Source organism: Pelobates fuscus, chromosome 5 (assembly GCF_036172605.1).
Source record: "Pelobates fuscus isolate aPelFus1 chromosome 5, aPelFus1.pri, whole genome shotgun sequence".
NCBI classification, from domain to species: domain Eukaryota; kingdom Metazoa; phylum Chordata; class Amphibia; order Anura; family Pelobatidae; genus Pelobates; species Pelobates fuscus.
Window position 1 is genome coordinate 285268261 of NC_086321.1, and position 144179 is coordinate 285412439.

The 144179-nt window shown below is 44.4% G+C and overlaps 1 protein-coding gene across 1 annotated transcript; it reads right to left on the reverse strand.

Annotated features, from left to right (window-relative positions):
* Positions 1-18567: 18567 nt before the first annotated feature.
* On the reverse strand, positions 18568-85957 carry HSH2D (hematopoietic SH2 domain containing). Its single transcript, XM_063457306.1, is given in 7 exon segments — positions 18568-19116; positions 21888-22106; positions 22108-22203; positions 23713-23878; positions 25076-25165; positions 34223-34359; positions 85871-85957. Coding segments are annotated over 6 exon segments (969 nt in total). The 5' UTR covers positions 34327-34359; positions 85871-85957; the 3' UTR covers positions 18568-18822.
* Positions 85958-144179: the final 58222 nt, after the last annotated feature.

Genomic DNA, 144179 nt, shown 5'->3' on the forward strand with positions numbered 1-144179 from the left:
CAGCCAGTGTCCCTAGTGTCTCAGTGTCCCCAAGTCTCCCAGTGTCTGTGTCCCATGTCTCTCAGTGTGCCTAGTGTCCCCATGTGTCCCAGTGTCCCTATATGTCCCAGTGTCCCCATGTCTATGTCCACAACTGTCCCCATGTCTCCCAGTGTCCCCAAGTGTCTGTCTCCCAGCCAGTGTCCCCTAGTCTCCCAGTGTCTGTGTTCCCATGTCTCTGTGTCCCTAGTGTCTTAGTGTCCCCAAATGTTTCAGATTCAGATGTTTCAAATGTCCCCATGTCTCCCACTGTCTTTGTCCCTAGTGTCTCAGTGTCCCCATTTCTCCCAGTTTACCTAAATGTCTGTGTCCCCATGTCTCCCAGTGTCCCCATGTCTCTCTGTGTCCCCATGTCTCACTGTGTCCCCAGTATTCTAATGACATGGGGACACACTGAGACATTGGGACACTGGGAGAAATTGGGACACTGAGACACTGGGAGACTAGGGGACTGGGCGACATGGGGACACTGACACTGTGATACATAGAGACACTGAGACACTGGGTGACTTGTGAGACAGACACTGGGAGAAAGGGAGACACTGGGAGCAATCCATCTATACAGCAGAATCAAACTGTGTAGTTTGTTGGTGATTTTACAGAATTTTCTCTGATATCACTCCTTGTGATTTACATCATGTGATGTCACGCATAACTAATTAATTATACAAATGATTAAGGCTGGTATTTTTTCCAAGAAAGGTGGCAACCCTAACTACTCTTCACATACTCTTGCTTAAAGGAGCACTATAGGGTCAGGAACACAATCATGGCCCCTTCTTGCCTCCCTAAATATAGTAAAATATTACTTGTATTCAAGTCTGCAGCTGCTGGCTCTGCCTCTGAACTGACTGTCTGCTGACATCATCAGAAGTGGTGGTCTGAGCAAATTACAATACTTCCCCATAGGATTGGCTGAGACTGTCAACTAGGCAGATCAGGGGCAGAGCCAGCACAAGTCCAACATAGCCCTGGCCCATCAGCATCTCCTCTTAAAGATAAATTGAATCAATGCATCTCTATGAGGAAAGTTCAGTGTCTGCATGCAGAGGGTGGAGACACTGAATGGCAGTGATGCACACTAGGCAGTACTGCCCCAGAAAGCAGCTCTAGCAGCCATCTAAAGAGTGGCCAGTGGAGTTAGTTTCTCTGAAAAGACAGTGTTTACTGCAAAAGGCCTGAATGGAATGATTCTACTTACCAGAACAAATAAAATAAGCTGTTGTTGTTCTGGTGACTATAGTGTCTCTTTAAGTATGGAATCTTAAAAGGGATGTATGGGAACAAAACTTGTGTGAACTGGCTGACAATAAAATTAGTTTAGGTAATGCAGACGTTGGTCTCTCTAACACTGTGGCATGTCACATTTCTTCTACACTCACTACATACACCTTTTCTCTGTCTCAGACTATATACCAGGAACTTCTGCCTGCTAGTAAGAAGGTAAGGAGACAAGTGGACCAGCAAGTGCTAGGGGGACAGTCCTTAGAAAGCATGGCGTGAGCGCATCATTAGACGCATTTATGTCAAGCTCAGGGTGCTGCCTGCATAGTATGGCTGTCACGATTCTGGGAACCAGACACGCTAACACACACACAGAAAAGGTGCAGTACCGGACCTTAGAGTGGCCGGGTTAAGCACACAAAGAATAGTCAGGAGACAAGCCGAGTAAGGGGAACCAGAAGACAGAATAACGAGAAACAAGCCGAGGTCAAGGGGTAGGAGAAAGTCACAAAGTCAGATAAACAAGCCAGAGAGTACGTAACCAGAAACACAAGTTCAGTAGCAGTACTAACAAGCAAAGACCACAACAGGGCAGAGAGGAAGAGGAAAGGTAAGTATATAAATCATTAGGTTAATTCTGATTTGCTAATTTCCAATCAGAATTAACAATCACACGTGGGAGATATCTAGACCTCCCACTGTGATTGAGGCACTGTGCCTTTAACGCCGGGTCAGGTGGCTGACCCCGGCGTTTAATAAAATGGGCGGTCTCCCAGCGTGCAGCGTCATGCATGCTGCCGCTGGGGGATGTAGAGGAAGACGCGGGCGGCATCCATGGCTGGGAGGATGCCGCCCACCGAGCGCACGCCTGGGAGGGGACCGCGGACGGCTGGAGGGTGAGTGCCGCGAGCGGACTGCAGCCTCCCCTCGCAGCTGCCCGTGGGATCCTGACAATGCCCTTAGTTGGACAGCCTCCATGATTGGCGGGCAGCCTGACATGCATTCATGCCAGGCTGTCCTTCAAATTCTTTGGACAGACATGTCCCCTTTTGGGGCATGTTCTCCCCTTTTGGCAGGTCTGGTCACGTGATACGCACCAGTGGCCCACCCTTTTACCCCGCCCATTGACTTCCTGCTTCACTGGACACTGCTGTTAGGGGTTATGGATTTACTTGAAAGATGAAAGCATAAATTAGAGAGAGATTAGCATAGAGTATGTGTTTTCTTATAGCTGCATCCTATGAGTTTCCCTCCAGCACCATCTCCATCAGATACATGACGCTTGGGAAGTATGAATGTTTTAGTGTTTTTGGTCGATAAGATTCCGTAATTAGGCCCATCATAATTGTCAGCACCAGGCCCACTGTGCTCTTAATCCGACCTTGTGTGTATACACAACATGCATTTAATAATGATGCTTTACACTTGAATTTTTATCCATTTTCTCTCCAATAACAGTTGCGCACCGATCTGCTTTTTAATAGACCGGTGTGTTAGTATACAGCCCGCATGGCGTCTACAAATCACCATGGCAGCGCGGCAATGTGTATTCAGGTTGCTGAGGTGATGCGTGCTACGTCATGCCACAGAGCAGTCTCAATTGGCTGGTTATGCACATGCGCATTGTGAACAGTGGGACGCCGATCGGGAGGTATCGACAACTGTGGTGAGTTCATTATTTGTTTCCCTTATAGTATATAAGTCAGCACAGTATGTATTTGTGTAATATGTGTAACCTTTGATCCTGAAGAAAGCCCAGAGTGGGGCTGAAACATTGATCTTTTTTTAATGTATATTTAATAAAGCAGAATTGATTTTTACATCAAGACCGAGGAGTGCAGTCATCACTATTGAAAAAGTTACCGTATATACTCGAGTATAAGCCGACCCGAATATAAGCCGAGGCCCCTAATTTTACCCCAAAAAACTGGGAAAACTTATTGACTCGAGTATAAGACTATGGTGGGAAATGCAGCAGCTACAGGTAAATTTCTAAATAAAATTAGATCCTTAAAAAATTATATTAATTGAATATTTATTTACAGTGTGTGTATATAATGAATGCAGTGTGTGTGTATGAGAATGCAGTGTGTGTGTATGAGAATGCAGTGTGTGTGTATGCAAATGCAGAGTGTGTGTATGAGTGCAGTGTGTATATGAGTGCAGTGTGTATATGAATGCAGTGTGTGTGTATGAGAATGCTGTGTGTATGAGTGCAGTGTGTGTGTATGAGTTCAGTGTGTGTGTATGAATGCAGTGTGTGTGTATGAATGCAGTGTGTGTGTATGAGTGCAGTGTGTGTGTGTATGAGAATGCTGTGTGTATGAGTGCAGTGTGTGTGTATGAATGCAGTGTGTGTGTATGAATGCAGTGTGTGTGTATGAATGCAGTGTGTGTGTGTGTATGAGTGCAGTGTGTGTGTATGAATGCAGTGTGTGTGTATGAATGCTGTGTGTGTGTATGAATGTTGTGTGTATGAGTGCAGTGTGTGTGTATGAGAATGCTGTGTGTGTGTATGAATACAGTGTGTGTGTATGGATGCAGTGTGTGTGCATGAATGCAGTGTGTGTGCATGAATGCAGTGTGTGTGCATGAATGCAGTGTGTGTGTATGAATGATGTGTGTATGAGTGCAGTGTGTGTGTGTATGAGAATGCTGTGTGTATGAGTGCAGTGTGTGTGTGTATGAATGCAGTGTGTGTGTGTATGAATGCAGTGTGTGTGTGTATGAGTGCAGTGTGTGTGTATGAATGCAGTGTGTGTGTATGAATGCTGTGTGTGTGTATGAATGCTGTGTGTGTGTATGAATGCTGTGTATGAGTGCAGTGTGTGTATGAGAATGCTGTGTGTATGAGTGCTGTGTGTGTGTATGAATGCAGTGTGTGTGCATGAATGCAGTGTGTGTGTGTATGAGTGCAGTGTGTGTGTGTGAATGCAGTGTGTGTATGTGTGTGTGTAATGCAGAGTGTGATGCAGAGCCTTGGTGGGGGGTGGGCATTTTTATTTTTTAATTATTATTTATTTAATTATTATTATTATTTTTTTATTATTATTAATATATATATGCATTTTTTTCGTCCCCCCTCCCTGCTTGCTAGCTGGTCAGGGAGGGGGGCTCTCCTTCCCTGGTGGTCCAGTGGATGGGCACTGTGTAGGAGGGGGCTGTGGGGGCTGCAGAGAGATGTTACTTACCTTTCCTGCAGCTCCTGTCAGCTCTCTCCTCCTCTGCCGGTCCGTTCAGCACCTCGGTCAGCTCCCAGTGTAAATCTCGCGAGAGCCGCGGCTCTTGCGAGATTTACACTGTGAGCTGACAGAAGAGCTGAACGGACCGGCGGAGGAGGAGAGAGCTGACAGGAGCTGCAGGAGAGGTAAGTAACATCTCTCTGCAGCCCCCACAGCCCCTGTCTGTATTATGGCAATGCAAATTGCCATAATACAGACAATTGACTCGAGTATAAGCCGAGTTGGGGTTTTTCAGCACAAAAAATGTGCTGAAAAACTCGGCTAATACTCGAGTATATACGGTATACACATTTTTAAATTGTTCTATTCAAATCAGAGTCTATGTAGACAAAAATTACTTGATCACCAAGACGCTGTCACGTCCTGCTCTGTTCTGTGGAGATGTCTGGCCTTGGCTTCTGGTATCCAGTACTCTTTTTGCTATTTTTGCTTAGTTTTCCTTGGTTTTTTGGTTTTCTAGTCTGTGTCTGCTTTACTTTATGCTGGGATTTCTGGGTTCATTCCTATAGTTCGTCCCTTCCTTGTTCCTGTTTCAGTGTTCAGTGTTCAGCTCCTCAAGGCTTCTGCCTTTTCTTGCAGTTTTAGTATACATTAGGCAGTGTAGGACCTGCCAGATATGGGGTACATTGGCGTTGTTAGCAGGCTTGTATGATCATATAGTGTGACTAAATCCCCATAATTTCCATATGTAGTACTTAGTTATTTCTCCTCTTGTTTTGCCTATGTTAACTTGTCTTGTTTTAGTTTGTATACCCAGTCCATGTACAGTCCTGTCCAGTCTTGCCCAAGTTATGTTCATGTTTTCCTCATGTTTTGTGTATATGTTCTGGGTTTAGCTTACTATCCTTCTCTGGTTCTGGGTTCTACTAGTTCTGTCTTGTTTTCATGTTTGGTGCCTATCCCTAGTCTAGCCTTGTTTTTAGTACTGGATACAATCTTGCTGCAGAGCCTCCCTATTCAGCTCCTGGGAGGTCTGCTTAATTTCCAAGCTCCTAGTTCCTGGTATCCGCTGAAGCTAATTCTGGGTCTTGGTATGTGGCTGCACAAACGCTGGTGCTCAACACCAGGGGGCGTGCGGTTACCCTGCACCAGACCCTGTTAATCCACCTCCACACTGTGACTCCTACTCTGAACATCAGGCATACTGGGTCCCGGTCCCGCACCGCCGCCTGGACACTGTGTCTGGGTTCCGGACATCGGACCGCCACCCTGACAGACGCCTAACGCTCCCCTCCAAGATTTCTCCAGGGCTGCACCTCTTCTGTGGAACTCCCTTCCCTTCTCCGTAAGAATTTCACCCAGTCTCCACTTATTCAAAAAAATCATTGAAAACTCACTTATTCAAGAAAGCATATCAATTAAACTGTTAGCGGGTTTTTATCCCCCAACCCCCAATTTTTGCATCTGTCAAAAATTACCTACTAAGCCCTCAGTGAATACTTTTCTAACAACCTACTTCGTACCCCTACACTTACCCTGTGTGTCACTATACCACACTCCCTCTAGAATGTAAGCTTATGGAGCAGGGCCCTCCACCCCTCTGTTCCTGTACGTCCAGTTATCTGGTTATAATTACATGTCTGTTAGTCCACCCATTGTACAGCGCTACGGAATCTGATGGCGCTATATAAATAATAAAATAATAATAATAACTTATCAGTTGTTTTTGTACATGTTGGGATAACAATCTTGTAATGGCACCCCCAGGCATAAAAGGGGTTAAACACAGTTTAGGAGATATTCCCTTCCAGATACACAGACAGCTACTGAAGACACCAATCTCCCGAACAGGAAACCATAGGAATTCTCCAAACTCCCGAACCGGAACCATACGAATGCTGTAAACAGCCGAACAGGAAAAAACATACGAATAGGTTTACACTCCTAGCAGTCGAACTGGCACAGCATACAATAAATCCCCCCAAGAACGAGACAAGGCTCCATGTTGAGCGTCAAGCAGTGATCTGGTTTAATAGGGCTACCTGCCCGGTATTTATGCAGGTCTTCCACCAGGTGGACACTCCCCGAGGGGACCAGATGGAAGACTGGGACACAAATGGTAAAATGACCAATCACAGGCATACAGGGTTATAACACTCCCACAGTACATTACAATACCTCCCCTTTATCCTGGACATAATTGGGAAGTAATCAAATTATCTCCAAGGACAGAGGCAAAACTCCATTGAGCACATGTTAGTAAAAAAGACACAAAAATACACAATGTTGCAAATAATGAATAAAACATATACATTCTACCTATCCCCAGATAGCTTAGATCTGAGCGCACATTATTACCGAATGGCGCTCAGATCACATACATACATTTCAATCGCCATGGAGCCAAAGTCTTTCCCATAGTCTTTCGTTACACAAATGGGCTTCATGGCTTAGCTATCTGGGGTAGCATTCACATGTACAAAGTGCCGGATGACCCGGTGTCCATGTAATTACAAGAGAAGGGAGGTTAAGATGACCGCTGCCATGTGTTCGGCTATACAACTAAGCTGCGGTTAACCGCAGCTTCTGGGAGGTAAATCACCGGCACACTCCTTGCCCAGGTGGTCCCTCCATTTGTGCAACGGTTTTAAATGTGGGGCGAGCAACCAGGCTTCTCCAATGCCCAGTGGTGAGGTTGGTTTTGCCACATCTCTCCCCTTACCCAAAATGAATAAGAAGGCATCTGACCTCCTGTCAGTCAGTGCCTTGGTTAGTCCAGCAACCCACCCACAATAAATGGTTACTACACATGGGGAAATGTGTAGCTTGCCTTTGTCCAGGGGCTCCACCACGGTTGTGTGAGGTACTGGCACTCCAGATCTGTGGGTTGCTGAGTGGGCAGAGACCAGCGGTACTCTGCCCTGGTGCCCGCGCTTCAGCTGGAGTAGCCTGGTTTGAGCCCAGCTGGAAAGAAGGGGTAGTAGGCTCCTCTCTCTAGACCTGGTGCTGCTGCTGGAGGGGGAGACAGACTGCCTCCCCTTTGGATAAACATCTCTGCTGCTGCTGGGGGACAGGACAGGACTACGGTCCCATCTGCACTGGTGTGGAGCTTTTTGTCTCCCTTTTTGGGCTTAGCTGCCGCTGGGGAGAGGGAGTAACAGGCTCCTCTCCCTTACACACTTTCAGCCGCTGGGGAGGGAGACCGACTGTCTCTACTCCCAATACATTGTCCTGCTGCTGTGGAAGGGAGACAGGGCTCTCCTCTCCCTGCACTTCGCTCTGCCGCTGGGGAGAGAGGACGAGGCTTCTCTATAAACTCACTCCTCTGAGGAAAGCTCAGGTAAACACGTTACCAAAAGGGTTAATTATAAATGTCTGATCAGTAAAAGTAAGGTTGTGATACTATAATTCTATTGTGTGTGGGGTAACCTAAGACGCCCGGATATAAAGTCTTGGTGGTGGCAGTAAAGTGTGTACTAGGGTGTTAGTGTAGAAGCAATTGCAGGGGTTAATTTAGTGGTTGCTGGGACAAGCAACAGGTAACCAGGGGTCTGGTGTCATTAACCCTTTCAATTCAACACTCTTCCCACTGTCTTGGCTGGGCCAACGCCTGTGTTCAGAGTTTTAATATTTATGCATATTGCTGAATTGATGTGTATATATATGCAGGAGATTTGTGTGAAATGTCAATATGTAACTGCAGGGATATTTCTGTGTAGTGTGCCTGTGTATGAAAGTATGATATTATTTGCAACTCAATCCTCTCCCTACATTACCATGTCACAGTCCCACTCTCTGCACGTCACATATTGCCTTGCTCATCTGCTACCCAATATTCTTCAGTTTGTCTTAGTGATCCTTGACATTGGGTGCATCGCTGCAAGGCTGTCTAAGGAGGCATATTAGTACAGTGCACCTAAAAGTTTATGGCAGCAGACCACTAAGCAAGGGTCTAATGCTGTAATGGTATAGGCCATTGATTTTTTTTGTTTTGTTTTTTACTACTCTTCACATGCTCTTGCTTAAGTATGGAAATTTAAGAGGGATGTAGGGGAACAAAACTGGTGTGGACTGGCTGACAATGAAATTAAAAGCAATAATAAAATGGCACTCTTCTGAACCAAGGTGTAGGTATCTCGGTCACCCACTTCAAACAACCTCCAGAAAATAATACAAATTTAGAAATGTTACCACGCTCTTTTTTATTTTATTTAATTTTTATGCACATGTATTGCCATAATGTTGGAAAGTGCACGTCAGAGTAAGTACTGAATACAATATATTGAAAGTGCAAATGCTCCTCTGCCCTCAACCCACACCTAGTGAGTGTAAACAACATCAATAAAACAAAGTATAAAGAAGGTACACAATATCAACCAAAATCCAGGCAGATATCCTCTCATAGAGCCTCAATGCATATTTATTAACAACATAGCAGCCATATTACTTGATCATAGCCTCACTATGTATCCTCCAGAAAAGTATGTTGAGAAGAATTTTTTTTTATAAAAAAGGAAAAAATATGTTACTGCCTTAGACATAATAATTCAGAGTGTTTCATAATTTAAATCGCAGGTTTACCACGGTTTGTATTTTTATGCAACTGCCTACATCTTGTTATTTTCATGTTCTAAAATATAAAAATCGTGCTGTATAACAAGCCACATGTTGAAATGATGACAAACCGCTTGCAGCAGCTGTTGTGGCGCTGTACGCTTTACTGTTACTCCATGCACGAATAAAAAATAAAGAATAAAAAAAAAAAAAAAAAAGAAACAAAATGTCTATAAAATAATGTGCATAAGCATAGAAAAAAAGTCCCCAGCTAAATCATCAGTTCTCCATGGGCAATGTAAAGTTAAGATCTCACCAAGTTCTTCCCAAGTTCCTCGATTCTGTCATCCAGGAGAGCAGGACCCCTTTGCAGGATATTTAAATTTGACTTATCCTTATGACAGAATAGAGAAACTTGGAAAGAACTTGGCGCTTCAGTTTCTCTACCACTGTGTACACTTGGGAGATATGTCCCTAAATGCATTTAAAGAATTGATATCCTATTGCGTGGTCTTCTCCCCTTGCTATACAATTCATTAGGGGTTTAAGTAATAGTGAACTGCGGTTTATTAACACCGATTACTAAAGTGAGAATTCAAAGTGAATTTCAAATTTAAAACCACAGTAGCTGAATGGAAAGCATAGCTGAATTAGAAAATTCTTCCAGTTTAACTATTTTGACTTTGAAATTCATGAAATTTTGCCCTAGTTTGAAAATTGGTGCTCTTTGAATAACACCCCAAATCTCTAAGTTATTAAGTAAAATATGTAGAACCATAGTTCAAGATCATATTCCGGCACCTGACTCAGGTCTATGACTCATTGTTACACCTTATGTCTTTGTAACTTGTCACATGAAATGACTTTGTGGATTTGATAACTTTCAGTTTTGTTTGTGAAATGGAAAAATGAGATTAATGTGTTTATAGACAAATATTATTCCGATTGATTGTAGGCGCACATTCCACACTATCTTAATATCCAAGTCTAAGTATGCTGACCATCTGAAATAAATTTCCATTCAAACATAATAAATGAACATTACCCTGGTCACCAAGCAGTTAACCTTCTAATTGCAGAGTGTGTTTTAAGAATAAACCCAATCAACAAAATCATTCCCTGCTACTTGCATTGCTTACAGGAACACTCCATATTTATTATTTTTATTAACCTAAATTAGATTAAAGAACTGTAAATCCACTAAACTTAGACATGAACATTTTTAAAAATGGAATCAGTCTTTCGGAGAAAGTAAAATAAGGACAAATATTACAAATAATGAGGAGAAATAAATAGCATTCTCTGCATCTCTGTTGTATAACCCCTATACTAGTAACTGAACACTGAAAGATTCGATTCGCTGTTAGAGCAAATTGCTATCCAAGCCACGGGGAAATGCCCCTGTCCATTCATCTCTGTGGGCTTCAAAGAAACCTAAATTTTAAGAATGTTTAAAAAAAAAAAAAATAAATAAATAACTATCCAGTTTTTGTTGGTTTGCATTACAGAAAATAATCAATGCAATGGTCATTTCAAGATAAACAATGTTACAAAGAAAGACCTAAAAGTGTCTGATAACATTAAAACATACAGTATTACAAAAACAAAAGTGTAAGAATTGGACTGGCTTTGTATGCAATCCCTGTTAATGGGTGCTAGGAATCAGTACTCAAATCTGATGGAAGCTGATCCAAAATCCTCTCAGTAAAGTAATGCTTCATGATACTTTTAAACCTTCCCTCAGTCACTCAGATGGCCACTAGAGGTGCTTCTTGAGTCAGTGCTACACATTGCAATGCATGGAGGCGCTAAACGTTCCCTATAGAGTTGCACTGATTCAATGCATCTCTATGAGGCGATGCTGATTGGCGCAGAGCAGCCTTTTGACGTGCATTTACAATATCCACCCTATCCTTTCCTCTGGGAAAACATTGACCATCAAGATCTCTCAGCCATGGAGGCGTGTGAGAAAAGGGGAGTAAAAATCTAGTTTTTATTGAAATTGGAGGGCGGGGAGGCAGTTACCTAAACAGCCACTTCAGGATTATAGTGTCAGGAATAAGGTTTGTATTCCTGATACTACAGTGTTCCTTTAAAGGGATATTAGAGCCACCCAGACCACTTCAGCTCATTGGAGTGATCTTGGTGCAATGTCCCTGTCCCCCTTAGTCCTGCAATGTAAAATATTGCAGTTTAAAAAAAATAAACAGCTACTAGAGGCGTTTCTGGGTGGTTACTCTGGCTCGCCTAACTTATGCTGGATGTCCTCACGCTCTGCATTAGAACATTCAGTTTCAGTGAAATCCCCATTGAGGCAATGCTTTCCTATGAGGAGGGCCTAATGTTCTCGCAGCGCATGCGCATTAGGTCCCCCCATCAGATGTCGTCGGAGGAGGGAGAGTGCTGACTCAGCACCGAGGGACATCAGCGCTGAAATCGGGTAAGTAAATAAAGGCTTTTAAAACTCTATGAATTGCAAGGGAGGGGGGACCAGAGGGCACTATAATGTTAGGAATACAACTTTGTATTCCTAACACTATAGAATCCCTTTAAGAGGAGATTAAGTTTGACAGTTAATTTTGCTTTATAAAAATCCATTTAATATAAGATGTCCAAGGTTATTTACTAAAGAGACTATTCAATGTGAATTTCAAATTTAACGTTAAAGTAGCCGGACTGGAACCATAGCGGTCAGGGCCGGACTGGCCCACCGGGATACTGGGAAATTTCCCGGTGGGCCGTCGGCACCTGGGGCCGGGGAGACATGTGGGTGTCCTGCGGCCGCATGGAGAGCTTGGATGGCGGCCGCAGGGGAAGCTCTTCTGGCAGCCGCTAGGGGAGCAGGCTGTTCTGTCTCTGCTCCCCCTCCCTTGCGCGCTAGAAAGAGACCGGGGCCGGAATATGACATATCATATTATATCATATTCCAGCCCCGGTCTCATTAAGCTGCACGCGAGGGAGGGGGAGCAGAGACAGAACAGCGTGCTCCCCCAGTGGCTGCCAGAAGAGCTTCCCCTGCGGCCGCCATCCAAGCTCTCCATGCGGCCGCAGGACACCTATCAGTCTGCCCACCCACCAGGGCCGCCACCAGAAATTTCCGGGCCCCTAACAGAACAAATGGTCTGGGACCATGTGAGCAAGTGGAAGCTCGTACCTGCCTAGGGCAGCACAAAACCAGGATACACCACTGGTGACAGGGCGAGGGGCGTGAAAGAGACAGGGGTGGGGGTGAGTGTGACAGAATGAGAGAAGTAGAGTGTGACAGAATTGGGGTGAATGTGGGGCTTAACCCCTTAAGGACACATGACATGTGTGACATGTCATGATTCCCTTTTATTCCAGAAGTTTGGTCCTTAAGGGGTTAAAGTGACAGGGTGAGTGTGGCAGGGAAAGATTTGGGGATGAGTGTGACATAGTTGGAGGAGGGAGTGTAACAGGATGAGGGGTGTTAATAGAAACAGAGAACGTGACGGCAGATAAGAACCATTCGGCCCACCTAGTCTGCCCAATTTTCTAAATACTTTCATTAGTCCCTGGCCTTATCTTATAGTTAGGATAGCCTTATGCATATCCCACGCATGCTTAACCCCTTAAGGACCAAACATCTGGAATAAAAGGGAATCATGACATGTCACACATGTCATGTGTCCTTAAAGGACCACTATAGTGCCAGGAAAACATACTTGTTTTCCTGGCACTATAGTGCCCTGAGGGTGCCCCCACCCTCAGGGTCCCCCTCCCACCGGGCTCTGGGGAGAGGAAAGGGGTTAAAACTTACCTTTCTCCAGCGCCGGGCGGGGAGCTCTTCTCCTCCGATCCTCCTCCTCTCCTCCCATTCGGCTGAATGCGCACGCGGGGCAAGAGCTGCCACTAGAGGCTTTGAGGGCTGGATTAACCCATTTATAAACATAGCAGTTTCTCTGAAACTGCTATGTTTATAAAAAAATGGGTTAACCCTAGCTGGACCTAGCACCAAGACCACTTCATTAAGCTGAAGTGGTCTGGGTGCCTAGAGTGGTCCTTTAAGGGGTTAAAGGGACACTCCAGTGCCAGGAAAACACTGCAGGTCCCCTCTCCCTCCCACCCCCCATCCCAAGTTGCTGAGGGGGTTAAAACCCCTTCAGTGACTTACCTGTATCCAGCGTCGATGTCCCTCGGCGCTGGGTCAGGATCCACTCACGCTCCTCCCCCACCGACATCAGACGGGGAGACCTATAGAGCATGCGCAGCCGTCGGCGGGGGAGACGCACACAAACAAACGCGCATTAGACCTCCCCATAGGAAAAAATTTAAAAATGCTTTCAATGCTTTCCTATGGGGATTTCAGCGACGCTGGAGGTCCTCACATAGCGTGAGGACGTCTTGTGCCGTTATAGCACACTTTTCATGTGCTATAAACACAGAAGTGTCCTCTAGTGGCTGTCTAGTCTAGAAGACCGCCATTAGAGGAGTTAACTCTGCAAGGTAAATATTGTAGTTTATGAAACTGCAATAATTACACTTGCAGGGTTAAGGGTAGTGGGAGTTGGCACCCAGACCACTCCAATGGGCAGAAGTGGTCTGGGTGCCTGGAGTGTCCCTTTAAGGAGGATTAATATTCAGGTTCAGTGTGACATGGTTGAAGTGTGAATCAGTGAGTGTGACAGCATTTGGTGCTAGTGTGGCATGGTTGGAGGATGGAGTGTGACAGGATTGAGGGATTATTATGACATGGTGAGTGTGGCAGAGCGAAAGGTGTTGAGTGTGACAGGATTGGATGTATTAATGTGAGTGTGGCAACGTTGTTGGAGGGGAGTGTGATACAGGATTAGCAGGGATAGATGTGAGTGTGGCATGGTAAAGGGGATGACTTTGTGTGGGGGTGAGGGTGACAGTGAGTGAGTGGAGGTGTGGGTAGCAGTGATTGCGGGAGGGGAGGGTAGCAGTGAGTGGGGGAGGTGAGGGTGGCAGACTGGCATTGAGTGGGGGAGGGGATGGTGGCAGTGAGTGGAGGGAGATGAGGGTGGCAGTGAGTGGGGAGGGTGGCAGTGATGGGGGGAAGGGAGGATGGCAGTGATGGGGGGAAGGGATGGTGGCAGTGATGGGGGAAGGGAGGGTGGCAGTGAGTGGGGGAGGTGAGGGTGGCAGACTGGCATTGAGTGGGGGAGCGGAGGGTGGCAGTGATGGGGGGAGGGGAGGGTGGCCGTGATGGGGGGAGGGGAGGGTGGCAGTGATGGGGGGAGGGGAGGGTGGCAGTGATGGGGGGAAGGGAGGATGGCAGTGAGTGGGGGAGGTGAGGGTGGCAGTGAGGGGAGGGTGGCAGTGAGACAATAAATTAACTTACCTCAAGAGTGAAGTGACTCCCTGTCCCTGGTGATCTTCTTTCCTGCAGCAGCAGGAGGGTGGCAGTGAGTGGGGGAGGTGAGAGTAGCAGTGAGTGGGGGAGGTGAGGGTGGCAGTGAATGGGGGAGGTGAGGGTGGCAGACTGGCATTGAGTGGGGGAGGGTGGCAGTGAGTGGAGGGAGGTGAGGGTGGCAGTGAGTGGGGTGGCAGTGATGGGGGAAGGGAGGATGGCAGTGATGGGGGAAGGGAGGATGGCAGTGAGTGGGGGAAGGGAGGATGGTAGTGAGTGGGGGAAGGGAGGGTGGCAGTGAGTGGGGAGGGTGGCAGTGATGGGGGGAAGGGAGGATGGCAGTGATGGGGGGAGGTGAGGGTGGCAGTGAGTGGGGGGGTGAGGGTGTCAGACTGGCATTGAGTGGGGGAGGGGAGGGTGGCAGTGAGTGGGGAGGGTGGCAGTGATGGGGGAAGGTGAGAGTGGCAGTGAGTGGGGGAGGTGAGGGTGGCAGTGAGAGTGAGACAATAAAATAACTTACCTCTGTCCCTGGTGATCTTCTTTCCTGCAGCAGCAGCACCCTCCTGGTCCCATGCTCTCCTTCCTGTCTGCAGCTCCGCCTCCACGGGTTCAGAGCTGCAGTCAGACCATGTGGAGATTGTCTCGCGAGCTCTGATTGGCTGAGCTCGCTGACAATCAATCATGGTCTGCAGCTCTGCACCCGTGGAGGCGGAGCTGCAGACAGGAGTCACAGGGATCCGGATTTGTGCACTGTCTGCAGTCACAGTGCACGGTGACAGGCAGCTCTCTCCCGGCGGCACACAGGGGGGCCCAGCATCCAGCGGCACAGAGGCTAAGCTGCTGGGCCCCCCTACTGTCAGGACTCGAGCCCGCCCGACAAATGAGTCCTCTTCTCAGTCCCGGCCCGCACCAGCAATCCGGCCGCGGGCCGGGCCCCCCAGGACCGCCGGGCCCGTGACAATTGTCACGGTTGTCATGCCCTGATGGCGGCCCTGCCACCCACCCACACAGGTAGCAACAAGTATGTATGTCAGTGGGAGTGTGTGTGTCATGCTGTGTGTGTGTGTCATGCTGTGTGTGTGTGTGTATGTCTGTCATGGTGTGTGTGTGTCTGTCTGTGTCACGGTGTGTGTGTGTCTGTCACGGTGTGTCTGTGTCACGGTGTGTGTGTCTCAGTCGTGGTGTGTGTGTGTCAGTCGTGGTGTCTGTGTGTGTCAGTCGTGGTGTCTGTGTGTGTCAGTCGTGGTGTCTGTGTGTGTTTTTAAAAATAGTGTTTTACTCACTTTTTTTTTTTCCCAACGTCGTGCTGGTCTCTGCCTCTATGACTGAGATCATCAAGCTTGATGATCTCAGCCAATCTGCACTGACACAGGAAGTGCCTCTAGTGACCGTCTGAGTGTGTCACTAGAGGTGTCACTAGGAAGCAATGTAAACACTGCCTTTTCTCTGAAAAGTCAGTGTTTACATTAAAAAAGCCTGCAGGGACAGGCTATAGACACCAGAACCACTACATTAAGCTGTGTGTGTGTGCGCCTGCTAGTGAGTGAGCTTGCTTACGTGTGTGTGTGCCTGCTAGTGAGTAAGCTTGTGTTTTTAGGTCAATGAACTTATGTATATTAGTGAAATTGTTTGTCTATGAGGCTGTGTATCAATGAGCTTGTGTGTGTCAGTGAGATTGTCTGTGTCTGCATGTGAGTATGTTTACTGTATAATTAAATGTTTTACTCTGGAAGGACTAATATTTTATATATATCTCAATCATCTGGGGTGGCAAGACATAGCCCTACATATTACATGCAACAATATATGGCGCAATGACTTATGGGGCTGGCATAGATTTTTTTTTTCCAGGACTGCTTTGTATCCCCAGTCCGGCCCTGATAGCGGTCTTAAGAATGTCTCCAGTTTGGCTATTCATTTACCTCGAATTTAAAATTTATTATGATTTCTTACTTTAGTGAATAACCCTGTTGAAGTGGCAAGTTCATGGCTTGATGATAGGACTACAAACGTGTATCTTCCTCCTAAAAAGACTTTACACTTTGACACCATTTTGACTCATTGTTCAACTAGACTTTTGAGTATTCGAAGGGTCATCCTCCCTTGAAGGGACACTATAGTCACCAAAACAACTTTGGCTTAAATAAGAGGTTTTTGTGTAAATGTCAATCTGAAGTTTCACTGATCAATTCACTGCCATTTAGGAGTTAAATTACTTTCCTTTTGTTTATGCATCCCTAGTCACACCTCCCCTGTCTGTGACTAACATACTATTATACCTATTAGAACAACCTATTATACCTAAAGGATCCCTTTAACTTCTAAATGGCAGGGAATTGAGTGGTGAGATGGCAGGATCATGATCTGTACACCAAAACTGCTTCATTAAGCTAAAGTAGTTTTGATGACTAAAGTGTCCCTTTAACATGAAAGACAAAAAAAGTGTCCCAGGGCTTAATATTCCTCCATAGCAAATTAATATTGGAACTTAATTTAAAAAAATTAAACAAGAAACAAAACATAGGAAAGACGACAATATAAGTGTACATGTTCATTTTAATACAGTGCAGTGATTTTTAACAATTCATTCACAAAATGGTGTATTAATTTTAACATAGACGTCCTAGAACACTATGTTCTGCAGGAGATGGCTGGTGACTCTAGCAAAAGAGGACTTGACAACAGCACAAAGGACATTATAAACAATATTTTCTACATGGCTGCGTAAACTCCTACCATTATTATTATTGGTATTTATATAGTGCCAACTTATTCTGCAGTGCTTTACAGTTTTATGAAAGGGGGAAATGTAACAATAAATGAGATAATTACAAAATGATACAGGAACAATAGGTAGATAAGGTTTCTGCTCAAACAAGCTTATTGTCATGACATATTAGCTGAATAATGTTTGAAGAGCAAAACTGAAGTATAAATACAAAAACAGGGAGTATAAATATAGATGAAAGCATGGCAAAAGGAGCCTGATAAAAGAAAAAAAAAGTCTGGGCCAATAAGCGCAACTGAAAGACACAATTAAAGTAGCATGTAGATAGTTCAGATCATCAGGGGAGTTGCTAGGGTCAAAAAACACCTGGGGCATGAGCCCCCCCAAAAAATTGGTGGCCTTTCTAATGCTCCACCCCAGGCCCCTCTGCAAACACTACCCCTTGCCCTTCCCAATTCCATCACTTAACATGCCTCATGGCGCACTCACAGTTACTTGCAGGCACACACAGATACACATACTGGCAGAAACAGGCATGCACATAAACAGAGAGGAACACAACAGGTACCAACAGATGGACAAATCTTACAGCAATGTGTAAATAGATTTTTTTTGTGTGTTTGTGGTTTAGTATGTATGTCTAGGGCTGCAGAGAGAGTGTGTATGTCTTTGATCTCCCAACCGTCCCATAAAGGCACCCCTCTTTAGGGCCGATGTGTGTATTTTAAGGTAGCGCGCCACCAGCCCTGCCGATAGGTGAAAGAAAGATCCAGGCCCCATATTTGGGGCACTAACCTTCCCTGTGTCAACGCCCTTGCTACTCATTGATATGAGGAAATTCTTAAACTGTCAGAGGAAATCAATTATTTGACCTGGGAATTGATCCTATAGGAATTGCTAAAGATAATCAACTGCGATAACCAACAATAGTTATTAACTAATTCTCTGATTTCCTCCCTCTGGTAGCTTGTGAATTGTAAAACCCGTTGGGCAGCACTTTTCATATACCTTCCGACACTGTGCAAAATTGCTACAGTTAATGTAGTTGGATGGCACATGTGAAATGTGTAATGTAATACGCTAAGGCTGTGCTATATGCCAGTTAAATATTGTGCAGTCTATTAAAATGGCATTCTTCTGTTTATTTTCTGCAATGAAATGCTGTACGCTCTGCTCACAAATGCGACATTACAATAGCTAACAAAAGTTCCTTTAATGATCCCAGTCCAAGGATGTGAATTGAAATGTTTGATCTTCACTTATTATTATCCTTGATATCACAGTGAATAATTATGTATGTCAGCATGCAATACTTAAGGAATAATTGACGACAGGCCGTTTAATTATTAGAAAAATAATGCACACCCGAGGAGGTAATGCAGTCACGACCCGAAGCGGAGTGACCACATTACCACCTCAGGTGTGCATTATTTTTTCTAATAATTTAACGTCCTGAAGTCAATTATTCCGCTTATACTACAGTTACTACACCTCGAAACATTGTTCAGATGATGTATTTCAAGACGTTTATCAAGTTTTTGTCATTAAAATGCTCTTGTATGTAGGACTAATTTCTTACGCAACTGTCAACTGTCAAGACCTGTCTGGAATTACTTTAGCCGTGCGTCTCCCTGAAAATAATGCACAGCTTAGAACGTTCGTCAACCAATCAGATTGAAGCATTTAACAGCCCTGTAGTATAAATATAAACATATCTCATGGGTTCTACAATCTTTCCATAATTTAGCAGCATCGATAGTTTACTAAAATCCTGGAGCGAATGGGGGAGGTGGTTTATACTCCTCAGGAATGATTTTCTCTGCGTTTTTTTGAGGTTTTAGTTGTCCCATAGGCATTATATGTCCAAAATTTAATTGTTTAATGCGTGTTGCTATTGACTGGTTTGTGCTCTGGGTGGCAATGGCTTCACTCCCGTTGTGTTGAGGTGTACTGATTGCTGATGTTGTTGTAAAACCTGTTACTGCACTGGGGCTCGGAGGGAACCTTGATTGACCATTGTTTGATGTGCTAGCTTGTTCATTTGTTAAAATCGGGACCTGCAAGAAAATATATAAAAATATACCAAAAGAAGTTAGCACATAATAGACAAATGTCAGTAAAACCTGCAGAATGGGCCAAGAGGGGGCATGTTAATGATGTCCAACATGAAAAGGTCCTCCTCAAAAAGTGGAGTGTCAGCCTTACTAACTAGCTAAACTCTGGAAACCCCATGCACAGAGTGATGTTGAAGCTCTCACATATTGGCTAAGTGCCCCGAGTTTGATTTGTGCAGCACATCTAATGATGTGCATATTGGGTACATCTCTTTTGTTTCCATAGAAATGGATCAACGGGTAGTAGAACTGCAATAACTGGAGACTTTCTTGCAAAATATAATAATGTTAGGAGGTATAGTGCAAGTGAGACCTTAAGAAAACAAATGAATGATGTGTCTTGTAACACTCTTTATAGTTTATGTGGCTGTATAGAAGATTCTCAAATTGGAGAAAACTAATATGATCTGCTGACAAACCATAAAATACAGACATGTACATACATACCTCAAGAGGTAAAACATATAAATGGTCAGAGAGAAAACTCTGTGGATATAATGACAACAAAACAGTCTCTCTTCCTGAGCTAGCGAAATGTATAGCTTAAAAAGATTTTGGGAATGGAGCCTCAAATCAAACATCCAAAATATGTATAGTTTGTACTGATATATAAAAGACATAAGAGAGATTACAAAAAATAATTGATTGAAAAATACCACACTATTTGCCTCTCTTATATTGTCTCTATTGTAGCTTTCATATGTCGGCGCTGACTGTCATAGGCGTGCGCAGCCTATTGCATTAGGGTGTGCACCCTAAAGCACAAACACACATGCTGCCGCGTGTATGTATGTATGTATGTATATAAATACATACATACATATACACACACAGGAATGTGGGCGAAGCTGGGCGGAGCCGAGACAGCACAGAGGGATCTGGGTAAGTGACAGAAGGAGTTATTAACCCTTTCTGCACCACAAGGGGGAGCCTTGAATGAGGGGGAAGCTATAGTGCCAGTAAAACGAGTTTGTTTTCCTGGCACTATAGTTTCCCTTTAATGCAGTGGTGTGTTTTTAAGGTAAAACAGTGTGTGTGAATTCAGAGGGAGCTAATCTAAGATCCACAGCAACTACAAACTGCTGTGCTTAGAGTATGCCTTTAATGGACATCACTGTATGAGTTCTCTTTTGCTTCCAATTGCAATAATTCACCTACCTACTTTTATCTCTGAATATCAGACCCACTTCTCTCTATCTTTCTTAGCTCTGACTTATCTTTTTCTCTTTAGTAGCTCTCACTTTCCCTCTCTTTAGTAGCTCTCACTTTCCCTCTCTTTAGTAGCTCTCACTTTCCCTCTCTTTAGTAGCTCTCACTTTCCCTCTCTTTAGTAGCTCTCACTTTCCCTCTCTTTAGTAGCTCTCACTTTCCCTCTCTTTAGTAGCTCTCACTTTCCCTCTCTTTAGTAGCTCTCACTTTCCCTCTCTTTAGCAGCTCTCACTTTCCCTCTCTTTAGTAGCTTTCACTTTCCCTCTCTTTAGTAGCTCTCACTTTCCCTCTCTTTAGTAGCTCTCACTTTCCCTCTCTTTAGTAGCTCTCACTTTCCCTCTCTTTAGTAACTCTCACTTTCCCTCTCTTTAGTAGCTCTCACTTTCCCTCTCTTTAGTAGCTCTCACTTTCCCTCTCTTTAGTAGCTCTCACTTTCCCTCTCTTTAGTAACTCACTTTCCCTCTCTTTATTCTGGACACCACATCAGAAGGCTTTGGTGCCTGAGCCTGGCAGGGAAACTTTGGACCTTCTCATCTCCCCAGGTAAAAATAAATAAATCTGTGTTAATGTATTAACTTTTATTTACTGAGTGTCAGGAAGCAGAGAGTGCCACAGTGTCAGGAAGCACAGAGTGCCACTGATTGGCTAGAGCGGTCAGCTGGCACTCTAAGCCAATCAGTAGCTCCCCATTCATAAAAAAAGTAAAACATTTGTATGAACCGGGAACTAGAGATTGGCTTAGAGCGTCAACTGACCACTCTAGCCAATCTGCAGCACCCATGCCTAACGTCAATCTGCACTTCCTGACACTCCGTTTCAGAAGCTGAAAATACTACCACTGAGCGACCTGAAAATCTGGAGCTGGAGGAAGCCTTTGGGGTTAAACCATTTGAGAGAAGTTTAACCCCTTAAAAGAAAGAGAGCGACCATTGTCCTCCTGGCATCATAGCATTTTCATTTAGATGAAGTTGTTATGGTGACCAGAATGTTCCTTTAATTTGCTTAAAGGAACACTAGAATAGCATTTTTACAACTATGGTGTCAGGAATATGTTTGTATTCCTGACACCATAGTTGTAAAAATGGTATTCACCCTGGCTTTTTGTGATAATGACTATGCCCTTTCCCTTTCTTGACACTGTCAAAAAGGGACCAAGCATGGATGTTATTACAATTATGCCCTCCCCCTGGAAAAATTCCTGCGGACGCCCATGGCGCACGTCTATGCTGACTGTATATATTTTGGACATTTGATTTGAGGTGCAACTTTAACAAACTATTCTTTTCAAACTATAAATGTGCATACAAAACATGTGGGTTTATTCACTTAACCAAGAACTGACCAGAATTAGCTATTATTCTATTTCACCATAATTTAATCATAATGGCAATTCTCAATTTCTGGTTTAGTGAATAACTACAATGTTTAGACATTATACTCAATTATTAGTGCCACAAAACTTCTTTAAACAATTTACAAGCATGTTACATAACAAATACACTTACAAAGCCATTTGGAACAAAAGGAATTTCCTGGGGTAAACACGGGTAGAGTCTCATTACAGCCTGAGGTGGAAGAGCTTGTATGTTAGGTGCTTGTGGAATGCAGTCCACAGATTTATTTCTCCTGGGTGGCAAAGGTGGACACATGTTTTCAGTATTAGTCCCTAGTGAATTTCTAGTCGCTATCCCATGAAGTCCAGATTTTTTTTACTGGTAACAGAGGTTTCACTTGCATACCATTAGTGCGATTTTGTAAGGTTGCAATTTCACATTTCCTGTGCTCAAACAGTTCATGGTAATCAGTTGTTGAGTTTGTTTTCTGTAATTGTAGAAAAACATAAATGTTCAATTAAAATTTTAAAACTGTGATTGCCATGCAGTTTTGCATTATCATCCAGTTCAGTCAGAGAAGGATTGTTCCAAGCCCCTGTCTAACCCCTGGGTCAAAAGAGGCTGCCTAAGATCACGTATGGTCCAGGCAGGAGGTTTGCTCATTAAAATTTCCAAGACAAAATTGGAGGACAGTGCTTAGCTTTATAAAATACCTGACTGAGGGGTCCATTCGGGACAAGGGATAAGGGCCCAGAAATGTAAGCCTGCCTTGTTGAAATGTTGTGGAATCAGTCAGAAATGAGCCAAAACACGCTTAGAAATAGTTACAAATCACTGGACTTAAAGCAGTTCAGCATTGAGGAGTGTCTTAGAATTCCGAGACACTGATTAACTACGTATAACGTTTGGAGCAGTCTGTGCAACTAGAATTGTCCAGCAGCCAGTATTTAAATCATAGCTGATACACTTTCACACATATATGTTGTGCATTATATAAAACTTTCTTTAACAAATTACATACATACTTTTAATATTTGTTCACCGAGGTTTCCATTTAATCAGTATTATCTAAATGTTATTGTGAGATCTTAAATCAAACCGAATATTAAATGTCAACAATACGCAACTGTGCATAAAATTAGAAAATTAGAAAGGATCCCAAAACTTTCTCACACAATTGCACAATATTCAGCAGTATGCGATACTTAAAAGGGCACAATAAGCACCCAAACCACTTCATCTCAATGAAGTGTCTGGGTGCCATGTCCGCGCGTTTTAACCCTGCAGCTGTAGTTTTCATTGCAGGATTTAAATACAGACAGTCACTAGGGGAGCTTCTGATGAACTAAAAGCCCAGACTTTTGTCGCCTATGGGAAAACTCTAGATTGGAGAGCATCTATGATCTCAGTCAAGGAAGTGGCGTTTTCCTGTAGAGACCAGCACTGCAAGGGAGAAAAGTTGAGTAAACAAAATGTTTTTTTCTTCATGCAGGTGAGGTCCCAGAACCTAAACAGCCAACAGAGCACTATACCCTTACGAATACACATTTGTATTTTAACGTTAAAGTGTTCTTTTAACTCTCTTACAGATTTTTCAAAGAATACATGTTTTATTAACTACAATAAGGTTTAGATGACTAAATAAATTACTTGTGAGCAAATTGGGGTAAGGGGTATAAAGCAGAACTGTGCATGGAGTATGCATAGTTAAATCAAGTACCATGTGTAAAGAGTGCATTGCCAGAAACCCTAAATTCATATTTACACATCTACTGTATAGTTATAGGTTCATGCTAAATTATTGTTATCAAACTTTGTTCCTGTTATACCATGAGACAGTTTAGTGGATACGGCTCCAGTTGCAGTTTCGTAATTGCACATTTGATTATTCTAACTGTAATAGTAAGTTACGTACAAATATGAGAATCTGTTGGCGCTATATAAATGATGACAAAAATAATAATAATAATAATGATAATAATGAGAAATACAGTACCTGTCCACATGGGTGGGATAAAATTTCATTGTATGGTAAAATAGGATAATGCATGTGACACGTTACTAAATCTTCCAGCGACTTGTGAATTGTTGAGTCTCCTGAAATACGGCATTTGTGTCCTTCTATTACATCGATCATGAAATGCCTGTAGTGATCCTCTGTTCTAAATTAAAAAAATAAAGATAAAAGATATAAATGATTGTGTCAGATATAAAGCCTTCAACGTAATTCATTCTAAAGCATGTAAGTGCTAGAAAGTAACTATTCGAGTAGAAGGTGTGCAAGCTTGGACGTATTCTTTGAAGACTAGAAATCTATATGGCGAGTATATGATGACATTACATTGCATGCTTGGTCAATATTGGTGCTCTCTATTCTAGAGTCCATCACCATCTTAATATATGTAAAAGTTAAACTATTTAAAAAATGTAAATAAATAGATGCTGCCCTGTTCATATCCGAAATTAGCCCAGACCTCAAAACCAATGCCTAATACTCCTCTGGAAGTGTCCAGTATATCCTACAAATCCCATTTCAGTCATGGTCAGTGGGATATTAAGCTTGGCACTCAGGAACAACTTAATTTACAAAGATACATGAATGTAACAAATGTTCAAGTTAAAAGAATACTCAATATATCACTACTAAATCTAGAGTGTCTCAATGAACCTATACCGATCAATGTAAACATCATAGATTCTTTTAACTTAGAAACTGGTGTTGGAATACATTTGTTTTTTTTTGTATTACCACAAGGTGAAATTTGGGATGGGATGACATTATTGATGACACCTTATGTTTTTGTACACTGTGATTTTAATATCCAGTTTTGTCTGTCCACAATATATAAAGCATACGTGTCACTCCCCCTGCTTGTGAAAGGGGGAGTGACACACATGTTATATATATTGTGGACTTGTTTCTTATTTTGTGACTTCCTATTATTTATAATTGTAGTAATACAGCCGTCTCTTTTGTTTTATCTATATTTATGTGAGGTTAATTAGCTCCTCATTTTCAATATAGTATTACAGGGATATTGTTTTTTTATTACTTATAAGGACTAGTGACCCTTTTTGTCACGTTTCAGAGCTGTTCTCGTGACATTTATAAACTTTCTTTAAATTTATTTTCTTTAATAGGATTGTTCTTTAAATAATATTTGAGATGGTTTCCAGTCCATTTATTCCCATTAAATATACTCTATATGCACTCTGCCAAAATATTGACTACAAGAAGCTTGTGTGCACTGATATTTCATTCCAAATTTCTTGGTAGCAAAGAGTTTATAATCAATCAGTTTATTCAAGGAATAAGATTGCAGAGATTTCTAAAGACACCGACATTTATAGAATCATACCTATATGATAGGCTGTATCCAATACGACTTTCACCAACTCTGACGAGAAAACTTCCTGGAATATTATTTGACAGTAGGGTTTCCGCTTCCCTGTTTAAAATAAGTAAATAAATACATCAAAATAATAGCAGGCAAGAGAGCTCAGTGAATGTGTTTTCTTGAGCTGTGCATAGGTTTGATTGCTGACAAGATCAACTTAGATAATCATTCTTCTGAAACCAATAATAAATACCATTATGTGAACTAAAAGTGTTAAAAGTGCAGATTTTGAGATCTTCCTAACCATTTTGTGCTGCAACATGAAGTAGAAGACTACAATATGCTTCTCATTAAGAAATATTAAATTCAATGCTTGTCTGAGAGAAGCATTGCAGGCATAGCATCGGATTGGCCAGGAGGTTATCAGTTCTGAAAGGTCTCTGGTCGAAGGAGTGGAACTGTAGTGAGGAGACCCTCTTACTGCTGGCTTACAGGTGGAAAAGAATGGGCAAAGGTGGCCTATTTGGCTTCAACACTCCAACATTATAAAAGCTAAGAAACAAATATTTTTACTCAGATTTTCCAACCTCTACATGTTGTAGTGATATGGTAGAATGTAAATAAAGCTGTTAAACTACTGAATTGTAGGTTAAAGCAAAATTAATGTAAATAAAAAAAGTGTAAGGGAAAATATAAAGATAATCAGCTAGATAAATATAGCCACTGCTCACCTTACATTCTAGTTCTGTACTCAGAGCTAGAAAAGGGAATATAGAATATTGAAATAAAAATTTGAATCTGTAATAAAAGGTAGTTGTTTCCTTCATGATACAGACATATGAGAAGTCTCTTTGTACTGACCACCAAATACTATTTTTATACTTCTACCAGAAAACCTACAAAAGGTAAGTTTTGTATTTGCATGTAGAAACGTGCATATTTAATGACTTCATTTTATTGTCTAGAAAAGGACTTCAAATTCCACAAGCAAACAGAGGCGTAACTAGGGTCTCCAGCGCCCCATTATGAAAAAACAAAAACTTTATTTTTTTTAGATCAAAGTTTTCCACCATGTAAAGGGAAGCTAAAGAAATAGATCTAGCGTTATATTTTGTTTCCTCATCCTCCCTGTACCATAAAAAAAGTGAATAAAGAGAAATTGAAAGTTCCTGAGGTTTCTTAGGAACAGAGTCTTGTGTCACCCAAATCCCCTCCTCTCTATATGAAACAACTTCAAGGAGAACTCCATCAGCTAGTGCACATGAAATCGCAAATCTTATACAATGCTTTCCCAATAAAGCCAATGACAGGGTTTGCTCTAATGAATCTGTTATCAGCCTCAAATCATAAATCTACATTCATCTGTGATGATGGTGATGAGCCAGTGGAATGCTTGCCACCATATTGCAAGCATAACACAGGCACATCACATCTTATGGCAAGCATAACACAGGCCATTACACCTTATTGCAAGTACACCATAGGTAAATCACGCCTTTTTACATGCATAACACAGGGACATCACACCATATCAGTTCCGGACTGGGGATAAAATCCAGCCCTGGAAATAAACGCAGGCCCATAGCATTGCGTCATTATACCAGCGCCATCTTATAACACTATATTCTTGTTCACAAAAGGGTAACCATGCATTTTAAAAGTACATTTGAAGAGTGTATTATTATTTATAGATATGACTGATATACCCCTTCCCAGGGCAATATATATCACCAGTATTTAAAGATTATACCTCACACATTGCCCTGATAGATACCCCATTCACAGGGCAATAGATAGGCCCCAGTATGTACACAAGGCTATTGGAATTGCCCTGTGCAGGGGTATATATCAGAGCAGTGTGTGAGACATAACCTTGTGTATATACTGGGGGCATATATTGACTGACCCGAGTACACAGATAGCACTCCCAGGACTTGCTACAGCAACCAGGACTTACCCAAGCACGGAGATTGACTCACAGGACTTGTCCTAGTACCCACCCCAGGACCCAAACACTGAGATTGTACTCCTGGTATTTAGATTTCACTTACAGGACTTCAAACAGCCTCTTACACGCACCAAGCAGGAGAGAAAAGATGCCGGATGAGATTTCCAGTGGCAACAAAGACCCCATTACATTAGCTGCGAGAGTGCTCTCTCTCACTCTTGGTGATGCGTCTGCATCCCGCCACGGCTGAATTCTTAAAGGCCGCATCACACAGCTGCCCCAGGGCACTCCGACTCTGCACCATGTTACAAGCTGGAGTCTTCACTGGTATCATTTTTTATAACTAACAAATACCTTGGTTGTGACAGTTGAACTCAGGCTGTCTGAGTATAGTGGAAACTGCATGTGATGTATTGGGGTGTCTGGGTGCAATGGGGACTGCATATTGGGCTGTCTGAGTGAAATGGGTACAGTTTGTGTGTGATATATTTGGCTGTATGAGTGCAATGGGGACTGAATGTGATGTAATGGGTTGTCTGTGTGTGATAGGAATAGTTTGTGTGGGATGATATGTTAAGGAAACCGTGTGTTAGCACTGGGCTGGCTCTGTTTGATGAGAAAGTGTGTGATCCTTTTGTGCTGTCAATGTGTGATGGGGACTGCTCATGTTTGTGATGGTTTTGGGCTGGCTGTGTACGGTGCTACTGTGTTTATCTTAGTTATAACCTGATGAGTAGATAGAATAATGTAACTGGTTATCTGTGCGGTCTGTAACCTGTATGAAAGTTGGTGAATCCCAGAGCAAAACAAACAAAAATTACTGGTTTCATTCTCACACATGTAATCTGGGTACATACATATCATCTATCTAAAACCTTTACTTACTTTTTCAGTAGTAATGCCACTGTCTAGAGCAAACATGTCAAACTCAAAGTCTAGCACAGGCCGTAGAAACAAGGTTTAAGTTTATGTCGGCCGAAAAAAAAAAAAAAACACTTACATTTTCATAGAAACATGTTTATTTTGCAAAGTACAGTATAACAAAAATAAAAATAAACCAATAAAAAAACAAAAACACAAACTGGTACTCTCCACTGTCCAGCTGTGGCTATTGCAACACTGACCGACACACACACACACACACACACAGAAAAAACACACACTCAGAGACAGACATACAAACACTGACAGACACACAGTCACATCATTCCCTGGGGTAAAGTGGGTATCTTCTATCTGGAGATCTCCTTACTGCTTCCTCACGCGAAGTGAGGTGCGCGAGGGAGCAGGAAGACTGAGCTCCCTCGCTGCAGCCAGCGTCCTGCTTCCTCTACGGCCAGGTAACTTACCTGCAATGTGGAGAAAGCGGGTACCTACTCTGCTTTAACACCAAGCATGTACCCACAAAGATGTTTATTGTGGGCCGCATGCAGGCCGTGAGTTTGACAAGCTTGGTCATCCATATCGCTCCCCAAATCGCATCTCTCTGTTCCTCTTCCATGTCTCTCCTCCCTTCCATCCATGTCCCCCCCCATTTTATTCATATCTTGCTCCCATCCATATCTCCTCCATGTCCCACTCCATGTCTCTCTCCTTCCCATATCTTCCTCTCATCCATATCCCCGTACCATCCATGTCTCTCTCTCTCCCCATGCCTCCCTCCCATGTGTCACTTCCTATGCACCCCTGCCCTCCATGACACTCACCCCCTATCCATGTGTCCACCTCGGCTTCCCTCACAGAGCCAGCGGCCTAGGTAACACCGGCTCTGCTCACACTTATGGCCACCCTCCCTGCCATTTTACCTGTTAGAGCAGGGAAAGGGGGATGGCTTCTCGCTGGCAGCGCGCTCTTACATGTGACACCTGGCGCTCCTACATAGGACGGAGGGGAGTGCAGTTACCTTATGGAGTCTGACAAGTGATTTTTGCACCCCCCCTCGTCCTGCGCCCCTGGTGGGTGCCGGTCTGGCCAACCCCACGTTATGCCCCTGAAGCAAATTAAACGGAAATTAAAGGGAGGTTAGGGTACACAGGAACACAGATACGCACAAGCACACTCAGGTTTACACAGGTGTACATAGAAGGTCATGTTCTGACACAGAAAGGCACACAAATAAACAGACGTGTACTGATACAGAAACACATTCACAGATAGAAACACAAAGAGACATACAGGCACATGCACGGATACACACACACACACACACACACACACACTGTAAACATAAAAACAAAAGAAACAACGACTATACTGCCACGCGTATGTGTGTATAGATTTCCTTGCAAACCTCATTTGTGGCTTGGGTAGCAGACATGTTTCTGCATGGGACTGAAAGCAACATAGTGATAGAGGCAAGGGGACATGATATCACATTTCCTGTGTTTCTAAACTCTGTTGCCCAAATGTGTCCTAAGTCTCACTGGCACTACAGGGGCTTGTTTTATACTGCTCGGTCTGCTCCTAAAGCCTCAGAAGCTCCTGGCACTTGTGGGCTCCTGGCTGTCTGTGGGGCCAAAAAGATTCAGGACTATGAAGTCCCACATTTCGGGGCTGAATCCCCCTTACCCCCCTTGCAACATGCATAAATTATCTTCATAAAATACAAAAATTTCACTAAAAATAGAACAGTTACATTTTAGCCATGAATCTCAGTTCAGTGTTTCAACGTTTGTATGAACAGCTTGACACATATTATTAATGTTAATCTTATTTATTGATTTAGTAATCAATAACACTTTACACTTTATTTTCCGTTATCAAGGTGTGAGATTTAAAAAGAAAAGCGTGCATTATGGTGACAGCCAGGGTGACCGAGTTTAAAGGAGAGACTGGTCTTACATATGTTTAAAGAAAACATAATGTGCTTACGTAATGTGTCATTTATAACATGTGACCAAACCAAGGTGTGATGTGGAACACAACAATGTGGATTATGATATAAATAGCTGTTTATCAATTCACCATTCCTAAGTGTGTGTGTAATGACAGCCTTTTGAAGCCTGGTTTGTTAAATCATGTGTGTATGTTCTGGCTACAATAGCATTATAAAATGGTGATTAATGTTTTGGGGGTGGGTTTTTTGGGAGGGGGGGGGGGTTCTGTGCATGTTTGTCTATACATCTCTCTTATTACAATTTAAAGACCAAAAATCACCCCATGGGGATTAATATAGTTTAAAATGTAATGGTATTGTATTCCTTAAAGGACAACTACAGTCATCCAGACTACTTCACCACAACGCAGAGACAATGGGAAGGAGAGAGAGAGAGAGAGAGAGAGAGAGAGAGAGAGAGAGAGAGAGAGAGAGAGAGAGAGAGAGAGAGAGAGAGAGAGAGAGAGAGAGAGAGAGAGAGAGAGAGAGACACACACAGAGAGAGGGAGAGAGAACCTCTTAATGATAAGTTTTTTTTTTTTTAAACATAAAAAACTTACAATGCACTGTTCCAAAGTATTACACACAGTAAGTTCCAAACACTTTGTAGGATGTAAAGAACTGAAAATTGTCATTTGTTGTGTTTGCAGCACATTTACTGAAATCAAAAGCTATTTCAAATCAAAACTTATAACATGTTAACAGGTCATGTTACATTTTAACATAGGACCCCTTATTTGATAGCAGCTTCACAAGTCTTGCATCCATTGAACTTGTGAGTTTTTGGACAGTTTCTGCTTGAATTTGTTTGCAAGGTGTCAGAATAGCCTTACAGAGCTGCTGTTTGGATGTAAACTGCCTCCCACCTGCATAGATCTTTTGCTTGAGGATGCTCAAAAGGTTCTCAATAGGATTGAGGTCAGGGGAGGATGGAGGCCATACCATGACTTTCTCTCCTTTTATCCCCATAGCAGCCATTGATGCAGAGGTAAAAAAGAGGTCAGTCAGAAACTCCACATACTTTGCAGAGGTCATCTTTACACCTTCGGGGACCCTAAAGGGGCCGACCAGCTCACTCCCCATAATTCCTGCCCAAAACATGACTCCACTACCGCCTTGCTGACGTCGCAGCCTTGTTGGAACAGGGTGGCCGTCCACCAACAATCCATCTGGACCATCCAGGGTTGCACGGCACTCATCAGTGAACAGGACTGTTAAAATGTGACTGTGAAAATTAACCTGCCCACTGGGTCATTTTCTGTCAATACAGTGCCAATTTGTATTTATTAGCAGCTTAGTTGCAGACTTTGTTTAGAAACACCTCTTCATCACTTTAAGCATTTATGGTTTAACTTTAAATCCTCAGAATTGTGGCTAATGCAGCTAAGCTGCTAAGTCATCGTTATAGAAAATGGCAGGGTAACTCCTTTCACTTGATGGCAGCCGATTACAGAATATGGACAATGTAGGGGAGAAAAAATAATATATGTTCAGCTAGGAGTAGGCATTATAAACTTGAGATGATTAACCTGTGCCATGGCAGATGGCGTGAAAAGTTCTTGCCCCAAAGACTCTGAACTGAGCTGCTCTGGGTGAAAATAGAACCTTCCATTTACGGTTCACTCGCGGACAGAAGAGGCGCGGGAATGTCTGTACTCTCAAGGCACCTTTAAGTACACTCGCGGGCGGGTATGTCTGTACTCGCGAGTGTATGAAAAGTGAGTGTATGCAAAGCGGGGTATGCCTGTATACAATGACCAGTAAAGGGCTCAGCAAGGGGCAGCAAACTATATAACTTTGCCTAGGATGGCACAAACTCTTGCACTGGCCCCGTCTGTGTGTATTAGTGATTGCGTGTGTGTGAATGTGTGTGAGGGCACCTGTGTGTAAATGTGTGACTGAGTCAATGTGCTTGTATTTGCGTGCATGACTTTGTATTCCTAACACTATAGTATTCCTTTAAATGTGTGTTTTTATAGGGAAAGTTTTACAATAAACAATAATATAGAAATATAAAACTTTTAATGGCAAGTAAAATACAACTGGCAACCCCGGCTGCATGTCATAATCTTGACAAAGACCCACTGTAGCGGTTAAACGTTGATGGATTCACTTTGTTCCAAATAGATGTGCCTTATTGAGCTTCCGAGTGCTTGGACCCTTTTCTTCTCAATTGGATTCAATTACTGGGGGTTTGTGCTAGCCCAAGGCCTGGTTGCGCCCTTTTATTTATATTTTTTTGCTCATATGAATGAGTGCAGTTCCTTATCTGTTTGTTGGTATATAATCTAAATGCACATTTAATATCATTTCTGCTTAGAGCAGTTTGTCTTTTGTAAATTATATTAGCTTATGAAGTTCTTATTCTTTATTAGTTGCTTTGTTGGATAGTAACTTCATGCATGCAATTATAATTCCACCGTTAAAGGGACACTATTGTCACCAAAACAACTTTAGTTTAATGAAGCAGTTTTGATGTATAGATCATGCCTCTGAAGATTTACTACTCAATTCTCTGCCATTTAGGAGTTAAATCACATTTGTTTCTGTTTATGCAACCCTAGCCACACCTCCCCAGGGTGTGACTCACATTTCAAATCAGATTTATCTTATTTTAAAAGTTTGTATCTCTTACTCTGTAAATTGAAGTTTAATATCACACACACACACACACACACACACACACGGCTCATGTATGGTCTAACAAGCTATTAGCAGAGTAGAAGATAGTAAATGATAAATTAAACAGAATTAGCATAAAATAAGTATAAACAGTAGAGGACTCTTTATAGGAAGTGTTTAGGGAGGCTGTGTGAGTCACATGCAGGGGGGAATGTGACAAGTGCTGCATACACAAAGTAATTTAACTCCTAAATGGCAAATGAATGGCAGTGAGACAGCTGGGGCATGGTCTATACATCAAAACTGCACCATTAAGCTAAAGTTGTTTTGGTGTCCATAGTGTACCTTTAAGTAATATCCCCTTTTACAAACCCAGTATCTTTAGTAAATATTAAAAAAAGGACTTGCGAGATGATGTCTATGGACCGACCAGTTTTAGGATGCAGAGTTTCTGTGCATCTCTCATGGATTTTATGCTGACCCATAAGACTTTCAATAATTCTAGGATTACATGTGTTTCTTTTAACATACTCTCATAACAGCAAGTGAAACTGAATATTGACTTGCTAAATTGACTAAACTAGGATGCCTGATTAAGTGGTTCTTAATCACTGGGTGGGGACCAAAAACTGGGTTACTGTTCCATTAATTGGAACAGGTAGTTCATGCTTTTAGTAGATGGCACTTATAGCAATCTTTCTGTGTTTAGTCTAAAATAAGTTGTTTTTTTAGGACACTGCCATAACTTGTTCTTGGCTTCATTTGCTGAAATAGTTTAAGTGAGGCCCCAGGCAATATCTCATAAGAACTGGTTTATTGTAGCATCTCTGATTTTCCTGGTGCGAATGCGACAATTTAATGAAAGTGCTTCTTTAGAATTTATGCAAATATTTCTAAGAAAATAGCTAATACAATGCATATTATGTTGTGTCCCTGATAACAAAAGGCAGATAACTACTGAACTAATCTCATTGTGTGTAGCAAAAAGATGGAGGGTCAAACCTTGAAAAACATCCAAAATATTTTTTTCATTATTAACTCTAATTAGTTGTCACAAACACTTTAATGTCAATTATATATCAACACATTTAAAAAATAAAACTAAAACAAATTGTACCCATATGTTTACTTTCTGTCATGTCACGCTACAAACAGAGGCATGGTCTAATTTTCTGAGTACTTTGGAGGAAAATAGAAAATACTGAAATGAAGCCAGGGTTTGCTAAAATATGCATTTGTAACCAGACTGAACAACGTGCGGCACATCGGCAGCTGGATAATGTATGGTTGGCACCGTTTGTTTATTGCCTTCTGTAATCTGTGACAGCAGCTCGGAATATTAAAATGTATCTATTAGCAGGCATACAACACATTTATTTTGGTGAAAGTCAAATATTTCTATTGTACAGATCAGACAGGCACATCATCTCTTTGTTTAAATATTAGTTATGACGTCAAGCTCATTGATTTCTAATAACTAAACAGCATGTTGTGGTGATTTGACTGTAAAATCTGTAATTTTTGGTTAAAATATAAAATCACAAAAAAATGCATACAATTTTCTGTTTATGTTAGATTGTCTTTAAAACTTTTGTGTTTGTTTTTGTTTTTTTTAATACGAAAATCAGCAAAGTATCAGCAACTCACTGTAAAGTAAATAGAACTTGGTGTATTTGTCTGTGGCCAATAAAATTCTGTCATCGCATTTGTAAAAGTCTCTTACTTTCTTGTGATGATTCCGTGAAACCATTCAGGGATCCCATTTTGGAAAAACCAGTCAGATTGGGTTTCCATGAACCATTTTACAGATGGTTTGGTCTCTTCCATCTTTTTCTGTAATACTCAACAACTCATCACTAGCTGTAAATAAATGAAAATAAATAAATACAATTGAATGTTCTCTAAATTAAACAGGTGTTCAAATAATTTGGTTCCAGACTAACAAGTGGCTAAGGATTAAATATGAATAGACAGACTATGTTTCATAAGAATTGAGGTTGCAATTATTTATCCATCAACACAAAACTAATCTGGAATCTCTGCAATAAAGAAAATATAAATTTAAAAAAACAAAAAAACATGTTCATTAGGTACATGTCCTACGTATATTTAGTGAAACAGAAAAGAAAGAAAAAGAGCATTCTTAGAGGAGCGGTTATAAAAATGGTATGGGCAAATTGTCACTTATCATTAGTCTCATTTTCTATGGTTGACTTTTTTTCTTTTTAGATATTAATAGTATATATGCATACTCCACAATTCAATTTAGGTAAGCCAAGATAGAGAGTTCCACTAGTTCATGACAAACAGAGAAATTACAGACAGTACCATACATACATTTATATTTATGCATTCAGATAAAAACATACTATAGCCCCTTAATATCACAGCTTCAGAAGTAGAAAAAGACAGCATCCTTAAGGGGATAATCTTGAATGTGTGCCTTCTATGAAATGTGCTTAGTATGATGGTCCATGAACTGAAAATGTTACTAAAGCTATTTGTTTCACTGTAAATTTCCAACACACGCACACTTTAAAACTCAAATAGCAGCAATCTTACTAAAGCAACTAACACGTATATAAAAAGAAAAATATATATACATATATGGTAGGCAATAAACAGAAGACTGCAGTGGTGATGATTGTGGAAATAGACAGTGACCATAACATCAAGAAGAAGGAATATAAGTAGTAGTAATAGAAGTTCCAGTTGTAGAAGGAGCAATCGGGGCCATAACTCCCAAGTTGGAGAGTGGCTTCAGACATCGGAGATCCTTGTCCCGAAGAGTGCAGCTCTGGAAACAGTGCACAATGCAACCTTCAGACTCTCAGGCCTCTGGTAGAGGACCCAAGAATGAGGAATACAATGCATCAGGTTAGAAAAAAAGATTTTATATATTATATACACACACACACGTATGAAGCTTGAGAATATTAGGAAAATGGCAACCATTATGTCTAGTCACTCAAACACACACTCAAATTCATGCTGGATGTAAGGACAGGTATATGCTGTATATACCACACTCAGCTGTCTCTCACCAGTCTTCCCTGGAACTCCATAAAAAAAAATATATATATATATAATAAATAAATATATATTTCTTGAAAGAATTATAAATACAAAAAAAAAAAAACCAGAAAAAGAGAGCCACAAGGGGTGGGGGTACCTGACAGGACATACTTGCTAACAGTTTCGGTGCCTACAAGCATAAATTCAGCTTTATATCTCTAACTTGCATTGAACGGAGTTCTGTATCTATTGAGAACCAAGTCGCCACTGTGTGGAAACACGGCGATACCTGATCTGCGCCGCATTGCCAAGAGACCACGCTGACCTTGTTGCGAGGCCTGGGGTCCAGGGGAGGCGGGCGATCTCCCGACCATTGCTCTGAAAGGAGCTTTTACTACGGCCCCGCAGCCCCCCCTCTTAACTGGAGGGGGTTATCCCGGTTCCCACTGAAGTCACTTACCAAGACACCACAACATAATCTCCTGCAGTCGTAGGAAGTACGCATATAAGCTCTGAGGAGTTTTCCAAGATGGCGGACGCGCCTACTTCCCGCGAATGTGGTTCACAGCAGCATGACAGAGATCCTCCTAATGCACCGCCTGCAGTTAATGAAACGGCTGGAAGAGATTTTAGCTCACTTTTGTCAAACCTGAAGAGCTGCACAGCAACAGCACCCCACCAAACTCAAGAGGACAGTGGGGTAAGATGGCCTCCTCTGGACAGAGCCTCTATTCAAGCACCAATATTGCCAACTGCAAGTCCCCCCAGGCTGAAGGCCAAAAGGGGCCTAGCCCCTAAGCATCACCCACGCAGAAGGAGGGCATTCCGCCGCCGGCAGCGACAGTCCAGCAAGACCCTCCGCTACTCCCAAAATGGGAAGGAATGGGACTCCCAGAGCTTCAGAGCTCATGGCTCGCTGAAGCTGTCCTTCACACAAACCTGGGGCTGGAGGGTTCTTACCTCGTTCCCACTGCGCCACTAACTTTCTCCCATAGAATGCCTCCCAAGTCTGGGCATAGGATGACTTTGGACTTGTCCAACTGTGCAGCCCTACTACATATTGCGTGTGCTGCCTAGCCATTTATGGATGCAGTTTTCCCCTCAGGCATTATTATGTTTACTCCATTTCCAATTTTTATTAATATGTTACTTTTTTAGCGTGATGTATACTTGCTCTCATAATTCAAGCTCCAAATGGTATAATTAACAACATATGTCAGCACATTACAACTCACTTGCAATGTCTCCTACGCATGGCAGTTAGTATTCTTATTCTGCGACTTTTCTTGCTGTTTATTTTTATTCTTTATTTTTGATGTGCAAACTGGATTACAAACAAGCCTGCAGTACCATGATAGCAGTAACAGGCATATCAAAGCAAACACTATCATTACATAGGATTAAACTGCACAATTTTTTTTATAAGTAAACAGGATGGTGCTATTCATGCCAGAAGATGAGTAAGTATGGTTAGTATTAAAAAGTCATGTTGATCTAGCATGTGTGGTATTCAAACAAAAGTAATAATAGCATGCTTCAACTTTTAGCTAGTTTATGATAGACATACATGTTAGCATGTAATTATGAGTCAGTAGTGAGCGACTTCTGGGTTTTTTTTTTTTTTTTTTTTTAATTCTTTATTTTGATTGACAGAGGTTACATGTACAAGTAAACACAGTGTAAATCTCTTTATGCATGTATACAGTAAAAACGTACAAATTTAAAGCATCAAATTACCCCTATTTATATCTTAGTGCCCCTGGCTGATGCACTCTACTAGGGGCGATTCTCCTTTCCGTGTTATTAGCTCAATCAAGTTACCACTAGTCATCATTTGTTTTTTTCTAAGAGATTAACAGCACTTCTTATATTCTGGTCAACTTAACTAACCTGGTACAGCCTCATAGGTGTTATTCTCACTGACTGGTATGCCCCTTTTAGCTTGCCTGTTATCTGTGTCATACGATATTTGTCGTAGAGAATTGGGGATACCGTGTCTCTTTTCCTATCCTCGGGGTCACTTTTGCCCGACATTTTCCAAGTTTTGGGTTTAGATGCCTGATGGCTTAGTTAGTGTGAGATAACGGTATCCCTTGGGGGCTCCTCTAAGTTACCTACCATTAGCACTCCTTTCTTAAACCAGTACTCTGTTGGTTGCGACTTCTGGTTTTAACCTACACCTAGCCATGCTTCTCTAACATGTACTGCCAATGAAAAAAATGTGCCGTTATATCACATGCCACGTTAATGTTTATTCTAGAAAGCTTTCATCTGCTGTCGTGGCTCTGAAAGTCTGTATATATCTATATCTAAAAAAAAAAAACACAAATTAAAAAAAAATAATTAATAAAGAGAGCCACATTCTTGTGGATGATAAACACACAAATAATAATTGCCACATCATCTCAAAGAAGGGGGGGGGGGGGGGGTGGCAGAAAAATAAGTAAAAGGCCGTTTGAGATGTTTAAAAATCTACACTTCACCCTCAGTAGCTAATCTAAGTACAGTTTCTGAGATTAGGTTTTATTTTACACAGATCGTTCCTTTTTGGATATGGTCTGCTTACACAGCATCCTGGAACAATCTACAAGTAATATCAATGTTCGGTCAATGGAAGTCTGCAGCTTATACAAAATACACTCAGAAACCAGAATTTCAGCGGAGATCAACAATTAAGGCTTTGCCCTTGCAAGTGATTGTATTATAAAGTTATTCTCCAACATATGCTTCTTTTGCCCTATTGTTTCAGGTCAACTCACTCATTGTGGATAATAGCTGTGCCAAAACCAATCACAAATCGGACGTCTGAGCTAGGAGCTGTGGAATGTTTTTTTCCAGCCTTAACCCTTTAAGGACACATGACATGTGTGACATGTCATGATTCCCTTTTATTCCAGAAGTTTGGTCCTTAAGGGGTTAAAGGCACTTTCAAATTATGTTCATTGGACAATGCCATTCACACAATCACTCCAATCTCTCCCTTATCATCCCTGACCACAAATGTATAACATTTCATAAATATAAAACATTTATTTAGTACTTAATGGTTGAATAGGTTTGTTACGGTCACTCATATGTCAGCTTTCTAAACAGATTATAGGACAACTATCACCTCAAAACTAGATTCTAATATAAAAATCATTTCATCAAGTTTTGAAAGGAAATAGTTTTGTAAAAACCCAATATTACTTTATATGATATATGACAGGATCCTTCAGCCATAAAACCAACAGTTAAGACGCTATAGTCTTTTCTGCTTCTGTGCAGGGAGTGAAGCAGTGAAGAGTCTTTTTTCAAAAAGTGACTGATGCAAGGTGCACGTATATGGCTGAAGCATCTTGTCATACTAAAAAGGTAAGGATGTCTTTTTCAATTTATTTTTTTACATATACTTCACTTAAAAAAAAAACAATTTCCTTTCAAAAACTTGATGAAAGGATTAATATAATAAAAACAGTTTTGAGGTGACAGTTGGCCTTTATATATCAATAGTTCTAGGGAAGAGCAATAAGCAAAAACATTCCGTTGGTTTCTTCAGTGTATGACCCACTTTAAAAGCATTGTCTTAGAACTGTTCCTTATACATAACTCCCTATAAAATAATAATAATAATAATAATAATAATAGGCTCATTCCGTCCTATAGTTATAAAGTTTCTGGTGCGGAGTTGACCTGCTTCAAACCACATTTATTTCAAAAGGAACCGTGTGTACGTAGTGCATCATTCAAATGAGAACTGCTTTATACATTGGAATTCCTACGTGAACAATACATTATTCTTTGACGGATATGTGAAGAGTAGACTTTTCTTTGTTTGAGTTTCTAAATTTTCAGTCTACTTCATTGAAGTATGCCATTGTGAAATCTGCAGGATAACATTTTGAGTTTTGCTATGGAAACCTTGCATTGAGGTACATAAACTATTGATCCCAAGAAGTCATTAGTCACTACCTTTAAACATCCGCCTCTTGTACATCTTTCTTCGTCATTTCCTCGCGTGATTCTATAGTCATACATCAAGGAATGAGTCTACAGATTTTATAAGAAATACGCAGCACTACCTTTAATCACTGTGCTTTGGGAAATAAACATTTCATATATTCGGTTTTCATTTTATAGTGTGCTGATTGTGCTGGTGATTACATTTTAGAATGTAAGCTTGTTTGGGCAGGACACTCTTCGCTTACTGTTCTGGCATGTTTTCTTAGAATTATTTCTAAAACAAAACAAACGGAAGAATATACAGAAACTTCAGAATATGTTGGCACTTTAGAAATAATTGTAATTATTTGGTGGAGGCTTTAATGTCCTATTAGATTGAGCCAACTCAGCCAAGCGGTTTACAAACGACCATTAGCTTGGTGTGTGAAAGCACAATAAATACATAGCCTGACCAACATCTCTAGTCTGTTTCCCTTTTTGGATATTAGCTATGAATTCTACTTTTCCTGTGTTTTCAAAAGCCAAAGTATAAAACTCGCATGATCCTGTAATCTTCATCTTTGAGATGGGCGGTATAAATGTCACATCATTGCCTTTCTGGCTAACCATGACAAGCACTAGCTGAACTGAAACAGAAGCACTTAAAAAGGGAAACCTTTCCCAAATCCTATGAAAAATGAAAACAATAGACAATCATGTCTGACTATAGCACCAGACCTTATCAATGATCGTAGAAGGATAAAAAGCTGATGACAAGCTTGGATCATTCCTTATTATATAAAAAAAAAAAAAAATCTAAATTCTGCTAGATAGAACATTACCATTTGGAATCAATTGAGAAGAAATCCCCCAGAATCAGAATTTTGGAGAAATACGATTAATTACAAACATTTCATAACACATACAGTGCCCTCCACTAATATTGGCACACTTGGCAAATATGAGCAAAGAAAGCTGTGAACATTTGTCTTTATTTTTTTTAATCTTTTAAGAAAGAAAAAAAAACAATTATATAAAAAGACTTTGCTCTCATGGATATCAAACACAGCACAGGTTTATAAAAAAAATAACAATAAATATATAACAATATATATTACATATGTGTTAAATATGTGAGGCACAATTATTGGAAACCTTTTGAATTCATAATATGAGAAATATATTTGAAGTATATTCCCATTTTTAGTACATCTGGGTGACTAGGAACAGGAAATTGTTCAACCATGATTTCCTGTTTAGCAGAGGTATAAATACGAGGTAAAGGTAGCCTTAAAAACAATCTTCACCAAATCCTTTGCATAATCAGCCAATATTTAGTGTTTCACTTTAGAGATTAGGCCTGGGTGCATGCATAGGATTTTAAAGTCACATTAGCAGTGGACTCTGGGAGTGCTGGGAGTGTAGTTAGAACTATTTTTCTGTCCAGCACAAAGATTTGAGACAGGAAAAGTGTACCTTTCAGATAATACAAACTCTCTGCACTCTTTTGCATATAGCAAAGCAGCTAAGAATATGATGTGGTCAATGTCTTCTTTTGACACCACTCAGTTCATTTAAAGCAGTTTATCCTCACACAGAGATCACTAATCACTGGAGTGGTAAAATAGTTTAACGTTACTGCAGACTGTTCTGTGTAATATCCATAAAACATCAAAATTCCCCTCCATACCATAAATTTTTTTGTGTGCAAATGACACCAATTTATCACGAAAAAAAAAAAACCAACATATGCCCAATAAGGAATTTCCTGGTAGCGAAGAGCCTGCAAAACTAGTGTAAAGCCTAACAACCAGCAAGTGTGCCTTCAGTTACCACCATTCCTAGCAACAGTGCTACTTTGCAGCAGTGAGCAAAATCCCAATATCTTTGATGCAAGAGTCCATACACACTTATGTTATGATCTTTTATGGACCACTTAAGAATTTGTTTATATGTGGTAGAATCTCGGTAAAAATAAATTTAGTAGGCCGAGATTACCACGTGGCATGTGTACGTGCATATACTGGTGTATCGGTCGGTTGGTTGCACGTGGCAAAGATACGATCAGTAGTGTACGGAGCATGTGCGAGAATACCGGATGTAGTATTCCTCTCCTCCATTGTGCTGGGCAAGCCATGCGGTCAAACAGGAAGTTAGTACTTGTTCGCTTGATTGGGTAAGAGTATGTGTGGGTGGAGCTTATTATGGGAGGAGTTACATGCCTATATAAGGAGCCTACACTATTGTCCGGGGCTCAGATCTTGTTGTATTTTGGTGACATTAGTCCCTCTGAGTCCCGTTCGGTGAATTGAATAAAGAATCTCTTCCTTCCTGAAGAAACCTGTGTCCATCTCTCTGTGCTTGGCTTCCATCAGTTTCTCCGGTATCATTTGGTGCATTGGCCGGGAAGCTCATCGTTCAACGGTAGCTGAGAAGCAGAGGCGTAAGACGGTCTATCTTTGCCCACGTTCTCTACGGCTGCACCCCTGAACTTCTGCGTGGACCTCCCTTCGTCTCGGCGCCACTGGTCTGTTGTCCAGGAGATCATCGGCCTCTACGTAGTAAGTGCTGGGGTGTCCCCGTCGATGAGTGTGAACTCAGGTTCAGAAACGAGGAGGTAAGACGACCGCTGTTTTAGACGGCGGACCCACTAGGGGTATTGGATACCGATTGTGCGGTAGGCCCATAAGGGGTTATTTGGAATCTGCCCCCTCCAGTGGAGGGAAGGAGCGAAGGCGCACCGCTCAATTAAACGCCCTGTAGTCAGCCCGTTTAATTTTGGTTTGGAGTCAGGCGGGGTTCTGGTGTAAATAGCCCTAGCCGGACACCGGTGTCTTGTCTAGACTAGCGTTCTAGGGTGTATATTTTGTTCGCTAGGTCGGAGGGACCGGGAGACTAAGCGGCGCCTGTGTAAATTCGGTTCGCTAGATCTCAACCTATCTTGGCTAAGTGGGAAGGCGTGTAAATTTTGAACCCACTAGACTATGGATAGAGTAGATAGACTAAGAGGGTACTGTTGTAAATTCCGCCCTCTAGTTCGCTATATGTGGTGCTTGGGCAGTGTGGCTAACCAAAACGTATGTAGATAGTTTTAGGTAGTCCATCAAGGTACTGGCCAATAGATTAGTTGGGAATTGTAAATGTGCTAAAGATTGTTGTAGTAGCGTGTATATCTTGCTAGATAGCGTGAGCTCTGCCATCTAGCGAGAGTGTGAATAGTGTGTAATTGTATTATAACGCACAGTACCATAACCATGTATAATTACTGACACTGTAAATAAGTACTAATAATTGTCGTCTATGTTGTATGTTTAACACCATAATCACTACTAATTGAACTGTGACTTTAAATTGTATTCTAACCAATACTATAACCGTACTATAACTACTGTTTGTAAAGACGATGTTACTGGGGTATGTTATAGACGGGTAATTCAGATATAGGGAATTATAGCGTGGGTGACCGTATAGTTTCGCCAAAGGGCACAGTATTAGTTACTTAGTGACTGGTGTAACAGCTGTGTGTGTACGGGAATTCCCTGAGTGTTTTGTTGTGTGCGTTTCGCTTAGTAACTGTACCACGTGGTGCTGTTGCCGAGGGAACAGGTGTGACCGTTGGAAGAGTGTGTGTTTAGTTTCTGTTGGAGACGACGCTCCATTGTTAAGTATGGGCGCGTCGGATTCGACGATTTTGGATCCCTTAGGATGTATGATAAAAAAACTTTAAAAAGGGATACTGCATGTGATTTTGGGGTAAAGATGTCTCCAGCACGCTTGACTACTTTGTGTAGTAGGGAATTGCCTACTTTGGTTGCCGCATGGCCACCACGTGGCAGTTTGGATCCTAATCTGGTACAGCGTGTACACGTGGCTGTATCAGGTAGGCCTGAACTTTACGGCCAGTTTCCATATATTGATTGTTGGAGGTAGGCCGTAAATGACTCGCCAAAATGGATCCGAGTATGCCACGAGGAGCAATGTCGCCTCATGGTGGCCAGGACTCGCTTGTCCACTAAGGCCGTAATCACGCCCATTTTGGACACGCCCCCTGAGTCTGAGATCCCCATGCCGCCCCCTTACTCCTCCTCCACCGGAAGAGGAGGTGCTGTTGGAAACGCTCCTCCCCTTGCCCCGTTGTCCCCACCTACTCCCTCCTCTAGCTCAGAGCCCAGCCCCCTTGTTTCAAACCCTCCCCTTCCGGTACCTACCTCCTTTAGCTCCACATACCCAGATTTGGCGCCATATCTAGTTTCCGGTCAGGCTCTTCCTAGCCCGGCCCGGAATATTCTACTCACCAACCTTCCCCTTAGTAAAGCTTCCCCATCCCCTTGTCTTACTACCCCTCGACCGGAACCCCTAACTGACGCATCTCAACGAAGCCCCATACTAACCCGACAACTGACCGGTACCCTTCAACCCCGACATTATCAAATGCCTCTTCGATTGACTCCTGGCCCGACACACATTAACGATGATGGCCAGATACAATATGCTGATCCAGTCTACGTCTATGTCCCTTTCACAACCACCGATCTCTTTAATTGGAAGACCCATAACTCCTCTTACACCGAAAAGCCTCAAGCCATGACGGATTTGTTTACCTCAATAGTCCAGACACACAATCCCACTTGGGCTGATTGCCAGCAATTATTAATGACATTGTTTAATAATGAGGAAAGGACTAGGATAAATCAAGCGGCAATTAAAGCGCTGGAAGAAGAGGCCCTGTGGCGAAACCAACCTCGCCACTATGAGCTGGAGAAGCCTGGTTGCTCGCCTGCTTCCTTTGGACTATGGACCAGACTTTAAAAAGCTTTATTTTACCTGCAGAAAGGCATATTCGTGCCTTTCAGCCGGGGTGTTCGGTAGATTCCAGCTACCGAACAAACTACCGTATGAGGGACCACCTAGGAGATGGAGTGTGCCGTCAATTAACCGCCCAGAAGCTGCGGTTAACCGCAGCTTAATTGATGAACGCTGGGTGGCCTTTGTTCATTTGCCGACCACGAGGTAGCGGCCATTTTAATCGTGCGAAAGACCAGCGGTGTTCGGCGAGGATTCTATGGAACTATAAACGGACACTTAATTGCACGAACACCGCTGAGCCGTCTGTCGCCTGCGTCCTAATCGTACAGGTTAACCGAACACTGGAATTCGGTATTTCTATGGGAATTGTAGTAACCCAGATAGCTATACCATGGAGCCTATTTGTGTGATTAAAGACTTTGGCTCCATGGCGATTAAACTGTATTCGTGTAGTCTGGGTGCCATTCACCTAATAATGTGCACCGAGACCTGAGCTATCTGGGGATATGTAACATGTCTATGTTGGGAGGAATAAAAGTGACTTTATATATTTTAAAGCATAATACTGTATTTAGATCCCCACATGTGTAATGGAGTCTTGTCTTTGTCCTGTGAGATAAGTGGATTACCTCTACAATTATCTCCAGGGCAGAAGGGAGGAAACCAGGATGCATTGTGGGAATGTTTACTGCTGTGTGTCTGTAATTGGTTTATGTCTGTCCTTTGTTACAGTCTTCCATCTGGTCCCCTAGGGGAGTGTCCACCAGGTGGGAGACCTGCATAAATACTGGGCAGGTAGCCCTGAGTAAAGGAGTTGCTGTTTAACCCTGAAGCTGGAGTGTGTCTCTTTCTTGGGGGGAAGGGGACTATATGCCGATTGCCAGGAGTGTAAGCTGTCCATATTGCTTTTCCTGTTCGGCTGCTTCCAGGGTTCGTGTGTCTGCTGTTCGAGAGTTGGTGAATTCGTGAAGTTTGGGAGTTCGGGAAGTTGGTGCTTATGGTAGCTGCTGGTCTATGGAAAAGGGGATTATCGCCTAAACGCATTTTTCCCCTTTTATGCTGAAACGGTCCGTTACAATTGGTGGCAGCGGTGGGATCGTTCCTACAACCAGAGGGACAGCTACAGACAACACCATTCCTGGATTACAAAGTGAGGGCAACGCCAGTACCCGTACAGCGCCCCTATCTACAAGGAACCAACTGCAGCAGAGCAAGCATGGCACCCAGCTACACGCAGGAGGAGTTTGACAAAGAGCTGAGATCACGACTGATTTTCTTCGGACCCAACCCCCCGGAGAAATGCGTGCGGCTTGTGAGTGGACATGTAGATGAGTACCTGCGGTTCATAGCAGATCCAGCCAAGGGTATCGGTCGCCCTATCCGGCGGCAGAGTGCGTTTCGGGGACTCAAAGGTGTACCCCAGGGAGATGATGGTGTCGTCCATCCTCCCCAGCAGCCGTGTGTGTCCCAGGGAGCCGAAGGTGCAGTCCTTCCTCCCCAGCGGCAGGCTGAGTTACAGGGGGCAGAGGTTGTTGTTCCTGCCCCCCAGCAGCAAAGTGATATGCCAAGAAGGCAGTGTGAAGTGAAGGGAGAGGAGAGCAGCGTCCTCCCTCCCCAGCGGCCGTGTGTGCCCCAGGGAGCTGATGGTGTCGTCCATCCTCCCCAGCAGCCGTGTGTGTCCCAGGGAGCCGAAGGTGCAGTCCTTCCTCCCCAGCGGCAGGCTGAGTTACAGGGGGCAGAGGTTGTTGTTCCTGCCCCCCAGCAGCAAAGTGATATGCCAAGAAGGCAGTGTGAAGCGAAGGGAGAGGAGAGCAGCGTCCTCCCTCCCCAGCGGCAGTGTGTGCCCCAGGGAGCTGATGGTGTCGTCCATCCTCCCCAGCAGCAGTGTCTGTCCCAGGGAGCAGAAGGTGCAGTCCTTCCCCCCCAGCGGCAGTGTGTGTCCCAGGGAGCAGAAGGTGTCGCCCTTCCTCCCCAGCGGCAGTGTGTACCCCAGGGAGCTGATGGTGTCGTCCATCCTCCCCAGCGGCAGTGTGTCCTGCCGGGAGCAGAGACAGTCAGTCTCGCACCCCAGCAGCCGGACAAGAGAATGAAAGGGGAGACAGCTGGTCCCCCTTTCCACCAGCAGAGAGAGTGGCAGGGAGAGAAGCCTGCTACCCCCTTTCCCCAGCGGCAGTTTACCGTCCAGAGAGAGGAGCTTGTTACACCCTCTCTCCAGCGGCAGCCTAACCCACCAAGGGGAGATGTTAAGCCCCACGACTGTGCAGATGGGACCGTAGTCTCTGTACTTACAGCCCAAGGGGTAGGGACGGTCGGTCCTGTCCCCCAGCCACAGAGCGGTGTATCCAAAGGGGAGACAGTCGGTCTCCCCCTCCGGCAGCCGAGCTATGCACCTAAAGGGGAGACAGTCAGTCTCCAGCAACCAGGCTCCAACCAGACTACTTCCGTGGTAGTGCTGGCACCAGGACAGAATACCGCTGGTTTCTGCCCCCTCAGCAACCCACCAAGGCAGCCTAACTGTTCCCCACACAGTCATGGTGAGACACCTGGACCTGGACAAGTTTGTAATTTTTTCAGGTGTAGTACCCAGTTATTGTGGGGGGGCTGTACTAATAGTTGTGTTTTGTGGGTGGGTTGCTGGACTAACCAGGGCACTGACCGGCAGGAGGTCAGGTACCCTGTTAGTCTAGTTGGTAAAGGGGAGAAGTGTGGCGAAACCAACCTCGCCACTATGAGCTGGAGAAGCCTGGTTGCTCGCCTGCTTCCTTTGGACTATGGACCAGACTTTAAAAAGCTTTATTTTACCTGCAGAAAGGCATATTCGTGCCTTTCAGCCGGGGTGTTCGGTAGATTCCAGCTACCGAACAAACTACCGTATGAGGGACCACCTAGGAGATGGAGTGTGCCGTCAATTAACCGCCCAGAAGCTGCGGTTAACCGCAGCTTAATTGATGAACGCTGGGTGGCCTTTGTTCATTTGCCGACCACGAGGTAGCGGCCATTTTAATCGTGCGAAAGACCAGCGGTGTTCGGCGAGGATTCTATGGAACTATAAACGGACACTTAATTGCACGAACACCGCTGAGCCGTCTGTCGCCTGGGTCCTAATCGTACAGGTTAACCGAACACTGGAATTCGGTATTTCTATGGGAATTGTAGTAACCCAGATAGCTATACCATGGAGCCTATTTGTGTGATTAAAGACTTTGGCTCCATGGCGATTAAACTGTATTCGTGTAGTCTGGGTGCCATTCACCTAATAATGTGCACCGAGACCTGAGCTATCTGGGGATATGTAACATGTCTGTGTTGGGAGGAATAAAAGTGACTTTATATATTTTAAAGCATAATACTGTATTTAGATCCCCACATGTGTAATGGAGTCTTGTCTTTGTCCTGTGAGATAAGTGGATTACCTCTACAATTATCTCCAGGGCAGAAGGGAGGAAACCAGGATGCATTGTGGGAATGTTTACTGCTGTGTGTCTGTAATTGGTTTATGTCTGTCCTTTGTTACAGTCTTCCATCTGGTCCCCTAGGGGAGTGTCCACCAGGTGGGAGACCTGCATAAATACTGGGCAGGTAGCCCTGAGTAAAGGAGTTGCTGTTTAACCCTGAAGCTGGAGTGTGTCTCTTTCTTGGGGGGAAGGGGACTATATGCCGACTGCCAGGAGTGTAAGCTGTCCATATTGCTTTTCCTGTTCGGCTGCTTCCAGGGTTCGTGTGTCTGCTGTTCGAGAGTTGGTGAATTCGTGCAGTTTGGGAGTTCGGGAAGTTGGTGCTTATGGTAGCTGCTGGTCTATGGAAAAGGGGATTATCGCCTAAACGCATTTTTCCCCTTTTATGCTGAAACGGTCCGTTACAGGCCCGTACACAAAATCAGGCCAACCCAGCAGCATGGGCCGCAGCCCATTATCCAAACACCGATCCAAATTGGAATGTCAATGGCGCAGACATGGTCCATTTAAAAGCTTACAGAGACGCTATTATTGCTGGCATGAAAGCTGGAGGAAAGAAGGCGATTAACATGTCTAAGACGGCTGAGGTATTACAGAAATGTGATGAATCACCCAGTGTCTTTTATGACCGATTATTGGAGGCATACCGTTATACCCCCTTTAATCCGGAGGCCCCTGAGAATTCCCGGATGGTTAACTCTGCCTTTGTCAGCCAAGCCTATGGAGATATAAAGCGCAAGCTACAAAAGTTAGAAGGGTTTGTAGGGATGTCCATAACCCAACTAATGGAGGTAGCAAACAAGGTATATATGAATAGGGAAACCGAGACAAAGAAGGAGGAAGAGCGCAAGATGCGTAGAAAGGCAGATATGCTAGCGGTAGCGATCGCAGGCGTAGATAGAAGGGAAAAGGAAGTGTATAGGGGAACGGATAAAAGCGAGAGTAAATGGAATAGGGAACCCCTGAGTAGGAATCAATGCGCGTACTGTAGGGAAGAAGAGCATTGGAGAAGTGAGTGTCCACAAAGGGAACATTATGAGAGAGACAGACCTAGGGCAGGATATAGCAGTAATTATAGAGGCAGAGCGAGAGGTAGAGGAGGTCCTGGAGGGAATAGTAGTAGCAATAGAGGAAGTGTTGGTGGAGACAGGTACTATCCAGCAGCGCAGAGACCCCGCGATAGAGAAGATAGGGACTTTGTAGGTTTGGCTGACACAGTCATGGAGGACTATTGATACCGACCGGGCTCCATCCCCCTTGGCCGAGCGGAGCCTATGGTTGATGTAGCAATAGGGGGAAAAAGGAGTGCGTTCATGATCGATACTGGTGCTGAACATTTGGTGGTGACTGACCTAGTTGCTCCTCCATCTGGAATAACTATCACCGTAATAGGAGCAACTGGAAGGAGTGCTGCTAAACCGGTTCTTAAGTGTCGACTCTGTACATTGGGAGGCCACGTAGTGAAACATCAATTCCTTTATATGCCTGAATGTCCAGTCCAACTGCTAGGACATGATTTGTTGTCTAAATTACAAGCACAGATAACGTTTCTACCTAATGGAACAACATCTTTAAAGTTCAATGGACCTTCAGGTATAATGACAATATCTGTACCAAAGGAAGAAGAGTGGCGACTTTATACAGTGTTGACTAGCCAAAACCCTAAGAGTGATGAATCCTTGTTCAATATACCAGGAGTGTGGGCAGAGAACAACCCACCAGGACTTGCTCGCAATATTCCACCAATTCGAATCGAACTGAAACTTGGGGTTTATCCAGTGAGCTTAAGATAATACTACATCCCACAAAAGGCCAAGAAGAACATACAATCATATTTGGATAAGTTCATACGGTATGGTATCCTAAAATTCTGTACTTCCCCCTGGAACACCCCATTGTTGCCTGTTCAAAAGCCTGGTACAGATGAGTATCGCCCTGTGCAGGACTTGAGAGCAGTCAATGATGCGGTCGTAAGTATACACCCAGTTGTGCCCAATCCATATAACCTGCTTGCTTTAATTCCAGGCGGGGCTACCTATTTTACTGTCTTAGATCTCAAAGATGTCTTCTTTTGCCTTCGAATTGCTGCAGAAAGCCAGTGTATCTTCGCATTCCAATGGGAAAATGCTGTAACGGGCTTGAAACGCCAGATGACTTGGACAAGACTGCCCCAAGGGTTTAAAAATTCACCTACCCTATTTGGATCAGCTTTAAGTCAAGACTTACTGGATTTCAAGTCCATCCCAGGAGAGTGTGTACTATTGCAATACGTAGATGATTTGTTGATAGCGGCAGTTACTAGAGAAATTTGTCAGCAAGCAACACATGATTTACTACACATTCTCTGGAAGGCAGGATACAAGGTGTCCAGGAAGAAAGCTCAGTTGTGTCAGCCAACTGTCAAGTATCTGGGATTCCATATCTCTGAAGGTCAAAGAATAATGGGGCCAGAGAGAAAAGAAGCTGTATGCCAAATACCAATACCCAAGAATAGAAGACAAGTGCGGGAATTCTTGGGGGCAGCAGGCTTCTGTAGGATATGGATTCCCAGTTATGCGATATTGGCGAAACCTCTTTATGCAACTATAAAAGGTACAGAACACTATCCCTTCCTGTGGACCCCTGAACAGCAAAAGGCATTTGAAGATGTGAAGAAGGCTTTGATGAGTGCCCCAGCATTAGGTCTACCTGATCATACACGCCCATTCTACTTATATGTACACGAGCAAAGAAGAATGGCTGTGGGAGTATTGACACAGTACTTGGGATCATGGCAACGACCTGTTGCATATATGTCCAAACAACTGGATGCAGTGGCCAGTGGTCTTCCACCTTGTCTAAGAGCCGTAGCTGCCGCTGCCCTGCTGGTAGCCGAAGCTGATAAACTCACTCTGGGTCAAGAACTCTATGTGCGAGTCCCGCACGCAGTACAAACGTTGCTAGACTATAAAGACAATCATTGGTTTAGTAACAGCCGCATGACTAAGTATCAAGCTATGTTGTGTTAAAACCCAAGAGTGCATTTAGAGACTGTTAATACCTTAAATCCAGCTACCCTTTTGCCACAACCTACTGAGAGTCAACATGATTGCCTGGAGGTGATGGATGAAGTATTTTCAAGTAGACCAGATCTTCGTGACTTTCCCATCCAGAACCCTGATGTCCAGTACTATACGGACGGCAGTAGTTATGTGAAAGAAGGGATTCGCTATGATAGAAGCTCGGCCATTGTCAAAAGGAACATCGGCACAGAAGGCAGAACTAATTGCACTAACACGAGCGTTACAATTGGCTGAAGGTTTAAGAGTGAACATCTACACGGACTCCAAGTATGCGTTTTTAACCACTCATGCCCACAGAGCTTTGTATAAAGAAAGAGGATTATTGAATTCAGAGGGTAAAGAAATCAAGTACGCAGCTGAGATATTACAACTACTGGAAGCCGTGTGGGAACCGAAAGAAGTTGGTATCATACATTGTCGGGCGCATCTGAAAGGAGATGGTGATGTAACCGAAGGAAATCGGATGACAGATAATGCAGCTAAGCGTGCCGCTGAATCAGGAAGACAGGAGTATGTGGAACATATAGCTGATCTTATACCTACTCCACTGTCTCAATGGACTCCAGTTTATACAGCTCAAGAAGAAGAGTGGTTAAAGACTGAAACTGGAAAATACCTGGAGAAAAAATGGTATCAGTTAGAAGATGGAAGAATAGTTATTCCAGCATCACTAGCTGTAGAAATTGTCCAGAACTATCACAACGGGACACATTCTGGAAGAGATAGTATGGAAGAATCTCTCAGGAAACGTATCTATATACCAAGATTGTCCAACTTGACTCAAGCCATTGTACGAAGATGTGTGATATGTGCCAAGAATAATGCAAGGCAAGGACCAGTGAAACCACCGGGAGTCCAGTATATGGGAGGACTCCCTATGTCCGATCTTCAAATAGACTATACTGTAATGCCTAAATCCGGTGGACATCGCTACCTACTAGTAGTTGTGTGTACCTATTCAGGTTGGGTATAAGCATGTCCTACTCGTACAGAGAAAGCAGGAGAAGTTGTACGATTCCTGTTGCGAGAAATAATACCCCGATATGGACTACCATGTTCTATAGGATCGGATAATGGTCCAGCCTTTGTTCACCAGTGCCTACAACAACTGACTCATATGCTTGGTATTAAGTGGAAGCTTCATACGGCATATAGACCTCAGAGCTCTGGTAAAGTAGAAAGGATGAACAGAACTATTAAGAACCAATTGGCAAAGATGTGTCAAGAGACTCAGCTTAAGTGGAATGTTCTTTTGCCCATAGCTCTGTTGCGTATTCGTAGTACACCTACCAGAAGGATGGGTCTCTCACCTTTTGAAATCATGTATGGGCGTCCACCTCCCGTACTTGGTAACTTAAGGGGGGATTTGAGTCAGTTGGGAGAAGGAATTACCCGGCAGCAGGTTGTAGAGTTGGGTAAGACTATGGAGGAGGTACAGAAATGGGTACAAGATAGATTACCTGTGAATATTTATCCACCTGTTCATAGTTATCATCCAGGAGATCAAGTATGGATTAAAGAGTGGAACAGTGTATCGTTAGGGCCTAAGTGGAGGGGTCCTTATGTTGTTCTTTTGTCTACCTCTACAGCTATAAAGGTGGCCGAAGTGACTCCGTGGATTCATCACTCCAGGGTTAAACCAGCAGCAGTAGATTCTTGGCAAGCTACAACAGATCCAGAGAATCCCTGCAAGATCCGGTTAAAGCACACGACTCAGTCGGAGTGACGAGGAGATATCGTGATTTCAAGTGTGTTTAAAGAGATCAGCAAGTGAGTGTTTTGACGGCCATAATAAAGCCTGACCACTTACCCACATGTCATAGCCAGGGTGTCCTGAAGGGACCTCTGTGAAGGGAAGAGAGGACCTGCAGAACTCCATTCCTTGCAGCCCTTACATCCTGGAAGCTGAGGTGCCATCGCACGGACGAAGACTGAGGATGAGAACGTCGAAAAATGTTTTGATAATGTATATTTTTGTGATTTTAATTATTCAGGAAGGTAGAGGTACCGACACACCTAGCTGTGAGGTTTGCATTAAGACTACTAAAACAGGTAATCATATTTCCCAGACCCTTATCTGGCATTCACAATATGAGTGTAAAGGATATGTGTCTAGGTGTAGATACTTAGGTATAGAGTATAGTGTATGCCATTTAGGAGTAGGAGAACCTAAGTGCTTCAATCCAGAGTATCAACCCCGTACAATTTGGTTGACCCTCCGGAATGGAGACCCACAGGGGACCCTAATAAATAAAACAGTATTAGAAACCGTACATTCTTCGGGTGTTCTGCTATTTGATGCATGTAAGGCGATATCAAGTGGTAGAAAACCGTGGAATGTATGCAGGGATCTTAAGTGGGAGAGAACGTATGGGTCTAATGATTTGTCCCAGTAGTAAAAACAAGTACGTTAATCCAAAATGCCCAGATAGGGATTATAATTATTGTCCATATTGGTCTTGTGTGGGGTGGGCAACTTGGGGACAGACAGTAGATAGGGATATGATTGTTACTAAGTTGCCTACCAAACCATATTGTAAGTCTATGGAGTGTAACCCAGTCCATATACTTATTAATAATCCTGAACAGTTTATAGATAGGTTCGGAAACTTATTTGGGTTTCAGATATATGGGACGGGTTTGGACCCTGGGACAATATTATTTATAGGGATAGAGACCGATACCATAGCATCCCAAACTCATCAGGTTTTCCATTCTTTTTATGAAGAGGTGAGTGTAGAAAATAAGATCCCCCATAATGCTAAAAACCTGTTTATTGATCTAGCTGAGAGTATTGCTGGTAGTCTTAATGTGACCAACTGTTATGTGTGTGGAGGTACTAACATGGGAGACCAATGGCCCTGGGAAGCAAAGGAGGTAATGTATTCTGGTTCTGAGACAATTGAACAAATAATATCTTCTCAAGCCGATTATCAAATGAGTGTTAGAGGTAAATCTGAGTGGCGATTAAAGACCTCCATTATAGGTTATGTTTGCATAGCAAGGAAATGAATAATGTTTAATACATCTGTAGGAGAATTAACTTGTCTAGGGCAAAAAGCTTATGATGATAATACAAAGAATACAACCTGGTGGTCGGCTTCAAATGTCTCAGAACCACCTAACCCGTTTGCCAAGTTATGCCAATTTAAAGGACGTGTGGTTTGATCTATCACATCTAGTTGGAAAGCCCCAGCAAATTTGTACTGGATCTGTGGTAAGAAAGCCTTTTCGGAGTTACCACAGGACTGGGAAGGGGCATGTGTGTTAGGTATGCTCAAACCATCCTTCTTCTTGTTACCTATTGAAACAGGTGAGACTTTAGGTGTTAAAGTGTATGATGTGAATCATAGGAAGAAAAGGGCCCCCCTAGAGATAGGTACCTGGAAAGATAATGAATGGCCTCCCCAGGGTATTATAGATTATTATGGGCCAGCTACATGGGCAGAGGATGGTACTTTTGGTTATAGAACCCCAATATATATGCTCAACCGTATTATAAGGTTACAGGCAGTGGTTGAGATAATTACCAATGAGACATCACAAGCGCTCAATCTCCTAGCGAAGCATAATACTAGGATGAGGACAGCCGTTTATCAAAATAGATTAGCTTTGGATTACCTATTGGCAGTAGAGGGAGGTGTATGTGGGAAGTTTAACCTAAGCAATTGCTGTCTTCAAATAGATGATGAAGGGCAAGCAATAGCTGAGCTCACTAGCCATATGGTTAAACTAGCGCACGTGCCTACTCAGGTATGGAAAGGGTATAATCCAAGTAGTTGGTTTGGTAATTGGTATGAGCAGTTTGGAGGACTTAAGGCATTGGTGGGTGGAGTCATGCTAATCTTAATGCTGTGTCTTCTTCTACCATGCCTTGTTCCTTTGGTAGTTAGGTCTGTGCAGGGCATTATAGAAAATATAGCAGAGAGAAAGGCTGCTGCACAGATAATGGCCATATATAGATATGAGGCTCTAAATCAGGGAGAACCAATGCAGGAAGAGGAATGTTAAGGGATTCATGTCATTAGTCGCAAAGTCTGGTCTGGTTCATGGCAACCTGAGGTATATGCAAAACTATGGTTAAGTGATGCCTCCGGAATTGTGAAAATATCAGAGGCATCAAAGGGGGAAATGTGGTGGAATCTCGGTAAAAATAAATTTAGTAGGCAGAGATTACCACGTGGCATGTGTACGTGCATATACTGGTGTATCGGTCGGTTGGTTGCACGTGGCAAAGATACGATCAGTAGTGTACGGAGCATGTGCAAGAATACCGGATGTAGTATTCCTCTCCTCCATTGTGCTGGGCAAGCCATGCGGTCAAACAGGAAGTTAGTACTTGTTCGCTTGATTGGGTAAGAGTATGTGTGGGTGGAGCTTATTATGGGAGGAGTTACATGCCTATATAAGGAGCCTACGCTATTGTCCGGGGCTCAGATCTTGTTGTATTTTGGTGACATTAGTCCCTCTGAGTCCCGTTCGGTGAATTGAATAAAGAATCTCTTCCTTCCTGAAGAAACCTGTGTCCATCTCTCTGTGCTTGGCTTCCGTCAGTTTCTCCGGTATCATATATGGAATAAGGATGCTGCATGTCTAGGTTAATGGAGGACACACAAGACAATGTGTCAGTCTCTTTATCAATTTACTGTTAAAATTAATTCATTACAGGAACACAAACGTGTAAGAAATACAAGACTAGATTCCTAACACTTTAGTGTTCCTAGTTATGGATTTCTCCCCCCTTTTCCAATAATAGTTAATACAATTAAGCTTTTTGCTTACCTTTTCCCCCCCCTCAGTGCTGCTTAAATATGATCTCCCTGCGACACTATGGAGAAGGAATGGCCTCCTCCACAATGATCCAATTCAACATTATTCATAGAGGAGCGTTGGGGACCTGATGTGCATGTGCAGCGAGGGTCGCACACGCATCCAAGCTTCTTCTAAGGAAAGCGTTGAATTAATGCTTTCTTATGTGGGCTTCCACATCATGTGACCAAGTTTAACTCAATCAGAAATGCATCTAGTGGCTTTAAGGAAGACAGCTACTAGAGGTGGATTTAACCCTGTTAATATTTAATTTTCTAAAAAAAAAAAAAAATGTTTTACATTGTAGGGTTAGAAGGAAAGGACCACTGCACTCAGACCATTTCATTGAAACAAAGTGGCCTGGATGAGTTTAAAGAGGAACTGTCAAGGTATTGCACACTCCAATAGCTTTGTAAAAAAAATAGCTTTGTTCTCCCCCCCCCCCTTTCTAATCATATGGCATTTTGAAACGGCTACAGAATCCAAAATGACGTAGTTAAAAGACAATAATAAACTGTACCATTCTCCAATTTCAGCAGCATGGTAGCTTAAACTAAACGGAGCCGCAACCGGTTTTGCAGGTTGAAAATTACAATCATAAAAATTAAATGTAAGATGTTCCATGAAGTATCACAAATCACCCAAGATACTATCCACATGGGTTATCTAGATGGAAAACAATTTAACTATAAAACAACAAGACAATATGGACATTATCCTCAGTTGCTGCAAATAGTAGAATACATAAGACAATATGTGGGGAGTGAATACTGTGCCATGTATTCTATATTTAGTTTGCCCTTGAAAAGAGAACTCTTGTGGGAATATAAGAATACTTATTTTAGTATTTATTTTATATATAAATTAACTCCTTATAGATAAAAGTGTACATATATTACATTGTAAACATGTATTGGAGTTTAATTAAAAAGAGAAAGAGGAGGCTAGGTCAGTTTGTTCTATATCTATAGTATTGTTTTGTCGCACAGCCATAATAACAGTTGTAATTTTTTGTTGGGCACACTGACATAGAAGGGAATAAATTAATTCAGGAGTAAACATATGACTGGCATATATGTCAAATTGTAATGCAGGGACAGTTGCACAAATAGTCATACATATCTGCTCTGATAAAAAGGGTTAACTTTAATAATTTGCAGAAAATGCAACTCTATTCTGACATGGTCTGATAGACCTGCAAAGTGGATCATGATTTATTGTTCATTGCCTGTCTGTATGCATGCTTACACAAAGAATCATGGGGAAATGCACTGGTCAGAACTTGCAGCTGAGTTAAGTTTGCTTGCATATCTCTGCAGCACACCTGCAGTATACATCACCTTTACTCTGAAAAAGAGGAATTGTTATCAAGGTGACAGTTCCTCTAAATTAGATTTTATCGCATCCCGTCATTATTTATACCACCTTAGTTGTAGAGATAATGTCACAACATATGTATACTTAATTTTAACCCCTAAATGCAGTACGAACAGGACAGAATTTGCCAGTCAGAGCCTGCCTATAAAACACATGTCCCATCCAAGCACCTATCTTGGATCTTAATATGTGCCTTTAAGATGGACTGATTTAATTATTAATTCTGTAGGTAACAACTGCAATCATAGATGTGTAATCCGATTGTGAAGATATAAATAGATTGGTGTTTGCATCTGAGAATCTATGTGTGTTTGTCTGGTAGTCAAAATCTTTGTGTGTGTCTTTCTGGACATGTGTTTCATATGTGTGTGTGTCTGGCAGAGAGTATCATACTTCACAACAGTCCCACATCCATCAGGACCTATCCAATTTCAGAGTCCTGTCCCACCATCCAGCAAGACACCAGGCAACGGTCACAAGCAAGTGCAACGTAAATGCAGCATTATATCCCCTTGCATAGTGCTAAAACCATGCCGAGAACAGAGGAGGATTACCCATAAGGCAACCCTAAATTAAAGGATTTACTTACCTTTTAGCAGCGCTGAGGCACCCTTAGTGCTGCTCACCTCTCGGCCTCCCGTGATGCCCTTGAGGACGTGTGGTCTCCTTTGTGATGGTGTCAGGATACACTAATATGCCCAGCACGCACAACTCAAGTAAAAATAATAAAGAAAACCCCAAGGCATATTACCGGGCCTTAGAACGGCCGGATTTAATGTATAAAAAGAAAAGTACAAGACAGGCAGAGTTCAGGAATATAGAGTATATGCAGTGGTGTATTTTGGATTTGTGCTGCCCTAGGCAGGATGAAACTCTGGCACTTCAGGGGTTAAGAACATTAAAAGGTTCTGACTTGCAGCGGCCGTCATCTCTAATGTTTACAGACCTAGCTGCTGTGCGAGGGGAGGGGCGCCTGTCAGCTCCAAGACTGCTCGGAGTGAGGCCAGTGGGCGCCGCAGGTGCAGGTTAGTAATTGGCGGCATTCCCATGGCCACGTGGGAATGCCGCCACAATGAGATGTGCCTGCCGGGTCCCAGACCGCTTTCTGGCAGGAGCGGAACCAGCGGGCGGCGTGACAGATTGCCAATCAAGACACCAATGTTCCTCTATAAAGATAATTCTTTATAGAGGAGCTTTGGATGTTAAGGAAAGCATGGTCATGTGAGTTTTACTTGGCCAGTGCCATGGAAGTACTTCTAAAGGGGACGTTAACCAAACAATGCAAACAATGACGTCTCTAAAAAAAACAAAAACATTAAAATACAAAACAAAACAAAAAAACAAAAACACTGTAATGTTTTACAGTGAAGGATTAAAAATGACAGGGCCTATGCACCCAGATCACTGACATTAAATGGTCTAGGCGACTATAGTGCCCCTTTAACAAGCAAGGAACAGAAACTTGTCAGACATTTTATATAGATCCGGTTTGTAATCACGTGATTTAATCTACTAACAGCCAACATGTTCTTGATTCACCAATCCACCTACAAGATGCGATTTAATATTTCACTTTGTAAATGAAAATAAGCATCAAAGCCTGCGGTATATAGACTAGATTCTTACTGTATCTGGCTGTGATTAGTGTCAAGCCAGCTCCATGGCATTCTTCATAATGTATTGAAGCGTTATCTACCATTAGAAAATATTGTTGCATGACATGAATTATAGTCTTTAAAAAAAGAAATCCCATACGTCAGGTCACATCAACCACAGCAGAATATCTGTGCTTAACTCATAAAGGTACATTATTTTGATATATCAATATAATACAGGACATTTTGTCATTAGAATGTTAAACGATATCTGTATCCTTATTGGTGTATGCATAAGAAATCGGTCCATATATGATGCTATCAATTTTAGCTAGAAACGTATAGTTTTGGAGAAAAAAATAAAACAATCCATTCTAAAATAGTTTTTTCTCCCATTCCCAAGTAAAATATTTGGCACAGACCCCATGCTGACAATTTGACTGACAAGGGAGAACAGAAGAGTCCACCCAGAAGGTCCTTCTGCTCTTCCAAGCATAGCAAAATCCATGCATATGCTGTGGTTGCAATGGTAACTCCCTATCCAGTGCGACTATGGAGTATAGGAATGGAGTGAGTAACGACTTGGCCAGAGTGTCTGTGTAACTGAACGTGCTGGTAACTAATCCAGCGTGTTGGGGACACGGAGGAGGATGCAAGTTTAAGACGGACCAGAGGTGAGTGTTACATGAAGAGTGACACCCACAAATATAAAGAATACTTCATGTATCTTGATGTATTCAATGTATATGTGAATGATTTATCCAAATATAAAAGCACAGGTCACTTTAAAAATTAGTACTTTTGTTTTTTCAGGGAATGTAAAGCTATGGGTTAATAAACACAAATAAATAGGCTGCAATGGACTGCTAGTAAGACACCCCCTTCCACAGTCTTTTTTCACAGTCACTCGGGTCAAAATATGAGATCTAATACCATGATGGTATAAAAAAAAAAATAAGAAAATTTGTCAAGGCATAGCTGGAGTAATGCCATGACTGAGTACTGTATGTAGTGCCAAAATAATCCTTTCGACACTTTCCCCCCTCTTGTATTTTGGATCCGAATTTCCTGATGATTTTACAAAATAAGACAAATGAGTAATGTTACTAGGGGGAAAATAAACAAATGTGCAGGTTGTCCTTCAACAAAAAGACAGTGAAAGCTGCTTATCGGTCTCAGAAAACGGTCACTGACAGTGACGGAAAAAATTACCAGAAAAGAAAAGAGCACTTTTAAACACTGGATGCAAGAAATTGAAAATCTTAAAGGAACAGGGATACAAACTGATGAAATAGGAAAGTTTTTTGAGCAAATAAAGGAAGAAATGCATGCAAATAGGAAAGTTCCAGAATATATATATATATATATATATATATATATATATATATATAAACACAATTGACAATTTTATACATAGCCCTCATTGTGTTCACAAAACTGACTGCAAATGTTTAAATTAAAATATATAATGGAACATGATGCAGTGTGGATGTCCAAACATCTCCGAAAGCTCAGTGTGGCATCCCACAAATAGCTAGTATACCACTATATTTTAAAAACTGGCATGTGGCACTTGGAAGCTGGGGGGGGGGGAATGTATATCTATGCATCGGTTTTAGTGACCATTAGTGATGTCCCGAACAGTTCGCCAGGAACCGTTCGCTGGCGAACATAGCGTGTTCGCAGTCGCGAACACGCGCAATGTTCGGTCCGCCCCCTATTCGTCATGGAGGTGGGAGGGTCTGGGAGGGAGGGTCTGCTGCGGATTGGCTGGAATGTGTCTGCTGACTGTGAGGTACAGGGTCAAAGTTTACTCAATGATGACGAATAGGGGGCGGACCGAACACGCTATGTTCGCCAGCGAACTGTTCGGGACATCACTAGTGACCATATTTGAAGTATTTGCTCTTATGCAGACATAGTTGTAAAAGGCGAGAACTACATAAAGGAAATATTTTGCTACATTTGCTAGTAATTTGGCTTTTGTATGACATGTACTCTTTAAAATGCACCAATATGTATATCTTTATTTCTTTTAACTCCTTTTTTCCTTGTTATATACAAGTATATTGTTAAAATTATAGTACTAAACAAGCAAACAAAAAATGTAGATACAAACCAATAATACCAAGGATACTTGCAACAAATGAACAAACTTTGCATATAATCATGAGGTAACATAGGTGGATAACATTACTTTGCAGGGAGGGAAAGAAAAAAGAAGATAGAGAGAAAATGGAGTAAATGTGGAAGTAGGGATTATGGGTAATAGATGAGGGAGCTCATAATCTGAAAGACTTTTTTTGTAAAGAGGAAATGGTTAGAGGTGTGTTGGTTTATTATCGATACTATTTAAAGTAACTTAAAAGACGAATGTTTACAGTCTGTAATTCAATTAATCAAACAGAACAAGGACAAAGTGTTTAATTTTCCAACTCGCTTATAAAAAAACATATTTACTGCTGTTTAAACACACATTGTGACTTTTATTGCTGTGGCGTCTATATAATACACTTATAAACGACACATGTTTTAATCTCACACACAATAGGAAAAATACATAAGAAATAGAGACAGTCTCTTCAAAAAAGGGACATTTGGGAAATATGCCAAGAAAACTTAAACCCAACATGTTTAATTTAATATTCCTACTCAAAATACCTTTCATAAAAATAAAGCATGTCATGTTACCCCAATATTTATACATCATTTAATATCACACTTGTGTGACATGGATAATTTTTTCCTGTAATTTTAAGTCTATTCTGTCCTAAAATTGGTATGTCCGCTCTTAACTTGCTGTTAAGCAAATAGACCCACTCCCCAAGACTGTAGTCAAATTTTATAGTATCAATAAATACTTGAAGTTTACTAATGACCTTCCAAAACTTGTCAATCAGATTAAAGGAAAGGTTAAAAGGAACTTCACATGTAGTAGAGAGAGAGAGAGATATCTCAAGTGGTGTCTGGATAGGCCTTGGTAAGGTTTATGTCTATGTCTTATCAAAGAATGCCTAAGACAGGGGTAGGCAACCTTTTGTGCCGAAACAAGATTGTGATGGCCCGGAGCGTGCTGGTCCTATTTTTTTAAATTGAGGTGTGTATGTCGCCGTATTCTTCATGTGTTATTGATACTGCAGTTGTGTGTGTGTGTGTGTGTGTGTATTATTTGTATGAGGGGAGGGTTATTCTTATTTTCTGTGTATATCAAGCAGTGTGGGTGGCTTCCCTGGAGTCCAGTGGGGACCATGATGGCCAGGTACAGGTCAGAGACAGGAGCTGCAACAGCAGGCTGCTCTACTCAAGTGGGGATTCCCATTCACAAGTGCTGCAATGCATAAATTGAGTATTTCCTTCACCACCTTTGTGTATTAGAAGATATCTGAAGTTTAGGCCAGACCCTGTTTGACTCTAGCAGCCTTAAGTGCAGTGCAGACACCTCAAATGCCGTGCATGGCACATGTGCCATAGGTTGCCTACCCCTGGCCTAAAACATGACTATATGTTACGAAGTGTGGACAATCATAGTTATTCACTAAACATGGATATGTAATAAAATGTAAGAGAATTTCAAACTTTACACTGTAATATTAAAATTGGAAAACTCTCGAACTTGGCTGTATTTCCAGCTTGGTTTGTTTGACACAAAATTTTAAATTCACTGATTAGTTTCCTGGTTAGTGAATATCCTTGTGGCCCGCTGATGTGGTAGTCATCAGTGACAAGATATGTTAATGCTGCTTGTTGCCCAGAACCATTCCAGTTATGACAGACACCAAAGGGTGTTTGCGAGACATGTTTAAAATTTACTAGACTGCAACATTCTAAACATTGTATAACCGTTCAGTGTACGCTCGAGGGAATGTTTGTGAAATTTTAAGATTTAATTTTTGCACACTGACTACATATTTTTGTCTAGGTCATTTTGCAAAGTGTGGGGCCCTGTTCTAGCCTTATGCATGTAGCGGAGCTCCCTGTACCCCCTGGCTAGGTACCTCCGCCAAGGACTGCTTCCTAGCTGGAACAGGGGACAAACCGCAGCACTTCGGCCCACAGTCGCCGTGGCTTGACTGGGGCCCTGGAAGCGAATGGGGAACTCGCTCTAGAAACCCCCAGACACTGGACAACACTCTGTTCTGGGAGCTCTAGTCCTTACAAGGACTTTCCCCATTGAATCCTACACACTGGAACAGTGATTAAAGGGTAGCCCTTTCCCCTCCCAGTAACCAGACAACACATAGTTCTGGGAGTACAAGCTGGAATCCTTTAATGGCAGCCACAACTGGCCTTATTTGCATGTCCCCATCCAAGGGCTCTCCCCACTGGACCTGAGAGTGAACCACAGTAGAAACAAATACACAATTACATTAGCGCTCAGGTCCAGGACCATCCCATACATAATCAGATAATCCTTCTCTGTGCCTGGGAAATAATTGAATCAGGAACTGTAATAATCAAATTATCTCCAAGCGCAGAATAAAAAAAACACCACCATACTTCTGGATGACCAACATATTCTAAAATCACCCAGATCAGTTCAGGGGTTCCGGAATTTCCTGGAAGTAATTTGTTTGACCGACCACACGCAGAGCATCATGGCTTGCGGTCGGTCTAGTTTGGCAGTTTAAAAACGAACAAACTACCTAACATAGTAAATAGTCTTACCCTGGAGCTTGTTCCCCTTGTTAGTGGGAATGTTTCCACCGAACAGTGTCTTTCTAAGGGTTATAGAACCGAACGCAGGTTATGATGGAAGTCCAGCGGTGTTCGAGAGTTTCAGTATCCGAAAATAGTTCCATGAACTCGATGACCAAACACCGCTGCCTGCGTTCCATGTGAACAAGATGGCTGCCACCTCGTGGTCGTCTATAGGAATTGCGGCCACCCAGACGAACACTTAGAACACTGAGGTGGAAATTGTTACAAAGTAGAAATTCGGCTTAACAAGCTCCAGGGTGGTCTCTGGTTCTTGCAGCTGTTCGGTTCCCTAACCATATGGTCCAAATACACGTACTGAGACTTTTATATCACATGTTACAAGGGCCATAGTCTGTTGGCAGTAGGCTGGCAAGCAGGCTCCTCCAGGAACTCATGGCAACCTCACTTGAAAAGGGGAGTTTGTCACAGCGTCAATATCAGAAAATTTGTTATCACTTTTAGCATCCATAGTTTGTTTTTACTGGAGAAACTGTAACCCAGCAAGCTACACCTTTCTCTCTAACATATCACCTATTTTAGCAATAGCCGAGTTCACTAAACACAAATACACAAAATTAAGCCCTGTGCTCACACTCCCACTACTCTTGGACATCTGCAACAGCTATAATATTCATTATCCCAAATATATAATATTAAACTGAATAAAATAAAGTTACCCGCATACTATCCCAATGAAAATTTAAATAAGAATGTAAGCACCCATGAAACTACAAGGTAATCTTCAAGGTAAGTCCTTTCTCTAGTAACAATTCACCCTGCTGCTTTCAGCTAAAAGGCAAAATCTCCAGACAGAAACTCGTAAGTAGTTTACACACGTAATTCTTATGAAAGCAATGTGAATTGTTAGGGTAGGACTCATCTGAGAATTTTGCCTTGACTAATGGCCACTGGAGTGCTACGAAAACCTCCTATTATTGAAATGTGCATAGGGATTTGGGATAGGGTGCAGGTAACTGTTTTTATTTCACAAAATACCTTTTCTTTAACGTTCTCTCAAGGTTTGTACTCCTCTTCTTAAACTTTAAATCTAATCTAATCTTGCATAAAAGGTCACAGCTGAGCGGTTTATTTTATTTTAAGTTGCAACAATAAAAAGATGGTCAATTTATATATTGGTCACTATATTTATTTATTTATTTATTTATTAAACATTCTTAAGAAACGCAGTCTTATTACCCATAGGGTCTCGATGCGCATACCAGCAATCAAAAACAAGCAAAACAATATCCAGCACACAACAGCAATATAATCACATGCATTTGAACCAGGTTAAAAATTTCATGTAATCCCGTATGCCTGAGCAAATAAAACTTTTTAAGCTCCAGCGGAACTTCAGTAGATCATTCTCAAGTCTTAATGTCAGAGGCAGGGAGTTCCAAAATTGCGCTCCCTGAACATCACTCGTCCTCCCTCCGCACTTTTTCTTTTTAAAATTTGGAATCTTCAATAAGGCTAAATCAGCCGATCTCAAGGATCGACTGGGAGCATAGCGTGTGAATTTATCCTTCAGATAGTCTGGTCCCATACCGTGGATTGCCTTATATACCAAACAACCATTTTTAAACAGAACCCGTTCACGAACGGGCAGCCAGTGCAGGGCTTTTAAAAATGGAGTGATATGGTCATTGCGGGCCACACCCGTAAGTAGCCTTGCAGCTGCGTTCTGTATCAACTGTAGCTTGTGTATGATGTTCTGAGGCAGTCCAAGGTACAGGACATTGCAGTAGTCCAATCGGCTACCGATGATGGCGTTGACCACCGAGATTTGATCGGAGGGGGCAATAAATCTAAAAATAGACCTCAGAAGCTTCAGGTGGTAGTGGCAAGAGCTTACCACCTGATTGATCTGGGGCTTCAGTGTCAACCTAGAGTCGAAAATTACTCCCAGATCTCTGACCTTGGTGGCAGGACTCGGAGATGGAGAAAACGAGTCCGGCCATGAGGGAAAGATACTATTCACCTCCTGGTTACTGAAGATGATGCATTCAGTTTTGGAGCCATTAAGTTTTAAATAATTGGCTCCCATCCACGACTGGATATCCTGTAGGCAGGAAGAAAGATTGATTTGATCCTCCTTTTTCTTGGCCAGGCGAAAGTACAACTGGGTATCGTCGGCATAGATATGATAGGGAAGCATGTGGCGGCGGATGATATGGGTCAGTGGCCTCATATAGATGTTAAACAGGATTGAAGATAAAGCCGAACCCTGGGGGACTCCACACGTCAGGGCGATGTTAGAGGAGTAAAATGTTCCCAATTTTACCCTTTGAACCCTGTCGTGGAGAAACGAGGTCACCCAAGCCAGCGCCCTGTCATCCACACCAGCCACAGTAAGTAGCCTCTCTGTCAATCTATCATGATCGATGGTATCGAAGGCCGCCAATAAATCCAGGAGTACCAGGGCAATTTCCTCCCCTCTGTCCAAGGCCCACAGGAGATCGTCGTGGACTTTAACCAGGGCAGTCTCTGTCCCTCTACCAGGTCGAAATCCCGATTGGAAGTCATCCAGAATGTAATTAGATTCCAGGTGAGGCTGAATCTGCCATACCGCCGCTCTCTCGATGATCTTGGCCAAAAAAGGCAAGGTGGAAATAGGTCGATTGTTGCTCAACTCGGAGCGTGGCACAGTTGGAGTCTTCAGCAGGGGGATAACCACAGCCTGCTTCAGAATGCCAGGAACAACTCCGGTGGCAAATGACATACTAACAATGTCTGCAATATAGGGGGCCAAAACATCAGCGGCATCCTTCACCAGCTGAGCAGTGCAGGGGATAAACGGCACACCTATTGTGGTGGAATCTCGGTAAAAATAAATTTAGTAGGCCGAGATTACCACGTGGCATGTGTACGTGCATATGCTGACGTATCGATCAGTTGGTTGCACGAGGCAAGATACGATCAGTAGTGTACGGAGCATGTGCAAGAATACAGGATATAGTATTCCCCTCCTCCATTGTGCTGGACAGGCCATGCGGTCAAGCAGGAAGTTAATTCTTATTTGTATTGATTGGTCAAGAGAATGTGCAGGTGGAGCTTAATATGGGAGGAGTTATGTGCCTATATAAGGAGCCTGCACTGTTGTCCGGGGCTCAGAACTTGCTGTATTTTGGTGACATTAGTCCCTCTGAGTCCCGATCGGTGATCCAATAAAGAATCTCTTCATTCCTGAAGAAACCTGTGTCCATCTCTCTGTGCTTGGCTTCCGTCAGTTTCTCCGGTATCATTTGGTGCATTGGCCGGGAAGCTCATCGTTCAACGGTAGCTGAGAGGCAGAGGCGTGAGATGGTCTATCTTTGCCCACGTTCTCTATGGCTGCACCCCTGAACTTCTGCGTGGACCTCCCTTCGTCTCGGCGCCACTGGTCTGTTGTCCAGGAGATCATCGGCCTCTACGTAAGAAGTGCTGAGGTGTCCCCGTCGATGAGTGTGAACTCAGGTTCAGGAACGAGGAGGTAAGACAACTGCTGTTTTAGACGGCAGACCCACTAGGGGTATACCGATTGTGCGGTAGGCCCAAAAGGGGTTTAAATCTGTGTATGGAATCTGCCCCCTCTGTCGGAGGGAAGGAGCGAAGGCGCACCGCTCAATCGAACGCTCTTTAGTAAGACCGTTTGATTTGGTTTGGAGTCAGGCCGGGTCCTGTGTAAATAGCCCTAGCCGGACACCGGTGTCTTGTCTAGACTAGCGTTCTAGGGTGTATATTACGTTCGCTAGGTCGGAGGGACCGGGAGACTAAGCGGCGCCTGTGTAAATTCGGTTCGCTAGATCTCAACCTATCTTGGCTAAGTGGGAAGGCATGTAAATTTGGAACCCACTAGATTTTTGATAGAGTAAATAGACTAAGAGGGTTCTGTTGTAAATTCCGCCCTCTAGTTCGCTATATGTGGTGCTTGGGCAGTGTGGCTAACCAAAACGGGTGTACATAGTTTTAGGTAGTCCATTCAAGGTACTGGCCAATAGTTTAGTTGGGATTGTATATGTGTTAAAGATTGTTTAGTAAAGTGTATATCTTGTTAGATAGCGCGAGCTCAGCCGTCTAGCGAGAGTGTTAATAGTGTGTTGCTGTATCATAGTGCACGGTACCATAACCCTGTATATTTACTGACACTGTATATAAGTACTAATCATTGTCGTCTATTGCATGTTTAACACCATAACCACTAATAATTGTATTGTGACCTTAAATTGTGCTTTGACCTATGCTAACCGTACTGTAACCGCTATTTGTAAAAGACGATGTTACTGGGGTGTGTTATAGACGGGTAATTCGTATATAGAGAATTATAGCGTGGGTGACTGTATAGTTTCGCCAAAGGGCATAATATTGATTATTTAGTGACTGGTGTAACAGCTGTGTGTGTACGGGAATTCCCTGAGTGTTTATTGTGTTATTGTGTACGTTTCACTTGGTAACCGTACCACGTGGTGCTGTTGCCAGAGGAAACGGGTGTGACTGTTGAATAGAACGCGTGCATAGTATTCGTTGTCAACGACGTTCCATTGATAAGTATGGGCGCGTCGGAGTCAACGATTTTGGATCCCTTAGGTTGTATGGTAAAGCATTTTAAAAAGGGATTTAAAACATGTGATTTTGGGGTTAAAATGTCTCCTGTACGTTTGGTCACTTTGTGCACTAGGGAGTGGCCTATTTTGGTTGCGGCATGGCCGCCACGTGGTAGTTTGGATCCAACCCTGATACAGCGTGTACACGTGGCTGTGTCAGGTAGGCCTGAACTTTACGGACAGTTTCCATATATTGATTGTTGGAGACAGGCCGTAAACGACTCGCCAAAATGGATTCAGATATGCCATGAGGAGCAATGTCGCCTCATGGTGGCCAGGACTTGTTTGTCCACTAGGACTGTGGTTAGGCCCATTTTGGACACGCCCCCTGAGTCCGAGATCCCTTTGCCGCCCCCTTACTTCCCTATAGGAAGAGGTGACGCGAGTGCAGGAAGTTCTATACCCCTCCCCTCATTGCCCTCATCCACTTCCGCTTCCTCCTCCAGTACAGAATCCACCCCCCCTCGTATTAAACCTCCCCTTCCAGAACCAGAACCAACCCCGTTAGATCTGAATATCCTGATTTGGCGCCACTTCAAACTTCCGGTCAAGCTTCTTCTAGCTCGGCTGGGAGTATTCTATTTACTAGCTTTTCCCAAAATCAAGCTCCCACATTCTCATGCCTTATTTCCCCCCGACTGGAACCCATAACTGACGCCCCTTTACGTAGCCCTATACTAACCAGACAACTGACCGGTACCCAACAACTCAAACATTATCAGATGCCTCTTCGTCTGAATCCTGGGTCAGCCTATCTCGATGCCACAGGTCAAATGGCACATGCTGACCCAGTCTTCGTATATGTCCCGTTCACGACTACCGATCTCTTGAATTGGAAGACCCACAATTCCTCGTACACTGAGAAACCACAAGCTATGACCGATCTGTTCACCTCGATAGTTCAGACACATAATCCGACATGGGCTGATTGACAGCAGTTATTAATGACATTGTTTAATAATGAGGAAAGGACAAGGATTAACCAAGCGGCCATTAAAGCGCTAGAGGATAGAGCCCGTGCTTTAAATCAAGCCAATCCGGCAGCATGGGCCGCAACACATTACCCTAATACCGATCCCGATTGGAATGTTAATGGCGCAGATATGGTTCAACTCAAAGCCTATAGAGACGCTATAATTGCTGGCATGAAAGCCGGAGGGAAGAAAGCTATTAATATGTCGAAGACAGTTGAGGTGATTCAGAAAAGTGATGAAGCGCCCAGTGTCTTTTATGACCGATTATTGGAGGCATACCGCTTGTATACCCCCTTTAATCCGGAAGACGCTGATAATTCCCGAATGGTAAACTCCGCCTTTGTCAGCCAAGCTTACAGAGATATTAAGCGCAAGCTACAAAAGTTAGAAGGGTTTGCAGGAATGTCTATCACCCAACTAATGGAGGTAGCAAATAAAGTATACATGAACAGGGAAACAGAGACAAAGAAAGAGGAAGAGCGCAAGATGCGTAAAAAGGCTGATATGCTAGCGGTAGCGATCGCAGGCGTAGATAGACGGGGCCCAGATAGAGGCGATAGTAGATGGAATAGGGAGCCTTTGAGTAGGAATCAGTGCGCGTATTGCAAGGAAGAAGAGCATTGGAGAAACGAGTGTCCGCAAAGAGAGCAGTACGAGAGAGACCTACCCAGGGCAGGTTACGGAAATTTTAGAGGCAGAGCGAGAAGTAGAGGAGGCCCCGGAGGGAGCAATGGTAATAGAGGAAGTAATGGGAACAGAGGAAGTGTAAGGGAAGATAGGTACTATCCAGTAGCGCAAAGGTCCCGCGATAGAGAAGGTAGGGACTTTGTAGGATTGGCTGACACGGTCATGGAGGACTATTGATACCGACCGGGCTCCATCCCCCTTGGTCGAGCGGAGCCTATGGTCGATGTATCAATAGGGGGAAAAAGGAGTGCGTTCATGATCGACACTGGTGCTGAACATTCGGTGGTGACTGACCTAGTTGCTCCTCCATCTGGAAGAACTATTACTGTAATAGGAGCAACTGGAAGAAGTGCTGCAAAACCGGTTCTTAAAAGTCGACTCTGTACATTGGGAGGCCACGTAGTAAAACATCAATTCCTTTATATGCCTGAATGTCCAGTCCAATTGCTGGGACGTGATATGCTATCTAAGTTACAAACGCAGATTACGTTCCTATCAAATGGAACAACATCCTTAAAGTTTAATGGACCTTCAGGTATTATGACATTATCCGTACCAAAGGAAGAAGAGTGGCGACTTTATACAGCGTTGACTAGCCAAACCCTAGGAGTGATGAATCCTTATTCAACACACCAGGAGTTTGGGCAGAGAACAACCCACCAGGACTGGCCCGCAATATTCCACCTATTAAAATCGAACTAAAACTTGGGGCTTATCCAGTGAGCCTACGGCAATATCATATCCCGCAGAAGGCTAAGAAGAACATCCAATCTTATCTGGATAAGTTCATACGGTATGGTATCCTAAAATTCTGTACTTCCCCCTGGAACACCCCATTGCTGCCTGTTCAAAAGCCCGGTACAGATGAGTATCGACCTGTGCAGGACTTGAGAGCAGTCAACGATGCGGTTGTTAGCATACATCCAGTTGTACCCAATCCATATAACCTGCTTGCTTTAATTCCGGACGGGGCTACTTATTTTACAGTCTTAGACCTCAAAGATGCCTTCTTTTGCCTCCGAATTGCCGCAGAAAGTCAATGTATCTTCGCTTTCCAATAGGAAAACGCTGTAACGGGCTCAAAACGCCAAATGACCTGGACAAGACTGCCCCAAGGGTTTAAAAATTCACCTACCCTATTTGGTTCAGCTCTAAGTCAAGATTTATTGGATTTCGAGTCCATCCCAGGAGAGTGTATTGTTACAATATGTAGATGACTTGTTGATAGCAGCAGTTACAAAGGAAATATGTCAGCAAGCAACGCACGATCTACTACACATTCTCTGGAAGGCAGGATACAAGGTGTCTAGAAAGAAGGCTCAGTTGTGTTTGCCAACTGTCAAATATCTGGGATTCCATATCTCTGAAGGTCTGTAACGAGTATATACCCCTACACGCAGGATCCAGCCTAACAGAAGACAGTACAGAGGAGAGATACGTCTACCGGACCTTAGAGTGGCCGGACTCGACGTAATAGGATAAGACAGAGTCAGGAACGATCCGAGGTCAAGGGCACAAAGAGACAGCGTAAACGAAAACTAGCCGGGGACTGGTACACAGGAATCAGCAAGCCGGCAAACAGTACAGAATAGGATAAAGCGAAAACGAAGTCAGAATACAAAGCCAAGGTCAAATACGGAGAAACACAACTGAACACAACAAGCACTAAAGGGAACTGTAGCAGAAACCACGATAGGGCAAGGAACTAAGGGAAAAGGGTAAGTATAAGTAGCCTTCAAACTAATGTGATTGGCTCCTGTCACTTCCACTCCCCCAACAGGTAAGTGTATGGGGTGATTGGCATGACAGGAGCCAATGGGAGCCTTTTTGCAATTTAGGCTCCCACTGTCTCTTTAAGAGCGCGCCCGAGATTCGCGGCGCGCTCTTAGCTGCAGGCGGGACACGTGACCGCTTCCCGCGGTCACTGCCCGCCTTCCTGTCTGAACAGTCGGACGAGCCGCGCGCGGCTCGTGCAGCCGCAGGACCGCGCGCGGCTTGAAGAGAGGACCGCGTCCGGCCCCTGGATAAGGTAAGTACCGCTACAGTACCCCCCCCTGAGGACACGCCCTCCGGGCGGGCAGGACCAGGCCTGGCAGGAAAACGCGAATGGAAAGAACGTACAAGGCGGGGAGCATGAACAGCATCCGCAGAAATCCAACTGCGCTCCTCAGGCCCATAACCCTTCCAATGTACCAAGTACTGAAGCCGACCCCTAAGAAAACGAGAGTCAATAACAGCAGATACTTCGAACTCCTCATGACCCTCCACAGAGACAGGAGGGGGAGGGGGAGTATGCCGGGTATAGCGGTTGCGTACGTAAGGCTTCAACAAAGAGGTGTGAAATACATTGGGTATACGCAGATTCTTAGGCAGACCCAAGGCATAAGAAACGGGATTAACCTTATGTATAATGCGATAAGGACCAATGAAGCGGGGAGCCAATTTCATAGAAGGCACCCGGAGGCGAATATTCCGTGTGGAAAGCAAAACCCTGTCCCCCACAACATAGGAAGGAGCCGCTCTGCGATGCTTGTCAGCCTGAGCCTTCTGGCGGGCAGCAGAGTCCACCAAAGAACGCTGAACCTGCTCCCAAGTACTACGCAAACCAGTCAAATGCTCATCCAGAACTGGCATGCCCTGAGAGGAGAATGCAGCCGGAAGAACAACGGGATGCTGGCCATAGACAACGTAAAAAGGGCTTTTGCCGGAAGAATCATGAGTGGCATTATTCCGAGCAAATTCAGCCCAAGGAAGCAGGTCAGACCAATTGTCCTGATGGTGAGACACAAAACAACGGAGGTACTGCTCAAGAGACTGGTTGGCACGTTCAGCAGCTCCATTAGACTGGGGATGGTAAGCGGAAGAAAATGAGAGGGAAATACCCATCTCCGAACAAAAGGCTTTCCAGAACCTGGAAATAAATTGGCTACCCCTATCGGATACAATAGATAAGGGAATACCATGTAATCGAAACACTTCTCTAGCGAAGATAAGAGCCAATTCCTTGGAAGTGGGCAACTTGCGAAGAGACACAAAGTGAGCCATTTTGGAAAACCGATCTACTATCATTAGGATGACTGTGTTACCATTCGAAGGGGGTAATTCAACAATAAAATCCATTGATAGATTAGACCAAGGTCTCTCGGGAACGGGCAACGGATGCAACAGCCCACAAGGAACTCTACGAGAGGTTTTCATACATGCACAAGTAGTACAAGCACTTATATAGTCAGTAACATCCTTACGTAAGGTATCCCACCAGAAATACCGAGAAACGGCTGACACTGTTTTGGAAATACCAGGATGTCCAGCAGTCTTAGTATCGTGATAAAGTGACAGAATATCCCGTCTCTCGGGAATGTCAACGAACAATTTATCATTAGGCCTCTCGCTGGGTGCCATGCCTTGTTTCGCTTGTATGGCCTGCAAGAGGGACGAGGAAATAGACAATATAGTAGTTGCTATTATCCTGTCTGGGGGAATGACAGGAGTGACATCAATCTCCTGTTTGTCAATAGTCTCGAATTGTCTGGACAGAGCGTCCGCTTTGGTGTTCCGGTCACCTGGCCTATAGGTGATTATATAATTAAAATGAGACAAGAACAGTGACCACCTAGCCTGCCTTGAAGACAATCTTTTAGCTTCGCTAAGGTAGGATAGGTTCTTGTGATCTGTAAATATGAGAATAGGATCCTTAGTTCCTTCTAGCAAATGTCTCCATTCTTTGAGTGCTAAAATGATAGCAAGGAGTTCGCGATTACCCACATCATAATTCCTCTCTGCCTTGGACATTTGTTTAGAAAAGAAGCCACAAGGATGCAATGGCTTGTCAGGAGACTCTCTTTGGGATAAGACAGCACCTACCCCTATATCGGAAGCATCAACCTCAAGTATATATGGCAATGAGGGGACAGGATGCTGTAAAATAGGGGCAGAGGCGAACGTAGTTTTAAGAAAGTCAAAAGCCTGAAGTGCCTCAGTAGACCAGACACGTGTATTGCCATCCTTTTTAGTCATACGAGTAATAGGCGCTACTATAGACGAAAAACCTTTGATAAAACGTCTATAATAATTAGAGAAACCCAGAAAACGCGGGATGGCTTTCAGACCTTGCGGCAGAGGCCATTCTATGACTGCAGCGAGCTTCTGGGGATCCATCCGAAAACCCTCGGCGGAAATCAAATACCCTAAAAACTGGACCTCGGACTGGTCGAATAGACATTTTTCTAATTTGCAATAAAGACCATTAGCAAGAAGGGTCTTCAGAACTGTTGTAACATGTCTGTGATGAGCGTGAATGTCAGTAGAATATATTAAAATGTCATCCAAGTACACAATAACAAATGAGTGAATAAAGTCCCTTAAGACATCATTAATAAATTCTTGGAACACTGCTGGGGCATTGCAAAGCCCAAATGGCATGACGGTATACTCATAATGACCTGACCGAGTGTTAAAGGCTGTCTTCCATTCGTGGTCCTTTTTAATACGTATCAAATTGTATGCTCCTCTAAGATCTAATTTGGTGAATACCGTAGCATGTTTGAGCCTGTCAAACAATTCTGTTATTAGAGGTATAGGGTAAGCATTTTTGATGGTGATCTTGTTAAGACCTCTATAATCAATGCAAGGTCTTAAATCACCTTCTTTCTTTGATACAAAGAAGAACCCCGCTCCAGCCGGAGAGGAGGATCTTCTAATAAATCCCTTGTCTAATGACTCTTTAATGTACTCCTCCATGACACGGTTTTCTTGAACCGATAGGGGGTACACCCTGCCCTTAGGAGGTATAGTACCAGGCAACAAATCAATAGCACAATCGTAGGGTCTGTGAGGCGGTAATTTGTCAGCCTCTCTTTTATCAAAGACAGTCTTTAAAGTTAAATACTGAGAGGGTATTGTCGTAGATAAAGGAGGAACAGTAGGAACGTTAATAGAATTCACAGGCGTGACTTCAATAGTACATGACTCATGGCAGGCTTCACTCCATGATTTTATCTGCCCTGTCTCCCAGTCAAAAATGGGATTGTGGGCACGTAACCATGGATACCCTAACACCAACTGTGAAGAGGGAGAGGTGATGACCTGGAACCGAATGGTTTCATAGTGTAGAACCCCTGTGTACATGTGTAGCGGTGCAGTCTCGTGAGTAACAACAGGAGATATCAATGGTCTACCATCTATGGCCTCAACGGCCAAGGGTATCTCCTTCTCCCTGATGGGAATGTTGTTTTTCTTTACAAAACCAGAGTCTATAAAGTTCTCGGCTGCCCCAGAATCAACCAGGTGTCAGGGTACTCACCTGTGAGACAGACGGCAAGACGTGGTCGTTCCTGGAATTCCCAACAGGGGACTTGAACCGGGGTACTTGTCTATCCCAGCCCTGCTCTCTACCTCTGAGCCACAGCGGCTTTACCTGAGACTTCCGATTCCGGCCTTGTTCATTCTGGCTTGGCTACTACTCCGGGGGCTGCACCATGACTTGCCTGCTTCTCACCTGACTCTGATCTCCATTAGCAGGGTATTTAAACCCAGCCTCGCCCTGCAATCATTGTCAAGTCTTTGATCTTTGTTCCTGTGTCGTATCAGTGTTCCTGTGTATTCTGCTTCGTGTATTTGACCTCGGCTTGTGACTCGTTTATTCTACCTCTGGCATCCTTTGACCTCGGCTATCCCTCGACCATCCTGCTGGTTCTGTTCTTGCCTGTCCTGCGAATTTGGTACTGCATCCTGCACAGCCCCCGTGCACAGACCCACAGGCCAGGTGAATTCTTACCTGACCACCTCGGCCTGTGGCTATCTGCAAGGGTGAGCGTCATATCTGCGCTACAGACTCCCAACTCAGGTAAGACCCTGACAAAAGACTTGACCAATATGGAGTCCGCAGAAATGTGCTCACCCTCACTCCAGCAAGTATCCAGCTTGGCCCAGATTGTTTCGGAGTTGCAGCAGGAACTTTTATCTCTTAAAGGCGCAGTACATCCAGCTCCGGAACCCTTTGTCATCATGCCCGACAGATTCGATGGTAACTACACGTCCTTCCAGTCATTCAGGATGGATTGCGAGGTATTGTTTTCTTTAAAGCCTCGAACTTACGCCACGGATTTCATCAGGGTCAGAGCGGCTATCAACCTGTTGTCTGGACGCATTAAAACCTGGTCTTACCAAATGTTGCAGAGGAAGAGTCCTGTCCTTGTCAGCTGGGAGTCCTTTATTATTGCCTTGGACTCACAGTGCAGGATCACTAAGCCCAAGCCAGCTTCTACTACTAAAAAATCGCGGAGTCTACGTCACCACACCCCAGTGATACCCTCTTATGATTCAGTTCCCAGGAGAACTCCAGAGGTATCCTGTGTTCAACTTGATCCTGAGGAGCCTATGCAAATTGGACGTATCCACTGCAAAGTCACACCGGGAGAGAGGGACCGAAGGAGAAGCCATGGTCTGTGCTTTTACTGTGGAGAAGGTGGACACTTCATCACCCTTTGTCCTGTTCGCCCTCCTAGACCTCCTGCTCCAGAGTCGTCTGCTGTTACTACCAAAGTTGCTTCCTGTATTACCACCACTACTTCCTACCCACTTGAAAAGGATTTACCCAAGGATTGTGTAATTTCTTCTAATGGCACTACGGTCTGTAAAAAAGACTTGGAAGTGTTCGAAAAAGCACTGCTAGCTGCGAGCACTGTCCCTCCTGAAGTGGTGGAAGTTTTTGTCACCCCTACCCGGAACCTAGACCGATCGTCAGCTGTACCAGAAGCTGGTACTGGGAAATCCCGAACTAATCAGGGATCCCATGCTGAGGACTTTCACTATGGGTACTCGACGGATTCTGAGAGTGACACTGGTGAGACGGATTACTTCGATGAGGAGCCTGCTTACGCCCAGAGGTCGTTTTTGAAGGGGGAGGTACTGTCAGGGTACTCACCTGTGAGACAGACGGCAAGACGTGGTCGTTCCTGGAATTCCCAACAGGGGACTTGAACCGGGGTACTTGTCTATCCCAGCCCTGCTCTCTACCTCTGAGCCACAGCGGCTTTACCTGAGACTTCCGATTCCGGCCTTGTTCATTCTGGCTTGGCTACTACTCCGGGGGCTGCACCATGACTTGCCTGCTTCTCACCTGACTCTGATCTCCATTAGCAGGGTATTTAAACCCAGCCTCGCCCTGCAATCATTGTCAAGTCTTTGATCTTTGTTCCTGTGTCGTATCAGTGTTCCTGTGTATTCTGCTTCGTGTATTTGACCTCGGCTTGTGACTCGTTTATTCTACCTCTGGCATCCTTTGACCTCGGCTATCCCTCGACCATCCTGCTGGTTCTGTTCTTGCCTGTCCTGCGAATTTGGTACTGCATCCTGCACAGCCCCCGTGCACAGACCCACAGGCCAGGTGAATTCTTACCTGACCACCTCGGCCTGTGGCTATCTGCAAGGGTGAGCGTCATATCTGCGCTACAGACTCCCAACTCAGGTAAGACCCTGACACCAGGGCGTCTATGTTTTCAACTATACAACTCTCTCCCATATGTAAAGAAACAGGGAGAAGCAGTCGGTTAGGAGGCAATGTAGGAGACTTAGAAATCACACCCAAGGCCAGTCCCCTATAAGGTCTTAGGTGCGAGAGTTTTCCGGGAGCAGAGGACACTCCTTTACCATATGGTCTCTCTTACCACAATATAGGCAGAGTCCCTCCCTTCTCCTATGTAATTTCTCAGTATCTGAGAGTTTGGCAACCCCTAATTGCATAGGTTCCTCTTCAGATACTTTAACACTCTCCGGTATATTAACTCTGGGTTGAATAGGTGTAACAAAACGTCTATTCCTGTTCTTAGTATAGAGCCTGTCACGAATCCTATTATCTATATCGATGAGGTAGTCAATAAGGTCCTCTAAGGCAATAGGAAGCTCCTTAGCTGCTACCTCATCCAATATAGAGTCTGATAAACCTTCCATGAAGGCCGTAGTTAACCCATTATTGGTCCAATCGACCTGTGAGGCAAGGGTACGAAACTGTATAGCGTAATCAGCCACAGACCTAGAACCCTGTTTAACCCTCATTAATGCTCTAGCGGCATTCTTAGACCTTTTCATAGTATCAAAAGTTCTGCGAAAAGCTGTTAGGAAACTGTGAAAGTTATGCACCATAGGTCCATTAGCCTCCCAAATAGGGTTTGCCCATTCAAGTGCTTTGTCGGTAAGTTGGTGCATAAAGAACCCAACTTTAGACCTCTCTGTGGGAAATGAACGTGGATACATTTCAAAATGAAACTCTATTTGGTTAATGAACCCTCTGCATGTCTTAGAATCCCCTCCATACCTAGGAGGAGGCGTTAAATGTGCTGTAGCGTTAGGCATAGTCGATACTTCAGGAAGCAGGGGTGCAGGAGGGTTAGGTGCGGTTGCTGGAATGGTTCTAGCTAAGAGCGTCTGGAGAGCCTGAGCTATTTGATCCATACGGTGATCCTGCTCTACAAATCTAGCCTCATGGGTCGCCATCTGTTGAGCTAAATCTGCGGGGTCCATGTCCCTATCGTAATGTAACGAGTATATACCCCTACACGCAGGATCCAGCCTAACAGAAGACAGTACAGAGGAGAGATACGTCTACCGGACCTTAGAGTGGCCGGACTCGACGTAATAGGATAAGAGAGTCAGGAACGATCCGAGGTCAAGGGCACAAAGAGACAGCGTAAACGAAAACTAGCCGGGGACTGGTACACAGGAATCAGCAAGCCGGCAAACAGTACAGAATAGGATAAAGCGAAAACGAAGTCAGAATACAAAGCCAAGGTCAAATACGGAGAAACACAACTGAACACAACAAGCACTAAAGGGAACTGTAGCAGAAACCACGATAGGGCAAGGAACTAAGGGAAAAGGGTAAGTATAAGTAGCCTTCAAACTAATGTGATTGGCTCCTGTCACTTCCACTCCCCCAACAGGTAAGTGTATGGGGTGATTGGCATGACAGGAGCCAATGGGAGCCTTTTTGCAATTTAGGCTCCCACTGTCTCTTTAAGAGCGCGCCCGAGATTCGCGGCGCGCTCTTAGCTGCAGGCGGGACACGTGACCGCTTCCCGCGGTCACTGCCCGCCTTCCTGTCTGAACAGTCGGACGAGCCGCGCGCGGCTCGTGCAGCCGCAGGACCGCGCGCGGCTTGAAGAGAGGACCGCGTCCGGCCCCCGGATAAGGTAAGTACCGCTACAAGGTCAAAGAATTATGGGGCCAGAGAGAAAAGAAGCTGTGTGCCAAATACCGATACCCAAGAATAGAAGACAAGTGCGAGAATTCTTGGGGGCAGCAGGCTTCTGTAGGATATGGATTCCCAGCTACGCGATACTGGCAAAACCTCTGTATGCAGCTATCAAAGGTACAGAGCACGACCCCTTCTTATGGACTCAAGAACAGCAAACGGCATTTGAAGATGTGAAGAAGGCTTTGATGAGTGCCCCAGCATTAGGTCTACCTGATCACACACGACCATTCTACCTGTATGTACATGAGCAAAGAAGAATGGCTGTGGGAGTATTGACACAGTACTTGGGATCATGGCAAAGACCTGTTGCCTACATGTCTAAGCAATTGGATGCAGTGGCCAGCGGACTTCCACCTTGTCTAAGAGCCGTAGCTGCAGCCGCCCTGCTAGTAGCTGAAGCCGATAAACTCACTCTGGGTCAAGAACTTTATGTACGAGTCCCACATGCAGTACAGACGTTGTTGGATTACAAAGGAAATCATTGGTTTAGTAACAGCCGTATGACCAAGTATCAAGCAATGTTGTGTGAAAACCCAAGAGTGCATTTAGAGACTGTAAACACCTTAAATCCAGCTACCCTTTTGCCACAACCTACTGAAAGTCAACATGATTGTTTGGAAGTAATGGATGAAGTATTTTCAAGTAGACCAGATCTTCGTGATTTTCCCATCCAGAACCCCGATGTTCAATATTACACCGACGGCAGTAGTTATGTGAAAGAAGGGATCTGCTATGCAGGATATGCAGTAACAACGATAGACAAGGTGATAGAAGCTCGGCCACTGGTAAAAGGAACATCAGCACAAAAGGCAGAATTGATAGCACTGACACGAGCGTTACAATTGGCTGAAGGTTTAAGAGTGAACATCTACACGGACTCCAAGTATGCGTTTTTAACCACTCATGCCCACGGAGCTTTGTATAAAGAAAGAGGACTATTGAATTCAGAAGGCAAAGAAATCAAGTACGCAGCTGAAATCCTACAACTATTGGAAGCAGTGTGGGAGCCGAAAGAAGTCGGTATTATACATTGTCGAGCGCATCTGAGAGGAGATGGTGATGTAACCAAAGGAAATCGGATGACAGATAGTGCAGCTAAGCGTGCCGCTGAATCAGGAAGACAGGAGTATGTGGGGCATATAGCTGCTCTTATACCAACTCCACTGTCTCAATGGACTCTAGTTTATACAGCTCAAGAAGAGGAGTGGTTAAAGACTGAACCTGGAAAGTATTTGGAGAACAAATGGTATCAGTTAGAAGATGGAAGAATAGTCATTCCAGCATCACTAGCGGTAGAAATTGTCCAAAACTATCACAACGGGACACATTCTGGGAGAGACAGCACAGAAGAATCTCTCAGAAAACATTTCTACATACCAAGATTGTCTAACTTGACTCAGGCCATTGTACGAAGATGTGTAACGTGTGCTAAGAATAATGCAAGGCAAGGACCAGTAAAGCCACCAGGAGTCCAGTTTATGGGGGGACTCCCCATGTCCGATTTACAAATTGACTATACAGTGATGCCTAAATCTGGTGGACATCGCTACCTACTGGTAGTTGTGTGCACCTATTCAGGCTGGGTAGAAGCATGTCCTACTCGTACGGAGAAAGCAGGGGAAGTTGTGAGATTCCTGCTACGAGAAATAATACCCCGATATGGACTACCCTGCTCTATAAGATCGGACAATGGTCCAGCTTTTGTTCATCAGTGCCTACAACAACTGACTCATATGCTTGGTATAAAGTGGAGGCTTCATACGGCATATAGACCCCAGAGTTCTGGTAAGGTAGAGAGAATGAATAGAACTATTAAGAATCAGTTGGCTAAAATGTGTCAGGAAACCCAACTTAAGTGGAACGTTCTCTTGCCCATAGCTCTATTGCGAATCCGCAGTACACCTACCAGAAGGATGGGCCTCTCTCCTTTTGAAATCATGTATGGGCGACCACCTCCCGTACTTGGTAACTTAAGGGGGGATTTGAGTCAGTTGGGAGAAGGAATTACCCGGCAGCAGGTTGTAGAGTTGGGTAAGACTATGGAGGAGGTACAGAAATGGGTACAAGATAGATTACCTGTGAATATTTATCCCCCAGTTCATAGTTACCACCCAGGAGACCAAGTGTGGATTAAAGAGTGGAATAATGTACCGTTAGGGCCCAAGTGGAGAGGTCCTTATGGTGTTCTTTTGTCTACCCCTACAGCGATAAAAGTAGCCGAAGTGACTCCGTGGATACATCACTCCAGGGTTAAACCAGCAGCAGTCGATTCTTGGCAAGCTACAGCAGATCCAGAGAATCCCTGCAAGATCCGGTTAAAGCGCACGACTCAGTCGGAGTGACGAGGAACCTTGTGGATAACAAATTTTATTGTTTTAGAGATTTGGTAAGTGAGTGAGAAGGCCATAATAAAGCCTGTCCGCTCACCAACGAGTGTATAAGTCAGGAAAAGTCTCGAAGGGACCCCTGTGAAGACGAGCAGAACTCCATTCCCTGCAGCCCTTACATCCTGGAAGCTGAGGTGCCTTCGCACGGACGAAGACTGAGGATGACGACGAAAGATGTGTTTCTGATAATGTTTTTATATGTGTATTTTTATATTCAGGAAAGTAGAGGTACCGACACTCCTAGCTGTGAGGTATGCATTAAGACTACAAGAACAGGTAACCATATTTCCCAGACCCTAATTTGGCATTCGCAATACGAGTGTAAAGGAGATGTATCAAGATGTAGATACTTAAATATAGAATATAGTGTGTGCCATTTAGGAGTAGGAGAACCTAAGTGCTTCAGTCCAGAGTATCAACCCCGTACGATTTGGTTGACTCTCAGGAATGGAGATCCTCAGGGGACCCTAATTAATAAGACGGTATTAGAATCCGTACATTCTTCGGGTGTTCTGCTATTTGATGCGTGTAAGGCAATATCAAGTGGTAGAAAGCCGTGGAATGTATGTGGGGATCTTAGCTGGGAGAGGACGTATGGGTCTAACGATAAATATATTTGTCCCAGTAGTAAAAATAAGTATGTGAGTCCTAGATGCCCAAATAGAGATTATAACTTTTGCCCATATTGGTCTTGTGTGGGGTGGGCAACTTGGGGACAGACAGTAGACAAGGACATGATTGTGACTAAGTTGCCTACCAGTCCATATTGTAAGTCTATGGAATGCAATCCAGTCCATATACTTATAAATAACCCCGACAAGTTCTTAGATAAATATGGTAATTTATTTGGGTTTCAAATATATGGGACGGGTTTAGATCCTGGGACAGTATTGTTTATAGGGATAGAGACTGATACGGTATCCTCCCAGACTCATCAAGTATACCATTCCTTTTATGAAGAGATGAGCATAGATAATAAGATCCCCCATAATGCTAAAAACCTGTTTATTGATTTAGCTGAAAGTATTGCCGGTAGTCTTAATGTTACCAACTGCTATGTGTGTGGAGGTACTAACATGGGAGACCAATGGCCTTGGGAAGCAAAGGAGGTAATGTCCGGTTCTGAGGCAGTTGACCAATTAATATCTACACAAGCCGATTATCATATGAGTGTTAGAGGTAAATCTGAGTGGAGATTAAAGACCTCCATCATAGGTTATGTTTGCATAGCAAGGAAAGGAATGATGTATAATACTTCTGTAGGAGAATTAACTTGTCTAGGGCAAAAAGCTTATGATGATGATACAAAGAATACAACTTGGTGGTCGGCTTCAAATGTCTCAGAACCATCTAACCCGTTTGCTAGATACGCCAATTTAAAGGATGTGTGGTTTGATTTGTCCATCACATCTAACTGGAGAGCCCCAGCAAATTTGTACTGGATCTGTGGTAAGAAAGCCTATTCGGAGTTGCCACAGGACTGGGAAGGGGCATGTGTGTTGGGTATGCTCAAACCATCCTTCTTCTTGTTACCTATTGAAACAGGTGAGACTTTAGGTGTTAAAGTGTATGATGTGAATCATAGGAAGAAAAGGGGACCCATAGAGATAGGCGCCTGGGAAGATAATGAATGGCCTCCCCAGCGTATTATAGATTACTATGGGCCAGCCACGTGGGCAGAGGATGGTACCTTTGGTTATAGAACCCCAATTGATATGCTCAACCGTATTATAAGATTACAGGCAGTGGTTGAGATCATTACTAACGAGACATCACAAGCGCTCAATCTTCTAGCGAAGCAGAATACCAGGATGAGGACAGCAGTATACCAAAATAGATTAGCCTTGGATTACCTTTTGGCAGTAGAGGGAGGTGTATGTGGGAAGTTTAACCTGAGCAATTGCTGTCTTCAAATAGATGACGAAGGGCAAGCAATAGCTGAGCTTACTAGCCATATGGTTAAACTAGCGCATGTGCCTACTCAGGTATGGAAAGGGTACAATCCAAGTAGTTGGTTTGGTAGCTGGTATGAGTGGTTTGGAGGGCTTAAGGCAGTGGTAGGTGGAGTCCTACTAATTTTAATGTTGTGTCTACTCCTGCCGTGTCTTATACCCTTAGTAGTTAGGTCTGTGCAAAGCCTGATAGAAAATATAGCAGAGAGGAAGGCTGCTGCACAGATAATGGCAATTTATAAATATAAGGCTCTAGATCAGGGAGAACCAATGCAGGAAGATGAGTGTTGAAGATTCACATCATAGATAAGTCTGGTCTGGTTCAAGGTAACTTGCGGTGTATGCAAACCAAGGTTAAGTGATGCCTCAAGTAATTGTGAAATATCAAGAGGCATCAAAGGGGGGAATGTGGTGGAATCTCGGTAAAAATAAATTTAGTAGGCCGAGATTACCACGTGGCATGTGTACGTGCATATGCTGACGTATCGATCAGTTGGTTGCACGAGGCAAGATACGATCAGTAGTGTACGGAGCATGTGCAAGAATACAGGATATAGTATTCCCCTCCTCCATTGTGCTGGACAGGCCATGCGGTCAAGCAGGAAGTTAATTCTTATTTGTATTGATTGGTCAAGAGAATGTGCGGGTGGAGCTTAATATGGGAGGAGTTATGTGCCTATATAAGGAGCCTGCACTGTTGTCCGGGGCTCAGAACTTGCTGTATTTTGGTGACATTAGTCCCTCTGAGTCCCAATCGGTGATCCAATAAAGAATCTCTTCCTTCCTGAAGAAACCTGTGTCCATCTCTCTGTGCTTGGCTTCCGTCAGTTTCTCCGGTATCACTATGGGTTCCATTAACAGACTTCTGTTCCTATGTCTTGTATAAAAGGTCACACCGGTATGAAGTACATGAGGTATAAAACTAGCATTATTAAAGAAAACAGTTAACCTTTCTGGTCTCCCTCACCCAAGTGTACACCCTGTTGAGTGAGCAGGTTACCAGGGTGATGTGTGTAGAGGAAATATAAGTACACATTCCTGTACTGTATTTTCTAGTGTTTAATGCCACCATTTGCTCAACATGCCCTGAGAACACAATGCATATTGGGTATCTTCCGTGCATGCTTTGTTTGCAGGAAATATTTAAAATTTCAGTGAATGCAAGAGAGTGCCAGAACATTTTGCAGATTAGGTGCCACTATTTTAAAGGCAACTTAAATTTGCATTCAATGCATATCAAGTCAATGTGCAAAAATGATATACTGCAGAAAAAGGAGTGCATCTCTCAGGTGAGATCAGCTGTAAATAGGGACTCAATCCCAAGCTGAAGCCCTAGTAAGGTATGACCCACTGTTTTAGGAGGCCAATGTGACCCAACCATTATGATCCATGCTTATGTTAGCAGTTCTACGTTATAAATGTTCTCGTTTCTATCGGACTCACATAATTATGACACTTTCAACTGGATGTTCCGTTTTAAAAGAAAAACGGTAATAACTAGAGACACAAATTAACAAAGCTGAAGGCAGATAAACAAATAAGATGTGAAGGATATGATGCTACAAAGAAGGTTGAAGTCAGATCACCCACTTGACAACTAAAGCAAGCGACAAGTTCTGTCAGAAGTCACTCAATGATCTAATCAAGCACAGTCACATTGCTTTTGCTGCAGGGATCCGTATATACGATTTTTCCCCAGTAATGTGACTATACTGTCAGGGTGGATCCTAGGGTCATAGATGCCTGGGTGCAGATTTTTTTTTCCTGGGGCCCCAGGTGGGCATGGTCATCTTTACTAACTCCTCCCCTTTACAAATACCCAGTGCAGGCAGAAGGGGGTGACAGTGCATGAGGGGAGGAGGGGGTGACAGTGTGCGGGGAGGCTGTGTTTTACTGACCAGGTTCCAAACACTGAAATAGACTTTTTTTTTTAATATTAGAATTTAACCCCTTAAGGACCAAACTTCTGGAATAAAAGGGAATCATGACATGTCACACATGTCATGTGTCCTTAAGGGGTTAAAAAAAATAGGTTTTGCAAAGTTTTTTTATATGCACAGTGGAATATAAGGCAGAGGTTTGAATGCAGAAATAGTTTTAGAATGTTCCTGTGCTTACAAGCCACATTCCTTCTCTCTTTTTCCGTACTCCCTCACGTGACTCAAGTCTGTGACTGGAAAATAGAGATCTGTTCTATTGGGGGCACTGATTTCAACTACCTAGAATTAGAACATCAGCAGTTACTTGTAATTCAGGACAGCACATTTGAAATATATACAGTGTTATTTGCTAAAGTGAATTAAAAATTTAAGGTAAAAAAAAAAAAAAAAAGGACAAACTGGTAAAACTCTAAGTCAGCTATGCCTTAATTTAAGCTATGTTGGCCTTAAATTTGAAATTCTTACAATTCACCTTGAATTTCGCACTTTAGTGAATAAGCCTCATAGATTAATAGTGTCAGTGTTTATTGCCTAAATTGTGACTTTGACACTGTCTAATAATTTAAAGTTAATTTGATATAGAGATAGAGAAAAAGTTTATCCCGCAATTATGGATTAAAATCACTTTGTATTCTGTTTGAATGGCTGCCAGTTCACAATTTAGTGAATAACTGATTCTCGGTGCTTAGAATAGTTGCATATGTTCACACAGACAATCAGAACCATACGTTATCAGATAAAGTCAGATATTAAGAGCTGATGATCAGAAAATGTAAACATTTAAAGGCTGACTCCCACATTTCCATATATTGAAGATAGTTTTCTATAATAAATAGCATGTTAGTAAATCACGTTACCTCAGAAGCAGCTTGTGTTCTTAGAGCTTGTCACAATTTCCTTGTAATGAAACAGGTTTCTATTCTCATGTTTGAACGAGAGCAAACCCCACCCATTTCCAGGTTGCATGTGTGAGGACGCAGTAGGCAAACAGGTGGAGCTGGTAGAAAGGTGAGGCGGCTGCTCAAACATTGCTTTAATCCGTTCTCAGGCACTGTAGCACCAGGAAATAAGCATCTCTTCAGAGTCACAACTAGAAAAAGCTTCAGGTGATAAGACACAGGTGTGTATTTAGTGTGCGGCGCAAATTCAGATGTCTCATATCACAGAGATATGAGATTCAAAGGGGCTTCTTTATTACTCAGTATAAACAGTGTTATTCACTAGTGAGAATTCAAGGTGAATTTATAATTCAAGACCAAAATCAACGAACTAGAAAAATCCTCTGTTGCTATTGTTTTCTTAGTTTAGCTACTCTGACCTTAAATGTGAAAATTTCTTTGAATTCACTTTGAATTTAGTGACTTTAGTAAACAACCCTATATGTGACATATTGAGAGCACAAGTGTCAATTGTGTTTCTCTTTCCTTTCCCCCATAAAATGCCATTGAAGTATATATAATAGGATGAGTAGTGACCCCTTGTGAGTGCATCTACTGCATATCACTCTCTGCTTCAGGGTAACCCCTCATAAACTAGATATAGCCAGTGTTAAATAAGCTAAACACCGATGTTGCTAAGGCATGCAAAAGGTGTCCAAGTATTAAAAAAGACCAGTGATGCTCCACCAGTGATGCTTCACTGGTCATTTTTAATACTTGGACAGCTTTTGCATCCTGAGTAACTTGCTATCACTATAAATCTTAATGATCTCCCTGGGCAAAAAGGCAGTTTCTATTTTTAGCGAGTAGTAGATGAGTTAGTAATGGCTATTTTAGGTAGATGATAGGCTGCCTTGAAGCAGCAGTGTTTAGCTTATTTCACACTGGCTATATCTAGTTTATGAGCAGTTACTCTGAAGCAGTTATTTACAGATTATTTTAAGCTATCTTTTCTATACTATTGGCTAACCTCTGTATTTTCAGGGTGTATCCTACATGGGACTACTTGTTCCTTCACATATGAGCGGACCAATTTAAGTCTGCATACTTGTCTATCATCTATATATTAATATATTGGCTCTGAGCACTTGACCATAAGGGATATTATAGTAGGGGCAAGCTCCTATTCAATTGTTGGTTTCCCGGCTGTTATAGTTTCTCAGCCTGGGGTTCACTGTTTTGGATTACCCAATATATTCCAATTTCCTTTACTTTCTATGGTTTCTTAACGACTAGTTAAGCTGATTAATAAGACAGACTTACTGGTTAACACCATACAGCAAGCATGTCAAACTCGCGGCCCAGTGAGTGTGTCTGTCAGTGTGTGTAAGTGAGTGTGTGTGTGTGTGTGTGTGTGTGTGTTGCATTGGCTGCGACTGGACAGTGGAGTACCTGGAGGTGCATAGAGGCACGCAACGCCACGTCACATTCCGATGTGATATCAACATGCTCCACCTTCACAGGATTTCAAGAAGTAGAGGGAGGATCAGATTTGGCAGAGGGTGCGGACGGCGCCATTCGGGGTATACCAGAGGCCGTGCTCCGGAGTTGCATACTGGCAGCGCCAATGTGAGTGGAGTCTGAATTTTGACTAGAGGGGGTGCTGGGATCTAGTAGAGGGGGAGGACTGGGATTTAGTATATGGGGGAGGGGGAGCTGGGATTTAGTATATGGGGGAGGGGGAGCTGGGATTTAGTATATGGGGGAGGGGGAGCTGGGATTTAGTAGAGTGGGTGCTGTGGTTTAGTAAAGGGGGATTTTTTTTTTTAATACTCTACTTTTCAAAATAAACCTACGTCTCTATGAAAATGTAAGGTTTTTTTTTTTTGTTTGCAGCCCACATAAACTTAAACCTTGTTTAAGGCCCTGGGGAGAGAGCGCAGCTAAGCGGACAAGGGCACATGTAGGAGTGTGGGGATAGATACAGGGGAGGGACTTAGGAAGTGTGCATGGGAGGGGTTAGGCGTAATATAAGTTAGTGTAGGGGAGGTCTTACCTCAGTGCCACTTGGGGTACGGGCCAGCAAACAGATTTCTGTCCTCCAGCTCCTGTTTGCCTGGGCCTGCAGATTGACACAGCTTGAGGTGATGGATATTGAGGCGATCCTGTCATCCCTCAGGGCTGCTGCTGTGCTGGATGGTGGCCGGCAACTGAGGGAGCAATTCCAACGCATTAGTGGAGGTATGGCTGCCGGTGTGGGCACCCCCTGTGGCCTACCCTCCCCTGGAGCACCCCCTGCGGTCTCCCCTGATGCCTCCCATGCGGTCCCTGTCCCTGGGGGCCGCACCAGCGCTGGCAGGCGTTCCCGTCCGCCTGCCAGGCTGTCTCCTGACACCACTCCTCGGGCCCGGTTGAGGAGCAGGAGCCCGGGCCCGAGGCCTCGCCAGAACCGCGTGTCTGGGGCTCCAGACACGCGGCCTATTGCTGGAGGCCAGAATCTGCGGCCTACTGCGGCCGCGCGGGTGGCACGGCCTTTAGCCACGGGGCCTGCCTCCTCCGCGTGGCCTGCGCCATCCTCTGCTGCCCGGCTGGCTACTACCAGGCCGGGGATGCGGCCTGCAACGGCCGCGCGGCCTACTACTGCGGCTGCCGCGCGGCCTTCTCTTCCTCCCTCATCCTCACCATCCGCCCCGGCCGCCGTTGGAGGAACGCGGGCCGGGGGCGGTGGGCGGCGCATCAAGTCCTCCGGGCGGCGGCGGCCGCCCGGCAGCGGTCCAGGTCCCCCCGCGGCCGGCGGGGGGGTAGGGCGGTGAGTGGGCCCTTGCGGGCCGCGCGGGGTACCGTGGTGCCGCCGTTGGGGATCAGGGGGGTCCCCTTGCCCATCAGGAGCCTCCTCTGGCAGTGAGAACGGCTCCCAGGGCTCTATCTTTCCTGTCCCCCCTCCTTCCCCTGTTTCGTCCGTTTCTTCTTCCAGGGGGCCTAGCTTAGCCTTGGCTGGTCCCTCTTCTTCCTTCTCAATGTCCTCTGTCCCCCCCCCCCCCCCCTTGCTGGTGGGTCTGCCCCTTCTGTTTCTGCTTTCCCCCCCATCCTCTTTTTTTCCCCCTCTGGCTGCCTCCTCTCTATTGTCCTCCCCCCCCTCTGCCTTGTCTGGGCCCCCTCCCCCCCTTGCAGGTCACTTACCTCGGCCATCTCCTCAGGGGCATGGGCTCACGTCTGCTCTGCTGCAGTTTATGGATCCGTCCAGCAGGTGGCGCCTGGATCACTGCTGATGTCTTCTGCTGCTGCTGGAAATGCTGTAGGCAAGGGCTGTTTAGGACCCTATTGGATAAAGCATACAATGATGGGACTATCACTCAAACAAATTTTGATTTTTTATTTCAAAAGAATCCCATTATACCAATTTTTTATTTTCTCCCTAAAACACATAAACGTCTCCCTAATCCACCAGGGCGCCCTATTATTAGCGGTGTAAGTTCTTTAACAGCTAACTTATGTAGATTCCTTTTTACAGAAGTATGCACAGGGAGCACCTTCCTATGTGCGAGATACTAAATCTTTTTTACAGGAGTTGGAATGCATCGAATGGGAGCCAGAATACAGTTGGGCCACACTAGATGTGACCTCTCTGTATACTGTGATTAGTCATACTTTAGGGCTGGAATCAGTAGAATATTACATGTCTGGAGACAGCACATTGCCTACAGACCATAGAGAGTTCATTTTATCTTCGGTTCGATTTATTTTGGATCACAATTATTTTTTCTTTAATGGTGATTATTATTTAAAAATCTATTAGCTCCTAGCTATGCCATCAAACATCGTAATATGCATTCTTCTTCGACCTCTGGTTCATATAGAGGCTGTGGAACCTGTAAAGCTTGTACCACTACATCATTGTTTAAAACTAAGGTCTTTCATAGTAATGTCACAGGGGAAGTTTTCAAAATGAAGTCTGAGATTAGTTGCCACACGGACTATGTAGTCTATTTACTGCAGTGTCCGTGTGGCAAACAGTACGTGGGACGCACAAAAAGGATTCTGAAAGTCAGAATACTTGAACATTTAAATAATATTAGGAAAAAACTTACAACTCATTCAGTTCCGGCTCACTGTTCCAACTGTCCATCATTTACTTTTGAGGAATTTAGATTTATGGGCATTGAAAGAGTTTTTCCATTCTGGCGAGGTGGTGACAGGGTCCAAAAACTATCTCAGAGGGAAACCTTTTGGATACATAGGTTGAACACCCTAGAGCCGAAAGGTCTTAACATAGGGATTGATTTGGTATGCTTTCTGGATTAGGATTTAAGTAATTATTTGTCTTTTACACATTAATATCTAAATAACTTCTTTGGGGTTATTGCTATTTTATTTCATTTCAATACTGTTTTTTCTATCCATATGTCTAAATTATACATGTTCTGGGTCTTTACATTGTATATGTATATTAGCTGGATTTCCTTAGAATTTGGGAATCCAATTGTTTTTTGGATATATGGACTTCCCACATTCTTTAAATATAATATTAAATTTATATATTTCCATTAATGGAGATAATAGGTGAAAATATTTTCACATTACAATTATTTGAGATATTGGATATATGTGTAACTCCATTTAATAGTGGAAATTATTCATAGGAACATTATAATATTCACTTTATTCTTATTTCTTTTTTTTGGCACCAATTACACTAATAACTAATAAATATTCACATATAATATATAATACATTCTTTCATTGTGTATATTACACTTTAAACTAACATGAGATATTTTTTGGGATATTGAATTATATACTTTTACCAAAATGTGTCTCTTTACACATACTTTATCCTTTAAATATTCTTGTATTACTGTCTGATTACAACTATATAATGGTGATTTGTTGTGAGTTGAATTATAGATAAAATATGCAGACAATTAGGTTACTAATACTTCTTCTCCCTTTAGTAGATAGAATATACTGCTCTTTGTTGATTTCTATGATTAAGTACAAAGATTGAAACAGAACGGAGGTGGAACGCATATCAACCGCGGGTGGAACGCGCGTGGAATGCATGTGGAACGCGGAAGTGTAGTATGACCTATACTTCCGGTTCCGGTTTTCCGAACGCGCCAAATTCGATTAATAGCAATATGAGGAGATGGAAAACAGCTGAACAACGCATCGATAGGACCAATCAAGCGACGGACACCGGGTACCACCCACGGAACCACCAATGGACATAGGGATTAGCCCTATTTAAAGAGGACTAGGGGTTGGGGGATTAGGATATGTTTTTTTCATATGTTATGATTGTACATTGATCTTATTTTTATATGAGGTCCCTGAGGAAGATCTTTGCAGAACGAAACGCGTAGGACCATACCGTCTTTTAACCAATCATTGTCTTTTTATTGAGATAATAGAGTGTATGGGATACAGAAAGAAAAAGGGGGAACATTCAGGGTTTCATAACTCAATTGTGGGTATATGCCATATATCTCGTCTCAAGGGTCTCATCGACCAACTGGGTAAGAGGGTGTGGGAAACTGGTAACTTGTGACCCATTGTAGCCTATGCGACAGCAGAACCCCTATTTGGGAGGTCTGTTGGTTGTGGGTTGCCTACATGATGAAGCGCTATCCTTGTTTCAGGTCTTCCCTCAGTTAGGCCTAGGTGTAAGCTGCGTTTATGCTTGAGAAGTGTTTGGTCTGAGTAGATTGGGTGTCAGGTCAGGGTTGTGGTGAGAATACTCTCCATTTCGCCAGGTTGGAATAGTGTTTCCCCGACTAATGGACCAATCTAGTGGTCTAAGTGTGTTGCCGTCCTGGGGTCCCATAGTCAAGATGGTGCTGGGTGGGGAAAACCAGGAACCAAGCCCCTGGGTCTATTCTTGTTTGTTGGTGTGCATGTTGGGATTGGTCGGGCTACCCGGTGTGTGGGGTCCGTCCGCCCTTTCCTTTGGGTCTGGCTGTATTCCCCATCCCTGGGCCTAAGCTCCTGCGGACGTCCTCCACTGGTCTGCTCCCCACCTCCCATGCCCCCCGTAGGTCGGCCCATTTGGGCCATGGGTTCTCCACCCCTCCCGCGTCCCCCGTTCACCGCCGCCGTGCCTCTGATCTCCTGACTGGGGGAGAGGGAAGGGGGTCGAGGGCCTGGCTTGGAGGCAGGAGAGGGAGGGGGAAGGTTGGGGGGGGAAGAGGGAGAGGGGGAGGGAGAAGAGAGAAAAAAGAAGAGATGCGGCGGGGGGGGGGGAAGGGGTGGGGGGCTGAAAGTACCTATACCCTCTGCGGGTCAGGTCTAGTGCATCCAGGACTAGGCTACCTGGTGGTTTGCATCCCTGGTCACTGTGGGTCGTCTCTGGGCTATGTAGGTGCACCAAGGGTACCATGTAACAGCACATCTGTCTCCCGTGCCGTGTAGCGATGCCGAGAGGGACTCCATACTGTAGATATCCTCTACTCGGTCCATCCATTGCTCCACAGTCGGTGGCTCAGTTGCGCGCCATTTGGCCAGGATAAGGGATTTCGCTGCGTTGAGTAAGTGTTTGGTTAGGGATCGTTTGTATGTAGCGAGAGGTCGTGTGGTGTGGTGGAGTAGCATCGGTAGGGGCTGGAACGGTAGGTCCAGGTCTGTAATGCTCTGAATTTTGGTGTGGATTTGTTTCCAGTACTGCTGGATTATACCATACCGTCTTTTAATTTATTTTATTGATGGTGATTTTTCACCTTTTATCAATAAAAGCATTTTTCCTACCAACCTGTTTGAAGTCCTGAGTATTACTAAGGAGTCTCACGAGGAACCAAGGGACCATCAGCCCCCCACACCTATCGGGGGAGGCACCCTATGAGCGATATATTCTACACTATCTTGTGAGTGCATTCATTTATAGCGCAAAAGATGTGTTAATTGTACTTCACTATGTTGTATATTTTTTTATGTTCCATTTAGAATCATTCTCAGCCGTATCCCGAAGTTTTGTTGTTTGTGGTTATCTATATTTGAAAAGGTCGTCTTCTTTGGGTAACGATCTTGGGAGGCTGCATTATAACATTTAAGTTAAGTATTTGTGTATATATTTCACTACAATTACTATCTATAGTAGTGTGTATATTGCATTGTACCTCTTAGACCATAGAATGTTCCTGGCTTTTTCTTCCACCAGGAGGTCTTGAATAGATACCCGTACCGCTTTCAATTGAATTAGTATATCCACGGCGTGGTCCGTTTTATGCCGTTGTTCCAACTTGCGCAGCGATTCCAGTAAGGAATGTTGCAGCTGTGTTTTCCGTTTCTTTTTGACCGTCGCCAGCCGCATACAGTCCGGTCCATAAATATTGGGACATCGACACAATTCTAATCTTTTTGGCTCTATACACCACCACAATGGATTTGAAATGAAATGAACAATATGTGCTTTAACTGCAGACTTTCAGCTTTAATTTGAGGGTATTTACATCCAAATCAGGTGAACAGTGTAGGAATTACAACAGTTTGTATATGTGCCTCCCACTTTTTAAGGGACCAAAAGTAATGGGACAATTGGCTTCTCAGCTGTTCCATGGCCAGGTGTGTGTTATTCCCTCATTATCCCATTTAAAATGAGCAGATAAAAGGTCCAGAGTTCATTTCAAGTGTGCTATTTGCATTTGGAATCTTCCATACATATAACAAGTGGAGCTTTTAAATTTCGGCAGGCGTTCTGTAAAATAAAATACATACAGAAAATAGTGCAATATGCCTATAACACACTATATAGGAATAGATTGAAAGATTGGTCAAACTCACAAGCCTGGAGTCATACCCTCATATGACTCTGGTGGTATAAGCCTCTGGACCATTTGGGGGTTGTCCAGACCCTTCTTTGGCAGCGTGCTGGATGTTAAGTGGTTCCTTTTGTGCCTTTCTGACTGGCTTTCAAATAAGAATTAATGCCCAGTGTATAATAATACACTGGGCATTAATAATTAATATAATAATTTTTAGGGGAGCCAAAAATTTAAAAAAAACCCTAGTACAGAGTTGCAATAAAGAAACAATAATAAAGAAAACTTTTTTTCACAATGAATAAAGGATTATAACAGACCTAGAACCCTTTATCAACCGAAAATTTACAATAAATAGGCCGCACAATCCGAAGCCTCAATACTAGGGTGGCAGAACACACAAGAAATATTAAACATGGAGTGGAGTCACACAGTGTTTTTTAGTGCAATAAAACAAGTAAAAAAAGATTGGAGAGGAGGAGACTATAGTAGGAAGATAGTAAAGGAGGAAATGAAATTCATTTTTAATTTTAATACTATGATACCATATGGGTTAAACAAAGATTTTGAACTATGTCACTTTATGAATCAATATGTATTTAGTATTTATTATGTTTCTACCTCTCTTATATGTGCACCTTGTTTTTAGTCAGGGCTCGAGTCCTGCAGGAACGCGTGGGACCGGCGTTCCTGCACTTTTCCCACAGCAGGAACGCCGTTCCCATTACTAGTCCTGCAGGACCCAGGGCTGGCACAAGCGGCTGCCAGAGCAGGGGGAGCACAAATCCGAATCCCCTGCCTCTGACTGGGGACTCGGATTTTAAACTCACCTCTCCCCCTGCAGTCAGTGGAGTCGTCCGGCCTCTCCTGATGATGTCAGTAGGAGGGGGCGTGACGTTCTCTGCTCTTCTCACAGGACCGCTGGGGAGCAGAGGAAGCCACGCCCCCTCCTCCTGACATCATCAGGAGAGGCTGGCTTACTCCACTGACTGCAGGTTCCAGATCCTGTCCCACCCCTCCTGGCCCAAGGTAAGCCACAGGGAGGGGGGAAGGCACTTTAGGTTTTTTTTTTTGTCCCTTTCCCCAGGCCCTGTCCCCCTCCTCAGGCCCTGTCTCCCTCCTCAGGCCCTGTCTCCCTCCTCAGGCCCTGTCCTCCCTCCTCAGTCCCTGTCCCCCCTCCTCAGTCCCTGTCCCCCCTCCTCAGTCCCTGTCCCCCCTCCTCAGTCCCTGTCTCCCACCTCAGTCCCTGTCTCCCACCTCAGTCCCTGTCTCCCTCCTCAGTCCCTGTCTCCCTCCTCAGGCCCTGTCTCCCTCCTCAGGCCCTGTCTCCCTCCTCAGGCCCTGTCTCCCTCCTCAGGCCCTGTCCCCCTCCTCAGGCCCTGTCCCCCTCCTCAGGCCCTGTCCCCCTCCTCAGGCCCTGTCCCCCTCCTCAGTCCCTGTCCCTCCTCCTCAGTCCCTGTCCCTCCTCCTCAGTCCCTGTCCCTCCTCCTCAGTCCCTGTCCCCCCCTCCTCAGTCCCTGTCTCCCACCTCAGTCCCTGTCCCCCTATTTAAGGCCCTGTCCCCCCATCCTCAGTCCCTGTCTACCTCCTCAGGCCCTGTCTCCCTCCTCAGGCCCTGTCTCCCTCCTCAGGCCCTGTCTCCCTCCTCAGGCCCTGTCTCCCTCCTCAGGCCCTGTCCCCCCTCCTCAGGCCCTGTCCCCCCTCCTCAGGCCCTGTCCCCCCTCCTCAGGCCCTGTCCCCCCTCCTCAGTCCCTGTCCCCCCTCCTCAGTCCCTGTCCCCCCTCCTCAGTCCCTGTCTCCCACCTCAGTCCCTGTCTCCCACCTCAGTCCCTGTCTCCCACCTCAGTCCCTGTCCCCCTCCTCAGTCCCTGTCTCCCTCCTTAGTCCCTTTCCCCAGTCCCTGTCCCCCTCCTCAAGCCCTATCCCCTTACTCAGCCCCTGTCCCCCTCCTCAGCCCCTGTCCCCCTCCTCAGTCCCTGTCCCCCTCCTCAGTCCCTGTCCCCCTCCTCAGTCCCTGTCCCCCTCCTCAGTCCCTGTCTCCCACCTCAGTCCCTGTCTCCCACCTCAGTCCCTGTCCCCCTATTTAAGGCCCTGCCCCCCCTCCCCAGTCCCTGTCTCCCTCCTTAGTCCCTTTCCCCAGTCCCTGTCCCCCTCCTCAAGCCCTATCCCCTTACTCAGTCCCTGTCCCCCTCCTCAGTCCCTGTCCCCCTTTTTAAGGCCCTGTCCCCCTATTTAAGGCCCTGCCCCCCCTCCTCAGTCCCTGCCCCTCTCCTCCAGCCCCTGCTCCCTTCATCAGCCCCCGCCCCCCTCCTCAGCCCCCGCCCTCTCCTCAGCCCCTGTCCCCCTCCTCAGCCCCCGCCCCCCTCCTCAGCCCCCGCCCCCCTCCTCAGCCCCTGTCCCCCTCCTCAGCCCCTGTCCCTTTCCTCAGCCCATGGCCCCTTCCTCAGCCCATGCCTCCCTCCCCCCCCTCCTAAGCTCCTGTCCCTCTTCCTCAGCCCTGCCACCTTACTCAGCCCATGGTACCTTCCTCAACCCATGTCCTTCCCCCCCCTCCTCCTAAGCTCCTGTCCCTTTTTCCACAGCACTGTCACCTTACTTAGCCCCTGTCGCCCTCCTCAGCCCCTGTCCCCCTCCTCAGCCCCTGTCCACCTTACTCAGCCCCTGTCCACCTTACTCAGCCCCTGTCCACCTTACTCAGCCCCTGTCCACCTTACTCAGCCCCTGTCCACCTTACTCAGCCCCTGTCCCTCCTCCTCAGTCCCTGTCCCCCCCTCCTCAGTCCCTGTCTCCCACCTCAGTCCCTGTCCCCCTATTTAAGGCCCTGTCCCCCCATCCTCAGTCCCTGTCTACCTCCTCAGGCCCTGTCTCCCTCCTCAGGCCCTGTCTCCCTCCTCAGGCCCTGTCTCCCTCCTCAGGCCCTGTCTCCCTCCTCAGGCCCTGTCTCCCTCCTCAGGCCCTGTCTCCCTCCTCAGGCCCTGTCTCCCTCCTCAGGCCCTGTCTCCCTCCTCAGGCCCTGTCTCCCTCCTCAGGCCCTGTCTCCCTCCTCAGGCCCTGTCTCCCTCCTCAGGCCCTGTCTCCCTCCTCAGGCCCTGTCTCCCTCCTCAGGCCCTGTCTCCCTCCTCAGGCCCTGTCCCCCTCCCTCAGCCCCTGTCCCCCCTCCTCAGTCCCTGTCCCCCCTCCTCAGTCCCTGTCCCCCCTCCTCAGTCCCTGTCCCTCCTCCTCAGTCCCTGTCCCTCCTCCTCAGTCCCTGTCCCCCCCTCCTCAGTCCCTGTCTCCCACCTCAGTCCCTGTCCCCCCATCCTCAGTCCCTGTCTCCCTCCTCAGGCCCTGTCTCCCTCCTCAGGCCCTGTCCCCCCTCCTCAGGCCCTGTCCCCCCTCCTCAGTCCCTGTCTCCCCTCCTCAGTCCCTGTCTCCCCTCCTCAGTCCCTGTCTCCCCTCCTCAGTCCCTGTCTCCCCTCCTCAGTCCCTGTCTCCCACCTCAGTCCCTGTCCCCCTCCTCAGTCCCTGTCTCCCTCCTTAGTCCCTTTCCCCAGTCCCTGTCCCCCTCCTCAAGCCCTATCCCCTTACTCAGCCCCTGTCCCCCTCCTCAGTCCCTGTCCCCCTCCTCAGTCCCTGTCCCCCTCCTCAGTCCCTGTCCCCCTCCTCAGTCCCTGTCCCCCTCCTCAGTCCCTGTCTCCCACCTCAGTCCCTGTCCCCCACCTCAGTCCCTGTCTCCCACCTCAGTCCCTGTCCCCCTATTTAAGGCCCTGTCCCCCCTCCCCAGTCCCTGTCTCCCTCCTTAGTCCCTTTCCCCAGTCCCTGTCCCCCTCCTCAAGCCCTATCCCCTTACTCAGTCCCTGTCCCCCTCCTCAGTCCCTGTCCCCCTTTTTAAGGCCCTGTCCCCCTATTTAAGGCCCTGCCCCCCCTCCTCACTTTTTTACCCAGGACTTGACCCCTGTTTTTAGTGCATTCAGCTTGTCCACTTCTCGGAAAATGTAGGAAACCACCTTTTAAATTAATTTATATCAATATTAGTATTATGTCATATTTATTACTATTGCACTAACTTTGTATGAATATGGGAATCTCCCTACAACGTAATTATTCCTATACGAAGTATTTCCTATGTATATGACACTTCCCTGCATCAATAAAGCTTTTTGAATTGCCCATACACGGAAGTCCGATGATAAAACCGATGCTGGAACGCACGCTGCGTTCCAAAAGGACGCAAACCGGAAGTGACGAAACCCGGAAGTGACAGACGGAATCAGCGAAACCGGCAAACGAGGCATTTAAAAAGCCACTGGAACAGACGGAACACAGAACAGCCAACTGAGGAAACACGTTTTGGACTATTAATTTTAACTTGGGACTATTGAGTCTACCCAGTATTACCTGTGATAAGTATTTTTTATCATTTATACCTTGTTTTTATTTTTCTTTGGAATAAATCGTTTTTTAAGAATCCTGATACACTGGGCATTAATTCTTATTTGAAAGCCAGTCAGAAAGGCACAAAAGGAACCACTTAACATCCAGCACGCTGCCAAAGAAGGGTCTGGACAACCCCCAAATGGTCCAGAGGCTTATACCACCAGAGTCATATGAGGGTATGACTCCAGGCTTGTGAGTTTTACCAATCTTTCAATCTATTCCTATATAGTGTGTTATAGGCATATTGCACTATTTTCTGTATGTATTTTATTTTACAGAACGCCTGCCGAAATTTAAAAGCTCCACTTGTTATATGTATGTATGATTCTATGTTTTGAAGTGGTGTAGGGGATACCACTTTACAGGTGTTTTTGAGCTAGTGTACTGCATTCACCTCCACGTTGTGCACACATTCTGTTGTATATTCTGCATTTGGAATCTGTTGGTGTCAATATGAGATCCAAAGAGCTGTCACTATCAGTGAAGCAAACGCAAGAAATACATATTAACAGTGGTAGACTATGCTACCAGCTATCCCGAGGTGGTAGCACTAACTAACATTCATGCAGAAATGGTGGCTGAGGCCCTCATGAAGATTTTCTCCCGGGTAGGATTACCCCGGGAGATTCTCTTGGATCAGGGCACTCAGTTCACTGTGGAGGTCACACAGCAGCTCTGGAAGTTCTGTGACATTAGGCCAATAATCAGTGCCCCATATCACCCCCAGACCAATGGGCTCTGCGAACAGTTTAATGGAACATTAAAACAGATGCTCCGAACGTTCGCGGAAACCCATCGGGACTGGGAAAAATTCCTACCGCACCTCCTCTTTGCATATCGGGAAGTGCCGCAGGAATCCACGGGGTTCTCCCCGTTTGAATTGTTATATGGGAGGCGGGTCCGAGGTCCCCTGGATCTCATTAAGGAGCACTGGGAGGGAGAGCACAGCTCCACAGGTACTCCCATCATACCTTATGTCCTGGAGTTTTGAAACCGACTGGAGGAACTAACCCGGACAGTACGGGAGAACCTCCAAGCGGCCCACGCCAGCGCACATGGTATGATCGGAACACCAGGGACCAGGGCTTACATTGGTGGCAGAATTACAACAAGATTTTTCCTACCTGGTTAACCTGGAGAGCGAGCTCGATCAGGACTATGCTCGCTTGCTCCAAAGTGTAACATCACCTGTCTCCAAGATAATGGGGCTTATGGACTGTATACCACCAGTAGAGTCAAGTTTCGTCCCTCCACCCCAGCAGCTAAGCCTGTCATTAGGAGACCTGGGTACTGTACCACCTACATCCCAACCAGCCCCTGAGCTAAGAGACCTTATTGACTGTTCCTGGTAAGACCCCCAGTTGACAGGTGGAGATGGGTCCGAGGTCTCTCCACCGGCCCTACAGGAATACTGGGCAACCTGCCCAGATCTCCAACCCCAGATGGAGATGTTAGGAGTGGGGACCGTCGGTCCCTCTCCCCAGTGGCCGAGCGAATTACAGGGAGAGAAGTGTGTCGTTCTTCCTCCAAAGCGGCAGAGTATGTTACAGGAAGTGGAGACAACAAGTCGGCCTCTTTCCCTTTATCCAGAACCTGAGGTTACATAGGCCACTCCAGCTGTAATGTTGGCTACAGGGCAGAGCGCTGCTGGCCTCTGCCCTACCCACCCCTTTGTTCTGGGGCCTGACGGCCCATCAAGCAACCCAGCTGAACCGCTGGCTACGGGGCAGAGCATCGCTGGCCTCTGCCCACCAGGCACGGATGAGGGAAACTGCGCACTCCATCCCCAGCGACAACTTTGTCCAACCAGAGGGGAGTGCAACCACGTTTTTTTTCCCCGCAGGACCCTGGATATATAAATGGGCACTTGTGCTATTTTGTAACAATTTCCACCTCAGTGTTCTAAGTGTTCATCTGGGTGGCCGCAATTCCTATGGACAAACACTAGGTGACGGCCATCTTGTTCGCATGAACGCAGGCAGCGGTGTTTGGTCGCCCAGTTCATGGTGATAATTGGATTAGATTAGTACAGTTCCTGATCCAATTATCTCCAAGGCACAGAGGAGGTATTATCTGATTATGTATGGGATGGTTCTGGATCTGGGAGCCAATGTAATTGTGTATTTGTTTCTACTGTGGTTTACTCTCAGGTCCAGGGGAAGTGCCCTTGCATGGCGACATGCATAAAAGGCCAGTTGTGGCTGCCATTAAAGGATTCCAGCTTGTACTCCCAGATCTATGTGTCTTCCGGAGGGGAAAGGGCTATTCTTTAATCACTGTTCACTGTTTGTTTTTCCCAAAATAACCCTGTAGTACGGGCTACAAGTCCTCAAGTTTTAGGGATTCTGACAGAATGTTGCTAAAATTATTTTTTGATTTATATTGGTTGTTGAAAAAAACCTTTGTAAGGAATGAAGATGTAGCTTAAGGATAACTTTATCTATATAAAAAAAACAGATGAGGTGGAGGAGATGCCAAAGCTTGAAGATCCTCCAGCCTTTTAGCCAAAGTCATGGTTATCAAAAATACAGCTCTCTCCCCTGGCCTACTCTTTACTACATGCAATCAGCTGGGGGCCTCCCTGGGAAACTTTCCTGTTAAACAGGGTCGGATTAACATAGGGGCTAATAGAGCTGCAGCTCCAGGCCCATGCATATGGAATATTCCATATTACTGCTCTTCCCAGGCTCTTGTTTAAGTATGGGAATGTCACGATTCCGGGGAACCCAACACGCTAACACACACACAGACACACACACAGAAAGTGTGCAGTACCGGTCCTTAGAGTGGCCGGGCTAAGCACACACAGAATAGTCAGGAGACAAGCCGAGTAAGGGGAACCAGAAAACAGAATAACGAGAAACAAGCCGAGGTCAAAGGGTAGGAGAAAGTCACAAAGTCAGTATAACAAGCCAGAGAGTACGTAACCAGAAAGCACACGTTCAGAATCAATACTATAAAGCAAAGACCACAACAGGGCACTGAGAGACAGGAAAGGTAAGTATTTATAACCTTATCTTAATTCTGATTGGATAACTTCCAATCAGAATTAACAAACACACGTGGGGGATATCTATACCCCCCACTGTGATTGTTGCACTGTCGCTTTAACGCTGGGTCACGTGAGTTCTGATAACAGTGCCGGCTCCCAGCGTGCAGCGTTAGACATGCTGCCGCTGGGAGGAGGAGAGGAGGACGCGAGCGGCGTGTCAAGAGGAGAGGACGCCGCTCGCTGACCGGTAAGGGGAGAGGGGACCGCGGGTAGCGACGGACCGAGGGTGAGTGCTGCGAGAGGATTGCAGCCTCCCCTCACCGCTGCCCGCGGAGCCCTGACATTACCCCCCCCTCGAGGACCGCCCGGAGGGCGGGAAGCCGAAGGCTTCAAAGGAAACCGCGTATGAAAGGAGCGGATCAAAGAGGGCGCGTCCAAATCAGAGACAGAAACCCACGACCGCTCCACGGGGCCGTAACCCTTCCAATCAACTAAATACTGCAACCGACCTCGAGAGAAACGAGAATCAAGGAGAGCAGCTACCTCGTACACGTCACTAGAGACCGCGCGGAGGGCATCGGAACGCCTAAGAGTGTCAGGGTACCTGTGGTCTCTACCTCTGAAAGAGGTAGAGACTTAGCTGTTCCTCCATCCAGACGGCCTGATGGCTCCCTTCTCCACGGTCTATCCGGTCATGCAAGGCCGGCCGCGAGGGAGTGACTGCCTTTTACAGCATCTAGGCAGGAAGTTGTCATCAGGACACTCCTCCGGAACGACCTGTCACTCAATTGCTGCAGGACCAATCAGGACGCCTCGGAGGCGTGGTTACTGCTCTGTACAGGGTATTTAACAGAGCTTCTTTCATTAGCTCATTGCCCTGTCGTGGTTCTAGCTTGTTCTAGTCACTCAGTGCTTGTGTATTCTATTATCCCTTTTGGTTTTGACCCGGCTTGTTTACCTTACTCTGCTTATCTCTGTTACCCTTGATTCGGCTTGTCTCTCGCTTACCTGTCTTCTGTTACCCTCGACCTCGGCTTGTCTTTGACCATTCTATACTGTACTACTTACGTTAGTCCGGCCATTCTAAGGTCCGGTATACGTATCTGGCTACTGTTTGTACTCTGCGTGTTGGATCCCTGTCCCGATCCTGACAAAGAGGCCTAGAGAACCGATTACAGAGCAAGGGCTTCAATCGAGAGGTGTGAAAGGTGTTAGGTATACGCATGGAAGGAGGCAAGGCCAGGGAGTAGGACACAGGATTCACCCTACGTAACACCTTATAGGGACCAAGGAACTTCATCGAAGGAACCCTAAGGCGGAGGTTTCTAGAGGACAACCAAACCCTATCACCCGGAGCATAAGAAGGAGCCACACACCTACGACGATCAGCAAATCTCTTTTGAGCAGCAGCAGCACGACAAAGAGCAGCATGGACCTGATCCCACATCTTCCGTAAGGAGGCGAGGTGCTCGTCCAAAGCGGGCATTCCCTTGTCAGAGAACACACCGGGAAGGACAGCGGGTTGGAACCCATAAGCCACCGTAAAAGGACTTACGCCAGTAGAAGAATGAGACACAGTGTTCCTGGCAAATTCAGCCCAGGGAAGGAGATGGGACCAGTTGTCCTGGTGTGCATTCGTGAAACAGCGTAAATACAACTCCACAGACTGATTTGCTTGTTCGGCAGCTCCATTAGATTACGGATGATAGGAGGAAGTAAACGATAAGGAGACCCCCATCTCAGCACAAAAGCCCCTCCAAAACCGAGAGACAAACTGAGGGCCCCTGTCAGATACAATATCTTGTGGTATACCATGCAAGCGGAACACCTCTTTGGCAAACACCTGAGCCAACTGAACCGCAGAAGGTAGCTTCTTAAGCAGAATGAAGTGTGCCATTTTGGAGAACCTATCCGTTACAGTCAAAATTACTGTCTGTCCATCAGATGAAGGAAGATCCACAATAAAATCCATGGACAAGTGTGTCCATGGTTTCTTGGGTACAGATAGGGGCATAAGGAGTCCCAGGGGTTTAACATTAGGGGACTTACACTGTGTGCAGACACGGCAAGCCTGCACATAATCTACCACGTCTTTTTTGAGTGATGGCCACCAAAACTGTTGGAGGAGACCCTTGTAAGTCTTGGTAACCCCTGGATGACCAGCCGTTTTGGCTGTGTGAAATAAAGTTAACAACTTCTTTCTGTCTTTTACTTTCACGTATAGCTTACCAATAGGAGTCTCAGGGGGTGCTTGAGATTGGTATGACTTGATACCATCAAGAAAAAGAGACGAAATAACCAAACGAGTAGTAGCTATTATATTAGATGTGGGTACAATGGGCTCAGGAGTGGAAGTAATAGTATCCACAGGTTCGTACTGGCGGGAGATAGCATCAGCCTTGACATTTCGATATCCAGGCCTGTATGTGATTATGTACTGAAAACGTGAGAGAAGTAAAGACCATCTAGCTTGACGAGAGGATAACCTTTTAGCGTCTGCGATATAGGATAGATTTTTATGATTGGTTATAACCAGAATCTTATGTCTAGCTCCTTCTAACAAGTACCTCCATTCTTTAAATGCCATCACTATAGCTAATAATTCCCTGTTCCCGACGTCGTAGTTCTTTTCAGACTCTGACAAGCGTTTAGAAAAGTAACCACAGGGAAGGAGGGGTTCGTCATACGATTGTCGTTGTGACAACACTGCTCCTATACCTGATTCAGAGGCGTCTACTTCCAGTACAAATGGAAGGGAAGGATCAGGATGGTGTAACACAGGGGCAGTGGCAAATGCCTTTTTAAGTGTCTCGAAGGCCACAATAGCATTAGGATTCCAAACCCTGGGGTGTAAACCTTTTTTAGTCAGTTTAGTGATAGGGGAAATAACGGATGAGAAGTTTTTAACAAACTTTCTATAATAATTGGCAAACCCTATAAATCGCTGTATTGCCTTAAGTCCTTGGGGAAGGGGCCAGGACAGTATAGCTTCCAATTTAGAAGGATCCATGCTGAATCCTTGTTCAGAAATAACATAACCCAGGAATTGTACAGAAGTTTGGTCGAATAAGCATTTTTCTAATTTACAATAAAGACCGTTCTGCAACAACCTCTTGAGCACCATTCTAACATGAGTATGATGTGTTTTCAAATCCGGAGAATATACAAGTATGTCATCAAGGTAGACTACGGCACAGACATGCAGTAGATCTCTAAGGACATCATTTATGAGATCCTGAAATACGGCAGGAGCATTACACAATCCAAAAGGCATGACCAGATACTCGTAATGCCCACTACGTGTATTGAATGCCGTTTTCCACTCATCGTTCTCCTTGATAGGAACAAGGTTATAAGCCCCCCTGAGGTCTAGTTTAGTAAAATATTTAGAACCTTTGACACGATCAAACAACTCAGTAATGAGAGGGATCGGATAGGCATTTTTAATCGTTATATTATTTAGAGCTCTGTAATCTATACACGGTCTCTTCTTAGCCACAAAAAAGAAACCAGCACCAGCAGGAGAGGAGGACCTTCTAATGAAACCTTTATTTAAGGCTTCACGTATGTACTCCTCCATGACCTGGTTCTCTTTCTCAGAGGCATAGGAGGCATAGTACCTGGTAATAGGTTTATGGCACAGTCATACTCACGGTGTGGGGGTAGCTTATCTGCCTCCCTTTTTTCAAAAACCAATGCAAGGTCAGCATACACAGAAGGGACAGAAACAGAAAGTGGTTTAGCCGTGGGCACGTTGAGTAAACAAACGGGACGTACATGGGCCATACAGTCTCATTGACAGGATTCCCCCCAGGAGAGTATGTCTAAACAACCCCAATCAAGTACTGGGTTGTGTTTAACTAACCAGGGAAAACCCAGAACGATGGAAGCAGTAGGAGAGTCAATTATTTGGAAGGTTAACCTTTCCTTGTGTAAAGCACCCACAGACATAACTATATCTTGGGTTTCATGGGTCACCAGAGGCTTCTCAAGTGGTCTACCATCTATGGCCTCAACGGCCAAGGGTGTGGCCTTTCGGATCAAAGTCAAGGCTGCGGTTTTGGCAAAGTTCTCATCCATTAGGTTGTCTGCCGCACCTGAATCGATCAAGGCTTTGGTTCTTATAGTGGTTTTATTGACCAAAAGAGAATCTGGAGATGGACACATGAGGGGACAAAGTCATAACACCCGAGGCCGACCCCTCTCTAGGCCTTAGGTGCTGTAGTTTCCCTGTAATTTAGGGCAAGTATTACAGTGGTGCCCCCTCTTTCCACAATAAAGACATAACCCCTCCCTTCTACGATACGTTCTTTCAGCCTCAGTTAACCCCGTAGCACCCAATTGCATGGGTTCTGGGGATGGTTGCCTAGGAGCGGGTAACGCTAGTAATGCAGTACTGGGTAGAGCAGGTAACACCCGTGTATCCAGCCGTCTTTGACTACGTCTCTCTCTAATGCGGTTATAAATAAGGATTACATAGTCTATAACATCATCTAGAAGGACAGGCAGTTCCCTGGATGCTATTTCATCCAGTATGTAAGCGGCCAAACCCTCCTGAAAGGCTGTTACGAGGGCGTCGTTATTCCAAACCCCTTCAGCTGCTAGAGTACGGAATTCGATAGTATAATCCGCTACAGATCTGTTACCCTGTCGAACCCTAAGCAGAGCTTTGCCAGCAGAGGCAACCCTACCGGGTTGATCAAACGTGCGTTTGAATGCTGACAAAAAATCTGCAAAGGACATAGGAGACATATTTTCCCACATGGGGTTTGCCCATGCTAAAGCTCTCCCGGACAGGTGGTTTATCAAAAAGGCAATTTTGGATCTGTCGGTGGGATAGGAACGTGGATTCATTACCAAATGGATGTCAATTTGATTGAGGAAACCACGACACAAAGCTGGGTCACCACTATAGCGCTGTGGCGGTGTCATATAGACTACATGAGAAGGAACGGGTACTGGAGTGGCAATGGGTTCGGGCACAGCAGCAGCCGCCTCCTGGACGGCAGGTTGCAAGTGTGCAATACGAGCCAGTATGGTCTGTAAAGCTTGAGCAAACTGATCCATACGGTGGTCCAAGCCATCCATTCTAGCCTCCTGATTAACTAGGAGCTGGGGTATGTCAGCAGGTTCAATTATGGCCCTGTTGTAATGTCACGATTCTGGGGAACCCAACACGCTAACACACACACAGACACACACACAGAAAGTGTGCAGTACCGGTCCTTAGAGTGGCCGGGCTAAGCACACACAGAATAGTCAGGAGACAAGCCGAGTAAGGGGAACCAGAAAACAGAATAACGAGAAACAAGCCGAGGTCAAAGGGTAGGAGAAAGTCACAAAGTCAGTATAACAAGCCAGAGAGTACGTAACCAGAAAGCACACGTTCAGAATCAATACTATAAAGCAAAGACCACAACAGGGCACTGAGAGACAGGAAAGGTAAGTATTTATAACCTTATCTTAATTCTGATTGGATAACTTCCAATCAGAATTAACAAACACACGTGGGGGATATCTATACCCCCCACTGTGATTGTTGCACTGTCGCTTTAACGCCGGGTCACGTGAGTGACCCCGGCGTTCTGATAACAGTGCCGGCTCCCAGCGTGCAGCGTTAGACATGCTGCCACTGGGAGGAGGAGAGGAGGACGCGAGCGGCGTGTCAAGAGGAGAGGACGCCGCTCGCTGACCGGTAAGGGGAGAGGGGACCGCGACGGACCGAGAATGAGTGCTGCGAGAGGATTGCAGCCTCCCCTCACCGCTGCCCGCGGAGCCCTGACAGGGAACTTAAGAGGGATGTAGGTGAACAAAACTGTGTGGACTGGCTGACTCACCGGACACTGCAGTTAGGGGGTATGGATTTACAGTTGCAAGAAAAAGTATGTGAACCCTTTGGAATGATATGGATTTCTGCACAAATTGGTCATAAAATTTGACCTGATCATCATCTAACTCACAACAATAGACAATCACAGTCTGCTTAACCCCTTAAGGACCGCTGACGGTTCAGGACCGTCAGCGGTAAAACGTGCGTTTGGACCGCTGACGGTCCTGAACCGTCATAACGGTTTTGGGCAACTTACCTGATCGCCGTCGGTCCCACGGCGGCGATCAGCTCTCCTCCCGGTCCAGGGGGACTGCCTGTCTGCCCGGGCAGTCCCCCCTCGGCAGATCAGGACCCCACGGCCATGTGATCACTCGATCACATGACCGCAATAGGGGTCTGTGTATCTGCCTGCAGGGGGACTGTCTGTGCTGACAGGCAGTCTCCCTGCAAGTAAAAAATCATAAAATAAAGTGTAAAAAAAAAGAGATCAGTGTAAAAAAAAAAAATAATATGTGTATATATATATATATATATATATATGTGTATATATATATATATATATATATATATATATATGATATATATACATGTATTATATCTATATATACCTATATATAATATATGTATATATATAATATATATAATGTCACACTAAGTGTATTTTTATATTTATATATACGTATATTAATATAAAAATACACTTCTATTTAAATTACACACGAATATATACAATATATATAATAACTATATATATGGTATATATATATTATTATAAAATACAAATAATATGTTAATAAAAATAAATAACAAAAAATAAAAATAATTTTTAATAATTAAAAAAAATTATATATATTCAATTTTATTCTAACAGTATTTTGATATTGATATATATATATATTTATATCAAAATACACTTAGAATGTAATGATATATATATCTATGTATAAATAAATAAATAAAAATAATACAAAATATACATATGTCCACACACATAATTACATAAATAATTTCATAAATATACACGTAGACATCAAATACATAAATATGTATATATATTAAAATTCTACGTGCATATTTATGTAATATTTTTACCTAATTAAGTAATTTTAATGATTGCAATTTGAGGGACCTGCCTGCCAACCCAGGCCAAAAGTCCAGATAATTTAATTTGCTAGCACTGTGTTTAACCCTGTAACTTTCTATGACACCCTAAATCCTGTACATGGGGGTACTGTTTTACTCGGGAGACTTCGCTGAACACAAATATTAGTGTTTCAAAACAGTAAAACATATCACAGCGATGATATTGTCAGTGAAAGTGAAGTTTTTTTGCATTTTTCACACACAAACAGCTCTTTCACTGAGGATATTATTGCTGTGATATATTTTACTGTTCTGATACACTAATATTTGTGTTCAGCGAAGTCTCCTGAGTATAACAGTACCCCACATGTAGAGGTTTTATAGTGTTTGTGAAAGTTACAGGGTCAAATATAAGGCTTGATTTTACTTTTTTTTTTTTTTTATTGAAATTTGTCAGATTGGTTAGGTTGCCTTTGAGAGCGTATGGTAGCCAAGGAATGAGAATTAGCCCCATGATGGCATACCATTTGCAAAAGAAGACAACCCTAGGTATTGCAAATGGGGTATGTCCAGTCTTTTGTAGTAGCCACTTAGTCACAAACACCGGCCAAAGTTAGCGTTTTTTGCATTTTTAACACACAAACAAATATAAATGCTAACTTTGGCCAGTGTTTGTGACTAGGTGGCTTCTAAAAAAGACTGGACATACCCCATTTTGAATACCCTGGGTTGTCTACTTTAAAAAATATGTACATGTTAGGTGTGTTTCGGGGATTTATGACAGATAACGGTGTAACAATGTCACTATTGATACATTTAAAATATATATATATTGAAACAGCAATTTCCTACTTGTATTTATAGGCCTATAACTTGCAAAAAAAAGCAATAAAGCATGTAAACACTGGGTGTTTTTAAACTCGGGACAAAATTTTGAATCTATTTAGCAGTTTTTTTCATTAGCTTTTGTAGATAAGTAAAAGATTTTTCAAGTAAAAGTCCAAAAACATGTTTTGTTTAGTTTTTTTCACCATATTTTATTATTTTTTTAAAATACAATATATGACATAATATAAATACTGGTATGTAAAGAAAGCCCTTCTTGTCGTGAAAAAAACAATATATAACTTGTATGGGAACCGTAAATGAGAGAGCGGAAAATTACAGCTAAACACAAACACCACAAAAGTGTTAAAACTGCTCTGGTCCTTAACGTACAAACATCGCAAAAACAGGCCGGTCCTTAAGGGGTTAAACTAATAACACACAAATAATGAAATGTTGTGTCTGTCAGTGTGTGTCAGTATGCCTGTCAGTGTGTGTGTCAGTAAATGTGTCTGCCAGTGTGTGTGTCAGTATATGTGTCTGCCTGTCAGTGTGTGTGTCTGTGTCTGTCACTGTGTGTGTCAGCATGTCTGTCAATGTGTGTGTATCAGTATGTCTGTGTGTGTGTCTGTGTCAGTATGTCTATGTGTGTGTGTCAGTATGTCTGTGTGTCAGTATGTCTGTCAGTGTGTGTCAATATGTTTGTCTGTCAGTGTGTGTCAGCATGCCTGTCAGTGTGTGTCACTGTGTGTGTCGGTATAGGTGTCTGTCAGTATGCCTGTCAATGTGTGTGTATCAGTATGTCTGTGTGTGCGTGTGTGTCAGTGAGTATGTATGTCTGTCAGTATATGTGTCTGTGTCAGTATGAGTCAGTGTGTCTTTCAGTATGTCTGCCAGTTTGTGTCAGTATGTCTCCGTGTATGTGTCAGTATGTCTGTCTGCATATGTGTCTGTGTATCTGCTGTCATTGTGTATCTGTGTGTGTGTATCTGCATGCGTCAGTGTGTGTCTCCGTGTATTTTAGAGTGTGTATCTGCATTTGTGTTTGTGTGGCAGTGTATGTGTATATGTGCATACATCTCAGCATCCATACACTAACATGACACACAGTATATATGTTGTTCTTTTTTTTTTTAAATCATTAACTGTCTCCTGGGTAGAGTGTTCCTTCTTTCTACTGTGCAGGTGAAATTCATAGAACAAGTAGTAATTCAGCATATATGACAATAGTTGTTACAATATGAGTGCACTTCTACGGTCTCAGATAAAAAAGGGGTTGTTCTTAGCTGTACTAAATGCGTTCCAAGAAGAGCTAAAATTATCATTACTGGAAAATTAGTACTTTATAGCATATCCTCCCTTTCCCAGGGTGGAGGATACAAATGAAGGACTAGCATTATCTTAATAGGTTATCATTATGTATATAAACAGAGGTCACATTGCATTCCATTAGCCTCCTAACCCTTTACAGAGAACAGAAAAACATTCCTCAACATTTGTAATAGGCATACAAATGTGACTTATACAGAGCAAATGAAATAATATTAGTTATTGTGGCGCACACAGTTCCTTTCTGCTTTAGACCGCACCAGAAGCATTACTTGTCATTATTACAGTGGCTATTAAACATGGCAGTCATTTCCTGTATGATACATATGGCTACCAGTTCAGGTAGGGCCACCAAGTTGTTCAAAATAGAATGAATAGTCAGAGCAGTGGTTTCTTGCACCTTGCAAAACTATTCAGGAACTAGCTGATTCTCATTACATTACAAACATTACACTGAAATGTAAATGTTGCTTCATGTGATATGTTAACACCATGAAATACAAAATCGGTCATTCAAAAGGTGAGATATTTTATATACAGTGTATTTTGATTTTATGGCAGGACAGGAGGCTTCATATTTGCTTTACCTTCTTTACTGAAACCTCCAGCAGCAAAGAAATAGTTAACAGAACTTTTGAAAACAACCAATCAGAACAAAACAACAGTAGTATAAAAACACTTAGGCAGGCCCTTCCACTTCCCCTTTCTTTGCTGCTGCCTCCAGGTGACCACTCACCAACTAAGAGTTTCTGCTATGGGTTGTTTTTTCTCCTACATGATGCTTGTTTATTTGCTATGTTTATTTAGCCAGCTTAATTGCTGGGTTTATTTAGGCAGTTTGTTTGCTGGGTTTATTTAGGCAGTCTATTGCTGGGTTTATCTAGGCAGTTTATTCTGTATTATTTCAATACCACTTCATGCTATTTAGCTTCTGTATCACTTTATACCATCTATTGCTGTATTTTTAGGCTATTTATCTGATATATTACTGGATACTGCTCATTGATGTATTATTATACTGGGTTACTTCATGCTGTTTTCTCACTCTGTACTTTGTTACTCTGCTGTATGTAGAATGGGTGCCTGCTCCCTGCTATGGTGTTCTGCTCTGCCTGGAGCCTGTTCCCCCTCCCTGGGTTTCCCTTCTGGGCTCTGTTGCCCATACCCCTTCTCCCTCACCCCCCACCTGCTCCCCGCGGCCCCTGGCCACTTGCCGAGCCGCTTTTCAACCACGGCAGTGCTGCTTGACTACCACGTGGTAGGCCGCGCTCATGTTTTTTGCGGCCGCGTGGCCATTTTTCCGGAGCCACAGGGGCTCCGTGCTTTACGAGCAGCCTGGTCTCATCCACCGCGCTGCCCTGCTGCTTGCTGGCCATATGGCCAGCCTCCCCTCTCCCTGTGTATCAGGGGAGATAGCCCAGTTTTCTGCTAATCCTCTACCTACTGTGCTTGTCTCACCCACAAATTCACAATTGCATTTTACTATGCTGTTTGATGTAATGTGAATATTTTAGCAGATTATGCCACATGTGACACATGCTAATCAAGTTTTCTCAAGGCTCAGTCTTTTTTTCATAAAAATGAAATGGCCTGATTTTCAGCCTCTAGCTCCCCTGTCTAGGACTTGCTGCCCCTTCCTGCAGGGGACTTCAGTTTTTCCCCCTATGCATACACTTCAACAGTGTATCCTAATAAGGCTGATTTTACTCTGTGGCTGGGTAAGGCAGTTCTACATGCCCTAGGAGTTGGACACCTGAGTGGTTTGTAGATGTGGATAGTCAGCTTCAATCTGTATGAACATGATGCATATTTAGTGGATCCTGGATAGCAGGATCTGTCCCAGACCTACACCTATCTGACCTGGCACTCCCTTCTACCCCTCAGAGCCCTGTTATTACAGGGGGTGACACCCATACAGCCCTGTTATTACAGGGGGTGACACCCTCCCCTGTCAATATTTCTGGGGCAATGCCCTCTATTGGGCCATAATAATGGACATGTGACACCATTGTGGGCTGGGTACCCCCTCCCTCCCCTGCTGGCTCTACAGCGCCCTGTAGTTTTAATGCTGAGGGTGACCCCCTCCTGCTTCCTACACTAGTGTACTGGCAATGTCCTGTTATTATCATACTAAGGGTGAACCCCTCCTACAGTCTGTACTGCTGGACCGCCAGTGTCCGGGTATACCCATAAGGAGTGTACCCCTCCCACTGATTGCGCTACTGTTCTTACAGTGTCCTGCTCTACTCAAGTGCTAAGGGTGACCCCCTTCTGTGGACTACTCTGCTGGACCTACAGCATCCCGTTTTAACCATAATGAGGGTGACCCCCTCCCGCTGACTGCACTACTGGGTGTACAGACCCCTATGATACCCACTCTGAGGGTGACCCCCTCTTACCTACTGCATTGCTGGATCTGCAATGTCCATTTATGGTTATATGAGGGTGACCCCCTCCTGCCGTCTGCACTGCTGGACCTGCAGTGTCTGGTTATTTTACAATACGGCTAACCACTACTGCCTACAGCACTACTGTATCTACAGTGTCCGATTATGTTCAGACTGAGGGTGACTCCCTCCCCTGCTGGCCTATACTGCATGGTATGCTTGTGCTTGTTGGGTGACCCCCACTTGCACGCTGGGTGACCCCCAGCTAGCCACACCAGGTATCACTCCGACAATGTTACCTCTATCGCAGTTATGCAATCACGGCTGACGGACAATTTACCCGTACCCAGAAGGCCTCTGTGCTTGTCCTCATGCCGCCCTACTGGCCTCACTGCCAGAAACCATCGGTACCCTACAGGGGACACTCCACCGGCCATCCTAGACTCTACATCAAGCACCCCTGGTATTCGTTGGCTGACAGATGAATTCATCAAGAGGATCAGTCTTCATGACTGAGTTCGGAAAGGACCCCGCAAACACCTGACACAGGGTTTGCACTCTGTCTAGGATTAACCACTGGATGTCGATGACACAGGATGACGAGCGACGCTTTACAGCTTGGAAAGCGGGGAAGACTAACGCCCCATTGGAAATGGGCCGATATTACTTATAGGAATCGCCTATTTCGTTTCTACCCCTGTGAGCTGTAAAACGGCCCCTATCCAAGCTGGACAGCAAGCTGACGGATTTGGCATCCAAGATGCTGGGTTGGCTTTCCGGAGTTGCCCTCATGTACAAATTGAGCCAACACGTTTCTATTCATAGGCTTTTTCCTTAACTAGTGTCAGAGGTCTATCAGACCGTGCCCGGACTCAGGATTAATTTTGCTGAACCTTGGACCGCTCCATGAGCGATACGCATAACCAAAGAGGCGTCCATTCCGGCTCACTCTGAAGTTTGCCCTGGTTGGCGAAGTGTGTAGTGGAGTGGGCTGCCGCCCCGTTCCCACGCTGCATGCTCTCAATGCATATGTCACCTGTTGACACTTCGGGACGGAGGGCACTTGTGGCGGAACCAACCTCGCCACTGTCCACTGGAGAGGCCTGGTTGCTCGCCTGCTCCCTTTAGACTATGGTCCTGCATTTTAAACTTTTATTTTACCTGCAGAAAGGTTTATTCGTGCCTTTCTGCGGGCTGTTAAAGCCATGCTACCCCAGATAGCTATGCCATGGAGCCCAGCCGTATACTGAAAGACTGAATGAAAGACTTTGGCTCCATGGCCATGGATTGAACTGTATGTATGTGATCTGAGCACCATTCAGTAATAATGTGTGCTCAGATCTAAGCTATCTGGGGATAGGTAGAATGTGTATGTTCTATGTGATAAATGTAACAGTATGTATTTTTATGTATTTTATTGTCCTTTGTCTGCCATGTGGCTAATGGAGTTTTGCCTCTGTCCTTGGAGATAATTGGATTACTTCCCAATTATCTCCAGGATAGAAGACTCTGTGGAACTGGTTTTGGGCAGAAAAGCCATGCTTCATTTGGTCAAATAGGACTTTCCCTTAACTTTTTAACCCCTGGATGGAATTGGCTGAATTTTGGTTATGTTTACATTTAAAGTATGCTGATTCTGTTACAGCACATACTCCCTCACAAGCAGGCCAAGAATATCCTTGTGGATAACATATACAGAATCCGCAGGCAGAGCAGGCCGCCCCAGCAAGAGCACAGCGATGTCATTGTGCAGTTCGTCACGCACAAGGACAAGTCGGCGATCATTACAGCGGTCAGGGACTTACCCTCCCTGTCCTTCGAACAACACACACTGACATTCTACAATGATCTATCACGACCCACCATGCTTTGGAGGTCCTGGAGGTCTATCACGACCCACCATGCGTCCTGTTACCAGCGTGCTGAGGCAGAAGAAGATTCCATACCGCTGGAGCCCACCACGCTCACTACAGGTCACCTTGGAGGGCGCAGTCCACAAACTTAACTCACCAACGGAGCGCCAACACTTCCAAACCCAGCGGGACATCGCTACCCAGGCAAAGCCAAAAATGGGCAGTCCTAGAAGGCACCAATGGGATGTGGACAACATCGCCCCGTTTGAACCAATGAGTGGTCCACAGCCCCCAGGGGACTAAAACAGGGACTGTCACTGCTTGATGCACTGGACACTCAACCAGAAGCGGCCCAGTCGCACACTTTCCCTAGCCAAGGCTAGACCTAAATCCCAGCCCATGCTACCTTACCATATGTTATGTAAATTTTTTTCAGTTTATATATTGTATAAGTAGCTGAGCCAAACCCGTGCAATACCCATATAGGGCATAGCCCACAAGCCATCTGTAGCCAGATCCCGATGCTGACAGTGGGACACACAAACGAGCCGACCACTATTACAGTCTACACAGCTAGTTTAAGCCCCCACATACTCAAAATCCAAGCTACTTACCTTCACACCACGGCATGGGCGACTCTTAGGCAAAGCACAACACTAGTGGAGGCGAGCTCAACGCCGGCAATAAAGCCCGGGCGCTCCATACGAGAGCACGGGCCATCACAAGCCCAACCATTCACCGCACACACCTCTGAGCCCAGCAAACCGTGCTCCCACCTCCTAAATGCCACCCCACATTTGCAGCCCATACCGGCATTCACTCCAGCGGGTCCCCTACACCATAGGATTCTCTCCCCCCGCCGCAAAACAGCGTCACAAGCATAACCACTATGGCCCCAGATACACATGGTCCTATACACCTCAAGTTCAGCTTAAGCACAAACTTAGACCTTGCTATTTCTGATGTATTGTATAATGTGCACAAAGTAAAAAAATCTTTCACTATATCACAATTAGTAAGGTGACTGTGCCTTTAAATGCACAGATTACGAATAAAGTGTTTAAGTGAATTAAAAGTTCATATAGCAATGTATAAAAGCTTGAACTTCCCTTTTATTTTAGGATTAACCCAAAGATCTCAAATCTTCAATAAACATGTATACAATATATGGGGTGAATCCAGACAAAAGTTAAAAACAACTGGCATCAGATAAAGGATAGTATCGACTCATTCAACTCATTCAACGCGTTTCATCCCTCTCAGGAAGAGTTTTCAGTTTGAAGAAAAAATGGCAAATAACAATAGTTTATTGTTATTTGGCATTTGTTCTTCAAAGTGAAAACCATTCCTGAAGAAGTCCCTGAAAGGGATGAAACGCTTGAATTAGTTGAATGAGTAAATACTATCCTTTACCTGATGCCAGTTGTTTTTAACTTTTGTCTGGATTCACCCTATATATATGTATTGTATAATGTGCATGTTTTGCTTACCTACTTACCTTTAAAAAAAAAAAAGTTGAAAATAAGACTACTTCACCTTTCACTGTATGATCTATTCACAACCAAAATAAAGAATTGAAAAAGAAAAGTCTCCAAGTCTGAATCTGGCATTAAGCCTTGTGTAACACGCGCATAACAAACTGTGATCTCCTGGTGGAGCGCATTGTAACCAGTACGTTCCAACTTAAGGACCAACCAGGAGTGCATCCAAGCGCAACCCATGCCACTTTCAGTGCAGGTTGGGGGCGGAAGCTACAAAAGCATGGAGCTCAGGCATCCAGTGTGTATTCCAAGGTTTGAATAGGGAAGAGCTGAGCCCACCAGTAGAGCTGGTCTTTGGATATGCGGAGTCTTCACTGGCTGCAGCCATCTCACCTGGCCTAGGAAATCAACAACCGGACGTATTTATCCTGCCAAAGGCAAGCAGACAACAGGAGTATATTTGTCTTTGGGGGAATTGTATAATCTAAAGTGGAGGAGGAAGGGGAGAGGCTTAACCTTTTAAAGTTTTTTTGTTTGTTTTTGTTTTTTTACATAAAGTACTTGCCCTGTCTTTTGTCAGAAGGAAATGGTGATATCCTTATGCTGCAAAGCCTCTAATCTGGAGAGGAAAAACTGTTTTTTTGGTTTTTTTTTTTTTTTAAATGTGAAGAGAACTATTAATGTAGGGACGGAGACAATATAGTGTTAGGGATACAGGTTTGTATTCCTAATGCCATACTTTTCCTTAAGCAATAATCTGGTTTGTCTGCTGTTTGTACAAGATAAGGAGTGACAGCTTCAAAACATTTGCCCTTTCATACTACTTATGTTTCTATGCATATGATATTTGTGCAGTGTTAACCTTATGACAGATATACCTATCAGTCTGTGTAAGATCACAGGTAGACTGTCTCGCTCTCTCTAAACACATTCAATATCAGTGTATCTTTATGTCTGTCGGTCAATATTTATGTACCCTTATATTATTATTATTTTATTATTTATATAGCGCCAGCAAATTCCGTAGCACTGTATGTTTCATCATCCATCCTATTCACAGACCAATAGTTGCACTATATACATCCATGCACAAATAATAGGAGGTGGGGACAATAAGGTGATAGGGAATAGGAACATATAGGGCTGGAGTCAGGGCTTCCTTCGCTATATCTAATAAACCCCTTGGATACCTATATCTAATAAATTCCTTGGAGGACTACCTGAAGGAGGTCAAAAGGAGAAAACCCTACAGAAGATTGGCAAACCTTTCGAATAGCAAACAGTAAGTACCGAGCGTAGGAGAGTCTCTTACTGCTAAGCCATCGGTTTGAGGGTGGTACACTGATGTCCTCAATGCTTTTTGTGATAACTGGCATAGCTCTTCCATTAGTCATGACTTAAAGGACCACTCTAGGCACCCAGACCACTTCAGCTTAATTGTAAATGCTTTCCTCTGAGACCGGCTGAATGCGCGCGCAGCTCTTGCCGTGCATGCGCATTCAGCCGAAAGGGAGGATCGGAGTTGGAGAGGAGGAGGAGAGCTCTCAGCCCGGCGCTGGAATAAAGGTAAGTTTTAACCCTTTACTCTCCCCAGAGCCCGGCGGGAAAGGGACCCTGAGGGTGGGGGCACCCTCAGGGCACTATAGTGATTACCCTTGCTAACTTTTCCAATGGCTCCATCAATTCCATAGCAATTAGTTTAAAAGGGGTTTCAATAAGGAGTAAGGGAATTAGGGGTGTCCTTAATTGAGGTTTCAGCCTGCTAGTTGGGAGTTTGGACAGGAGACAGTACCTCTTGACCTATTCTTTTTCTGAGTTTTTTCAACACCCAAGTGTCCCCCAAATACATGAGTGAGCCAAATCTAACATTTTCCACTGACTTGCGCCTATTACACTTATCATAAAACAAGTCAGGATGGGTAAATGGAAAAATACAAAATTGACTCGCTGTTATGCATTCACACAAGTCAACTGCTGCCACTACTGAGAATGTTTGGTCACGACAGATTATTTTTAGAGAGGTATGATACAGTACAGCTATGTATACAGAGTACCCCAACCTTCTTACCTGGGAGCAATTAAGAAGGCTGAATCAGACTGCCTGTCACTAGGATAATATTACTCCCTGAGTCAACGAGAGTCAAGGTTGCCTTCCCAATTAACAAAACAGTTTTATCAAATACACATGTTTCGGTCTGTTTCACCACCAAACAGATCAGTCCACAAAAGTCCTAATTTATAGAATTATAGCTACATTTCATGGATTCCAGCTTTTATGCGCCCTAGTTCTCCACATGCAAAACAGGTAAATGGGGATCTCCTAGTATGTAATCCTTTACAGAGTTTACTGTCCCGGCTTCCATCCTGTGAAACCTCAGGGTCACCAGTTCATTTTGGAACTTACCATAGTTCCAGGCCCTTGAGCCTGGGACCAGTCCTTGGTTCTGTTGCATTGTAGATGGTGGTGTAGATTTGAACTCTCTCACTACCGTGTATCGTTCAACCAGTGTCACCATTGAATCCCAAGTTGTATGGCTTCCCTGCCCACTGTTGTACGTCTTAATGTAATCCTTGCAAGAAACAATGCAATATTAATGTCTCAATTACATTACTCGTGCATGTGTTGACCTTTCTGGTTTTAACCATTTGTGACATTGGTGCTTTCTTACATTACAACATTATCAATTTTTCTTTGTTATTAGTGACACCTCTCTCTCTTTTTTTTTTTTGCTTATACTTTATCCACTATACCTATTGCTGTCCCTTGCGCTCTGATAGGACTATTTCTAACCCCCTATCCGGTATTAATTTAGATTCAATATATTGATTATATACCATTACCCTGGTATCATTTATAATTTTCTATTACTTAATTAGCCATTACCCCAACCACTCTCTCTTAAACTTTATTCAACATTACGATATTAGTCTCAATTAATAGTGCTTAGTGTAACTCCATTTACACCCAATCATTAGCATTATCTGCAATAATTTATTACAAACCACATCTAATTCTAATCACATTTCATTTTGTATTTTACATTATCATATTAATTTTTATTTATTAATGTTAATTATAACTCATTTTACGTTTTACCACTAGTATTACTGTTAAGAATAAACTACATGTAAGTTACTGATTATTAACTGTAATCATTCTTATATTACTGCTTAAAATACATTATATATTTATATATATACATATATTTATATATATTATACTATTCCTTGTATTGATCTACTTTTTGCACACTTTGCTAATCATTATGGTCTTATACATATACAATCACTATTCAGACAATTACCATTTACATGCATAAGATTATTTTCTGTCATACTTTATCAATTACCAATATCTCTCAGATGCATAATCATTGTAATTACTTTTCTCAACAATCATTATTATAGTCATGTTTCTATCATTAGCAATGCTCCTTATATCATTATATATTCAAGGTCTATATTATATTATTCTATATTATTTCATTCAGATAATAACCATCAGTAAATTTTCCGAACTTATCATGATATGTATATGGTTAATAGTAGACTCCTCCCACTAATACGTGACGGACCTATCATCGCAAAGGGCGTGTTATTTAAACCTTAGTAAAAACCTAGATACGGTTACCCCTTGAAGAGCCGCCTGACCGGCGAAACGCGTCGGGGCTCCACAGCTCTTATTCTCTTTAGCTAAATCTCCCCACTCCTCCTTCTAACTCGGCTACTATACTTATCTATGATACTCCAGATTCACCTGATAGTTTGGTGGTAGAAGGTAGGCTATTTTGCAGAGGGGCAGCTAATGTAAGAGTTTAGTTAGTGCAGTTATAGGGAATTTTATTGTCCACAGCTTACTCCAAATATTAACAGGCGCAGGGTTAGTTATTCCTGACAGATAGCGGCATTTATTAACCACAATATTCTTTTCGAATAGATAATATTAATTACTGTCATACAGATTGGGGCTTCTCTTTATACTATCAGCACCAGCTATATATCTTTTTCGTTTCAGCAAACCCATGAAACTTAGTAGCTTGTTTGCATTAGCATTATCTGCTCAGTTTACTATTTTCCAACCATAGGACTATATTAGAAAGTAACTATTCCTCCCGATGAGAAGTTTAAATAACTGATAAACACTGATGACTTACGTCTGGGGGAACTCAGTACTCTATATTCTCCTTACTGTTCATTCCATTTAGGTACTTATTATTTGATCTTATCCTGTGTATATTTATTAATATTATCCTGTGTATATATACTTTATCCCCTGTATATATTCCCTCACTCCCAGTATCCTCGTGTTCTAAGGTTACTCCATCCTTATTTAAATATACTAATTAAAGAACGTTATATATTATTCATTACAAATTATTTACTAATTGATTTATTGGGACAGATTGTGCTCCTTTGCTCTCTATATCCAACGCAAGATTAATGTCTCAATTACATTACTCATGCAGGTGTTGACCTTTCTGGTTTTAACCATTTGTGACATTGGTGCTTTCTGTTCCTGACTTTTCTAATTATAGAACCTTTGGGCCAGGATCACTGGAGTCATGTTAGTCCTTGCAAGAATTTCTGCTTTAAGAACATCATAGCAGGCAGCTGCCTCTACCTCTAGGCAGGGCCAGATTAAGAGCCCAGTGGGCCTGGTGCTGACAATTATGACGGGCCTAATTACAGAATCATATCGACCAAAAATAGTAAAACACTACCAAGCATCGTGTATCTGATGGAGATGGTGCTGGAGAGAAAGAAAACAGCAGCTATAAGAAAACACATACCCTAGGCTAATCTCTCACTAATTTATGTTTTCATCTTTCAAGTAAATCCATAACCCCTAACAGCAGTGTCCAGTCAAGCAGGAAGTCAATGGGCACGGTAAAAGGGTGTGCCACTGACACAAATCACGTAACCTGCCAAAAGGGGCGAACATGCCCAAAAAAGAGGACATGTCTGCCAAAAGAATTAGAAGTCCAGCTTGGCATGAATGCATGTCAGGCTGCCTGCCAATCATGCAGCTGGCCAACTAAGGGCATACTATGCAGACAGCACCCTGAGCTTGGCATAAATGCATCTAATGATGCGCTCGCTCAACGCTTTCTAAGGACTGTCCCCTAGCACTCGCTGGTCCACTTGTCTCCTTACCTTCTTACTAGCAGGCAGAAGCTCCTGGTATATAGTCTGGGACAGAGAAAAGCTGTATGTAGTGAGTGTAGAAGAAAGGGAACATGCCACAGTGTTAGAGAGACCAAAGTCAGCATTACCTTAAAGGATCCCTATAGGGTCAGGAACACAAACATGAATTCATGACCCTATAGTGTTAATACCACCCTCTAGCCCCCTGGGCCCCTCATGCCTCCATAAATATAGTGAAATCTTACTGTATTCAAGCCTAAAGCTGTAACTCTGCATGCTGTTAGACTCAGAAAAACAAGCAGTCTGCTGACATCATTAGAAGTGGTGGCCTGATCCAATCACAGTGCTTCCCAATAGGATTGGCTGAGACTGACAAAGAGGCATATCAGGGGCAGAGCCAGCATGATTCAAACACAGCCCTGGCCAATCAGCATCTCCTCATAGAGATGAATTGAATCAATGAATCTCTATGAGGAAAGTTCAGTGTCTGCATGCAGAGGGAGGAGACACTGAATGTTTGGATGCATTTTAGGCAGCCATGACCCAGGAAGGATCTCTAACAGCCATCTACGGAGTGGCCAGTGAAGTTATCACTAGGCTGTAATGTAAAGACTGCATTTTCTCTGAAAAGTCAGTGTTTAAAGCAAAAAGCCTGACGGTAATGATTCTACTCACCAGAACAAATTCAATAAGCTGTAGTTGTTCTGGTGACTATAGTGTCCCTTTAACTATATTCATTGTCAGCCAGTCCACACAAGTTTTGTTCCCATACATCCCTCTTAAGTTTCCAGCCATGGAGGCACGAGGAGACATGGGGACAGTAAGACACTGGCAGACTGGGGGCACTGGGAGACTAATGCCTCGTTTTCACTGAGCAGATCGGTTCGGGTTGGTACAGTTTGGAAGGTTTAGAATGGACCAGCCCATTCTGGTGAGCGTTTCCACTGAAAGTCAGACCTTCAGGGCCATGCGGGGTTTAGAAAAAATGCTCTTCCTGTCCACCATTCAATGGATTGTATAGTAGTTCCGCCCTAACCGAACCGTTCCATTTTCTATGGCCTTACATCTGAAGCAGGATCCTGAATTTCCATGAAGCTGTAGGCTGTCTCTGCAGGGTGGGAGTTGCTGTCTAGAATCTCTGTAGCTGCTCCCCTGCAGATCAGTGAGTATAGATAGGCAGGGAGGGATATGCTGGAACTTCCTATACCTGCATGTCTCCACACACAGCGACCCCTACTGGCCAGTGCTGGTATTGCATAGTAATCTCTTGTTTATACTGAGAAAAATACCAGCATTTGTATTGCCAGTATCACTGCAATATTGGCACCAGCCAGGCAGCCTCAAATACTTGCTGTGCCAATAAAATAAAAGCCAGGTGGAATCCCTAAGAGTAGTGTGTGAAAAAAAAAAAACGTAAAAAAAAAAAATGTTGTTTTTTTTTTAAATCAATGGGCCTATTCCATAGGCCTGGGCCTGGAGCTGCAGCTCCATCAGCCCCTATGTTAATCCGGCCCTGCCTCTAGGTCAAAGAAGGCTTTTTGAGCTCCACCAAGCAGGAAAGATGCAACTATGCCAGCCCATTGAGCATGAGGCCATTGCTCTCTGATTGCAGTTAGCTCAAAAGCAATGAGATAGGCTTCCTAATACAAGTAATGTGTTTTATAATAGGCTTTCACAAGGTACTACGTGCTGTGCTTCACATAAATAAAACAAAATCAAACAACATTCTACTCCCTCATGGAGACTAACTAAGCATTATATATCCAAACTGTTCAACTGGCCAGTACCCAGTTATAAATAATAACTGACTTCAGTAACCATTTATAAACAATATAAGAAGTTTAACCCCTTAGTGACCAGGCAGTTTTTCAAAATTCTTGCCGTTGGGACCAAGGCTGTTTTTACATTTCTGTGGTGTTTGTGTTTAGCTGTAATTTTCCTCTTACTCATTTACTTTACCCACGCATATTATATACTGTTTTTCTCGCCATTAAATGGTCTATCTAAAGATACCATTATTTTCATCATATCATATAATTTACTATAAAAAAATATAAATTATGATGAAAAAATTAAAAAAAAAAACACTTTTTCGAACTTTGACCCCCAAAATCTGTTGCGCATCTACAACTGCCAAAATACACCCATGCTAAATAGTTTCTAAATTTTGTCCTGAGTTTAGAAATGCCCAATGTTAGCATGTTCTTAGCTTTCTTTTGGAAAGTTATAGGGCTATAAGCACAAGTAGCACTTTGCTATTTCCAAACCAATTTTTTTCAAAATTAACGCAAGTTACATTGAAACACTGATATCTGTCAGGAATCCCCGAATAACCCTTTACATGTGTATATTTTTTAAAAGAAGACAACCTAAGGTATTAAACCTGGGGTATTTTGAATCTTTTTATGCAGCCATTTTACCACCAATCTATGCCAAATAAAAATGAAAAAATAATAATTGGTGATTTTTTTGACACACATAGCAATTTAAGAATATATGTACTGAGAACTTTAAGGGTTATTGCCAAAGAACACCCCAATATGTGTTGAGCATCATCTCATGAGTACAGGGATACCACCCATGTATAGGTGTGTCGGATTCTCTGGGGGCTAAAATACCTTATTTGGAGGGTGCACATTCCAGTTTTCCAACTTTCACAGTTAGTCATCATGCACCCATGTCCCATTTGGGACATTTTTGAAGCCAGACAATATAATTTACCCCCATCAACCATATATTTTTGAAAAGTAGACACCCTAGGGCAGGGCCGCCACCAAAAATTTTGGGGCCCCTAACTTAGCTCAGGGTCTGGGGCCCGCCTCCAAATACCGCTCACTGGGTCCACACACAGACACAAACGCACACACTGATACATACTAACAGACACACATACTGAAACAGACATACACGCATACAGGCATACATACTGACACACACATACTGAGACATACACACAGGCATACATAGTGACAGACAGACACACATACATACAGACACCGACATACATACACACACACACACACATTCATACATACAGACACTGACATCCATACACACATACATTCATAATGGCATACAGACTGACATACATGCATATATACAGACATACTGACAGACATACATGCATACAGACATCCATACACACATACATACACACAGACCTACGTTCATAATAATATGCAGACATACATTCATACTGACATACAGACATACATATATACATATATAATGACATACAGACATACATATACACATACATAGACATACATACAGGCATGTATGCATACAGACATACACAAACATACATAGACAGACATACATACGTAGACATACATGCATGCAGTCAGACAGACATAGACATACACACAGACATGCATCCAGACATACATACATACATACATACATACATACATACATACAGACAGACAAATACATACAGACAGACATACATACATAGACATACACACAGACTTACATACATACACACATAGACATACGGACAGACATACATGCATGCAGACAGACATACATACACAGACAGACAGACATACACATACATGCATCCAGACACACAGACATACACGCATACAGACATAGACATACAGACAGACATGCATGCATACAGACAGACATGCATGCATGCATCCAGACAGACATACATACATAGACAGACAGACATACATACATGCATACAGACAGACATACATTCAGACAGACACACAGACATGCATACAGACACACATGCATACATACAGACATACACATACATGCATACAGACACACAGACATGCATACAGACACACAGACATACACATACATGCATACAGACACAGACATGCATACAGACAGACATACACAGACATGCATACAGACACACAGACAGACAGACATACACATACATGCATACAGACAGACAGACAGACATACACATACATGCATACAGACACACAGACATGCATACAGACATACACATACATACATGCATACAGACACAGACATGCATACAGACAGACATACACAGACATGCATACAGACAGACATACACAGACATGCATACAGACAGACATACACATACATGCATACAGACAGACAGACAGACATACACATACACATACATGCATACAGACAGACACAGACATACATACATACATGCACACACACAGCTCATTTTCCAGCCACCCTCCTGTCTCTTACCTTTTCTTTGCAGGAGGGTGGCTGGGGATGATGGGAGTCGGCGCTGCTCCCTCTTCATTGCTGGGCTCTCCCTCTTTACGGCTGGGCGGGCGGGCGCGCTCCTCCCGCGCGGAGTGAGCTGGGAGGAAGTGAGCACTTCCTCCCAGCAGCACTTGCGGCTGCTTTTTTTTTTTTGTTTTTTTTTTAAAGGGGCCCGGTCGCGCTATACAACGGCCATAGCGCTGACCGGGCCCCTGAAGAAGGGGGCTCATCGGGTGGCCCTAAGTGTGTGGGCCCTGATGGCGGCCCTGCCCTAGGGTATTTCAAATGGTGGTATTTTAACACTTTCCATGCACTAATTCTACCACCAGTCTCTGTCAAACATTTGGGTAGTCATTTTTTTGTGTTATTTTTCACACACATTCTACTTTAGGTATGGATTATCAGCTCCTATTAGGTGTTACTGCCGAAGAACACCCCAATATGAGTACAGCAAAACCAACCCTGTATTGGTGTGTTGGGTTCTCTGGGGGCTAAAAGACCCTATTTGGAGGGTGCACATTCCAGTTTTCCAACTTGGAATTTTCAGTTAGTCATCATGCACCCATGTCCCATTTGGGACATTTTTGAAGCCAGACAATATTATTTACCCCCATCAAACCCTATATTTTGGAATGGTAGACACCCTAGGATATTTCAAATGGTGGCATTTTAACACTTTCCATGCACTAATTCTACCACCAGCCTTTGTCAAACTTCTGGATAGTCGTTTTTTTGTGTTATTTTTCTGTCACATTGTACTTTACGCATGTTCCGTTTATGTGTTACTGACAAAGAACACCCCAATATGTGTTCAGTAAAATCTCCCGAGTACAACAGTGCCCCCAATGTACAGGTTTTATGGGCTTTTGCAAACTTACAGGGGTCAAATGTAGGGCTTTCCCCTTTTCCATGTTTGCACATTGAAATTTGCCAGATTGGTTTGCTGGGCCTATGTTGCCTTTGAGACCATATAGCAGCCCAAGAATTAAAATTAACAACATCATAGCATACCATTTGTAAAAGTAGATAACCCAGGGTATTCAAAATTGGGTATGTCCAGTCTTTTGTAGTAGCCACTTAGGCACAAACTCTGGCCAAAGTTAGCACTTTTGTTTTTTGCATTTTTTTTTCCACAAAAACTGCATTTTACTGGTGATTTCATCGTCGGAATACATTTTACTGATTAAGAACACTCATATTTGTGTTCAACGAAGTCTCCAGAGTATAACAATACCCCCCATGTACAGGTTTTATGGTGTTTTGGAAAGTTACAGGGTCAATATAGGGCTTGCCCGATCTAGTTTGCCAGATTGATTTGCTGGACCTTTGTTGCCTCTTGAGACCATATGATAGCCCAGGAATGTGAAATAACCCCATCATGGCATACCATTTTCAAATGTAAACAACCCAGAGTATTCCCAATGGGGTATTTCCAGTCTTTTGTAGTAGCCACTTAGTCACAAACGCTGGCCAAAGTTAGCGGTTTTAGTTGTTTTTGTATAAATGTTTTGGTTTTAAATTATATAATACGTGCGCATGTATATATTATACATATATACACATACACACATATATATATTATACACACACTTATTTCATATATATGTATAAGATTATATTATAATTAAATCATTTTATAATATATTATACATATATCATGCATCTATGATTTCATCATAAGTGCATTTAGAGATATATATCAAAGTACACTTATAATGAAAATCATATATCATATCAAGTGAGGAGTTAAGGGATTCCCTGCTCTGGTGCGTATGTATATGTTTGGGAAAACTTCCCCGAACATAGACGAACGCACCAGAGCAGGGAATCCCTCAAATCTATGTTGGGGAAATTTCCCAGAACATAGAATTGAGGGATTCCCTGCTCTCGTGCGTTCGTCTATGTTCGGGGAAGTTTTCCCAAACATATACATACGCACCAGAGCAGGGAATCCCTATGACGGCTTGCACTAACGCCTGGTCGTAAGTGCGAGCCGTGGTAAAACAGGTAGGTCGCTAAATGAGGACCACCTGTATATGTATAATATATTTATTTATTTTTTTAGGAGCCTGGGGGACTGCCTGACAGCTCAGACAGTCCCCCTGCTGGCAGCTCCTAGAGTCCTATTGCGGTGATGTGATTATGGTGGCCAGAGCTGCTGTAGGGGGACTGCTGGGGTCTCTGGCAGTCCTCCCCGACCGTGATCGGCGCAGACAGTCGGTCCAGGGCTCCTATCGCAGACGGCCTTAACGACCGTTTTTTGTTGGACGTACCTAGTTTGTCCTCGGTCATTAAGGGGAAATTATACATACATATATATATATATATATATATATATTTATATATTTATATATATAAATAATTTAATTCTAAGTGTACTTTGATTTAAATATATATATATATATATATATATATATATATACACAATTTGTTGGTGTTTTGCACTCCTGCTTTCCTCTTGGTTAAATGCCCGGTGCTCAGCTGCACAAAAATACAATCTGCCAAATGAAGCCAGCACTCAAGGACTTGTAAAAAACGAAAAGGGTTTTAAGCCATAGAACTTGTCAAAGTTTCAGTTTACATCAGGACATGATGTCTGTTGAAACACAGACTTTTACACAGTACATTTTCCTTTAGATTATCAGAGCCTCAGGCTTAACTGCCTCCTTTCTTCCAGTTGTCAGACTCTCCCATGCCTTCAGTAGCAGACTTTAAAATTTCAGTGCAGGTTAATTAAATTCACCTGAAAGGGCTGACTTCTATCCATTAACCTTATCTTGCTGGGAATAGAGAGCGCTCCAAGCTGTTACCAACATGGAAAGCCTCTTTAACTTTGCCACCGCATGTATATTATTGCATGTGTGTTATAGTATGTTCTGTGTATATTATAACCCACTATATGTAAAATTCTGTTTATAATATACACACAAATATTATACATGTATATCATTTTTTTTTAAATTAAACATTCTCTTTTCTGCAGACCCATATACACACACACACTCACTGTCCCATGCACACAAACTTAGTCACACTCCGTGACCTCCACACACTTCGTATCCTATACACATTCGCACTCAGTTACCCATACACAAATTGTGATCCACAGACACTCAGGGACTCATAGTATAAACAAACAAGAACCAAGTGAGTGGGTAACAGAGAACAAATCACGTGCAGGCAAGTCTCTGTAGTAAAGTCACTCCCAACTTTAAAATTACAAAAAAATTATAACAGATCACAGGGCTCCACAATCACTTGTCTTTACGAGCTTGTCTCTAATAGATCTAAAAGGAGACCAGTTATAGCCAGAATAAGAGATCAGTATAGTAAAGTTTTACAATTTATTCAAACATCAAAAGAAAATAATAATACAATATACACAAAATACCATCCAATAAAAATAACCTCAATAGGCTCAGGACCCTTTGGTCAGCAGCTGAAAAAATACAATATAAAGTGCACACTGCAAAAGAACCATAAGTAAAGGGAAGTAAAGATAAATTGCTATAAATAGTCACTAGCATAAACTATCCCTTCACAATATCTACTTGGGATAATAGCTGTAGATCACCCAAATGGGAATAGAAATGGTACAGTTACTAAGTAATAATCATAGGAGTCCCTAACAAATAGTTCCCCAATGCAGAGTTAAAGTGCAAGAAAAAAATCAAAGTGCCAAATGCATATAACATCAAACTGCTGATACCAATAATATAGGGTCGCCTGTCACTGTGCTCAACGCATTTCGTTGGGCATCCAAATTCCTCAGGAGCTTGTGTCTTCTGTCCCCATCTTCTTGGGACACTCACATTAAGTGACCTGTGTACACACACTCAGGGACCCATACACTCAGACTAAGTGACCCATAGATACACATGCTCAGTGAGCCACACTGAGTCCCATAAACTCTCTTGGCTTCATTGCACGTCATGCAGATGCCTTTAAAACCATCATTTGGTCAGTCCTGTCCCCTTCTCTCTCTCCAGCGCTGGGATATATTAGGACATCATATCAAGGTGGCAGTCAGAGCTCTCTGTATTGTTTTTTTTAGTGCAGGAGCTCTCTCCTCCCTTTAAGCTTCCATAGAGCTCTTGGAGGAAGTGATATGATGTGATGTGATATCACTTCCTCCTAGCACTGCCACAGAGGAGTGTGTTGAGAGGGGGGAAAGCGGCCTGAGTTTAGCTCCAAGAATGTTTTCGTAGGTGCTGGTAGTTGTAATTGCAGTACTCAGGATGCAATGAATTCAAGACGATTCCTGATAGTGGCTGTTACGGTTACCCTTAGGCTTGCTGAGAGCTGGACCGCTTAGTCGTCTGGATTCCTAGTTGCTGAAGAGGGGAGAGCTGCTTTCCATAGTATTCCATATGAGTCCTGTAAGTGTAGAATAATCCCACTAGCTATAGCATAGCTAGGATACCTTTCTGCCCAAAAAACGAGTCGAGGCTGCGATTTGAGGGTCAAGTAAGAACTGAGGTCTGGAAAACCCAGCCTGCTTTTTATTACAGTCAGGTACACACAGACCCCTCCCAGGGGGAGGTATAAAATAACCAATAACAGCATAGTACAGCCCCCTGGTGCCCTCCCCTCCGCTTGGGAGATAATTGAGTTTCCTACTGTATCTACTCAATTATCTCCAAGCTAAAACTTATACATTTTTATAAATTTTTATAACTTTCTCATTTTGACTAGTACATTAATAAAACTTATATTTTTGTGAACAACATAAATGGTGGAACAACATACTCAAATTTCGTGGGAATCCGTCCAGTAGTTCCAGAGATATTAAAAAGTCTCTTTGGACCGACCGCACGCCTGTTTGCAAGCCCAGAAACAGTTCCACAGATTCAGGCTGTGTGGTCGGTCGCTGTTTAGCCGGAAAAACGGTAAAGTTCCATCCGAAGCCGGTGTTCGAATATTCGAACGCACCTCGGCTTTTGTCGAAGTGTCGAAGTAAATGCGGTTTCTATTTCCGCGATGGTCGCTAGCCGTGTGGTGATCTATTCCCATAAAAAGAGACGACAAAGTTCCTTTCGACGGTTGTTTCGAATGTCCGGCCGGGACTTAGTCTCCGCTGTGGTGTCGAAGGATCGGGAAAGATACAGGTTACCGCTGACCGCATTCGACTGCATTAAAATGGCCGCCGCCACGTGTTCGACTGTAATGGCGGCCACTTCGACTACCTTAGTGACTTCGACGGCTTCGGCACTTTGACGGTATTCGAAGTGCCAGTTCAAAGATTGAAATGCTGTTCCTAAGTAATTAAAGGTACACAATTAGAACTAGTGTTTCTGTAACAGTGCTCCCTTTTTGTGGAACACTCTGGCAGACACCGTCTGACCCCTTTTCGGGGCAGACTAAGGCTGTCCAGACCGCTGGTTATGCTGGGCTGAGGTCCGTTTGTCTGGACAACCCGTCCGCGTTGCCATTCTGTTTCCCGGGTCGGTAGGTAATGGTAAAATTGAAGGGTTGCAATGATAAACTCCAACGTAATAACCTGCCGTTATCTCCAGAGACCCGGTTTAGCCACACCAACGGGTTATGGTCGGTGACCAGAGTGAACTCTTGTCCATATAAATAGGGAGTCAATTTCTTTAATGCCCACACCAAGGCCAAACACTCCTTTTCGACCGCTGCATAGCTGACTTCGCGGGGTAGGAGCTTCCGGCTGATGTAGGCAACTGGATGCTCCCCTCCATCTTCACCTACTTGGCTGAGGACGGCTCCCAGCCCGAACATGGAAGCGTCTGTATGGACGATAAAACGTTTATTAAGAGCTGGGGCCGCCAAGACAGGAGCATTAACCAAAGCGTTTTTGAGGGCCTGGAAAGCCTTTTCACAGTGGGGAGACCACAGGACCTGTCGAGGTAAGTTTTTCTTGGTCAAGACAGTCAGGGGTTTGGCAGTCGGGTACAAATCGTCTGTAGTACCCTGCCGTGCCCAGAAAGGCTAGAACCTGGGTTTTAGTGATGGGGTGGGCCAATTGGCAACAGCTTCTATCTTGGCTGGCTCTGGTCGCTGTTTTCCGCACCCCACCCGGTGACCCAGGTACTGTACCTCGGCCATCCCAAAGTGACATTTTTCTGGTTTCAGAGTCAGGCCAGCAGCCCGGATCTGATCCAGAACCATTCCTACATGAGCTAAGTGGTCCTCCCAGGACTCACTGTGAATCGCTATGTCGTCCAGGTATGCACAGGCAAAACTCTGGAAGCCATCCAGGAGCCTATCCACCAAGCGCTGGAATGTAGCTGGGGCATTCTTCATCCCAAACGGCATTACCTTAAACTGGTATAAGCCGAATGGGGTGACGAATGCCGACTTGGGGATAGCCTCCGGGGCCAGGGGAATCTGCCAGTAACCCTTGCAGAGGTCAATAGTGGTCAGGTAATTTCCCCTGGCTATACGATCGAGTAGCTCGTCTACCCTGGGCATAGGGTACGCGTCCGTCACAGTTTTTTCATTGAGCCTCCGGTAATCTACACAGAACCGGGTTGTCCCATCTTTCTTGGGCACCAGGACAACCGGGGAGGCCCAGGGACTATCGGAGGGCTCAATCACCCCGAGTTGGAGCATCTCATCTATCTCCTTCTTCATTCCTGTTCTAACTGCCTCGGGGATGCGATACGGGGGCTGGCGTAAGGGTGTTTGCCCGGGGGTATCGACCTGGTGGGTAGTTAGGGTAGTGTACCCTGGCTTCTGGGAGAAGGTGAGGTGTTTGGCCTGGAGGAGTGTATTGAGCTGCTCCCTTTCAGTGGGGCTAAGTCGGTCTCCTATCTGAACCTGGGTTACTATCCCTGTGGGGGGACTCTTTTCTAATAGGTCGGGAATGGGTAGACTGTCGGGGTCTTCCTGGGGAGGACAACATACGGCTGTCACGTTCTCGGGTCGCTCTAAGTATTCTTTGAGCATGTTTACATGGAACGTCTTCCTAAGGTTGTTGTCGTGGCAACTGGCTATGACATAAGTTGTGTCGCCCCGTTTCTCTACAATCTGGTAGGGGCCCTGCCATGATGCTTGCAATTTGTCTGTCTTCACCGGCTTAAGTACTAACACCTTTTGTCCTATGGTAAAGATTCTCCTTCGGGCCCCCCGATCGTACCATACCCTCTGTCTTCTCTGGGCTGACTGGAGGTTAGCCTGCACTGATTTGGCTAGCTGCTCCATTCGGTCTCTGAGTTCCAGCACGTATGGCACAATGGGGACACCGTCAGTTTCCGTCTCTCCCTCCCAGTGCTCCCGGATCAGGTTTAGGGGGCCCCGTACCTTTCTTCCGTAGAGCAACTCAAAGGGAGAGAACCCTGTCGTTTCCTGGGGCACCTCCCGATAGGCAAATAGGAGATGCGGCAGGAAGCGTTCCCAATCTCGGTATTCCTGAGTGAACGTTTTGAGCATTTGTTTGAGGGTTCCGTTGAACCTCTCACAAAGTCCGTTCGTCTGGGGATGGTAGGGGGAGCTCAGAAGGGATTTAATTTTGCAAACCTGCCAGAGTTGTTGGGTCAATTCGGCTGTAAATTGGGTGCCTCGGTCAGACAGGATTTCTTTTGGAAATCCTACCCGGGAGAACACTTGTACCAGTGCATTCGCTACCGTATCCGCTTGGATGTTGGACAGGGCGACAGCCTCGGGGTACCTGGTAGCGTAGTCCACTACGGTAAGGATGTAGCGCTTACCGGAGGGACTAGGGGTGGCCAGTGGTCCTACTAGGTCAATAGCAACCCTGCTAAAGGGTTCCTCTACGATGGGCATATTGACTAGATGGGCTTTAGGGTGATCGCCTCGCCTTCCTACTCGTTGACACACATCGCAAGTATTACAATAAGTCCTAACATCAGCGTGTACTCCTGGCCAAAAGAATGTGTGGGTAATGCGGTGTAGCGTACGGGTTACAGCTAGGTGTCCTGCCAAGGGGATGTCGTGTCCTATCTTGAGGATTTCTCGACGGTATTTGTGGGGCACTACCAGCTGTCGCCTACGTTGTCCCTTTTTCTCTGTCAAGCGATATAGTTTGCCTTTTTCCCATAGAAAAGTTTCGTTATCTGCCCCGCTCCCCCCGGTCTCTGCTCGTTCCCGGTATTTTTGTAAAGTCGGGTCAGTCCTAGACTCGGTCTCGAAAGTATCTGGGGTGTCCCAGGGTATGGGGCCTAACATGTCAGGAAAAGTCGGGGTCGGTCTTACCTGGGTCTCCCGCACTGGTGAGGGTTCTCGGTCCGTCCGGGCTTGTGCTCGGGTAGTCACTGGGTTCGCCTCGTTGTTGTATGCTGGAGCATAGGCAGAAGTCATGGGGCCCAAATCGTTGCCTAGTAGTACTTCAGCAGGTAAATTATCCATTATGCCCACGTTCACAGCCCCCTTTCCCGCTCCCCAATCAAGATGTACTTTAGCGGTCGGAATTTTGTACACATCTCCCCCCGCCACTCTAACGGCCACGGTCTGCCCTGACCGCTTGTGTTCTGGCACCAAATGACTCTGTACCAGTGTGATGGTAGCCCCTGTGTCTCTCAACCCCTCGGTAGATCGCCCTTCGAGCCATACCTTCTGCCGATGGTGCTGGCGGTTATCTGAAGCAGCATATACAGGGTCTGCCTCGTGAAGCGGCCCCAAATATTCCTCCATCGAGGCCTCTTGGTTAACACAGAGGGCTCGGGCAGGACGGTATGGCCCAGAGGGGTAATTGTAATTCCTGGGTGTCTGGTGCGTGTTAAGAGGGCAGTTAGCCATGAAATGCCCTGGTTGCTTGCATCGGTGGCAAGTCGGTCTGGGACGATCAGAGTTGTTATTGGGTGACCCTGAGTGTCGGGTGGGCCCTGCGGGTACCGGGGCTCGGAACTCCGTACGAGGAGGTGCACGGTAAACCTCTCTGGGCTCGACCCGTGCTGGAGCCCGGTAGTTCGTTGGCTCGTGAAGACGTGAATCATAATGTTCATCAGCTAATCTGGCTGCTTCTTCTAGGGTGGAAGGTCGCCTGTCTCGCAGCCACTCCTTCCCCTGCTGCTCCATGCCATTATAAAAATGTTCTAAGAGAAACAATTGTAAGATTTCCTCACCAGTCACAGCTTTACTTCCGCTCATCCAGTGATTTGCAGCTCTCCGCATTCGGTGCGCCCATTCCATATGGGTATCGTTAGGCTTCTTTTTCGTGCCCCGAAACTGCCGGCGATACGTGTCTGGAGTTACAGCGTACCGTCTTAGCAGTGTCTCTTTAACTCGCTCATACTGTGTCACTTCCTCAGCACCCAAGGTACGAAAAGCTTCCAGGGCTCGCCCGGATAGTTTCCCAGACAGGATCGTGGGCCACTCTCTGATGGGAATCTGGTGCAGGGCGCATTGCCTTTCGAAGTCCGCCAAGTATTCATCAATTCCTGTCTCGCTCTCTAGGAAGGATCGAAATGCCGCATAGGGTACCTTGGGCTTCCCAGCATTTTCGACAGGAACGATTACCTGCGGGGCTTCAGCATTGCATTGTGCGTTTACTAGGTCAAGTGCGTGGGCTCGGGCCTTTCGTATATCCTCGTCTGCCTCCGCCATCAACTGCTGTACTAGTTCTATAGGTGGGTTTGGCCCGTATAGGGAGAGCCTCTCCCGAACAATCCTTGCCTTTTCGTCACCATTCGTGGTTGGTGTTTCCGCCATTGTGAAGCTTTGATCCAGTTCGGTCAGTTCTGCGATCAGTTCTCTCCTTGGCCGGTTGCTGGCGTACCCTCCTCTGCTTTCCAGTAAATCTTTTAGGGTTGTACGCTTCAATTTTGTGTAGGTGCTCTCCATCCGTTCCGTACCTCTCCTAGGAAATCCAGAATAGTCCCACCGCTGCCACCAAATGTTACGGTTACCCTTAGGCTTGCTGAGAGCTGGACCGCTTAGTCGTCTGGATTCCTAGTTGCTGAAGAGGGGAGAGCTGCTTTCCATAGTATTCCATATGAGTCCTGTAAGTGTAGAATAATCCCACTAGCTATAGCATAGCTAGGATACCTTTCTGCCCAAAAAACGAGTCGAGGCTGCGATTTGAGGGTCAAGTAAGAACTGAGGTCTGGAACACCCAGCCTGCTTTTTATTACAGTCAGGTACACACAGACCCCTCCCAGGGGGAGGTATAAAATAACCAATAACAGCATAGTACAGCCCCCTGGTGCCCTCCCCTCCGCTTGGGAGATAATTGAGTTTCCTACTGTATCTACTCAATTATCTCCAAGCTAAAACTTATACATTTTTATACATTTTTATAACTTTCTCATTTTGACTAGTACATTAACTTATATTTTTGTGAACAACATAAATGGTGGAACAACATACTCAAATTTCGTGGGAATCCGTCCAGTAGTTCCAGAGATATTAAAAAGTCTCTTTGGACCGACCGCACGCCTGTTTGCAAGCCCAGAAACAGTTCCACAGATTCAGGCTGTGTGGTCGGTCGCTGTTTAGCCGGAAAAACGGTAAAGTTCCATCCGAAGCCGGTGTTCGAATATTCGAACGCACCTCGGCTTTTGTCGAAGTGTCGAAGTAAATGCGGTTTCTATTTCCGCGATGGTCGCTAGCCGTGTGGTGATCTATTCCCATAAAAAGAGACGACAAAGTTCCTTTCGACGGTTGTTTCGAATGTCCGGCCGGGACTTAGTCTCCGCTGTGGTGTCGAAGATACAGGTTACCGCTGACCGCATTCGACTGCATTAAAATGGCCGCCGCCACGTGTTCGACTGTAATGGCGGCCGCTTCGACTACCTTAGTGACTTCGACGGCTTCGGCACTTTGACGGTATTCGAAGTGCCAGTTCAAAGATTGAAATGCTGTTCCTAAGTAATTAAAGGTACACAATTAGAACTAGTGTTTCTGTAACAGTGGCACAGGATCAACAGCCATCCTAAAAACACACAAAGGAAGTAGTAAAAGTACAAACTTTAGATGGAAAAAAAAAGAGCAGCCTAGCTCCATCAAAGAATCTAGTATTTTTGAGACCCTCAAAAATAATCCCATAATCTACAATATAATTTTCTCTGGCCAGCAAAGAGTGAATTCTGGAGAATATCCTGAGTCTTGTCCAACAACAGTATGAGTGCACGAGAACATATCAACTTTTTGGAATCCCTTACCTCAACTATTGGTTTGGTAAGATGGGCTCACTTTAAGACCTGTGCAATGAAATTTCTTGAAGTAATTCAACAAGAAAACACAAGACTAGAAATAATTGATTATAATTCCACATGAACTCAAATTCAAATTGAGATGGTTGGTTCAAATGAAGAACCTTAACAGGGGTTTTCTTCTGGATGAACTGATGTGAGTAACTATAACAGATGCCAGTTCCAACGGATGGGAAACCCACTTGAGTATTCCGATTGCTGAAGGAGTGTGGAATTCACATAATCAGTCTCTTCACTCAAACATAATGGAGTTGAGAGCAGTTTACAAGGAACTGATCTCATTTGCATGCCATTTGCAGAACAAATGGGTGCTGATAAGGCTGGAAAACATGCCAGTGGCCTCATATCTCAACCATCAGGGAGGAACAAGGAGCAGAAGACTACTGTTTGAACTCCAGCCTATAATAGTTTGGACACAGAGCCATTTGCAGGGATTAAAAGCAGTTTACCTACCAGGGAAAGAAAATCGCCTGGCAGATTATCTGAGTCAATCCCACAGCAATATGGGAGAATGGAAAGACATTGTTGAAGTTAGGAAAGTCACCCACGTCTTCTTGTTATCACATAATATGGGACATTTTTTCAAGAATGGGCTTGTGCCAAAGGTTATGATTTTTTTTTTATTTTTTATAATTCTTTATTTTGTCAATGACAGACATAAGTGAGTTATGCAGTTATGTGGCTTGCGCAGAAGCCTCAGTATCGTACAAGTGGTTTACATGACAAGCCATTTACATCCTTCGTATTAAACATCTGTCTGTCAGTGTTTTTCAATAATATGGAAAGAACAACACTTAGGAACATATATAACTTAACTTGTAACTTTTGACCAAATAACAAAGTTGTCGTCTTGTTGCAGTGGCTTAGGTGTGTTGAACTTAAAGGCCGGGTTACCGGTAAGCTCGGCCTAGAATTGAGGGAAAGGGTAGTGGAAAACTGGTTGTGAAAAGGAGGGGGGGGGGGAGGGATGGGTAGGGGGAGGAGGAGGGGATGGTCCTGGATGTCACTCGTGGCTTACTAGTCGTCTGTGTAGTTATCCCATGGTTCCCACACCTTTGTGAATGCTTTCATAGTGCCTCTAATTTGAGCCGTTAATTTGTCCATGAGATGACACTCTTTGATCTTGTTGAGCACTGTGGTCAATGGGGGTGGGATAGGCTGTAACCATGTTTGGGCTAGTGCCTTTCTAGCAGCTAAAGCAATCTTGTTTAGCAATTGTTGTTCTGGTCTGGGTAAATCGTCAAGGGGTCTGGCTAGGAGGAAGGTCCAAGGGTTTAGGTCTATCGGCCTATTTAGAATCTGCGATATAAGCTTCTGGATGCTTTCCCAGAAGATTTTGATTGTGGGACAGAACCACCACATGTGTGCGTAAGTCCCTTTTTCTCCGCAGTTATGCCAACAGAGATCTGTGGGTGTTTTCTTCATGTGATAGAGTTGGACCGGGGTAATATACGACCTGAGCATTGTCTTATATGCCTGTTCTTGCATCGTTACACAGATGGAGGTTTTGGAATTGGCTTCCCAAATATCCTGCCAGTCTATGCCCTCCAGGGTTTCCCCCAAGTCTGTTTCCCATTTCTCTGTGTAATGCAGGGTCCCCCATTCTCGTGTGGTGGAACAGAGGTGGGAGTACAATTGGGTGATTAGGCCTCTCTGATATTGTTCTGCGAGGCAGATGCGCTCAAAGAATGTCGGATTGGTTTTAGCGGCTCTTTTCACCGTTGCCTGGGCCGCGTAATGTTTGAGTTGTAGGTATCTAAAGAAGTCGTCTGGCTTCAAGGTTGCTTTGGCTTGTAGGTCTGGAAAGGTGACTATTGTGTCTCCTTTGTAAAGTTGGTTTACCCTCTGGAGTCCGGCATGCTGACATCACCCAATTTGGAATGTAAGATTTTATATGCTTGTTAATAAATTATACATTGGATAATTTTCTAAAATTGGTGTTTTGCCTGCTCTATTCTCCATATATTCGGAGGTTCAAGCTCCAGCCCGGTGGACCACAGTGGAAATTTCTCCCCAAAACGCTTTTACCTGAGCCAGTTTATTTACTAACAGGCTCCAACCCATGTGAGTGGGACCATTAAGACTGCTATATTTGATCCACTTTGTAAAGCAGTATTATACTATGCTCTTTCTTGTTTATTATGTATAGGAATTGATACAGACCTATCATAATAAGGTATTTACCCTTATCCTATATATACACCTTTGGGATATACCACTAAGAATTTACCCTTATCCTATATATACACCTTTGGGATATACCACTAAGATTTTATTACGTGTACATACACCTTTGGGATACACCACCAAGATACTATTGCGTGTATTTACCACGAGCGCTGCACACTTTTTTGTATTCTCCTTAAGTAGACTCTGTGTCCCGAGATTCGTGTGCTCTGCAACCTGCCTTAGCCCCCCCACGTCCCCCCCGCCCACCCGCCACCCACCATCCCACCCCACCGCCCCCCGCGAGAGACCCCCGCCACGGACCCCCGTCTAAGTGTAGTATGGTTGTGTGGTGAGTTGGTGTCTGGAGTAGTGTGTTGCGTCTATCGTGGTGTGTGTGTCCTGGCTAGCTGACCCAGTACTTCCCACCGGTGTTGCTAGTATACATTACACTTCCATGCGGTGTCAGGGTTGTGACAGCTTGTAAGTCTTATTTCGGTGCCAATATGTCTGCAGCAGTCTATCGATAGTCCCATATTATGGTGAAACTGTAGCTGTCGCCGCGACAGGTGTCGTGTGGGTAGACAGGATCAAGGAAGCTTGGGGAGCAGGTGTTCGCGGCGGTCAAGGAAAAGAAAAATCCGTTGGTTACTGCATGTGGCTGGGGTGTTGGGGTCCATCACAGAAAAGGGCATTGGGTGTCCCAGATTCATTCCGACCAGCGGGCAGGGCGTCTCTTTCGGCATATAGTAGCCTGCCGGTCTGCTTCTGGCGGATAGGGAAGGGTGGGAAGGGCGCTGTGCCGTTGTTGGAAGGGGTCCGGTGTGCTCGCTCCTGGGAGGCTGGTTGTGCCTTATTGATGTCCGTCTGCCGCCTATTTACTCCTTGGCGGCGTACCAGTCGCGTGGTAGGGGTTGTAAGGCTGGGAATGTGACGCCCAGTGCTCGGAAGAAGGGTGCTGGGTCTGTGCCCGGCATGAGGACGTGAGGTCTGCCTTGCTTAAAGACCATTAATTTAAACGGGTGCCCCCAAGCGTACCTGATTGGGTTGGCCCTGAGCAGCTCTGTAATCGGCCTCCACTCTCTTCTGCGTTGGAGGGTAATGGGGGCCAAGTCCTGAAAAAGGGAGATTTCTTTGCCCTGGTATTTTATGGGGCTGTCCCTGGCCTTCCTCAGCACCGCTTCTTTTGTCTGAAAGTGAAGAAAGCGGACAATTATGTCTCTGGGCCTTGTGTTGTCGTCTCTTCGGGCACGCAAGACCCTGTGGGCTCTGTCAATGTGCCAGTGCTCATTAGGTATCTCTGGCAAGAGAGGGCGCAGGATTGCGAGGAGCAGGGCCGGAATTGGGCCTTTGTCCGGTTGCTCCGGCACGCGGATGTTGTTGCGGCGCGACCTGTTCGCCAGGTCCTCTAGCGCTGTCTCCGAGGCTTCCAGTCGGGCGGTGAGCGTGTTAACATGGGCGGTCATCGTGTTGTGGGCCACCGTGGTTGTTTCCATACGGTGTTCCAGGTCCGCAGTCCGCTCACCCAGTTTGTGGATTTCAGACATCACTTCCTTCGAGGTTCTGTCTATCTCCCGGGCTAAGTAGCTCTTTACCGCCGCCAGTTCGGTCAGTATGTGGGTCATTTCTGATGTGACCGGGCCGTGAGGCTGGGGTGGGCTCGAGTTTGCTGGCGAGACAGGGGCCCGCGGGCTGGATCCGCCGCCATCTTGGGTGTCTTGGCGCGGCGTGCGAGAGGCCGCAAACAGATCGGGCACCGTGGCGGCTGTATCCGTGTGTTTTTTGGCCGGTTTTCTCGGCAGGCGTTTGTCCATGGTGGGTTAGGAGGAGGGAGGTAAAGGTTTCTTTTCGTTTTTTTTTGGTTTTTAGCTGTTGTAAGCGTTTGGTACAGGGGGTTAGCGAGGAGCTCTAGGCTTGCACGTCCAGCTCGGTTCCCGGTCAAGCCACGCCCCTCAGGTTATGATTTATTAAATCCATCTGTGTCTAACATTTTGGACTTCCTTCAGGAGGGGCTGGACAAAGCCTTAGTACACTGAAAGTCCAGGTATCTGCAATCTCCGCTCTAACCAATACAAGGTTGGCTTTGGACCTTTTACTAATTTGCTTTTAAAAGCTGTCATTTGCATAAGACCTTCTTTGAAACAGTTCTCTCCATCCTACGATCTCCCTTTAGTGTTGCAGGCCATGATTGAAGATCCTTTTGAGCCCTGGTTGGAAGAGGTCAGCATCTTCTTACTGACAATCAAAACCTTGTTTCTGGCAGAAGTTACTTCTGTTAGGCGGGTCTCCGAACTCTAACTCCGAACTCAAAGCACTGTCATCTGAAGAACTTTATACTACTTTTCACAATGATAAGGCTGTACGGATACCCAGACAGTCATTAGGTGTATCAGTGTATATTTGGACAGATCAGCAGAAATGACATCTAACAGGCAATGTATTCTTCCTTCAGGGGCCTACACACACACACACACACACTTTGACAAATATAGACACACAGTCACAAGGTGTATCTTTGTCACAGAGCAGGATTTGATTGGCCATGTGACCATGCGCAATAGGCGCTGCCCCACTGCTATACTTACATAAAGGCGCATTCCCTTTGGGTCCATTAGCTGAACATCTCCCAGCCAAAATGACGTTCGGATTGAACGCTGCCCGCTTCGTTAACTCCACTTCAGCACACACATTTTGGCATCACAGCGTCAATTCTGACAAATTTAATCTTTCTAGTTCTTTTCTATGGTGCCCTGTCGTGGTTTCCATTTGCTTTGTAAAATCCAACAGAGCATATCCTTTTGTATTATCGGTCTTATTCGACCTTCGCATTCCTTGCCTATTCTACCTTCTGTTGTCCTTGACCTTTGTTTATTTTCATGTTTATTCTATAACCAGGGCCGGACTGGGAATTAAAAGCAGCCCTGGAAAAAAATTATTTACCAGCCCCATAATGCGTCGCGCCAGCATAGTGTGCAGATACAGAGTTAGAAAAGAGAACTTAAAATTAAAAATGATTACTCCAACGTGAAAAAAAGCACATATAGGCTTAAAAAAAAGAGTGCAGATTTATTTTAAGCAGACGTGCCTTTGCATATAACCAATGTTTCAGTCCAACTACCATGACATATTAAGGAAAGCTTGGTAATGGGACTGAAATGGTGAATGTATGTAGGGCACAACTGTAAAAAATGGCGTTATCTTGTTTATTTTGAGTTCCTGTGGGTGCACTCTTCACTTTAAATATGTTATTGTGCTGGATTATGCACCTAGCAACAAGACTGGGCCAATATCTGCTTATTACATATTGTACATATCAATGACATTTCTTAGTGTATTATGCATATATAAATGTACATTAATATATGTGTAAATATAATAGGCATAATTATATATATATATATATATATATATATATATATATATAATATAAATCAGTGGCAGATCCAGAGCCTGATCTCAGGAGGGGCACCTATAGATTATTTAAAGAAATAATCCATGCACAATAACCACTACTGCTCTGTGTAGTGGGTATGGTGCCAGGAGTGCCGGGACCCGCTCCCAGAGTAAGTAGTCAAACCGTTTAAGTACAGTTTGACAACTTACCTGGGGTCTGCTGGGATATGGGGCTGTAGTAGGGTATAGGAGCAGTGGTGCAATGTGTGAGGGGTGCAATGTGTGTGAAAGGTTCAGTGTGTAGGGTGCGTGGGGCAATGTGTGTATGGGTGGCTGTGTGTGTAGGGGAATGCGTGTATGGGGGTCTGTGTGTGTGTATGGGGGGGCAGTGTGTGAATGCGTATGGTGTGTGTGGGCAGTGTTTGTATGGGGCTAGAGTTCACTCTCACCACTTGGACCACCAGGAATCCCTGGTGGTCGCAGTGGTGAGAGTGAACTCTAGCCCGTAGCTCCAGGGTTAGAGTTTCCCTGTGGCACTCTCCCTCCCCCTCTGTCTCTCTCTATTCACCCCTCTTTCTCCCCTTGTGTCTCACTCTCCCCCCTCTGTCTCTTTCTCCCCCCTGTCCCTGTGGCACTGTCTCTCTCTATTCGCCCCTCTTTCTCCCCTTGTGTCTCACTCTCCCCCCTCTGTCTCTTTCTCCCTCCTTTCCCTGTGGCACTCTCCCTCCCCCTCTGTCTCTCTCTATTCACCCCTCTTTCTCCCCTTGTGTCTCACTCTCCCCCCTCTGTCTCTTTCTCCCTCCTTTCCCTGTGGCACTCTCCCTCCCCCTCTGTCTCTCTCTATTCACCCCTCTTTCTCCCCTTGTGTCTCACTCTCCCCCCTCTGTCTCTTTCTCCCCCCTTTCCCTGTGGCACTCTCCCTCCCCCTCTGTCTCTCTCTATTCGCCCCTCTTTCTCCCCTTGTGTCTCACTCTCCCCCCTCTGTCTCTTTATCCCTCCTTTCCCTGTGGCACTCTCCATCCCCCTCTGTCTCTCTCTATTCGCTCCTCTCTCCCCCCTCTCCCTGTGGCACTCTCCCCCCCTCTGTCTCTCTCTCTCTCTATTCACCCCCCTCTGTCTCTCTCTATTCACCCCCCCCTCTGTCTCTCTCTCTATTCACCCCCCTCTGTCTCTCTCTCTCTATTCACCCCCCCTCTGTCTCTCTCTCTTCACCCCCCTCTGTCTCTGTCACTCTCTTCACCCCCCCTCTGTCTCTCTCTCTCTCTTCACCCCCCTCTGTCTCTCTCTCTCTTCACCCCCCTCTGTCTCTCTCTCTCCACCCCCTCTGTCTCTCTCTCTCTCTTCACCCCCCTCTCTGTCTCTCTCTCTTCACCCCCCTCTGTCTCTCTCTCTCTTCACCCCCCCTCTGTCTCTCTCTCTCTCTCTCTATTCACCCCCCCCACTTCCATCCCCCCCCACCCACCTGAGAGGAGTCAGGGGGCCGGCTGCATTGCACGCTGCAGCCTCGCCGGTCCGGCAGCACTGTTAATGCTGAGGGCTGAAGGGGGAGGGAGGAGCATGTCTCTCTACCATGCTCCCTCGCGGTTCCCACAATCCCCAGCACGGATGCTGCTGGGGATTGTGGGAACCGCAAGGGAGCATGGTAGAGAGACATGCTCCTCCCTCAGCCCTCAGCGTTAGGTGTGCCGCCGGACCGGTGAGGCTGCAGCGTGCAATGCAGCCGCCTGCCGGCCGGCCCCCTCAAAGTGTGTGCCACCGGACCGGCCACCCGGTGGCACATATATTGCCAGAGCAGCCCCCAGGTGCCGCGGTATTTCCCGGTATCCCGGTGGGCCAGTGCAGCCCTGTCTATAACCCTGGACCTCAGCTGGCCCTGTACTATTCTATTTAGTGTTGAGTCCTTATCAAGTGTATTTGTTTTACTTACGTTTTGCATTTTGGGTTCTAATTATCAGAGACAGTCTACTTGTGTATGTGCCTGAGTGTGTGTCTGACAGTGAATAAATTGTGGGTTAATGTAGGTCTGAGCAAGTGTATGTGTCTGTGGCCGTATGTGTATGGGGTAGATGCTTGCAGCCTGATCTGCATGGGGAGTTGCCTGTGGCCTTTATACATTTTAATGACTGTGTATGATGAATGATTTTGTGTCTGACAAGGTGAGCAAAAAGGTAGCTGGCAGGATGTGACACAGCAAGGGGATGCATGAGAGGGTTTGGGGGGGTGATCGAATGAAGGAGTGTGAGTGTGGTAGGGCGATGGGAGGTGGGTGTGACAGGGTGAGTAGGGT